Consider the following 123,672-nt stretch of genomic DNA (forward strand, 5'->3'; position numbering starts at 1 on the left):
CTGGCCGTGGCTGCGCAATCCGCATAGACGCGAGTGCGGCTGCGCAGCTCTAGGGCCTTCCCCGATCCACGCTACAGGAGACGGCTGCGCAGCCACACTGGCGTCTGTGCAGACTGCGCAGCCGTGGCCAGCTCCGGCGGCCATTTTAGTGGAGGCAGGAGAGCCTGACCCGGGCTGTAGGGTCAGGAGCCTTCCGGGGGGGGGGGGGGGTGAACATTGAGCAGCGGGGACCCGGGCTGTGGGGTCGGGAGCCGGCCCGGGGGGACATTGAGCAGCGGGGACCCGGCGGAATGGCACAGAGGGAGCGGATGGCATCCTTCATGCATTCTCATTTCATGCAGTTGATTCAACTTTTTTTTAGTTTTTCGCCTTGTGAGTCCTTTAAGGCCTCTTTTCCACAGACAGTTGATAGGCAGTGAAAAGCCTCTCAAACTGTCACAACTGCTTGCTGATGCCTGATAACTGCTAACTACTGCCTGGTAACTGCTTGCTGAGCACACAGTTCAGTAGTCCGTGGAAATGAGCCCCTAGTGTAAACAGACATTAACCCACATGATCAAAACACATGATCACAACTATCTGGAACACGGTGATAAAAGCAATGAAGATGTAAAAATGAAGGATCTTAATTTCCAAAACCGACTGCGGTACATTTTGTTCTTGACCAATCCACCACATCGAGGTTCTCTCCTTAGAATTGCTCCCTACTCTACAAATGCCAGTCAGCACACAAGATAATACTTAGGCCTCTTTTCCACAGGCAGTTTTAGGCAGTGAAAAGACTCTCAAACTGTCACAACTGCTTGCTGCTGCCTGGTAACTGCTCACTGCTATATACATATTCCCATGCGGGACAGGCCCCTAACGCACTAAAAACATGACTTTTATTTGATACAATTTAAATACAAATGTAAATAGCGTAAGTCAAGAGAACCAAAGGCCATAGATACAGGGAGACTATGTATATCAAGGGCTCCCTGTCCTATAAGGATTTGGTCTGGGTTCAAGTTGCATCTATGCTGCCTTGTAGTCCCTATCAATCCACGCACATATGCAGACAGTATGGGGGTACATAAACCCCTGGTGCACTAACGAAACATACTCAACATGTTTCAGTCTTACGACCTTCCTCAGGAGTGAATCCTATATAGAGTGCAATGTATATAGTGACATATGTAGTCTACCTGTATCTATGTCCTTTGGTTCTCTTGCCTTACGCTATGCTTCCTTCCTATCCTAACATTATTTAAGCACACACTAGTTTGTACCATAACCTTGACACAACTTACAGGGCCGGCTCAAGTAACAATTAGGCCCTAGGGCAAAATTAGCCTGGGGGCCCCCCAACAGACATCCCCGACCAAAAAGCGTCATTAGAGGCCCTTTGTTGCAGCCAAATTTATCTCCTAGGCCCCTGAGCTGGCTGCTGACCCTCCCCCAATCACCTCCCAACTTAACAGACTCGGCAGAGTCCCTGGGAAGCAACAGTTAAGATGGGGGGGGAGGGACATTTTTTCCTATGGTAGCTCCGGCCCGGACTACGTTTAAAGGGACACTTAAGTCAAACAAAAAAGAGTTTTACTCACCTAGGGCTTCCAATAGCCCCCTGCAGCTGTCCGGTGCCCTCGCCGTCTCCCTCCGATCCTCCTGGCCCCGCCGGCAGCCACTTCCTGTTTCGGTGACAGGAGCTGACAGGCTGGGGACGCGAGTGATTCTTCGCGTTCCCAGACACATTAGCACCCTCTATGCTGCTATATGGTATATGATATATGATATAGCAGCATAGATGGCGCTATTGTGGCCAGGAACGCAAAGAATCACTCGCGCCCCCAGCCTGTCAGCTCCTGTCACCGAAACAGGAAGTGGCTGCCGGCGGGGCCAGGAGGATCGGAGGGAGACGGCGAGGGCACCGGACAGCTGCAGGGGGCTATTGGAAGCCCCAGGTGAGTAAAACTCTTTTTTTGTTTGACTTAAGTGTCCCTTTAAACCTATCTGTGCCGCATATATTGTTGTTTCGGCCTTTTACATTTGTATTTTAATTGTATCGAATAAAAGTTAAGTTTTAGTGCGATAGGGGCCTGAATACGTATAGAGTATTTGCTCCCCCGAGTATTTATATTTTGTTAAACGCTCACTGCTGCCTGGTAATTGCTTGCCGAGCACACATTTCAATTGCTTGTGGAAGTGAGCCCTAAATTATATAGAACCAAGAGTTTCAAACTGAGGTAATTTCTGATTCTCAACCTTTTGACAAAGGGAACACATGCATACACAAAGTGTCTTTCTCCAGGAAGTGCAAAAAAAAAAAAAAAAAGGTATTTCTCTCACACTACTGAAGCAAATGAGCTGTGCTAGAAAATTAATATTTCTTTATTTTTATTAAGCACCAACATACAGTATTTCATGGCGCTGTACAGAGTAAGAAACAAACATGGGTACAGGTAGTCCCCAGTTAACAAACGAGATAGGGACTGCAGGTTTGTTCTTAACCTGAATCTGTTCTTAAGTCAGAACACTGTGCCATCTCTGTCCCTGTACCTCCTCTGTGCCTCCAGTGTCCCCCTCTGTCACCTCTGCCCTCCGTGCCTGCTTATCGAATTTTAAAAGCTATTTTTTCTTTGAATTTTTTTAAATTGATTTTCTTAAAAACTGCAAGTCAAATTTGAAATTTTTTTTGACTTGTTCCCATGGAAACACAGAATTCATGCCGCTCGTATCGTAGGGTCGTTCATAAGTTGGGCATTCGTAACTCGCGGACTACCTGTACAAAAAAAAAAAATACATCGCATACACAAAATACAGACATTGGTACATAACATAGAATTGGTAGGCATCACTATTTTCCCTTATTTAATGTACACCTGAAGCAAAAAATAAAATAAATGTATAATATAATGAATTGTATGTGTAGTACAGATAATAGAACATTAGTTACAAAGAGAAGAGTCTCATTTTTATTTTCAGTGATATAGCTTTTTTTTTAATAATAATATGCATCATCATACTGTCACAGTTTTGTTTTAAAATCACAAAGAAATGACCCTTTGAGAGAAGGTTTTACTGCAGGAAAGGTCAAACTTTCTCTTACTGTTTCTTGGATGTTTTTAAATGCTTCAGAAAACAGGATTGGGTAGATAGCTCAGAGAAGCTATTTTGTTAATTTAAGTTAATTTTTTTTTAACTACCTGTACTGGAACAACGAGTCTTTTGTTTGCTACTAAGGTTTTATTTCTTAGCTGTACTACACATACAATGATTTTATCTCACATTTATTTTCACTTTAAAGTGAATGTCAACAGAAATATATAGAAAAAAACCAAACAAAACCACAACTTACATATGGAGAAGGAATGCTCTGGGTACATACATGTAAAAACGGTGGCAGCACATTTGGGCGCAGGATGAAGCCGATAAACGGATCACTGCTGCTGCAAAAGTCCTGGTGGCATTAATTACTATTCCCCCTCCAGGCCGCCATGGACACTGGGGAATTACACGGTTTTTAATTAATTTAGGCTCAGTCTTTCGTCCCGCTCAAAATTAGCTTCTGAGCGCTGCTATAGCCATAATTCACATTACGGCCAATAGCAGCGCATGGTGCGCCCAAGTTTGCAGGTGCCTATTTGTTCTGGTTTGGCACTGGGTCCTATAGAGCCTTCCCATTCCTCTCCTGGTCCCCTCGTTTCAGCACTGTCATCCTGTTAGCAGTACTCAACAGATTGGTTGAATACTGTTCTATGCCGCTACGGGGGGCCCCAAGTGCTCCTGAAGAATAGATGCTCCATCTCTTGTGCGCGCTCATAGATGCGTAGTACAGAGAGCCCACACATGGGCATCCAAAGACACTGAAGGCAGATTGGAACGAGATGACAGCATTAGGACTAGGGGACTGAGAGGAATGGGAAGGCTCTGCGGGACCCAGAGCAATCCCTCTCCACATAGGTAGGTATCTGTTTGTTTTTCTTTTTTTTAGTTCACTTTTAGGCCCCGTTCACATCTATATATATATATAAAAAAGAAATAAATAAATAAATAAAAAAATCACAAAACGCTAGCAATTACCGCTAGCGTTTTTGCGGGAGTATTTTTCCGCGATTAACTGTAGCGTTTTGGGAGCAATCGCGGTTAGCGGTTCTATACATGCTAATCATGACCGCTCAAGAATCGCCGCCAAAACGCTGCATGCAACACGTTTCTGATTATCACTAATCACAAAAGGCACACGATCGTGGCAGTAAGAACACTACCATAGCAAACCATGTGCTAAGCGGTTTTAAAAACCGCTAACGGTTTGCGGTGAGCGGGAATCGCGCAATTCCCGCTCAGATGTGACAGAGGCCTAAAAGGAGCCGTTCAGCCACCCATGGAAAAGAGGCTTTAACCACTTCACCACTGAGGGGTTTTACCCCCTGACCACCAGAGCAATTTTCACCTTTCAGCGCTCCTTCCATTCATTCGTCTATAACTTTATCATTACTTATCGCAATGAAATGAACTATATCTTGTTTTTTCCGCCACCAATTAGGCTTTCTTTAGGTGGGACATTATGCCAAGAATTATTTTTTTCTAAATGTGTTTTAATGGGAAAATAGGAAAAATGTGGGGAAAAAAAATTATTTTTCAGTTTTCGGCCATTATAGTTTTTAAATAATGCATGCTACTGTAATTAAAACCCATGAAATTTATGTGCCCTTTTGTCCCGGTTATAAAACCGTTTAAATTATGTCCCTATCACAATGTTTGGCGCCAATATTTCATTTGGAAATAAAGGTGCATTTTTTTCAGTTTTGCGTCCATCCCTAATTACAAGCCCATAGTTTATAAAGTAACAGTGTTGTACCCTCTTGACTTAAATATTTAAAAAGTTCAGTCCCTAAGGTAACTAATTATGTATTTTTTTTAATTGTAAATTTTTGAATTTTTTTTTAATTACAAAAAAAAAAAAAATGGGGAGTGTGGGAGGTAATGAGTTAATTTTTTGTGTAAAAGTCATTTATTTGTATGTGAAAAATGTGTAGGGTGTAGTTTACTATTTGGCCACAAGATGGCCACAGTAACTTTTTGCTTTATTGCAACCTCCAAGCCTCCTTCCGGAAGCTTGGAGGAAGAATAAGGAGGCTGGACACGTGAGTTTCTTCTCACAATGATCGCGCTGCCCATAGGAGAGCAGCGGGTCATTGTGGGGCTTAGATCAACGAACGGGAATGGATTTTCCCGTTCATTGATCTCCGGGCGAGCGGGCGGCGGCGGTTTTACTAGCGGCGGGCGGCGTGTTTACGAGCGGGAGCGCGGACAGCGTCGGGAACGCGGAAAGTACGTGTTTCTCCGTCCCTGGATTTTAAAGGATGGAAAAAGGGGCGGAGAAATACGTACGCGCGGGGGTAAAGTGGTTAAAGGAGTTATCAGGCATAAAAAAAAAAAAAAAAAAAAAAAAAGTTTCACTTACCTGGGGCTTCTACCAGCCCCATGCAGCCATCCTGTGCTGTCGTAGGCACTCACGGCTGCGCTGGTCCCCCTCCGTCAGCTAGTTTAGTTTTTGCCAACCTCAGGGTCGGCGGGCCGCATTTGCGTACATTTTCATGCATTCCCGCTGGTGCAAGAACACATATGTTTTTCGCGTTAGTAATTCAATCCATAAAAATGTACGCATTGAACCACTAACGCATAAAAATGTGATAATGTTCCTGCACCAGCGGGAATGCGTAAATATGTACGCAATGCGGCCTGCCGACCCAGAGGTCGGCAAAAACTAAACTAGCTGACGGAGGGGGACCAGAGCAGCAGTGAGTGACTACGACAGCACAGGATGGCTGCATGGGGCTGGTAGAAGCCCCAGGTAAATGAAACTTTTTTTTTTTTTTTTGCCTGATAACTCCTTTAAGTTACATACTCAACACAGCGAGCCAGGAAAAAGGATCCAGCGACATCCCCCAATGACGAGCACTCCCAGATAAATCTTCCTGTGGGCAGCATCATGCGAGATTACACAGAGGGCAAGAACTGGAAGTCAAGCGATCACATTACTTTGCGCGGAGTCGTCGGGGATCTTGAAGATCTGATCTGAAGGTGCCTGTACCCATTTAGCAAGATCGTGAAACGATCGCTCGTTGTTCAAAAACACGCCGGTTGTTGGAAAAATGTGTGGTGGGTACGAGCCTTTAGGCCTGGGACCCACTAGCAGCTCTGTTCTAAGCACTTGTAAATTGAAAAGCTCTTGCTAAATGTAATGCTATGGGGGATTTACAAAAAAAAAATTACATCCCTCAAGTGGGATCACACACATATCATTACATTAACAAGAGCTTTTAAAATCACAAGCGCTTAGAAAAGGCTTAGAAAAGCGTTGCTAGTGGGTTCCAGGCCAAAAGGACAGCTGTAGTGAGAGGGATATGGAGGTTGCAATTTTTATTACCTTTGAAACAATACAAGTTGCCTGGTATGCTGTAGCACTGTCATGCATCAGTAGTGTCTGACTGGATTTGCCACGTTTGTTTTAGTTGTTGGAGTCAAACATCTGATTCGCATGCTTGTTCAGGGTCTAGGACTATGGAAATATAGCAGCACTAATTGGTCACCATTTATCTGAACACTTTGCTACTGGAAAAATCATACATGAGGATTCCAGGTGGTGAAATTGCATACAGTAAATCAAGCCGCACTCTGTGATCAAGAAAAAGTATTTATTCAATAACTTACACTAAGCTAGAGGTATGAACAATTTAGCTCCATGGCAAAGCCTTTAGCAAAAGTCCATATGTGAGGTAACATCATCATTAAAGTAAAAAAACTGTACATTTTTTTCTCCTTAAACAAAATCAATATGCATGTTTTAAAAAATGTTAATACAGAACTAAGTAAAGTAATCACTTTACAGAAAGCATTAATCAGGTACTAGAAGGAATGTCCGAGGACAGCATTGGTGTCTACTAAACATACAGTATATGGGCTACAGAGGGGCAGAGATGGCCGACACATGTAATTTATGCACCGGGACCGATCCCTGAATTAGAAGCCCCCACAGTAAATAGGGCCCCAAGGTTCAGCTATTGTATAGCTGAACTTCTGATTGTCAGCCCAGAAGTCGTCCGGTTATTATATAGCCGAACTCTGGATATTAGCAATCAGTTACAGATGCTGGAGTTATTCTATTGCAAAACACCACGTCAGCTGTGTCACAGGTATAGCCGACTACCATTAATGGCTATGATGGCATGTTATCGGCTGCTGCACTCAGCTATACAGGATAGTGTTTGGTGTAGATGAAGGAGAGGGGAGTATTTTCATGTTAGACATTGATAGTGAGTTTATTTTATGTGTAGGTTGGGGGGGGGGGGGAGGGGTAGTGTGAGGTATAGATTACAGAAGCCAATTGTTTGAATATTGGTAATATATTATTACCACCAGCATTCTGTTATCAGCAACAGCAGGCTCACAAACCTAGCAAGTACCATTATTACATGTATGCAAAATGACTGTCTACTGTTCTTGAAGACTGAAGTTGAGCAATTGAGCATTTAAAAAACAAAATTAATTTAGTCGATGCGTAGTGCATACAAATGGTTTTGTATCACTGAAAAAGCACTCTTTTTTCATGAAATGTAGACTGATTTGGATAATTTCACATTTTATGCTGAACTGTAAACATTAGGATAAAGGAAAATATATTGGGATTTTGAGGATTTCTAGGTTGTACTAGATCTCCTCTTCACTCCTCTTCTGATAATGTATAAATACACAAAGCATCACAAATGCAAAAAGAGTGCATATAGAACCAAATACAAGATATGCAATTCCCAGAAAAGGGTTCTTGCCTCCCATCCACGACACGCTGCTGAAGACAATTTTCTTCTGTCCATTAAAGCTTAACACTGGATAATCTGTACAGAGGTGGTTAAGGCATCTGATACAAAAAAGCTCAAACTTACTTAGCTAAAATGCTGATCATTTAGTTATGCCGTGTGAACTGCTCATAAACAAAAGGTTCAGGAAACCAAATCTGCATGCACAACCCGCAAGAGTGACTAGAAAGCATTATGGTCAGATCAGCACTGCAGTCAGAAAACCTGAATATATATTCTCTCTCTCTCTCTCTCTCTCTCTCTCGCTCTCTCTCTCTCTCTCTCTAGGGATGGTATGGGGGGGGATGAGATGTATAGTCCATAGGGGAGGGGGGTATAGATATACAGTCCATAGGGGAGGAGAGTATGGGGTTAAACAGTCCATGTGGTTTGTTCCTCTCAGTTGGTGGCAGGCAGTGATATATTGGGCTGCTATTTGCACAGTTTTTCCTCTTCCCCCTAGTAGGATGTAGAGTTTCCTCTCCTCATCTGTGGAGGTGAGCGGTCCTTAACGGTGTACATTTGCTGCAGTGTAGCAGGAAGTGGGCCTCATCCTCCAGGACCCCCCTGGTCACATTGCCTGCATAGTCTCTCCTCCCGGGGCTTCCATGTCTGTCTGTGTCGCCCTGTCTATCTCCAGGTTGTGGGCACTCAGACGTTACAGGCTCAAGGTCTGTCTGTCTTTGTGGTCACTGGCGTAGGGCCCGCGGTCGCAGGGGTCGCCGTGGCGACCGGGCCCACCTCCTGAAGAGGCAGAGGAGGGGCCCGGGGGCTGTGTGTTGGAGGACCCGGGCCCCGGATTAGCAGGGCCGCGCCTGGGCGGGTGCTGCAGGTGCATTGCACCCAGCCCGGCCGCCGCTCACCCCCTCTGTCCGCGGCTCCCTCCCTCCCTAAAGCCGCCGCCGCGTCACTCAGACCTCGATCAGGCGGCGACCAATCGTGCGGGCGCTAGGACCCAGCGCCCACACTGATATGCGGAAGTGACATCACTTCCGCATATAGAGCGGGTGCGTCCGGCGCCCGCTCATACTGGTCGGGTCGCCGCTGATCCTGAGGTCTGAGTGACACTGCAAGGTAAGGGGGGGGGGGGGGGGAGCGGCGGCGGCTAGAGGGGTGGCCTCCCTGTCACTCCCTAAAGGGGCTCCCTGTCACTCACTACCTAAAGGGGCTCCCTGTCACTCACTCACTACCTAAAGGCGCTCCCTGTCACTCACTCACTACCTAAAGGCGCTCCCTGTCACTCACTCACTACCTAAAGGGGCTCCCTGTCACTCACTGCCTAAAGGGGCTCCCTGTCACTCACTGCCTAAAGGGGCTCCCTGTCACTCACTGCCTAAAGGGGCTCCCTGTCACTCACTGCCTAAAGGGGCTCCCTGTCACTCACTGCCTAAAGGGGCTCCCTGCCACTCACTGCCTAAAGGGGCTCCCTGCCACTCACTGCCTAAAGGGGCTCCCTGCCACTCACTGCCTAAAGGGGGTCCAGGCTGGCTACATATACTGGGGACACTGGCTGTTAGTCATTATGTGCATTTACTGGTGAAAAGCTGTCTCTTATTATGTGCATTTGCTGGTGAAAAGCTGTCTCTTATGTGCATTTACTGGTGAAAAGCGGTTTCTTATTATGTGCATTTACTGGTGAAAAGCGTTCTCTTATGTACATTTACTGGGGAAAGGCTGTCTTTCATTATGTGCATTTACTGGTGAAACGCTGTCTCTTATGTGCATTTAGTGGGGAAATTTTGTCAATAAAAATCTTTTGTCAGTAAATGTTTAGGTATTTGTCAGTTAAAAAATAACGTGAAAGGTTGGCAACACTGGCAGGCTGCGCGGCGCAACGGGAAAGATACAGGCAGCCCACCTCATGCTTGGGCTTGGCGGGAGGAGGAGCCGACGACAGCGAGCGAGAGTAGGGTGGCCGCAGGCAGCCATAAATACGCAGTGTGTGACTGTGTCGCACTCTCAGAGCCTCTCAATCTGAGTCTGTCCAGAGACTAGCAGATCCAATATTGTATTAGACTGAACCAGACTCAGCGGCTCAATCCTAAGCAAGGAGAGCTGGTGCCGGTGCACTCCTCCACACGGGTACACCACCCCTGCTCCACACAGTGATACTTGAATTAGGAAGAAGGAGGCACTCCACAGGCTTGAACTTGCGTTCAGTTTATTGCATGTCGATACACTACATGTTTCGGGCTCCGCCCTTCATCAGGTGTAACCACCAGAGACTAGCAGACTCGCAGGCAGCCAAAGCCAGCCAGGAGCAAGCCCATGGAAGAGGGGTAGGAATGGGGTATCACATGCATGCGTAAAAAGGTGGAAGGTGTGGGTGTGATTAGGCAGGACATGGGTGTGGTTATGTGGTTGGGCGTGGTTAATTTAACCACTCCCATAGGCGCCAGAGAAAATCTTGCACCCAGGTGCCAGGCACCCCAGGCTCACCCCTGCCCGGATATATATGCCTGGCGCTGGCAGTGGCCGTTTTGTACGAGATAGCGGCCGCCCTGCATCATTTCTACATCCTGAGTGGCTATGGACAGCCGGGTCATGCACTTGGAGGATGAAAGCTGCAGGTCTCTAAACATACAGCTAAGTGGATAGAAGATCGATCCGTGCATGCTTGCAGGAGGAGGATAGTGTATCTCTGCGTGGGGCTGACTTCCCACCACGTCATGTGCCCGCGTGATGTTTGACTACTAGCAGTGTGGATGAAAGAACACACTAAAGCTGTAATATGAATAGCCGAGGGGAGATTATCTAGAATGCTTTGATCCTGGGCTGCTGCTGGAGTGGTGAGATTAACCCCTAATTGCCTGTGTCTCTCCTATGAACTGTGCAGCTCTGTCTTTTATTTGCCTTTGGTTGGACTCCTGTATTGAATACTTCTGTAGTGAACGTCATGGGGCCCTCCAACAGTTGATCAGTTAACCTGGCACTTGTGAATGTATGATTGCCTGGGTATGTTTGTTGTGTTGGTCCTATAATCTGTCCAGGGAATTTATGCTTTATAATGTAGCATTTTATTGCAGTGCTTTTAGTATTCTGGAGTGGTTAAGCACTTGTATTATTATCCTATTTAAGTGTGAAGTTTAATTAGGCATGTTTGTATAATACAAATTGGTATTACCAGTCAGCTTTGTGACCCAGTGCTAAGGTGTGTGCCTGCGTGCGTGCCAGTCAGCAGCAGTGTGTGTGTATATATATATGTGCGTGTTGGCAGCAACGTTTCAACGTAAGTGTGAGCCGGGCCTTATGCTGGGAATACACGGGTTGATTCTGGGGCTCGATTCTGCGCCCAATCGTTTTTGCCACTCAAATCTGTGGGCGATTCTCTTATTTTCCGCTTGTTTTTCTTATCTTTTTCCATTGTCCCCAATGCAGAATCGAACGGCAAACTGATCGGAGGTGTAGGAAATTAACAAGCCATCTTATCAGCTCAGAATCGAGTCGTGTATTCCCAGCACTAGGTTTGGACTGATCTCTGCTACTTTCAATGTTTACAGTATAAGCTGTTGTTCTGTTCCTGTACTGCTAGTAAACTAGCGGCAGGGTGTGCTGATCTCTTCTACCTCCAGTATGTACAGTATAAGCTGTTACTCTGTGCCTGTACTGATAGTAAACTAGCTGCAATGTGCAGATCTCTGCCGCCTCCAGCATGTACAGTATAAGCTGTTACTCTGTGCCTGTACTGATGGTAAACTAGCTGAAGTGTTTGCTGATCTGTTACCTCCTGTATGTACAGTATAAGGTGTTGCTCTGTGCCTGTACTGACAGTAAACTAGCTGCAGTGTGTGCTGATCCCTGCTACCTCCAGTATGTACAGTATAAGCTCGGGCTTCAGCGGAAAAAGCAGAGCTCAATCGGACTGTACTACTGCGCATGCTGTCAACATCCATTCCATTGTAGGGGGAAGTCCAATAAATCTAGCTATGAAGCAGATAGCATATTCCTCCCTTTTTTCCCCTTATGCTCCCTACCTGTCAGAAGTATTACTGTGCGCTGTAACTGCTGTTCCGGTACCATTTCTGCACAGACATCAAAGATTCCCACGTGCTTATGAAGACTGCTCATCTTCTTAAAGCGGGATTGTCACCATAAAAATCAAATTTCAACAGCAACTGGTCTGAGTGTATTAAGGGATAAAGATGCTAATCCTGCATTCAAAACTTTTTCTGCTGTTAAGTATGTGATAACTCCAAATCATAAGGAACACTGGCCCTTTAGTAGTCAGTGCCAAACAGTTGCATGCTGGGGGTTCTTTTTATCTATAATATTTTCCTCCTCTTCCATTTATTTCCCTGCCTAGCTGCTTATCTGAAACACGATCCCCTGCTCACTTGTGTTTACAAGCAAGGCTGAGGTGACTCAGTGATTGGAGGAGAAAAGAAAAAAAAAAGTAAAGGGCATAAATGACATCAGGATTTAAAAGACATGGTTCCCACCAGGAACAGAATCCTCTTCATTTACTATATAAAATTCACTGAAATCAAAACGTGGACAGTACAATACATGTGTTCTGTAAGTAGATCATGTAATTATCTACTTATATATGTGTCTTTTTCCCTGGCATTGTATGGCTAATCCTCCTGCTTTAAGTACTCAGGGACACGGATACTTCCAAAGCCTTCATGAAGACTTCCAAAGGCGTATTTAACCAGCTGATCAATTAACTTCAATGGAGGGGGCAGCAGTGGTCCTAGAGTACAGAGGAGACCAAGAAGGCTAGAAGGCTCTGTGCTATCCAGGGCCTTGCCTCCTACATAGGTGGGTATCTACCTTTTTTTTTCCACCATTTCTTCAGTACTTTGAGACTGTCCCTCAGAGGGGCTCACAATTGAAATTCCTACCATAGTAACATAGTTAATTGGCTTCTCCCAGTTTTGGGAGAAGCCAGTTAACACATCTCTATATATTTTTGGGATGTGGGAGGAAACCTGAGTGCCCATAGGAAACACACAAACTCTGTTTAGATGCGCTGGTTAGGATTCTAGGTACCGCCGTGGAAAGTTTCTGAGCCAATCACTTTGAATTGCAGGGCCAATCCAGGAGGGGGTGTTGCTGTACAGACGCTAGACCACAAGTACGGCAACAGAAGACGGGACTCCTAGCGTGCCAATGCAGCATCTAATTGTGCTACACAGTACAGGCTGCACAGTATCCGATTCCTAAGATGGTCAATAGATTGTTGGCCAAGATGGTCCTGAACTTTCCCACCTTGGAAAGGGTTATGTACCATGTGTACATACTGCATTTCCCCGAAAATAAGCCCTAGCTGTGTAGGCTAGTGTATGGGGACTGCACCTTCCGTTTGTATGTAAGCGGCTCCAGTATCCTAAGTTGGTCGCCAACCTTTGACCTGGTCACCGCATATGCGCTGTATGCTGGGTCGGCTCCGTGACAGCGCCCCCTTCTCGTCATAATCAATGTGCGCCCAAGATTAGTCAGCGCGCACATTGATGACCAGAGGGGAGTGTGGTCATGGTCATGTTAGGCGACTGGGTCAAAGGGCACCGAACATCTTAGGATACTGGAGCATCTTACAGGCGAATGGAGGGGGACTCTGCCACAAGGGTGGTGTAGCACACATGCTAGATTAAACTTTCCAAGGCAGGAAAGTTCAGGACCATCTCGGCCAACAATCTAGCGTATGCTCAGTGCTCAGGTGTCCCTGGAATTTGCATAAAGAACCGCCATGCTATTCCCCTCCTCACACTGCCCAGTGAAAGCTTCTCCATAAAAACAGAGTTGTAACTCAACTGTAGCAAAGGGAAAACTCTTTGGAATATAAGACGCACTTAGATTTAGAGGGCAAAAATCAGGGAAAACTAATAAAGTAAACCTATGTGCGTCTATGGTGCAGGGGCATCTTATGGACCTTTAATTCCCCCCCCCCCCCCCCCCAAAAAAAGAAAAAAAACTACTCTCTCTAGCTAAGCTACACTGCCCATCTACACTAAATCCTGCTATACTACACTTCACTAACCTCTGCAACCACCACCAACTACACTACACTTCAATAACTAACCCCTGCATCCAACCCAAATTACACTACACTTCACTAACTAACCCCTGCTGCATCTCACCTGATCCTGTCACTGTGATCCTCTCCTCCTCCCTCTGACTGCCATCACCAGAGAGTCCCAGCAGCCATCATCCAAGGGTCCCAGGCTCCCAGCAGCCAATGTCGAAGGTCACAGGCTCCCAGCAGCAGTCATCAGAGGGTCCCAGCTTTTCCTTCCAGGATCCCCGCTCTTGAGTGTCCCAGCCACCGGATCTTCTTCACTGCAGTCTCATATGCAGACTGTAGCCTTGCGGTTAATCCTGCACTGCGCCCCGCCGACATCCTCCAGAGTAACGGCGTCCTTCTTCTTAGTTACAGTGCCCACTTCTGTGTGACAAGCGGCGCACGTGCGCCGAGGTCACGCATGACGTCAGGCGCATGTGCGCCGCTCGTCACACAGAAGTGGGCACTGTAACTAAGAAAAGGACGCCGTTACTATAGAGGATGTCGGCGTGGTGACAGTGCGTGTTTACCGCAAGGCTGCAGTCTGCATATGAGACTGCAGTGAAGAAGATCCAGCGGCTGGGACACTCAAGAGCGGGGATCCTCTAAGGAAAGGCTGGAACCCTCTGATGACTGCTGCTGGGAGCCTGTGACCCTCGACAATGGCCGCTGGGAGCCTGGGACCCCCGGATGATGGCAGCTGGGACTCTCTGCATACGAGACTGCAGCAAAGAGGAGCCGGCGGCTGGGACACTCAATCAGGGATCCTGGATGGGAAGGCTGGATAACGGCTGCTGGGAGCTTCGCATGACGGCAGGAGGAGAGGATCGCGGCGGCAGGATCCAGTAAGTATGTTATGGGGCCAAAATACCGTACCTTTAGAATATAACGCACCTACTTTCCCCCCCCCCCCCCCCCCCAGTTTTGGGGAAGAAAAAGTGCGTCATATTCCGAAAAATACGGTAAATATCCTGTAGTGAACACAAGAGGGGGTTAAAGATTAAATATTCCATTTTGCTTCTTTTAAGGCTTATTAATAAATGAGCCGCCTAATAACCACGTATGTGCAGTTTTAGTGATTATACCAAAAGCTCACTTGAGAGTTTCACGCACTGTCAAGGAAATCTCAACCATACTATTAGTTGATTTTATGAGGATTTCAAAAATGTGACTATTTCCATACAAGGGTAGAGTTTTAGTGAAAAAGGATACTGTATGTAATGCGGAGCTGATACTCGCCTGCTGGCAGACCCGATGCAAATTTACCCGTCTCGATTCTACGGTATAACTTTCGGAAAGTCGGTAAAGCAGCCGTTCTCATCCAGACTATGAAGTCTTCATTTATAAAGCCGGTGTTATTGGAGTCATTTGATAATTCATAAACAGTTGTATTCCAGTTCTGAGGTTTCGCTGTACCTATAGATACATTTCACAGATATTAGTCTCTTTAAATAACATTTTAATCCTTCCAAATTTTCATTCCGTCCGTCCAAAATTCCAAATGATTCTTTTAGTCTGATCTGATTATTTTCCTCTCTGTTGGTGGGCCCGAATGATAGTTTCTGATAACAATTGGATGGTTGATCGCTCAGGAGATTGTACCATTAATGCATTCCTTAAATACATGGATGCACATTCATTTATGGAGGTCAACAATTCAGGCCTCTTTTACACTTTTTTTGCATTGCATTACCTTATTCAAAGAACAGAAATCTGGGTGTTCATTACCACATCTTAAGACAAAATAGAACAGTCAACATGGAATTAATTCACTAAACAAGGGTAGAATTCACGTGGGCACATTGGGTAGCTGGCGTAACTCACGTTGTTACATGCAAAGCGTATGCTATTTGCATAATGCACATTACGTAAGCAATGTTTGCGTTGTGTGTGTGTATAGTTTAAGTCATGTAAATTTTGCAACTTGTATTATTTATTTTGCATAACTCCAAGGGGAATATGCAAGCGCCTCCTCTTTCTGTGCTGGTAAGCTTTACTGTTACTAAGTAAATACACTATAACTGTGTATCGTTTCACAAATACATTTGTACACTCTGCCAAAGCTCCATCTATATATGGTACTGACACTAAGGACTGACAGCAGTGTACACTTTATATGCTGCACTAGGTACTCTTGCTGATTTTCTAACCTCCTGGGCTGTATTTATACTTTTTACCGCCCAAGGCCACTATCACCAGCCGCCCCCTGGCAAGCAGCAAACCCACTACTACATAAACAGACTTATTTGTCCCAGTAATCAATGCATTTAAAGATTCTTAATAATGCAGTTTTACTAAACGATCAACCTTCCGGTTGATGGTGTTCATGGTGCCAATCGACTACAAAGGACCAATCGTTTTATCAATCTGTTTTGAGGATTGATTATATCTGAAATGATCGGAATGGCTATAATTTTTATTCCATTTATGGGCCAAATCTATGCGTTCTGCTCTGATAAGTTGGAGCTGGGTGGAGGGCGGAGTTGGACTCGAAGAGCGGCCGAAGTCGATGAGTGACAGCTCAGGTCACAGACAATAAGCTGGCCATGCTTGCTGCCCCTTCATCCCTTGAGTCCCACAAACTTGCCCAGTTGCTGCAGTTCACCTGTTTGGCAGCTTGACTGCACGAGTGTGCCAGCCCGCTGCCAGCCCCTTGCTTCCTGGTGCCCTAGGCCATGGCCTATGAGGTCTTGTCTGAAATCTGGCCATGCTAACCTCTAATATAAAGTATAAAAAACGCAGGAGCTGCAATAATTTTAAAAATCCAGTTAGGTTTGCTGGCTCACTTAGGCTAGGTTCACTGTGGATGTTGAAGGATAGAGTAAAAAAAAATAAAAATGTTTCACTTCACTGTCAACTCGTGCGATTTGCGGTACACTGCATGTGGTGCGTTGGGATGACGCACACTGTTAAACCACAATGGCCACACTGCGAATGCATAGGTGGTGCATTGCGGTGTGGAAAGCTGTGATACAATGTGCCCATTGCGCCTCACTGCAATGCAGCACTGTGAACATAGCCTAAGGAACTCTCTACTGGAGAGGTTTGGATATCTCTGGAGATGCACTAGTAAATAAGGTACTATGGCCCTTATTCAATTCACTTTCTTTCCAAAGTTTCTTCTAGGTGATATTTTCACACCTTTTCAATAAAATGCCTTTTAAAAGCAAACCCAGGGCCAGTTTTAATGAAGCAAGGTTAAAAACATTTACATCAGGCGCAGAGATTTTGGGGCGGCATGTTTGTACTGTGTTTACACTTACAGCATGCAATGAGAGTCAGAGAAGTGAGAGGAGAGCGAGTGAGATGAAGAGGTCATCATTGGAGAAAAGCAGCTTGCTGTGGTGTGTGAGGAGTCTGACAGTGAGTGAGGAGGGGGAGGCAGGAGAGCAACAGTGTTTCATTTGACTTGCACAGCAGAAGGAAGGAGGTGGCACTGCTGTCCTGACTTAGGAGGAATGGAGTGTCTGAGGGTGATCAGTTTGTCACAGATCCACAGCCAGCCAGTGTGCTTTTGTGTTGAGCTGCATCATGCCATGTGAGAACATTAAATGAAGCAGAGTAAATTGTTGGGTGCAGTGCGATCATTCCAAATCTGGGGGGGGGGGCGCATCCTCACAGGATTGCCTCAGGCAGCAAAAAGTGTAGGACCGGCCCTGAGGAAATCTGAAGCAAAAATAAACTTATGGTATAATGAACTGTACGTGTAGTGCAGCTGAAAAATAGAGCATTAGTAGCAAAGAAAAGTGTCTCATGTTTTCCAGTACAGGAAGAGTTAAGAAACTTCAGTTATCTATGCAAAATTAGCTTCTCTGAGCTCTTGACACAAATTGGTCAAAGTCCTGATTTCTGAAGCACTTATACATCAAAGAAACAGTGAGACAGGTTGAGAGAAGGTTTTACTACATGGAAGTTCAAAGGGTCATTAGCTCTGCTCTGTTTCAAAGTTTAACATACAGCATGTGATATACTGTTACTGTATAAACTGCAACTATAATGCAATCTTATATTAAAAAAAAAAGAAGAAAAAAAAAGAAACACACAACATAAAAATATGAGACTCTTTTCTTTGCTACGAATGCTCTATTAATTATCCGTACTACACATACTATTCATTATCTCATAAGGTTTTTTTAAAGAGACACTGACAGCGAAAAAAAAATTATGATATTATGATTTGTATGTGTAGCACAGCTAAGAAATAAAACATTAAGATCAGATACATCAGTCTAATTGTTTCCAGTACAGGAAGAGTTAAGAAACTCCAGTTGTTATCTCTATGCAAAAAAAAGCCATTAAGCTCTACAACTTTCAAAGTCCTGGAGAGGGCTGTCTTCTGACTTTTATTATCTCAAGTGTTTTCTTTTGCTCTGCCAGAGGAGAGGTCATTAGTTCACAGACTGCTCTGAAAGAATCATTTTGAATGCTGAGTGTTGTGTAATCTGCACATATTATAGAATGATGCAATGTTAGAAAAAACACTATATACCTGAAAATAAAAATATGAGAATATTTTCTTTGCTGCTAATCTTCTAGTAGTTATTCATAGTACACAACCAATTCATTATATCATATATTTTTTTTCGCTTCAGTGTCTCTTTAAGTCACCAGCAAACAAGGAAATACTCAGAACAGTACTTGTTTACCTGCTTTTTTGGTAATTTTGTAATTGCAGAATGCTTATTTTAAACAAAAGATGAAAAATTATGTTTTGGATTGCCTTGTCCCCTTTTCATCCTATTTATATTATTAGACTATTTATAATATGCTTATGGTTATGTTTACCTCCTGCATTATTCTACATGAAAAGACCACTACCATGAAAAATTGTGAAGTTTAAATTCCTATGCACACATACACATAAGTAATACATTTGTCCCGGAGTAAAATGCACTAAAATTTACTGTCAGATTTAAACCTCTTACCAACAGGTTTTGGACTAGTACATTTCTCAAAGTTTTCTTTATGCTTTTTATTTTTACTGCTGGCAAACATAAAACCTTTGGGAGGAGTTTCACCACAATATCAGCCATACAGACGTCACAGACTGAAGAACCACCAGAGAAAAGGTAAATGTCTCACGGGAAAGGAGCTATCAGCTAATGATTGGTATAAAGTTCAATCCTGGGTTAAAGCTCCTCATTAATAACACCTACTGCATGTGACCGCTACATAGGGAAAAAAGTAATTTATAGTGCATTTTACTCTGGTACAGATGAACCTCATGTGTACGTATACACTTGCATTTAAAAATGTAGTTTGTCATAATAGTGGAAGAGCAGTGATAATGAACAGGGCCAGTTCAATTAAAAAAAAAAAATGATAAAAGAAACGTTTTTTTCTCATGAATTATTCATAGTATGCATGGCTTGAGGTATGCTGGCGTTTGTCAGGGGCCTAAAATTTTGCCTTTACAAGGTTATCCCTTTTTCTTCTTTATTAAGAACAAATTCAGTACGATGAGTTATTTTACAGTAGAATTCTTAATTCGTGGTGTTCTTACAACTAGACAGAAATGTTAGTATATAGTTTCCAAAGTCACCTTCAAAAATTTGCGTCAAGTTCTGACTGCCATTCTTTGGATTGCGGAATTTAATGTTATAGTCGGTCCACCATGCAATTCCTTTTCCGGTTAATTGAACTTCCTCGTACATACCACTGCCATTGAAATAATACAACTGAATAGAATCTGAAAAAAAGAACATTAATCAGCTCATATGGAACGTATAACTACATTAGAAACTGCTTTGATGGCTAAAGAAACTGAAAGAACAAATGAAAAGCCATAACAGAGAACCGATCACAAATATGCATTTGTAATAACCTGATTCTGAAGTCAGACGTAACAAAGCAAAATTATCAGAATGTAAATTATGTTTATCTAATTAAAAAAAAAAAAAAAAAAAAAAAATCACTCAATTGCTGTTGGACCAGGAAGGACCACATAAGGCTTTCTGTTGTACTGAGTTTGTTGGGGTTTGGGACAGAGATAGGGCTGGTGCACACTACAAGAACTTTTCTAAGCACTTTATGATTTTAAAAGCTCTCGCTAATGTTATCCTATGTGAGTGTTCTCACTGGAGCGATGCGATTTTGTAAAAAAATCCCCACAGCATTGCATTAGCAAGAGCTTTTAAAGAGGTTCTGTGGAGGGTTTAAAAAAACTGACACTTACCTGTGGCTTCTATCGGTTCCCTGCAGCGGTTATGTCCTGCGCCGTCCTCCTACGATCCTCCGTTCCCCGCCACCAGTCCATTTATACTTCTAATACAATTGCAGCTGTACGGCTGTGGGTGTGCGCATTCTTGCTCCCACTCGCGTTTCTGGGAGCTTACTGCACAGGCGCAGTACCAGGTTTTCCCATAGTGCGCATGCGCAATAAGCACCCAGAGACGTGAGCGGGAGCGCGCAGTATTCGTCTAGTTAGACTGGGACTAGAGGCGGGTAATGGAGAATTGTAGGAGGACGACGCAGGACATGACAGCTGCAGGGGCCGATACAAGCCCCAGGTAAGTGTCAGTTTTTTTAACCACTCCACAAAACCCCTTTAAAATTTCTAGAGCCTGGACTACTGCAATGTCCTCATGTCAGGCTTTCCTCAAAACATTCTCTAATCTAAAGCTTTGTGAATAATTGTGAATCAGTGAATGCAGCTAGCCACTGGTATACACACATTCAATTCATACAGCAAAAGGAATGGCCGGGCTTTCAGAAACTCATACCTGAATGTTTTAATAGTATAAAATGTGCAGAGCTCCAATACTCCTGGACTAAAATACACACCATTCAGGTATGAGTTTCTGAAAGCGCTGCCATTCCTTTTGCTGTATGAATTGAATGTGTGTATACTAGTGGCTAGCTGCATTTAAGGATTCACAAAGCTTTAGATTAGAATTAGCACACAATTTGCATCTGTATACTAGTGGCTAGCTGAATTCACCAATTCACAATTATTCACAAAGCTTTAGATTAGAATTAGCACACAATTTGCATCTGCTTTGCATTCAGGGCGTGTATTTAGTCCAGAGGGGCTGTGCATTGCCCCTGTAGGTTTGCAAGCGAATGCATCCATGAGCGCGGTCACCAGTCTGTATGTATGTTTTATCAAATGTGTATACCATTTGTCTGATTAGCTGCACTGGAAATGTGTTTTTATCGCTAGATAAGCGTTAGGTTTATTCAATTCAATTCACTTTATTGTCATTGTGTAACACAACGAAATTACTTTTCATGACACCCCACGGTGCATATAGGGAACATAGTGATAGTAACAAGGAAGAGAAGAAATTATACACGTATGCCAGGTATTACAGATGTTTAAACAATTTGTACACAGTGTTAATTATTTCAGAGAGAATTCAGAGTTCATCAAGTTTATGGCGGATGGGAAAAAGCTGTCTTTTTGTGTGTGTGCAGATTGATCTAAAACGTTTACCTGATGGAAGGAGCTCAAACAAGGCATTTCCAGGGTGAGTGTTGTCCTTGATAATGTTTTTGGCCCTTCTCACGCTGCGAGTATTATACAAAAGTTCCAGTGATGGTAGTTTAGTGCCAATAATGGCTTCTGCTGTTTTAACAACTCGCTGCAGGGCTTCTCTAGTAGCCTTCATGCAGCTGTTGTACCAGGCCGTCATGCAATTGGTCAGAACGCTTTCTTTAGTGCATCTGTAGAAATTAACCAGCATCTTCTGTGGGAGGTTAGCGCTCCTTAGTTTTCTCAGAAAGTAGAGGCGTTGTTGTGTTAGGTCTTCCCCAAGGGGGTCCGTCACAGCCGTGGGGAAGTCTAGTAAGCATAATTTGTGCACATATTATCTCTGAAGCTAACACCCCCCTTTGCCTGAAGTGAAGCTAGGTGTGTATTCTAGTCCAGTGGTCATTGGAGCTTTGCACATTGTGGCAGATAACTCATTCAGGTGTAGGTTCACCCCTCACTGAAGTTATGTTCCCCCATTTTTTTGTGTGCCTGCAATGAGTGTTGGTGTGTACTTTAGTCCAGGAGTATTGGAGCTCTGCACATTTTATACTATTAAAACATTCAGGTATGAGTTTCTGAAAGCGCTGCCATTCCTTTTGCTGTATGAATTGAATGTGTGTATACTAGTGGCTAGCTGCATTCACTGATTCACAATTATTCACAAAGCTTTAGATTAGAATTAGCACACAATATGCATCTGCTTTGCATTCATGGCGTGTATTTAGTCCAGAGGGCTGTGCATTGCCCCGGTAGGTTTGCAAGCGAATGCATCCATGAGCGCTGTCACCAGTCTGTATGTAAGTTAAGGTATACTTTATTGAATGCATTTTGGGGTTCTGCTTTAACAGAAACCTAAAGAGGAATATGAAAACAGCAATTTTTTTTCCATTTAAAAATAGTTGGCATTGTTTGCCAACTAACATGTTCACAACTAACTGACAAATGAATGATCCCATCAAAATGACTGCATCATCCCATGACTGGAAGCAAATTCTGTCTCAACTGGTTTAGGAACAGCTGGTAACTACTAACCCATTCTGCACATGTTGCTCTATGTACACACATCCCAAAAATGTATATAGGAAATTACGGTCACTTGTTTGAATCATACGGTTGATTGGAAGAGCCATTGCGTGTACGGAGTGTTTCTGGTTTTCTAAAAGATCATGGATTGGGAAACATGCTGTCCAAAAGGTTGGCTGCCAATCCTCATGTGTACCAGGCTTACAATGCAACTGTTGTTCAGTACAAAGGCCAACCACACATAATTTTCACTAGATCATTGCTGCTGCCCCTCAACCTTACTTAGAACTGATGTCTCCTTACCACCATCTAAGCCAGGGGTAGGGAACCTATGACTCGGGAGCCAGATGTGGTTCTTTTGATGGCTATATCTGGCTCACAGACAAATCTGTAGGAGTTGATTCACTAAGCTGCACTGCTCAAGCAGCGCAGCTTAGTGTGGCAGCGCACGTAAAATTTTCAAAATAGTGCATGCTACTACTGTAGAATGCTCTACTAACTTACTCACACTACCCCCAAAACCAACAGCTGCTCCAATTGTCCCACTCTGGACCCTGTCAGGTCCAGTGACGTTGTAGGACGAGATCCCCACACTTTGATTGGCCCAAAAGGCTGCCTGTGACTTGACAGGCAGCCTATTGGGCCAAAGTTCGGGGATCTTGTCCTACAAAGTGAATCAACCCCCAAGTCAGCTAGCTAATTGTACAAGCTGTTTGTCAGTGTTACTCCTATCTGGCTCTCATGGAAATTTCTGATGTTGCTGAAACCCAAGAGAAGCTAAAGACAAGTTTGACACATTCTGCTGCCTGGCGGATCAACTGTATACACATCACCATGGCAACAGGGACGTGAGCCCTCTGCTGCGCATGCGCACTGCCCCAGTTTGAAACGCCCCAGATTGTATGGCTCTCACAGAATTACATTTTAAAGTATGTGGCGTTTATGGCTCTCAGCCAAACAGGTTCCTGAGCCCTGATCTAAGCCATCTATTGCACCCTGTGTTCCCCTTTCTCAGTGTGCCAACCTATTCATTCATACCTTTTTCATACTTTCATTATCCCTATATTTGCCCCTGGTGGAGAACTTGATGAAATAGGTTTTTTTTTTCCTAGAATCTATTTGAATTCCTGGGGAGTAGATTCTATTTCCTAAAAACAGTTTTCATAGCATCCTGAAGGGAGATACTACATTACATTCTAAAGAGATTATATAAAAATCAATTGCATAGCAAGGAGGATGTGAAATTTGTATAGGAAGTGTGCCATGGTCAAGAAAGATTTTTGGTTAATTTACATTTTTATGACTGTGCATAAAGAACAGAAATTTTGCGGTATCATAATGTACTTCAATGTAGCAACCAGCAGAAGTACAGACATATGAAAAGGCCAGGATTGTTGTATAGAATTACAGACTAGGCTACATTAAATTGTACCTAAAGTAAAAAATAAAATTGATACCTCAGTAGAGGTAAGCCGGTAGATAGTCCATAGGCTTCCTTGATCTTCTTACACCTCTCTGTTCCTGTGCTGGGACCCTTTAAGAAATATTCAACAATAATGTTGAATATGGTTCTTGTGACCGCTCTCCACTCTATGAACAAGCGCACACACAAAGTATGGTTGGCACCTGCGCAGTAGCACAGAGCTGCTTGCAGAAAGCCTTTTCTTCCATGCCCGAGTTGCTCCATGCTACTGCGTCGGTGCAAACCCTACTGGAAGCCATGCTCATACATGGAGGGAATGTGGCCAGAGGAAGAGGGTGCTGGCAAGCAGTGGTGGGATCCATGAGAATCAGGGAAGCCTCTGGAGCGTCCAGAGACTTCCCTCTGTAGTAAAATCCAAAAATGATGGCTTCAGAATTGCTTTAAATATTATTAAGAACAGCTTACCATTAAACATGCTGTTAGCTATAGCACCACATGGAGCAATTGACAAATTCTTGGAATCCACTCTATACGGTGCACATTCAGTAGCAGGATTCTACAAATGACAAAACAATAATTAAAGTAGTATAGCAATAGCATTCATCTTAATATTCTCCTGGTTTCTACAATATTTCTGTAATAATAATTACAGAAATATATATATTGCACAACTAAGCAGAAAGGATAAATCTGCTAGTGGTCGAACAATGGACATCATCATATACCGTACACTTATGGTTTCAGCCTGTGGTTCACATATAATCCTCTTTATATCTCAGTGAAGGTGTAATAAATATAATTATAAATATATATATATATATATATATATATATATATATATATATATAGATATAGATATAGATATAGATATAGATATAGATATAGATATAGATATAGATATAGATATAGATATAGATATAGATATAGATATAGATATAGATATAGATAGATATATATATATATATATATAGATATATATTTTCATCTACACATAAATAATTCAGAGGTCCATCTACACAAGCCCTTAGACCCCTTTCACATGGGAAGCTGTAGGTGGTGAGTCCACTGGCTGTCAACTGCAGGCACTTAGTAACACACGGTACCAGCGGTGAAGAATCACCCCTGCCATAGAGTCACATATGAGCTTGGCTGTGCTCAGGATGACATCACGGTTTTCTGCCACTGGGTATCACCACCGCGTATCAAGCACCGACACACGTGGTGTTCCGGGCCGGCCCTACCCTGCAGCAGCCTGAATAACATGATTGAGGGCTGTATGTAAGGGGCGGAGCCGGCCCAGAAGCAGAAAAAAATGTCAGCGGACAGCAGATCAACTGTTTCATAAACACTCCATCTTGTGTAGTGCTGTCCTCCTCGAGTCTCCATGCAGGCTCTGCTCCAAGTTCTCCCCCTCCAACTATGAGGGGAGAGACAGAGAGCAGATTCAAGGAAGACAGCTCACCCGGATGGATAATAATGGAACAGCTGTTCCCCTTCCCCTGGTTTAGTGCGGCTGAGACTGGTGCATAGCGAGACTGCAGCAGCCCTTGAAATATAAACCCAAGCTGTCCAACGTGCATAGGGTGACAGACCCTCATTTTGATTCATTAGTCTGCAGATTGTTTTAAAGGTAGCGCATGGAAAAGAAAAGCTCAGTTGGATGATTTTACATTATTTTGCACAGTGTGTTTGAGATTGTTGATTTGCACATCGCAACTGCAGACAGGAAGCAGAGAAAAGTCAGTGTTGTGGTTGTGCTGCTGGGCTTCTCAGTATTGATTATCAGAGACAGATTATCCTATATAATAAAACCAATGTCCCTGCGTGTGCTGTCTCTGTGTAGCTGGTCCGTGCTTTTTGCTACTGCGCATGTGCACAGCACGGACCCAGCCTCACAGAGACAGGAGGAGGGGGACGGGGCCAAGGAGCCGAGCGGCAGCCGGGTGTGCGGCTGGTGCACGTGCGCCACAAACAGACCTAGAGCCGTTTTTAAATGGGTTTAGGTCTACTAGTCAAAGATAAAACAATCTGTGTGAACATAGGGAAAATAAATATAAATAGGATATCAGGATTAACGCAGCCAAGAGTGCTTACCTTTAGACTGTCAAGAAATCCGCTCAATTGCTTATCATCTCTGGAAATCATATAGCGGTAGTGATTCTGATAGAAGTTTGATAGTTCATAATACATAAAAACTGGTCCCTAGGAAAAATGAGAAACAAGCAGACAGTGGTGAAGTTGCACCGAGGGGCTCCTAAAACTCACCTAAAATTCTCTAGCCTGAACCATTCTTCTTTCTACCTGTAAAGGCTTCTACACATGCCTATGCCACTAGCAACAGAACGTGTCATCAGCTTTGTAGTTAGCTAGCTGGCTGGCTGGCCCAGCAATGTTGCTCAAGGGGGATTAGATTCTGATCGACAGACAACACAAGTCAAGAGGGGTGTATGCACCATAAAGGCCCATACACACGTCGGATTTTAGCGAACGACCCGTCGTTTGAACGTTCCGTCATTCGGACGTTTTCGCGTCAAATCCGACGTGTGTACAGACTATCGTTCGGGTGATAAGACTGGTTACCAGCGATCCGCCCGGCGGATCGTTGGTAACCAGTCTTATCACTCGAACGATAGTCTGTACACACGTCGGATTTGACGCAAAAACGTCCGAACGACGGAACGTTCAAACGACGGGTCGTTCGCTAAAATCCGACGTGTGTATGGGCCTTAAGATGATAGGTCAATGACAATCTAATCTATTAGCTTATGAGTAAAGTAGAGTTGAGTATTAACTCTTCCAAAACTATGTTTTTTTCCTATTAGTTTTATGCTGTGTTTAATGGTTCAGACCAGAAATGAAATTTGAGTTTCATCCCAATTTAACTATTTTTCTCGCTTATTTGCAATACATTTTTTCTTGCTGAATATTAAAAATGTTTTATATAGATACGGTACTGTGAAAAACTGGTATTTTACAAAGAAAACCCTATCAGCAAAACCCTAACTCAAAATCTTTAAGTCAAAAGGTTTGTCTGATTTTCTTTGGTCAATATAGTGGAAAATTGTATACTTACCAGACGGTAATTTTCCTTTCCTGATGCGTCCATGGCAAAAAATTGGGTAGTTGGCCCGCCCCCACTACCCCATAAGACAAGTAAATATTTAAATTGCAAGGCCAGGAGAGGCTCGCTGTCTTGTAACTATAACAATCACCGAATAGAAGGGTGGGATCCCATGTGCTGCCATGGACGCATCAGGAAAGGAAAATTACCGTCAGGTAAGTATACAATTTTCCGCTTTCCTTATGCTTCCATGGCAGCACGTTGGGACCTAACAAGAACGTAAACAAGGGAGGGAGACATCTCATGCTGAACAAAAAGAATTTTATTTCACAGAAGCAAAAGAAGAGGAGATGACAGCTCTCCCGAATTCCACGGATGTGGACAATGAAACATCGACTTTGTAATGAGATATAAACATATTTAAGGAACTTCAATTCGCCGCCTGACAGATTTTCAAAGGGGAGACTTTAGCAAATGCTGCCCAGGACGCTGAAACACCACGTGTTGAGTGCGCCCTTATTTCCTCAGGCGGTGGTAAACTGACAGCCCGATAAGCAGCTTGTATTGTCTTCACCAGCCAAGAAGCTATGGTACGAGTGGAGGCACGCTGACCTTTCCTATATCCTGCTGGTATTATGAACAGGTGATCAGTTTTCAGTGCAGTTTCTAGGCTAAAATGCACCCAGGGCGAGGGTGTAAAAATTGCCCCCCCTTTCCCCGAAGCAAGGTATGGGTGCCCGCAGTGTAGGTTAGCCAGGTCTAGTTGCACTCAGTATAGATTCCCCCAGAATAGGTACCCCAGTATAGGTAGCCAGCTATAGGTCCCCCCAGTATAGGTAGCCAGGCATAGGTGAGCCAATATAGTTGCCTCCGGTATAGGTTAGCCAGGTAGGTGCCTCCAGTATAGGTAGCCAGTATAGTTGCCCACAGTATAGGTTAGATAGGCAGGCGTCCCCGGTAGATAGTTAGGTGCCCCCAGTACAGGTTAGCTAGGTGGGTGCCTCTAATATAGGTAGCCAGAATAGTTGCCCCCAGCATAGGTTAGATAGGTAGATGTCCCCTGTATAGGTTAGTTAGGTAGGTGCCTCCAATATAGGTAGCCAGTATAGTTGTCACCTGTATAGACTAGCTAGGTAGGTAGGTAGGTGCCCCCAATACAGGTTAGATAAGTTAATGCTCCCACTATAGGTTAGATAGGTAGCTGCCCCCCAGTATAGGCTAGGAAGGTGCCCCCCAGTATAGGTTAGATTAGGTAGGTGCCCCCCAGTATAGGTTAGATTAGGTAGGTGCCCCAGTATAGGCAAGATAGGTAGGTGCCCCCCAGTATAGGTTAGATAGGTAGGTGCCCTCGGTATAGGTTAGATTAGGTAGCTGCCCCCCAGGTTAGATAGGTAGGTGCCCCCCAATATAGGTTAGATAGGTAGCTGCCCCAGTATAGATTAGGTAGGTGCCCCCCAGTATAGGTTAGATTAGGTAGGTGCCCCCCAGTATAGGTTAGATTAGGTAGGTGCCCCCCAGTATAGGTTAGATTAGGTAGGTGCCCCCCAGTATAGGTTAGATTAGGTAGGTGCCCCCCAGGATAGGTTAGATAGGTAGGTGCCCCCAGGATAGGTTAGATTAGGTAGGTGCCCCCCAGTATAGGTTAGATTGGTAGGTGCCCCCCAGGACAGGTTAGTTAGGTAGCTGCCCCAGTATAGGTTAGGTAGGTGCCCCCCATGATGGAGGGGGGAGCCGCAGCCGCGGGGAGGGCAGCCCGACCTCTCCCTCCCTTCCTCTCCCTGGGCCGCCCTCCGTGCGATCCCCCCTCGGACTGCAGAGTAATGCGCAGGGAAGCGCTGTGCATAACTACTCACCTCGCTGGCTCCAAGCGCTGCTCTCTCGCCGCCAGTCTCCTCTCTCTGCCTACACGCTGATACACACACACGCTGCTTCCTGTTTAGCAGCGAGTGTGTGTATCAGCGTGTAGGCAGAGAGAGGAGACTGGCGGCGAGAGAGCAGCGCTTGGAGCCAGCGAGGTGAGTAGTTATGCACAGCGCTTCCCTGCGCATTACTCTGCAGTCCGAGGGGGGATCGCACGGAGGGCGGCCCGGGGAGAGGAAGGGAGGTAGAGGTCGGGCTGCCCTCCCCGCGGCTGCGGATCCCCCCTCCATCACAGCGCCCCCCTCCCAGCAGCGCCCCGGGCGGCGGCACGCCCCGCACGGCCGTAGAAACGGCCATGTCAGTTTTCATGAAACTCTCTGTGGCAGACAGGTACGTTTTGAGTGAATGGGCCACGTCCAGCGTATGCAAGTCTTGAGAATCCTCCCTACAGAAAGTTGGTAAGGACCATTCCTGATTTAGGTGGAATGTTGATGAGACTTTAGGCAGGAAGGAGTCTACGGGTTGCAGCTGAACTCTGTCATGAAAGAAAACAGTGTAAGGTTGCTTGCAACTAAGAGCTTGCAACTCAGAAACCCTGCGGGCAGAGGTTATTGCAACCAGAAAAATAGTTTTTAAAGTAAGGTTCAATAGTGTACAGTCCTCTAGGGGCTCAAAAGGATATTCCCGCCAGATAGTTTAAGACCAAAGGAAGATCCCATTTGGGAAAGATTGATTTTCTTGGTGGTCTCAACTTCAATATCACTTGGAGAAATTGCTTTACCAATAGATTATAAGCCCAACGATGGTCTGTGAGGGAAGATAAGGCAGAGATCTGCACTTTGAGGGCGTGATACCCTAGCCCCTTGTCAAAACCAGACTGAAGAAAAGCTAGAATTTGTGAATGTTGAGGCTGGAGAGGATCAAAGGAAGCTGATTTTGCAAAGGAAGCTGATTTTGCAAAGTCAGAGAATTTATCCCATACTTTTTTATAAGTCAGGTTCGTGGAGGGCGTCCTGGCCTGAAGAAGAGTGTTAAATCACCTCCGATGAACACCCTAGAAGTTGAAGCTTCCTCCTTTCAACTTCCATATCGATAGACAGACGGCTCAGATCTGGGTGTAGGATTGGTCCCTGAGAGAGTAGTTCCTTCTCTATCTGCAACTGGACTGGCTGCTCCACTGCTAGACGTTGTAGAAGGGGAAACCATGGCCGGCGAGGCCAGTACGGAAGAACTGCCAGAAGTGTCACCCTCTCTGTAGTGAGTCTCTTCAACACTTTGAAAAATCATTGGTACCTGGGGAAAGACATACCCCACTGAGAAGTTCCATTGAGATGTTAGAGCATCTACGGCTTCCGCTTCCCTGTAAGGATTTCTCGCAAGGTATCTCCTGCACTTCACATTCTGACGAGATGCCATTAGATCGCTTTCCGGGTGACCCTATCTCTGACAGATCCAGTTCAATGTCCTCTGGTTGAGGGACCATTTGTTGTTGTCTAGAGTCGTACGACTGAGGTAGTCTGCCTCCACATTCAGTGCTCCCGGTATGTACACTACTTTTAAAGACCATAAGTTCATCTAATCTAATTTGAAGATTTGACTGGTCACTTTCAGAAAGGAAGTGTTCCGGGTTCCCCCCTGCTTCTGGATATAGCTTACTGCTGTCTTGTTGTCTATACGTAGAAGACAATTTTTGTTGACCAGAAGGGGCATAAAATGTAGAAGAGCAAAGAAAACTGCTTTCAACTCTAGAAGGTTCGCTGGAAGCTCTGACGTTTCTTCTCCCCACATGCCTTGGGCTACTTGCTCCATGCAGACAGCACCCCAACCTCTGTTGCTAGCATCTGAAGTTATAACAATAGGGGAATCCTCTAGGAGTTGAACCTGTGGTTGGATATTCATGTCCGACCTGTTCCACTGGTTTAGAAATCCTGACTGAAATCCCCGGATGTGCCAGTGCGCCCAAAGATGCATCGGGATGGTGGCTGACAGGGTCCCTAGCAGTCTTAGACATGATCTGGCAGACATTTGTTTGTTCAAGATTGTATCGAGAACTCGGCTCTGAATGACTGGGATCTTCTCTGGTGGTACTGAGACAGAGTTCTGATTCGTTCTGAAATCGGGCACCAAGGAAAAACCAGATCCTGAGTCGGTTCTAATTGACTTTTCTTGTCGTTGACTAGCCATCCAAACTGAGCAAGTGTTTGAAGTAGAATCTTGCGATGTTGAATGATCATTATGAGATTGTCTGCGAACAAGAGAATGTTGTCCAGGTAATGAATGTCTCCCACTTAGAACCTGAGAAACTTCTGTAGGTCTGCTTGGATGGAAATGTGCAGATACGCATCCTCGAGGTCCACTGATAACATTCAGTCCCCGGGAAAGATGGCCTGTATTATGGTCTGGAGGGATTCCATCTTGAAGCTTTTTACATCTATGAATCGGTTTAGTCTTCAAATCTAGTACAGGTCGTAATTTTCTGGTTTTCTTCTTCACTAGGAATAGCGAGGAGTAGAACCCCTGGCCTCTCTCTTGTGAAGGTACCTGAGATATAGCCTGTTTCAGAATTAAGTCTTTGAGATAAGAGAATGAGATTTCCTGTTTTTCTCTGGATTGTGGAATTGTTGTCGGCACAAAACTGTAAGAAGGAGCTTTTTTGAATGTCCAGAAATTTCCTGTGGATATGGTTTTTATTACCCAATTTTCGACTCCCAAATGTTGGTGAATAGTCTCAATCTTGCTCCCACCGGGACAATCTGGACAGGCGAGTTGTCAAAAAGACTTTCTGATTCTGTGTATTAGTTGCAGCTTTTTGTTTGGTTAACCTCTGAAGAGAAGATTGAGAACTCCTCCAGTTTTTCTTAAAACTTCTTCCAGGTCGATAAGATTTCATATTTTTGAATCTGTTTTGCTGGGTATTCATGGATGATTGTCTTGCTGGACGTCGCTCTTGGGGAATGAGCCCGGACTTTCCGCCCGTCACCCTCTTCTTAATTGCCGTATCCATTTTTTCGCTAAAAACGGACTTCCCATCATATGGAATTTTGCACCAGGTTTGTCTTGAATTAGTATCTGCAGACCATGACTTTAGCCACAATGCTCGCTTTGCTGTAACTGAGGATAACATTGCTCTGGCAGCACACCGGATGACATCGAAGGCGGCCTCCCCTATAAAGTCTGCTGACAATTTGAAGTTGTCTAAAGCAGAAATTATTATTTCTCTATCGACATCCAACCTTAGGGAATTTCCATAGGATCAGTCCATGCTCTGATTGCCTTACCCACAGCGGTTAGGGCAATTGCCGGTCTACAAGATCCTCCGGCTAACACGTACGTTTTTTTCAGATCTAAGTCCATTTTCCTATTGAGTGGATCTATGAATGATACTGAGTCTTCGAGGGGTAAAGTCATATGACGAGCCAGGCACATTAAAGAAGCGTCAATCGACCGAGCGTAATCCAACAGACAAGATTCTTCCTCCGTCAATGGATAGTTTTGAAAGACGGTTCGCCAGAGGTGGCTTCTTGTCTACATTACTCCACTCTTCATTGAAGATTTCCTCAATTTCCAGCATATAAGGAAAGGTTTCTTTAGGTTTGTTGAGGTGTTCATAATAACGTCTGCGCTTATTCTGAGAAGACTCAGGCGTTTCAGTATCCTCTTCTGCTTGCCAGTTGATAGCTTCCCTCACAGACTTGATGAAAGGCTGAACTAGGGAAAGATCAAAAACGACACTAATTTCTTCATCAACTGAAGGATTCGTTTGAGAAGATGGACCAGGTTCCGTTGGAGCTTCAGGTGCGGTATGCTTAGGAAGGCTCGAGATGTATGAGTACATTGATTCCTGCACTGCCTTCTTAATAAGTTCCGATACATCTAGAGATGATTGTTCCGGCTCCCCTACCATGTCTGCAAAACACTTGGCACAGACCAATTTTCCTTGCATAACCGAATGTCCACAAGCCCAACATCCTCGTGGACGCTCTGGTGATCTTTGCCTCCGTCTTGGTGATCTGCTCCTACTACGATAGTAGCGTGAATCATAAGATCTGTAATAAGATGGTGATCTTCTCCTAGAAGTGTGTGTGGAAGAGTGGGCTGCTTGACCACTGTGATGCTTAGATGTTGAATCTTTGTATTTTTACTTCTTCTTAGAGCTTTTTGAAGAATGTTGTTCTTGCTGTTGCTCTGGTTGTCTTCTGGGGCTAGAAAGGAATTAATAGTCATTTAGACTAATGTTCCTGACTCCCTGTGATGCAGGCAGCCAGCCTTTTGACCATTGTGTAGGTTTGCATGCTGCAGGACTCTGGAAAGAAGAGCTTCTGTCAGTTTTGCAGCTTGTGCTTGCAGAGGAATTTGCATACGTTGTCATGCAAATTGCCTGGCCACATTCATTGGAGGCGTGTACTATAAGTACTATGTCTTTCCCACAATGCTTGGCTGTTCATAAGGATTTCGTCCTATGTAACACTCCTGGTGGTGTGTCAGCCTTGCTCTCTGTTTGAACATCAGCTTAGAGTAATTCCTGAATCTGCGCTAGGCAGATTTCCCTAGTGCAGTTAGGATTGTATTATCTGTATTGCCTGTTCTGTCTTGTCTTGCCTGTTGCCATTGTCCTGTCCCTATGGTGGTCGACAGGAAATGGTTCTGATCTCTGTTCTTGGAGTATAGCTGGTGCAGCGGTTGCTACCAGCTATCTCTTCTGTTCTGTCTCCTGGGATCGCGCTAGCTACTTTTCGGTAGCGCTGGGGATCCTTCTGTTCTGTCTCCTGGGATCGCACTAGCTACTTTTCGCTAGCGCTGGGGATCCTTCTGTTTTGTCTTCTGGGATCGCACTAGCTACTTTTCGCTAGCGCTGGGGATCCTTCTGTTCTGTCTCCTGGGATCGCACTAGCTACTTTTCGCTAGCGCTGGGGATCCTTCTGTTCTGCTACTCTGTACTTGGATCGCGCTAGCCACTTTTCGCTAGTGCTGTGGATCCTATTTCTCGCTTGTCCCTGTTTTCGTGTGTCTGTCTGCTACGCTTGCTGGAGGCTCGGTGAGGTAACCGTTAAGCAAGCGCTCGCGTCCTCTGTTTCATGTTTGTCTGTTAATGGTTAGTTAGGCGTGCTTGTCTCTATTGTGCTTATCACGTGGAGACCGCGCATAACCGCGTGCACTGTTGCGAATAAGTGCGGTGTTCGCGGTTAGCTAGCGTTTGTTGTTTTCCGTATCTCCTCATTGTATTATTTGCTGTGCCTTTGCTGCCTCGTATTCTGTTCTGATCTGCCTTGTGTCTTGTCTGGCGATCGCACCTCTCGCGATCGCGTTCCTATTTCATATCTGCTGTTGTGTGTGTGCGGTCGCGGGGTGGCGACTGGATTGGCGCACACACATACAACCTGTCCCTTTGCTTATTCTCATTCGCAATCGCCTCTCTTGCGATTGCGTTCTGCGTTTCGTACAATTCCTGTCTGGCATTTGTGGAGGTACAGAGGATTGGTCCCTCTGCACTCCCCAGCGCCATCTGCCAACAGGAATTTTCCCTCTACGGGTGCGTAGCTCCTTTTGCTGGGTTCCTGCAAATTATACGCTTGTGGAGGATTTCCGCCGTGTCAGCGCACGCGTTGTGCGCTGATCACGGGAAAAGTTCCACAATCGTTACACTCCCGTTTTAATACTCACCTGATATGTCACCTACCTATCAGTTTTTCGCTGTTCAATTGCGGGCGCAACAGTGTCTGTAGTATCCATGATGAGATAAGAATAAAGCCCTAAGAGCGAAATAAAAAAGTTTTAAAAATAGAAAGAGGAGAGTGCCTTTAAGCCTGAGTAAGTAGTTCCCACTACTTACAGAAATCCTGCGGATGCTGAATTTGGCTGCGTAATCTCCTGCCACTCTCTCCTATACAGCAGCCAGAGAGGCTTCCTGCCGCTCAGATTTATACTGAGCGTGCAGGAGAGAGGCGGAGACCATCGCCGCCCATTTCCTGCTCCGCTGAGCCGTCTGCACTCCACCGCTTGGTTAAGCGGAAGGACACATGCTCTGATTTCATGCGACCAATCGCACGCATCCGCGATGAAACGCAATAGACCAGGACTTCCGGCGGAAGCGGAAAGAACCGGCCACAACCTGCGTTGCAAGCTAAAGTAATGGCGCGGTGGAACGCACGCTAAGGAACAGCGTGGGGAAGGTAGAGGAAAATGGATTACGGCCACTGGCCCAAGTCACTCTATTAGAGTGAGAAAGAAGTGTGCTGCAGGTAAGGTCATGCATCAGCAAAACAGACTTTAGTGCATATAAGCACCTTAACCTGCGCAAGTCCCTTGAGAACAGCAGAACGGGGAACTATACATAAGCTTAATTAATAAACTGTCAGGGGTCTACGCACAAGGGGAGTATTTTTGTGCGGAAGCTACAAAGTAGCAGGTAGGGATCTTAGAAGATTTTCCGCCTCAGCTTCATGCTTGAGATGTCGGTCTGTCCTATGAGGTGAGGACTATAGAAAAAAAAAAAAAAAAAAACAACAGCGAGCCTCTCCTGGCCTTGCAATTTAAATATTTACTTGTCCTATGGGGTAGTGGGGGCGGGCCAACTACCCAATGTGCTGCCATGGAAGCACAAGGAAATAAAGATTAAGCATAAGAAAAAACACACACCTTTCAATAAAGGAGGACTGTAGTGAGAGGTGTTTGGAGGCTGACATATTTATTTCCATTTAAGCAATACCAGTTGCCTGGCAGTCCTGCTGATCCTCTACCTCTGAAGGTGCGTACACACATGCGACTATAGTAGTTTGAAACGATCGTTCCCCGATCGTTTCAAACGACGATCGTTTGAAAAAAAGCAGCCAACGACCATTAAGTCTAACGACGGACGAGCTAGATCGTTCAAAACGAACGATCTAGCTTGGCGGATTTTTCCCAACGACGATCGTTTGCAAAAGTAGTACATCGTTGGAAACGGTCGTTCGTACTAGGCTTGACATGCGCATTTCACTATTTCTCCATGGAACTTTTCATTTTTATGCGCAAGCGCAATAGTTGCTTTTACGTGATGTAACGTCGTTCTAACGATCAGATCGTTACACACCTTTTAAAACTAACTTTACTTAGGTCGTTCTTTCATCAATTAAAAGTTCGTTCGTTGGTCACAACGAACGATCGTTGTCGCATGTGTGTACGTAGCTTAATACTTTCAGCCATAGATCTTGAACAAGCATGCAGCAGATCAGGTTTTTCTGACAATTTTGACAGATATGACAAGATAAGCTGCATGCTTGTTTCTGGTGTGATTCAGACACTTCTTCAGCCAAATAGATCAGCAGGGCTGCCAGGCAACTTTTATTGTTTAAAAGGAAATAAATATGGCAGCCTCCATATACCTCTCACTACAGTTCTCCTTTAAACTTTTAAAGATAGCTAGTAAATGGTATCATCTTGATTAAAAACTAACCACATAAATTCCCTATGAAAACCAATTAGAGAGGGGGGGGGGGGGGGGGGAATGATGTTTTTTCATGCCCAGGTCTGTTAATAGCTACGTGACAAAAAAAATGCACCATGTAAAAAAAAATATATACACATATATTGATTAAATATGTTCTGCAATATAAGATGGTTAAAAATTAAACCAACTGAAACTTAAACAAAGGGAACTTAAGTAGGTATAATTCCTAAGAAGGAATACCACATTTACAGCAAAAATATTGTTTTACAACTCTTAGGTGAGCAACAAATCATATTGATATTGAGGGGATCCCATGTTCCAGAAAGAATATTGTAAAACCTCCATGTAATGCTGATCATAGTTGAAACTTTCCCATAGAGTAGTTAGTGGCTACATGTAGTTTGAAATTATTTTGCACTCACAAAAGAAAGATGACAATTATGTACAGGGAGGAAATAGAGGCACCCAAGATATGACAGAAAATGGAATTAAAAATCAGTAAAAGAAAGTGGAAAAAAGGGAGGTGGCTTACCTCAATGAAGACAAGTCTTTAATAAATATTGATTGTATTATATGCACTGGCAATGCGTTTCGTGAGTACTACCCCACTTCCTCAGACGATTAATGTGCCAAAGGAGACTCTAAGCCAAGAAAAAGGCACCTCTTTTTCCCTTTCAGGGTGTGTTCTGACCACCCCCTCCATATTTGCACATGACAGATATAAACTTGCATAACACTGACATTTTCTGCAGTACTTTACAGTATACAGTCAAATGATTCACATCCCTCATGATCTAGTTTCTACCACAGTCTAAATTGAACTATGTCCTCAATCCACTAAGCTTTACCAAACACTTTATCAAACGTTTGATAATTTACCTCATGGGTAAAATGTAATTTTGAATTCACTAAGGTGTTATAGATTTATTGAACGTTTTATCGATAAAACATTCAATAAATCTATAACACTTTAGTGAATTCAAAATTAGATTTTACTCACGAGCTAAATTATCAAACGTTTGATAAAGTGTTTGATAAAGCTTAGTGAATTGAGGCCATTATGTGTTTGGGGGTTTAGAAGAAAAACGATAGCCCCAGGAAAAAAAAAAAAAATCTAGGCAAACACAACGGACATGGACTCCATGCAGATAATGTGCTGTCTGGGATTCTGGCCTGAGACTAGCACTGCAATGGCGAGAATGCTATCCAGTTAACCACCATAATCTGGCTATACATCTGCTGTTATTTTACTTAAAGAGACTCTATAACAAAAATGTCATCCTTTTTTCTACTATCCTACAAGTTCCTAAACCTATTCTAATGTGCTCTGGCTTACTGCAGCACTTTCTACTATCACCATCTCTGTAATAAATCAACTTAGCTCTCTCCTGTCTGATTTGTCGCCCTGTTTCTGGAAGGCTGCCAACTCTTCAGTGTTGTTGATCTGTTATGCACGCCCCCACCAAGACCCTCTATGCACACTCCTGTGTGTGTTATTTAGATTAGGCAGCCTCTCTGCTCTCTTGTCAGTGAGAGAAGAGAGCTGCCTGCCTTTTACAAGCTGGATAAATCATCCTCTGAGCTGGCTGTGCTGACACTGAGGAATTACAGACACAGAGCGGTCTGCAGGAAGAAACAATCAGCCAGTCACTCTTCAGTGGATGATAGCTGCAAGGGGGGGGGGGGGGGGCTGGGGGGGAGGAAGGTAAACACACAAATGATCTCTTGAGATTCAAAAGGAAGGCTGTATACAGCCTGCTTGTGTATGGATGTATTTGCTATGTGTGGACATACTGTGCATCAACCTACTTCTGGTTTAGGTGCACTAATCACAATTACATTTCCATTTAAAATCAACAGCTGTGAATGTCTAACACTGGCAGGAAGTTTACATTACACGGGGATGTGGGAGTCAAAGATTACCTAATACAAAGACCACCTAGTATCGGGTGGGGGTCACAATGGGTTACACCAAGTTCACAAAAGATTCACAAAAGATTCATCAGGCATCTTAGCATTTACAGGGAGCCTGGGGCTCCATTTCATCTAAAAATAAAGGCCCTGGATAATCATATTTGGTTTTCAGATAAATGACAAGAAGATACAGAAAATGTAACAGCATACAATGAAATGTCAAAACAGATATTAAACATATAACTCACCACAAACAACTGAGTCAACTGGAAGGGGATAGTGCAGGTGCACGGTGTTGTTCCATTATTAGCACAATTGTAACAGGGATTACTCTGGTTTGCACCTGTATAATCACACTAAGGAGAAACAATTAAATTATATAGCATATAAATCATACATAATCTATGCAGATGAAATACTTAGTTGAATAAAAGGCTGAGCAAAATTCAGCTTTATTGTTGAGCATAATAGGTTTTATCTGCAATTTGCTTTGGAACATTATAGTGTTGGCCTGTTTTACAGCTGATTGTGCACATCTAGCCGTAATGCTACGTACACACATACGACAACGATCGTTCGTATCACACGACGAACGATGGTTTAATAAGACATAATTAAAGGGTCGTTGAAAGACGGTTTACACGGGAACAACGATAAGATCGTTTGAAAACGAACGATATGGAAATGACATACGAATTTACATATTGTGAACGATCTCATAATTATTCAGAACGGAACACACGTTTAAATGAATGGCCTGTAGATTGAAGGAAGTAACGTAATTAAAACGAGCGTTCCATACTGTACACTACAAATTTGCATACTGTACCAACTTGTAAGTTTAATGTCATTTTTATTCAGCACTAAACTAAACTTAAAATATCCTATCCTGTTACAATTACAATCATTGTTTAATGTGACACATTATATAACACAATCATTGAACAAACGTTCCATCACGGCAAGTACAGTCATATAGATTTGCAGAGATGTGCGCATGTCCAGCCTAGTACGAACGACCGTTTGCTAACGATGTACTATTTTTTCAAACAATCGTCGTTTAGAAAAATCCGCCACGGCTGAACTTTCGTTTACAACGAGCTCTCTCGGGCGTCGGAGTTAATTGTCGTTGGCTACTTTTTTGTAACGATCGTCGTTTGAAATGATCGGGGAACGATCGTTTCAAACGACTATAGTCGCATGTGTGTACGCACCATAAGGTTCCTACTACCAGCTTCATATTCTGTGTTTTTCACATGCAGAAAAACAATTGACAGCAATGCAGCACTGTCAGAGTAAGAACACACTAGGCAGAAACGCTATGCTAGGCGTAAACGCACATAATGCAAGTCAATAGGCTGCATACAAAAAAAAATTAAAAAAAATATATGTTTGAATCCTGCAATGTGAGTTTTTTTAAAACGCAGGATTTGCTGCATATTTTATAATGTCAATTGTGATGCAGAGCCATTGTGTTTTGGTGCATTTTTAGTGCTTTTTTCCCCCAAACAAGTCTGATAATGTATTACCGCTTCCTGTTGACCTCCTAGTTATTAGCATAAACCGCATATCAAAAATGCGTAGAAAATGCACAAAAACGCAAATGCAACTTTTTATGTGCGAAATGCAAACGCATTAAAACGCAAGCAAAATGCAAGAAAACCACATGTGCGAAACGCAAAAAAAATTTGCAAACCCACTCAAAATGCACAAATGCATAATGTAGCAAAACGCTTCCTGCCCTCTGACAACTCAAGCAGAAAAACTGATGCAGAAAAATGATAGACAAGTGTTGTTCCCTCTCATAGTCAATCACAATAGGTGCATTTATAGATAACCAGGGACCTTAGCCCGTTTAATAACGGGCTCTAGGTCCGTTACCTGTCAGCGTGCATGCGCGGGCCCGCCTGCCACGTGCTCCCACCCTGCTCCCGTCCAAGCAACGGCACATGCGCAGTAGCACAGATGCAGGGACACACAAACACACGAACATGGGACACCGAGACACAGGGGTTTTATTAGGTAGGATGGTAGTTGGTGCTATCTGAATGAACTACACAGCCAGGATCAATAATTTCTTGATTTAGCTTCCATTTTAAACTTTTCACTTTGCAATACATTGATTTTTCCTCCTACTACTATATTTTAGTAAAATTCCTCTTTGAAGGTATTTTATTGGCAAGTTCTGGAAATAACTCCTTGGAGTGAACTCAGGAAAGTTACTAGGATACGGGCCTATACATTTTATATCCTTAAAAGGATAAATGTACCTTTATAGTAAATGTTAGTTATTAATTGGAACCCACTCCCTTGATGTGCAGTTCCGTAAAGGGAACTTAATGCTAGAGATATATGGAGACTGCAATGTTTATTCCTTTTAACTGCTTGCCGACCGCGTCACGCCGATGGGCATGGCCGCGGTGGCAGCCCCAGGACCGCCTAACTGTGTAAAATCCTGGGGCAGCAGTTTGCAGGAGATGGAGCGCAGGTTGCACGAGCATCTCTTGCTTGAGGGGCGGAGCAGAGCTCCGCCTTCTGTCTCCAGACTGTTACACGCCGTGTTTACATCAGTACAGCGCTGCGATCACGGCTGTCCCCCTGGAGGATTTAGAAGCGATCCGCGGTAATAGGCTGAAGCCTATAACAGCTGATCGCTGTGGGAGGCTGGTGTGGGGAGGCAGGAAGGGAGGGAAAATCTTTAAAGAATTTTTTTTTTTAAATGAAAAACAAAAATATTTGTAAAAATAAATAAACAAACATGGGGGAGCGATCAGACCCCCACCAACAGAAAACTCTGTTGGTGGGGAGAAAAGGGGGGGGGGGGAAATCACTTGTGTGCTGTGCGGCCCTGCAGCTTGGCCTTAAAGCTGCAGTGGCCAATTTTACATAAAATGGCCTGGTCACTAGGGGGGGTTTAACACCGCGGTCCTCAAGAGGTTAAACAATTCCAGGTGCCTGGCAGTCCTGCTGATTGTTTTGGCACCAGTAGTATCTGAATCACACACCTGAAATCAAGCGATGTAATAACAGCACAGCAGATTAGCAGCGCACAGTGAGTAAGACTATTTTAAAGTGGACCTGAACTTAGAACTCATCTCTGCTCTAAAAGATACTTAACAGCATATTAACCTTTAAACATAATAACCTTTAAATAAAAAACATGTATTTGTTACAGCTGATACAAATTTTTTTGTTTTGTATTCTCAGATGAGACAGGCATGTTGCAAGGCAATGCTAGACTTGCACTGACCAAATGGCAGGTTAAGCCTCGAAATACTGTTTGAATACCTGATGGCCGGATCCGTACGGCCCAATCCGCAAAAAAAAACGCAGATGTGAACTGGGCCTAAGCCAGCACCTCTTTAGTAAGGAGACCTTGGGCAAGACTGCTTACTGAGTGCGCCCTAGTGGCCGCAGCTCTGGTGTTTAATGTGAATGGGAACCGCATTTTAAAAAAATAAGACAGATACTACCCAAGGAGAGGGAGGGCTCTGGGTCCTATAGAGCCTTCCGGCTCCTCTCCTGGTCCCCTCGTTCCAGTGCTGGCTCGCCGGTAGCAGTATTTGACTAATTTAGTCAAATACTGCTTTACCCGGCCGAAGGAGGCTTTAGAAGTCTTCAGGGAGCCCGAGTGCTCCTGAAGAAGGGCGGCCCTGTACTGCACCTGCGCAAGCACGCTCTCTTGCACGCTCACGCCTGTGCAGTATGGAGCCGCACGTCTTCGGGAGGACACGGCTCCTGAAGACTTCCAAATACCCTTTTGGTGGGGGATTGAAACGGGGGGAGGGAGCCAGCACAGGATAGAGGGCACCATGGGCTTGATTCACAAAAGAGTGCTAACTGTTAGCACGGCCGTTTTTGCGCGAATTTTCGCATTGCGCGCGATCGCGAGTTTTTCACGCGCAAACGTGAACGTTACCGATTTCGCGGTAAAATTCGCGTTTGCGCGCGAACGTTATCGTATTGCGCAAAAATTCGCGATCGTGCGCAATGCGAAAATTCACGCGAAAACGACCGTGCTAACAGTTAGCACTCTTTTGTGAATCAAGCCCCAAGAGAGGAGACGGAAGGCTCTATACGAACCAGAGCCTTCCCTCAGGTATGTATTTGCTTCATTTTTTTGTTCAAATGCAGTTCCCATTCACTTTAAAGTCTGCCAGGAGAAAAGTGCAACATAAAACGTTCCTTATCTTGTCGAACGTCATGAATTGATTTTTAGGCAGATAATCCCAGCATAATGGAAATCATTGTGGATGTGCATCAATGCATGTGATCAATAAAAATTATTTCTGATCAATGCCTCTCCTGATCAATTTTCATCTGAGTTCCTAATTGATGTTCAAGCAATTCATTTTTTTTAAGGCATTGAACATCTAATTGCTTAAATGCAGAACTGTATAATGCACGTTGGCGTTTAAATCCGTTGATCCTCTGTAGAAATTCTTAAAGGGAACCTGAAGCAAGTAAAAGTATCTAAAAACACACATGATGTAGCTGCAAATGAATATTACATACTAACCTTACCATCAGTTCCTCTAAGAAGCTCACCATTTTCTTCTTAGAGTGATCCCTTCCAGTTCTGACAATATTTTGTCAGAACTGAAATATACCAGTTGCTGTCAGTTATATGTCAGCAGCTGTCAGTTACAACTGAATGTGCAAGGTAATGTCCATGTTTTCCTATGGCTCAAGTGGGTGATATTACAGTTTAACAGTGTGCTGACCAGGAAGCTGTTCTGGAGTAATGGTCATTTTCAAAATGGAGGACGGAGAATTCCATTGATCACAGTGGACAAATGGGACGCATGAGAGGAGAAAGATTGAGGAGTAGACTACACAGGAGGTAAGTATGACCTGTGTATGGTTATTTTTACTCTTTGATTTTTAGCTCAGGTTCTCTTTAAGGATAAAGACATTACTAAAGCAGTCTGGGGGTGCAAATGATTAATTATCAGTTCATAAGGCAGATCTGGCAGCAGGGGGGGGGGGGGGGCTGGGGGGACCAGGGCTGGATTTAGGCCAAGGCTACCACAGGAGCAAGGGCACCAAAGCAGCAGGCTAAACTGGAGCAAGTTTGCATATGCTGCAATGAAGGGAGATCAGGAGAGTGCCTGACCACGGTATTCTGCTGCTAGCCACCTGTGCAGCAGCCATCTTGCTCTCTGCATATATACATTGGGGCCGTTGGCTATGGACTCGGACAGCATTGGAGACGGAAAGGAAGCGGAAGCTTCTGCACTGGAGATGAGCGGAGAAATGAGTAACACTAATGGCTGCTGCAGAGTGAAGGTGAGCTGGCTACCTATACTGAAAAGGGGGGGGGGGGAGGGAGGAGGGATTAAGGGAGTCATCTGGCTACCTATACTAGAGAGAAAGGGGGGAGGGGGTCATCAGCCTACCTATACTAGAGGGACGGGGGGGCGGGTCATCTGGCTATCTATACTAGGGGGAGGGGTCATATGGCTACCTATACTGGGGGGTCATCAGGCTACCTATACTAGAGGGAAGGTGAAGGGGTCATCTGGCTACCTATACTGGAGGGAAGGGGGAGGGGTTATCTCGCTACTTATACCGAAGGGGTGTGGCTGGTGACAGTGGCCTTGGGCGGTTAAGCGTACAAATCTGGCCCTGCTGGGGACATGGCTACCACGAGGCCCCTGATCACCCCGCATGACCTTAGTAACGGCCTAGGCTCCCTTGTGGATGATCCATTGTAGTACAAATTCTAATAGGAACTATTACGAATAACTATAAAAGTTTAGTTGCCCCTTACCTCAGTTTCTGTAATGCTGTTGGAGGAATAATATAATCCAATTCCGACACCTATAAAGGATAATCCTGCGATGAAGAAAAATGGCAAAACGATGCTAGCAGAGAGCAGTGGCTGCCAGGCAGGTAGCCTCTGCTGTGTGAAGGCAGTATTGTCTGGTCTCAGCGATGGCAGAGGCTCATGCTTGTTGGTGTAGTCTCTGGCAGCGGGAGTCATTTTCTCCAAGATGACCTCCTAAATTTACACTTGATGCCTATAAAAAGATTACACAGAGATTCATTTCGAGGATCTTAATGCTGGCGGCAATAAGCTGGATGAATAGATGAAGGGAAATGACATAGTACAGATGAGCACAAAAACCACTGGCTTCCCTTCGTGCTGAGCTAAATAAACATACCGTATATTCCAGCATATAAGACGACTGGGCGTATAAGACGACCCCCCAACTTTTCCAGTTAAAATATAGAGTTTGGGATATACTCGCCGTATAAGACTACCCCCTCTTCCAACGCACACCAAATAAAAAAAAAAAATCATCATATACTGGCGCTATGTATGAACAGATACTAGTGCTGTACTGTAGGTGGTACCCAGTATATAGGTGATTGGTCAGCTCTCCCTGTCGCTCGGTTTATCAGAGCGGTATGGAAGACTAGATCATGCTGTGCCCATAAAACAAGCCTCTTTCACCCTTGTGGCCCACCCTTGTATCCCATTTACCTCCTTTCTCTGCTTCTCAGATCTCGCACATGTGCGCCTGCACCGCTTTACTACAGTCCTCAGCAGCAAGATCTGAGAGCCGGTAACAGGATAGTGTGCATCACCCGGCATCAATGACAACCGGCGTATAAGACGACACCTGACTTTTCAAAAGATTTTCAAGGGCTCAAAAGCAGTCTTATACGCCAGAATATACTGTATATATCAAAAAAGCAAGTGATTTTTGGATAAGGTCAAGGCTAGGTAGTATTTTGCCTTCTAGTTAGGCTACAATCATAGTGGTGCAACGTAATAGCCGCATTATAACGCAGAAAGTCGCACAGATGCAAGACGTATGTGACCTTCACAGTGCGGCCGTTGCCATCTAACAGACTGCAGCATCCCAATGCACTGCATAACTGCAAAATACACAGGTTAACAGTGAAGCATACTTTTCATTGACTGTATGCTTCACTGTATGTAAAACACCACTCACATAACATGCGGTTCTACTTTCTCATTATGTTGCATTCCTGCTTTTACAGGGAATGCAATGCAACACCCACTGTTAACATAGCCTTATAGCAGAGGTGTCAATCTTCAGGCCTCGAGGGCCATATGCATGCCAGTGTTTAGGATGGACTGAGAAATGGAGAGTTGATTACTACTTGAACCACACCTTTCCTGATTCAGTCCCGTCAGTTAACATGAGTTGTGCCAAATGTGTGAGGGCTAGGTTGCTTGTTATCTAAATCACGGTTAGCACTTCCTGTCTGGATGGGGGGGGGGGGGGAAGGGGGGCACGCACAATACAGAATAATAATATAGTAGGGCATCATGCTGGGTACACAATGCAATTTCCTGTCTGACTGACAGGGTCTGACAATTATTTCCTAAATGTCTGATCTGCTCCCGATCGACAACGGGATCGATCTAGAGCAGTTTGGATACAGATAATAATGACAGCCGACATTGTAAATCAAGGGAAACATAAAGCATTCACACAGCAGGGCACCGAGCTGCGCTCCTACCGGACTCTTAAGTTCTCCAGAACTGCTCCATACTCTGTTCACCAGTTGCTGTTCCATGCTCTGTACACACGCTGCTGCTCCATGCTCTGTACACACGCTGCTGCTCCATGCTCTGTACACACGCTGCTGCTCCATGCTCTGTACACACGCTGCTGCTTCATCCAAAGTCAACTGTAGCAGGGAAAGGAAGGGGGCAATGCTGTGAGCTGCAGGATGCCTGCAGATATTCTGGTGTCTCAACTTGTGCCTGTCCCCAGACACTGCACCAACCCGTTCTGAGGGGGGAAATTCTGGGCAGCTGTAATCCCCCCCTGTGTTTGCCTATGTAGCATGCAGATAAAATTAGCTTGTGTAGATGATAATGTAGATTTTATAGATTTCCGCACTAAAATGGAGAAGCCCTTTAACACTGTGGGCATACAAAAGAATCAATAGTCACATTTTATGGCTTTATGCATTATGAAGTGAAAACCACATAAAAGAAAAATTTTACAAGCTGTATTTACACAAAGCAGCTTGTAACAGCCAAGTGAAAAATAGTAGAAATAGGGAAAACAAAATTTAAACACACACACAGAAACAAAGAGAGACCGCATGAGAGAGCTATATACACAGTAGGGTCCCAGTTATCCAGAGCTCATCTAACCAGCAGTTTCAACCAACCAGCACAAATCACCGGCAGTCCTCACAGTGGTGAAGGCCAACTTTTTAGCAGTGGCATAAAAATAGGAGGTGCAGAGGTGGCGACTGCATCGGGGCCCTTGGGCCCCAATTGTAATAATATTCTGTATATATGTATTTATTTATATTACATACAATAAATGACTTCATGTCATTTTCTCAGCTACATACCTGCTTTCCTCACAGCAGAAAGAATCCTAGCCTTTCTAAAGATTCACTACCCTGAAGTATTGTATGGTTTGTAGTAAGACCAGAGTGCTTTAACAGTTTTTAATCACAGGTTTATAATAGAATAGGCCCTTTGTTTGCATCCACGAGTTTGGATAGTCTGTGTGTTGAAATATATTGGAAAGTATTAAGCGGTTCGGCCACTAGGGGGTGTGTGACAAGCAGTCCTCCCAAATCCTGTAGTCGTTACTGGTTGCAGATGTAGTTTTTACTATACTTATATTTCACATAATTCCGGTTGACATAATTAAATGCACAATTACTGGTACAAAATATCCCCCCTACACACACACTTTCCATATCTCCCTTATAGCAAGTGTGGCCACCATTCCTCACCCCATAGTGAGCGCGGCCTTGATAGCCCCCTATCTTCCACCCTCACTAAAAAGGGTAGCCACCATCCCCCCGCCTGTAAAAAGAACTCCACTCTGACGTGTGGTAAGCACAACTTTCCCCTCACTCCTAATAAAGTTTGTAGCCATCTTTCTTCATCCCCAAAATTGGGTGCTGTCTTCCAATCCTTCAATAGCATGTGTGAGCACCATTCCCACTGACTTTCATAATGGAAATTCACAGAGCGGTTGAAGGCTTGGACTTCCTTCCCTACCGTTCCCGGGACCACTCCTCTACCCTTTTGCAGAGAAGCACAGTTGAGGTATAGCACCTTACCTACCTTAACGCTTATCCAATCAGTCCTTCTCCACTGCAGCCACCTGCTCTCTCTGGTAAGCAGGATGGTCAGTGACTGACTGACTTGAAATGAGCTTGAATAAAATTCACATTTCCTCATATTCTTCTCTCCCATACATTCCAAACACTGCCAGTACTTCACCCTCAGGTAGCCGGCATCAAAACAAATATGTTGCTCTACAAGCTCTGAAGTACATGCCTCGGTTTTATGGGTTAAAGCAGAAGCTGAATAATGAAATGCAAACACACAATACAGTACTACGTATTGGGCAGAGTATCAGCAACGTGACACAAAACAGTTTAATGGGCAAGTAAGTAACACAGGAATGCGGAATGCCATGACTGGATGTGAATTCTAATTGAGGTTTATGATTCACAAGATCAGCTAAACAGCATTACAAATCCTTTAAGAAACTAATTTACATACGTGTAATCAGTTGTGCATTTAATGGTTTGCCCGATTTCCTGTTTTAAAAGGATACATCCGAGCTCAATTAAAATAAAAAAAAATAAAAATCACTTACCTGGGGTTTCCTCCATCCCCTGCCAGCCATTCTGTGCCCTCGCCGCAGCTCTGCACACCGCTAGTGGCCCGGGGTCCCCTCAAGCGCAGGATGTCCACCACGCCTGTGCGAGCGGCTCTCAGAGTCCTACTGACATCATCCGGACTGTACTGCGCAGGCGCAGTAGTTCTGCACCTGCGCTGTACAGTCCGGATAACATCAGCATGACACATGCTGGACCTAGTCGGCATCTCCACCAGAGGGGACCAGGAGCTACAGCGAGGGCACAGGTCGGATGCAGGCGGCTGGAGAAAGCCCCAGGTAAGTGGATTTTCTATTTTTACATTTCTGCAGCCCTTCCCTTTAAGGGCTAGTTCATAGTGCTCTGTTGCATCGCAGAATAATTCTGCATGTCAACTCACTGCCCATACAATTCTATGGGCTGTTCACAGTAACTGATCAGGTTGTTCTAACTCACTGCATGCAGACTTTGTATTTTAAGGCTACTTACACAGTGGGATGTTACGTTTTGATGAGACGTTAAAGTCGCAACGCAAACTAACTAAGCAACGTCTCAAAAACTCACAACGCAACTTAATGCCCCATTATCGTCGCATACAGTAGAGCATACAGGCAATGTAAAGTATGCTTCCAAGTCATTACTGAGCATGTGCAAACAGTCCAACGCAGTTAATAACGTGTATAACGCACAGCATGCAGCACTTTCTAATAATGCTACACGTTACACACAAACGCAACGTGTGCATTCTGAATGTTGCACAGACTTAGTATTGCTGTGTGTTAGTCCACATTAAAACATTTTCTAACGTGCGACTTTAACGTCGCACTGTAAAAGAGGCCTAAGTCTATGTCCAGTCTCTATTGCAGTTCATACTGTGTGTGTCATGCAACTGACCACTGTCAACCCAGCCTTAACCTCCCTAGCGTTCTGGACGAGCTGAGCTCGTCCAGTAACGCCACTGTGCACCGCTCCGGTCCTGGTGGGCCGATTTGCAAAATTTTTCTTTCAAACACGCAGCTAGCACTTTGCTAGCTGCGTGTTTGTTTCGTTTGCCGCTGATCCGCCACGAAAGAGGGCCCCCCCGCAGACCCCTTGCGCAGCCTGGCCAATCACCGCCAGCCTGCGCTATGGGGTGGATCGGGACTCCCTGTGACGTCACAACGTCGATGACGTCACTCCGTTCGTCGCCATGGCGACGGGTGAAGCACTAAAGGAAATCCCATTCAGAACGGGATTTCCTGATGGGCATGATCGCTGGCGGCGATCGGAATAGAGGGAGGGAGCATGGAGGGGGAAATAAAAAAAAAAAAGATTGGGCGAAAAAAACCCTACCGCGGCCGCACGAATCAGAACGCCCAGCAGGTTAACCAATAAGCCTTTTCTGGTATATGCCACCGGTACATAATCACCCAGCAATTCTACAGTGCGGCTCTGTATACAGTAGAGTACCGTTTATCTGGAACTCATCTAACCAGCAGTCTAAACTAACCAGCACAAATCAGCTGTACTCACAGTGGTGAAGGCCAAATTCTTATGCTATGTACACACTTGCGAGAATGATCGTTTGCAAGGAACGATAGTTATCAGACAAACAATATTGGAATGCAACGATGGGATGCAGCAATCATCATACACATATTAACGATCGTTCTCGCAGAAAAGAACGATACGAGGGAAATGTTGCGTACATATGTATATAAAATAAATTAATTAATTAAAAAAAAAAAATCAAACATGGGGTTACAATAGATAAGAATATATGATAGTTAACTTGCAAACAAAGTTTATTTGAAATTTATAATGTAACAATCGTTACGGGCCACGCTACACAGGAAGTACAGAAGCTGGGCAAAATCCAATGCAGGTGCATTGGCCCTTGTAAAGATCGTGCTCGGCAGATAACTGTACACACTATAGTTTTGTAACGATTGTCGTTCAATATGATCTGTCCTGTTGGATTTTCTCATCATTCCGATATCATTCATTGTTGTACTTAATGATCGTTTGGTAAAGTTCTTTACCCGATTATCGTAAGACCGATTGTTAAGCTGCGGTTTCAAACGACCATAGTCGCAAGTGTGTATGTAGCATTAGGCTGTTTGTGGGCTCTGCTGGTCTTAACCACCCTGGCGGTATTGACGAGCTCAGCTCGTCCAGGAAAAACTTGCTGAAAGCGGTATTGACGAGCTGAGCTCGTCAATACCGCCAGGAAGATTTCTTGTTTCTCTTCCCCGCCGGCTGCACTTTTCCCTCATCAGAGGGATTCCCTAGGATGGCTGGATGCCTGTCAGCACGCTGTGGGTAGCGATCTGTGCTACCCACAGCATACAGAACTAGCATCCAGCCACCCTGGGAATCCCTGTGCAGCCGGCGGGGCAGAGAATGTGTGGGGCTGTGCAGGGATTCCCCTTCTTTGCCGGCGGGTGGCTGGTGCGGGGATCCTCTCTGTGCGGGGAGGGGGCCCGTACTGTGCATGCGGGTGACCCTTTTGTGTGTGCGGGGGGGGGGGCGGGTATCCCCTTCTATGGGGCTGGTCTTGGCCGGTCGGGGACACCCCCTTCTGTGGTGGGGGGGGGGGGGGGGAAGGTGGGTGTCCCCATCTATGTGGGCTGTGGGTGGCCTCTCCCTCCTCTTCCCCCATCCCTCCCTCTCTGTCCCCCGTGTCCCCCCCCCCCCCCCCCCCCCCGATCCCGTGTCTCCCCCCTGTCAGAAGCCCTGCTTTACTCACCTGAGGGCTTTCTCCTGTGCCGGCCGCGATGGACACCCTCCTCCTCCATCGCCGAAGTCCCGGTCTGTGTAATTACAGTACGCAGCTTGGTGACGTCACCAAGCTGCGTACTGTATAGTGATGGGAATTCCGGCTCTTCTCAGAGAATCGGCTCTTCTGAATCGGCTCCCATTAAAGAGCCGTCTCTTAATCGGCTCTTCATTAAATATCACTGGACACCACTCAGAATCGGAGTAAAAGCCCCGCCCCCGTCTCCATGACAACTCCAGACTGCTTCGCTGATTGGGGCAATCCCTCCTGCTACTGCTCTGCTCCGCCCCATACACTCCTACAAGCTGCAACTACAGGACTACATCTCCCAGCATGCCTCAGCGCCCTTTATTACACAGCAAAGCAGAGCTGTGTGGGGTGGCTGAGGCATCGGCTCTTTTAAAACTGAGAGCCGGCTCTTGTCGTTCACAGCAAAGAGCCGGCTCTTAGAGCCAGCTCGTTCGCGAACGACCCATCACTAGTACTGTAATTACAGAGAACACGAGACTTCGCGATGGAGGAGGAAGTGTGCCGCTTCCGCCGCAGGAGAAAGCCCTCAGGTGAGTAGATCAGGGCTTCTTACAGGGGGGAGACACGGGATCGGGGGGGGGGGGGGGGGGGGGGGAGACACGGGATCAGGGGTGAGGGGGGGGGGCACGGAGGACAGAGAGGGAGAGATGGGGGAAGAGGAGGGAGAGGCCACTCACAGCCCGCATAGATGGGGACACCCACCTCCCCCCCCCACCACAGAAGGGGGTGTCCCCGACCAACCACGACTAGCCCCCATAGAAGGATGATACCTGCCCCCCCCAATGCACACACAGAAGGGCCACCCGGCCACCCACACGCACAGTATGGGGATTCCCCCCCCCCCCCCCCTACAGAGGGGATCCCCACCGGCCACTACCAGCCAGCACAGAAGGGGAGCCCCCCCCCCCCACAGGAGGGACACCCGGCCACAGTTAGGGGGCATCGGGGGCAATGGGGTTGGGGGGGGCAGAGGCACCCGCAAACCTAGCTCCCTATACATATGACTCCCCAGACCTGGCTGCACATCTGTCTCCTATACACCTGGCTGCACATCTTGCTCCCTATATACCTGGCAAAACATCTGGCTAACTACACCTGGCTGCACATCTGGCTAGCTATACCTGGCTGCACATCTGGCTAATACATCTGGCTATACATCTGGGTCTTATACTCACCATTGGCATGCTGATCCCTCGCCGCGTACCTCTGATAGCTTCTCCAGTGCCTTCTTCCATGTCCCTTGGCGGATTTTGCTTCTCCCTTGGCGATCACATGTCCCCCGTCGATCGGCGTTGATGGCACCAATGTCACACAGCATCATCAAAATCTCGCAGCAAACACTTTTTTTTTTTTATTGAATTCAATACAATAACCTGTATTGAATTCAATATAAAAAAAAAAATGATTGCAAAAAAAAAAATTGGTTGAAAATTATTGGAAATTAATTGAACCACTTTTTGCACGGAAATCCTGGGGAAATAGAACACCAGGGTGGCTACACACACTGGGTTCCATGGCTCCCCCAAGGTTAATATAGAGAATGTTAAAATACAGTTACTGTATTTTAACCACTTGAGGACCGTGGGCTTTACCCCCCTTAAGGACCAGACCCTTTTTTTCCATTCAGACCACTGCAGCTTTCACGGTTTATTGCTCGCTCATACAACCTACCACCTAAATGAATTTTGGCTCCTTTTCTTGTCACTAATAAAGCTTTCTTTTGGTGCTATTTGATTACTGCTGCGATTTTTACTTTTTATTATATTCATCAAAAAAGACATTAATTTTGTTAAAAAAAATATTTTTTTTTAACTTTCTGTGCTGACATTTTTCAAATAAAGTAAAATTTCTGTATACATGCAGCACGAAAAATGTGGACAAACATGTTTTTGATTAAAAAAAAAACCCATTCAGCCTATAATTATTGTTTTGAGTAAAAGTTATAGCGTTTACAAACTATGGTGCAAAAAGTGAATTTTCCCATTTTGTAGCATCTATGACTTTTCTGATCACCTGTCAGGTTTCATGAGGGGCTAGAATTCCAGGATAGTATAAAACCCCCCAAATGCGGAAAATGTCAGTTTGTGACAAAAGAAAAAGAAAAAAAAAAAAATGAAATCTGCCACGGACTCACCATGCCCCTCTCTGAATACCTTGAAGTGTCTACTTTCCAAAATGGGGTTATTTGTGGGGTGTGTTTACTGTCCTGGCATTTTGGGGGGGTGCTAATTTGTAAGCACCCCTGTAAAGCCTAAAGGTGCTCATTGGACTTTGGGCCCCTTAGCGCAGTTAGGCTGAAAAAAAGTGCCACACGTGGTATTGCCGTACTCAGGAGAAGTAGTATAATGTGTTTTGGGGTGTATTTTTACACATACCCATGCTGGTTGGGAGAAATATCTCTGTAAATGACAAATTGTTTGATTTATTTTTTTTTACACACAATTGTCCATTTACAGAGAGATTTCTCCCACCCAGCATGGGTATGTGTAAAAATACACCCCAAAACACATTATACTACTACTCCTGAGTACGGTGATACCACATGTGTGACACTTTTTTGCAGCCTAGGTGCGCTAAGGGGCCCAACGTCCTATTCACAGGTCATTTTGAGGCATTTGTTTTCTAGACTACTCCTCCGGGTTTAGGGCCCCTAAAATGCCAGAGCAGTATAGGAACTCCACAAGTGACCCCATTTTAGAAAGAAGACACCCCAAGGTATTCCGTTAGGAGTATGGTGAGTTCATAGAAGATTTTATTTTTTGTCACAAGTTAGTGAAAAATGACACTGTGTGAAAAAAAAAAGCATTAAAAATCAATTTCCGCTAACTTTTGACAAAAAATAAAATCTTCTATGAACTCATCATACACCTAACAGAATACCTTGGGGTGTCTTTTTTCTAAAATGGGGTCACTTGTGGGGTTCCTATACCGCCCTAGCATTTTACGGGCCCAAAACCGTGAGTAGTCTGGAAACCAAATGTCTCAAAATGACTGTTCAGGGGTATAAGCATCTGCAAATTTTGATGACAGGTGGTCTTTGAGGGGGTGAATTTTGTGGACCGGTCATAAGCAGGGTGGCCTTTTAGATGACAGGTTGTATTGGGCCTGATCTGATGGATAGGAGTGCTAGGGGGGTGACAGGAGGTGATTGATGGGTGTCTCAGGGGGTGGTTAGAGGGGAAAATAGATGCAATCAATGCACCGGGTAGGTGATCAGAAGGGGGTCTGAGGGGGATCTGAGGGTTTGGCCGAGTGATCACCAGGAGCCCACACGGGGCAAATTAGGGCCTGATCTGATGGGTAGGTGTGCTAGGGGGTGACAGGAGGTGATTGATGGGTGTCTCAAGGTGTGATTAGAGGGGGGAATAGATGCAAGCAATGCACTGGCGAGGTGATCAGGGCTGGGGTCTGAGGGCGTTCTGAGGGTGTGGGCGGATGATTGAGTGCCCTAGGGGCAGATAGGGGTCTAATCTGATGGATAGCAGTGACAGGGGGTGATTGATGGGTAATTAGTGGGTGTTAGATGTAAACAATGCACTTGGGAGGTGATTTGACGTCGGATCTGCAGGCGATCTATTGGTGTGGGTGGGTGATCAGATTGCCCGCAAGGGGCAGGTTAGGGTCTGATTGATGGGTGGCAGTGACAGGGGGTGATTGATGGGTGGCAGTGACAGAGAGTGATTGACAGGTGGTCAGTGGGTTATTACAGGGAAGAACAGATGTAATAATGCACTGGCGAATTGATAAGGGGGGGTCTGAGGGCAATCTGAGCGTGTAGGCGGGTGATTGGGTGCCCGCAAGGGGCAGATTAGGGTCTGATCTGATGGGTAACAGTGACAGGTGGTGATAGGGGGTGATTGATGGGTAATTAGTGGGTGTTTAGGGTAGAGAACAGATGTAAACACTGCACTTGGGAGGTGATCTGACGTCGGATCTGCGGACGATCTATTGGTGTGGGTGGGTGATCAGATTGCCCGCAAGGGGCAGGTTAGGGGCTGATTGATGGGTGGCAGTGATGGGGGTGATTGATGGGTGATTGACAGGTGATCAGGGGGATAGATACATACAGTACACGGGGGGGGGGGGGGTCTGGGGAGAATCTGAGGGGTGGGGGTGATCAGGAGGGAGCAGGGGGCAGTTTAGGGCATAAAAAAAAAAATAGCGTTTACAGATAGTGATAGGGAGTGATTAATGAGTGATTAGGGTGGTGATTGGGTGCAAACAGTGGTCTGGGGGGCGGGTCTGAGGGGTGCTGTGGGCGATCAGGGGGCGGGGGGGGGGGGAAATCAGTGTGCTTGGGTGCAGACTAGGGTGGCTGCAGCCTGCCCTGGTGGTCCCTCGGACACTGGGACTGGGACCACAGGGCAGGAGGCAGCCTGTATAATACACTTTGTATACATTACAAAGTGTATTATACACTTTGTATGCGGTGATCCGGGTGCTAGTAACCCGCCGGCGCTTCCGAACGGCCGGCAGGTTACAGCGCGAGGGGGGCGGAGCCAGTTGCCGGCGGAGGATCGCGTCACAAATGACGCGATTGCTCCGCCCATGCCCGTACAAGGACCGCCGCCTCTGTGCATGCGGCGGTCCTTGCGGGATCCACTTGCCGGCCGCCTCTGTGCAGTGGGCGGTCGGCAAGTGGTTAACATTCAACACAGCGTTCATGTTATGTATATAGAGTGGGGTATAGCACTGTATTAACAAGGTTTAATTTTTAACACTGAGCCTCAAGCAACCAGAAAGCACACTTATACAGCATTAGCTGATCCCCATCGGAGCCAGATAACCGAGACTCTACTGTATATAGCCTGACAAGTACAAGCAACAGGGTCCTGAGGACCCTTTCACACTGGTGTGATGCGTCACATTGACACACTGCTACCACAGCCTAATGTATCCCTATAGGGAAGTTCATACTTTCCACGTTGTGGTACGCTGCACCGGAAGTGCCTAATCCAACGCTCCGCGCGCAGAACTACCATTACCGTACGGGATCCACAGCAACCTGCATCGGCCCGAAAGTCATGTTAGTCTATGGTAATGCTGTTTTTTCTCTTTTAACCACTTGAGGACCCACCCTTTACCCCCCCTTAAGGACCAGCGCTGTTTTAGGTGATCTGTGCTGGGTGGGCTGTGCAGCCCCCAGCACAGATCAGGGTGCAGGCAGAGCGACCAGATCGCCCCCCTTTTTTCCCCACTAGGGGGATGATGTGCTGGGGGGGGGGTGTGATCGCTCCTGCCTGATGGGTGTTGCGGGGGGGGGGCACCTCAAAGCCCCCCTCCGCGGCGACATTCTCCCCCTCCCTCTCCTATCTGTCTCCTCTGGGGATCGGGGCTGCACAGGACGCTATCCGTCCTGTGCAGCCAGTGACAGGCTGTCCCCTGTCACATGGCGGCGATCCCCGGCCGCTGATTGGCCGGGGATCGCCGATCTGCCTTACGGCGCTGCTGCGCAGCAGCGCCGTACAATGTAAACAAAGCGGATTATTTCCGCTTGTGTTTACATTTAGCCTGCGAGCCGCCATCGGCGGCCCGCAGGCTATTCACGGAGCCCCCCGCCGTGAATTGACAGGAAGCAGCCGCTCGCGCGAGCGGCTGCTTCCTGATTAATCAGCCTGCAGCTGGCGATGCAGTACTGCGTCGCTGGTCCTGCAGCTGCCACTTTGCCGACGCGCGGTATGAGTGCGCGGTCGGCAAGTGGTTAAAGTTGACGTCGCAGCGCACATGCGCGGAAGCGTATTTTTACAATACACTTCTGCATACCCGAAGCAGTAAGAGACCACAAGCGCGTGTCACTTCCTGATTGGCTGGTGGCCAGACGGAATACTGTGTACTAACGCAGTGTTCCCTGAAGGCCTGTTTTTGGTGGTGCAGCAGGTGCAAAGCATCGCTACCGCCAGTTTGCAGTGTGAAACCGGCCTCAGGTGCACAATTGTATGGGACCACAATTATTGTGGATTCTGACAGGGGCCCTAATCATCAGCAATGATAATTACCATCATGTTACACTGAGAAAATGCTACAGGTAGTTTTCCATCTGATAAGTTTGCTTGCATGCTGGGTAAAGGTCAGGAAACTTATCACCTTATATAAATATTTACACACATCTTCAGAGCAATATCAGTCTACAACCAACATCTGTCATCATCCGGTATTATTGCGCAGGTGAAGTGTATATATGATTTTTTCATGGACACATCATCACATTTCACATTGATTCCTTCTACTGATTATGTGCTGGCCTCTTTTCCACAGACTGCTAAACTGCTTTGCCAAGCATCAGCCTCCCAACTGATAGCCATAAGTGCCATTTGGCTGCAATTACATGCTGCGGAATGGAAGCATTTGGTAAAACATGTAGCATGCACAGTGGCATAAACCGGCAGCAAAAAACATGCATCTTAGCACACCGTGCTCAGATGCAGCTCAGTAGGGTGGCTGATTGTTTACCACCCTTGCCGAGCACAAGCAAGTGCTGATGGATGGGATCAGCTGACAAGCGGAGAATTCACCTCCTTTAGCTGCTCATGGAAAAGATGGCCTTTCGCAGTGGTCACACTTGCTTAAAAGACTCACGAGGGGAGTAAAAAAAAAAATTTAACCCACCTCGGGAGTTCTATAAGGGCATATTCACAGTGGGACGTTGCGTTTTAATGCAACGTTAAAGTCGCAACGCATCTGCGTTTAGACTTTACAGGCTTAGAGCATACATACTGAGCAAACACATGACCTGTCTACCACTGGAGGATGTTGGTTTCCTGTAACAGCTTGCATGCAACTTGTTAAGTACTCGTCCCTCCCACTGCGAAGAAGTCAATCCTCCATGGGAGGGGACCTAACACTAACTAAATCCTACCTATGCATATGCATAGCTTGGGCGCGCTACCAAGTAAAATTGAAAATTGTGCAAAAAGTGGGATCAGCGCATCACCAGGCCGCCTCCGAATGGCCTCCGATCAGAGATGCGCTGAGCCCCCCCAGAGACTACAAACGCACCTTGAACCCAAACAGAGGCTCTGCATATACACCAAAAGCAAAGCTGTTAAGTGGGAGCGGCTGACCAAAAATGAATTAAATTAGTACATAGCAAGGAAATGAACAGCGCTACTTAAAAACAGATGAGTGCCTACCTGCAAAAGAGTGCAAGCCCTACTTATGGGATAAAATACACACTGAGCATACACATGACCTGTCTACCACTGGAGGATGTTGGTTTTCTGTAACAGCTTGCATGCAACTTGTTAAGTACTCGTCCCTCCCACTGCGAAGAAGTCAATCCTCCATGGGAGGGGACCTAATACTAACTAAATCCTACCTGTATATGCAGAGCCTCTGTTTGGGTTCAAGGTGCTTTTGCAGTCTCTGGGGGGGCTCAGCGCATCTCTGATCGGAGGCCATTCGGAGGCGGCCTGGTGATGCGCTGATCCCACTTTTTGCGCAATTGGAGCATACATGTCAAACTCCATCCCACGGGCCAAATCTGTCCCTCAGAGCCATTAAATTTGGCCCTCAAGTGCTTTCTCCACTTTGCATTATGTTTGGCCCACTCTAGGCTACCAGGGAAGCTATACTGGAGGTGAAGTCCTAGAACACCAGGGAAGCCATATGGGGAAGGAAGGGGGAAAGCACTAAACTGTAGGGAACTGTATAGGGTAGGATGGTTGCCTCTAGACACCAGGGAACTGTATAGGGGAGGGAGGACCACTAGACTCCAGGGAACTGTATATTTAAGGGGGACACGAGAGAACTTTATAAGGAGAGGAAGGTGGCCAGTAGACATTGAGGCTAGCCCGCAACTAGGTCACAGTGTACAATTTCAGTACACTTTATAACGCAGCTCCGCAACGTACCACTGTGAATTTTGTTGCTTTTTATTCCCTATTGCCAACACTCAGCTCTTCTCAGCTGGCTGCTAGTCAAGAATGCAGATTCAGCCGCAGGAAAATTCAAGTGTGACTCTTCCCAGATATAAATCCGAGGAAGTGTTTCTAATTAAAGCTACGCACACATTTTACACTGGAGTTTGTAAACACGAGCAGTTTTCATCACGATAGAAGTTAAGCATTTGAAATGTCAGGATACATTCTTAAGGCTACGTTCACAGGGGGGTGTTGCACCAGACAATATTAAGACATTGCTAGCACAATGCAATTATATTGTAATGGTACGTTCACATCAGTAGGAGTATTGTGCGATAGATCCATTCGCATAACTTGATGTTGTCCTTCCAAACGCACCAGCATGGATAAAAGAAAACATTCTGAGGAGTTAAAAAGGTACAATAGAGAAGTCTCATGTGGGTCGCAGGATGGGAAAATGTCTTTCAGTTTTGTGTCAGAAACGTTTGTCCATGTATGACTTGCCAAGAGTTATGCCCTAGGAGAGGACTCATGATCTACAGCAGAAATGGTCACTGAGCTTCTAATTGTTCCTACTTAAGCTGCATTTACACAAGATTAAAATCTTAAACCAGGAATCAGGCCTCTTTTCCACAAACTGTTGAACTGTGTGCTCAGCAAGCAGTTACCAGGCAGCAGTCAGCAGTTACCAGGCAGCGACAAGCAGTTACCAAGCAGCAGTGAGCAGTTGTGAGAGTTTGAGAGGCATTTCACTGCCTGTCAACAGTTCGTGGAAAAGAGGCCTCAATCTGCTGCGTAGGTATGGCAGGAAAGTTTGAACGGCAGATCGTTCTAATGATGGTGAACACATAAAAGTGATCAGTTCATGGAAAGAGAGTCTTTATGTTAAAAAAAAAATAAAAAATAATTTTAATAATAATAATAATAATAATAATAATAATAATAAACAAATCTGAGAAGTTAACAACAAAAGATGTTTGTCTTTCAATCTCAAATTCATCCTGGCTGATTTTTTTCTGACAACAATAGTCCTTTCCATAAGGTGTGTATGAGATCGTCAGATATTTCTTAATCTTTGAGTGACCAGCACACGCATGGAGAAGACAGGTAAATGGACAACAAAAGCCTCTGAACTAATCATTTGCTGTTTACATCATCATTAGAACGTCATGTTGCATACCTTCCAACTTTTTGAGATGAGAAAGAGGGACACTTAAGCCACACCCCTGCCACCCCCCTAGTCATGCATACGATAAAGATTTCAAAAGAAAAATATCTTGTTTTATAATTCAAACCACACTGGTCATTTCTATCCTGGTTCATTTTCCTTCATAGTAACATTTTAAAATTAATATATCAATTTAAAGGATGGGAATAAAGTTTAGAGTCAAACATTTTTTTAGTAGAGAAATATATATATACATAATTACATAGAAAGAGGGAGAAAGTCCTGAAAGAGGGACAAATTAGGAGGAAACGGGGACAGAGGGACATGGCTCCCAAAGAGGGACTGTCCCTCCAAAAGAGGGACAGTTGGGACCTATGCTGTTGTTCACACCTTCTTGCTAAATTAAAAGGTGTATACACACAATTTTGATTGGCCAATCACCAACCAATTTTACCATCTCCAAATAGTACAAAGGGTCAACAGATTTTTGAATTGTATGAACAGATTGTGCAGATAAGCTCTCATACTACAAGGAAGTGGTAAAATTGGCCAATCAATGTCCTCATTTTCAAAAGATGTTTAGCTCACATGTGTACCTGAACTCAGAACTTCCTCTCTGCTCTAATACAAGCAACAGCATAATCACCTTTAGGCCTCTTTTCCACTATTGATCTGTGTGCTCAGCAAGCAGTTGCCAGGTAGCAGCAAGCAGTTGTGAGTTTGAGAGCCATTTCACTGCCTAACAGTCCATGGAAAAGAGGCCCTAAAGAAAAAAAAATGTCTTTGTTGCAGCTGATACAAATACTGGAATAAATCTGCAATTTGTCTACTTCCTGCTTTCATGGATGCAGACATATTGTTAACATCCTGTGTTTACCAATTAGGTCTCTGTCATGGCAGTCAGCTGACACAGCTGAGGGATCAAATTACAACTTGTGCTTAGTCACAGATGAGGGGGAATTAGACAGGCTAATCTCTCTAAATACATACAGGGTGCATTTTCCTATGTTTTCCTTCTGTCCTGGGATCAGGTCCCCTTTAAGGCCACATTTACAGTGACAGCAAACAGAACGGATTAGGAAAGCGGCACCACATGTTACATCACATACAGTGAATAAAAAGTATGCTTTACTGTAACTGTGCACTTTACAGTAGTGCAGTGCCTTACCATGCATTGTACCGCACAAACTGCCCCCCTCCTCCACACTGTGAACACTGCATAGGTGGTGCATTGCAGTGCAGCGAGCTGTAACAGCGGCCATTATGTCGCACCCCAATGCACCACTGTGAAGGTGGCCTAATGTGCCTCAAATTTACAATTCTCCCCAGTAGTATTCTGCTTAATCCACTTATTCACCAAATAACTAGTAGTGTGGCCACCATCTCCTCAGAAAAATGAAAAACATAGTGCAGTTGTCTGTACCCCACAGAAGAGGATGGCGCTATATAAATCACTTATAATAGTTTGTATAGCGAGCACATTCCCGTATAACAAGTGTGTTCACCATATCCCCCATATTGAAAATTGACAGAAACTTTGGCATTAATCTACGTAATGGGACCCAGCAGGAAACCCCATAGGGAACAGTTCTCCAATCACAGCACAAAGCGTTGTGATTGGCCAAATAGTGCTGGCGCAGTTTACTACAATCTACTGGAAACCTAGCAGACCGAGAGGGTGCTGTCCACCCAATCACGTTACCTGAATTTCCCTATAAGGGTTTCTTGCTGGGACCCCTAAAGTAGACTAGCACCGAAAATTCTACTGTAGGTCAGTTTCTTGCTCCACAGGAAGCAGAATGCTTATGTCCAGAAACAGAACTTTCAACAAGGAAAAGTAGGTTCAGAAACTAATGATCAGCTGACAATGACTGGCATCAATCAAGCCTTTTGATCTTGGTAAGCATTCTGCAGAGTTCCATGACTGACCACATCACTAGCTCCATAAAACAAGTGCAAGAGTTGTGTCCCCCACATAACTTTGTGATCAACTCTACTCACTGGTAACAGTCATCCAAAAAACGTAGTGCTTACTTCTCCTTATAGAGGACATTGATAAACACAGTAATTGTCCCTGAAAATTCCTCTGTAGATCAAAAAGCACAGTCCCCTTCTACTCCTTTACCACATTATCCCACTCTTTCAATTAACACTGACCCATGACCCAAAACATACAAAAATAAGTACAGGGAAATGTTGCCAAGTACTTACCACATAGACACACAGACAGAGAATCATAGAACTCTAGCAAAGCAACACCTACACAGTCACCTGGTTAAACCTGTTATCCCAGTAGCAGGATTATCTTACCTCTAGTCATACTAACATTCTGACAATTCTTTCATGAGCTAAGCATGTCCTGCTCGTTAAACTCCGCCCAGGAACACATGACATGACAACAACAAAATAAACACAAGCCATGATGAGTATAGTAAAGTCAAGGCATAATGAATTAGTTATCCATGCTTAATGACATACACTTTGAGAAACTGAGCATTGCATTAATGCTAGGTACACACATGAGATAAAAGTCTTTGGAAAATGAAAGGTCTAATGCTGGGAATACACGGGTCGATTCTGGCGCTCAATTCTGCGCCCGATCCTTTTGCCCGCTCGATTCTCTTATCTTCCGCTCATTTTTCTTACCTTTTTTTCAATTCACTTTAATGACAAATCAAGTGGTAAAAGGATTGAGTGGTGATCGGACATGTCGGAAATTTTCTCTCTAACCAGCTCAGAATCAAGCCGTGTATTCCCAGCATAAGGCCAATATTACCACCTCTATGTAGTATGAGAGCATACCTACACAGTGTATTCTCAAGCTGAGTACGCCCATCAGATAAACATCTTTGCAAACTGAGGAATTAATCTGTCGCATAGGTTTGTCAGGGACATTTGGAAGACTGATGTTTCTAAAGATGCTGTACACATGCAAAAGATTAGTATCTGCAAAAGATCTGCACCTGCAAAATGCTTTCATAGTCTATATACTTCATTATTTTTCACGCATGCCTGTGCACACAACAGTTAAGAAATATCTGCAGATCTCATACACACCTTGTTAATGAACAGTCGTCTGCAGATCACATCCACTAGGATGGATCTGAAAGTTTGAGAGACAAATATCTTTCGTTGCTATCTTTGGAGGTCTTTTGTGAACTTTTGTACAAAGATGCAGATTATCTTTGATCTTTCATTTTTTCAAATATTTTTATCTTGTGTTTTCCCAGCTTTAGTATTTAAAATCTGTTGGCCCTCATTGTACATGGAGGTGGTAAAATTGGCCTCATGCTGGGAATAAACAATAAGATTTTTCAGCAGATTTACTATCTGATCGATTTTCCGATCGATTTCCATTCACTTCTATGAGAAATCGATCAGAAAAACGATCGACAATCAGATCGCACATATTGGACATTATCTATCAAACCATCTATCTGCCCAAAAAAATCTCATGGTGTATTCCCAGCATCAGATCTTTTATTTTACAAAGACTTTTATCTCATGTGTACCTAGCATAAGGCCTGGGACCCACTAGCAGCCTTGCGAATTTTGATGGCTCTGCCGTGCAGATTTTTTCTGCACAGAAAAACGCTCAGAAATCCTGACAAGTGGAAACAGTCCCATCTACTTGTATTTCCCATGCAAATTCGCAAATTCACGATAGTGGAAACGTGCCCTAAGCGTTTGTGATTTGAAAAGCTCTTGCTAATGAAATGCTATGGATGATTTTTTTTTTAAAAAAAACATCTCTTCAGTGGGATCACACCCATAGCATTACATTAGTAATAGCCAGAGCCGGGACAAGGTCCTTCAGCACCCAAGGCTAATGCTACGTACACACATGCGACACTGATCGTTCGTTAAGAACGACGAACGAACTTTTAATTGATGAAAGAACGACCTAAGTAAAGGTAGTTTTAAAATGTGTGTAACGATCTGATCGTTAGAACGAACGTTACATCACAGAAAGCAACTATTGCGCCTGCGCATAAAAATGAGAAGTTCCATGGAGAAATAGTGAAATGCGCATGTCAAGCCTAGTACGAACGATCGTTTCCAACGATGTACTACTTTTGCAAACGATCGTCGTTGGTTAAAATCCGCCGAGACAGAACTTTCTTTTGTAGCGATTTGGCTCGTTCGTCGTTTGCCTTAATAGTCGGTGGTTCGTTTTTTGTAACGATCGTCGTTGGTAAAGATCGGGGAACGATCGTTACAAACGACTATAGTCGCATGTGTGTACGCACCTTAAGACAGCAAAGTGCGCCTCTCCATCCCTCCCACCCCAGCCGTCACACACTGATTGCTATTAGACTAAGAGGTGCCCTAGGGCCCCTAAAATCTCCAACACCTTAATCTCTAGTTATCTGGCTTGCAGTCACTGCTATGTATGCCCTTTCCTTATTTCATTGTGCTTCAAACACAATTGGGAATGACAGCAGAATGAATTGTGCGCCCCCTCCTACACTGCGCCCTGAGGCTGGAGCCTCCTGAGCCTCGGCCCGGCCCTGGTAATAGCTATTAAAATCTCAAGCGCTCAGAAAATGGCTTAGAAAAAGCGCTGCTATTGGGTTCCAGGCCTAAAAGACTGAATTTCAACCTCTGTATATTTTCAGTTTCAGTATAAAACCGAAAATGTTGTCAAGATTGTTTTTGTTTTTTCTGCTAAAAAATATAGTCAAGCAGTGCATTCATTTAGGATTGTAAGGGGTGTCCTGTGTCTTTCCAGCCTACATTCTGTTCTCTTTGGGGAACAGAAATGTGGAGCAAAAATGTGTTTCTTATGAACATTCTTATTCCTCAGGAGAGGGAATTTAGGGTATTTCAACCGAGGCCTCCTTTCTACGGATTGTTTATAGCCAGTGAAATGCCTCTCGGACTCTCACAACTGCTCACTGCTGCCTAGTTATTGCTCACTACTGCCTGATAACTGCTCATGCTCACTGCTGCCTGGCAACTGCTTGCTGAGCACACAGCTCAACAGTCCGTGGAAAGGAAGCCTGAAAGTTTGCACATGCTAAACAGATCAGCAAGCTGATATTCAATTAACCAGCAGCTTGATATTTAGCTACTAGTTCATTGATTGTCAAATCTGATTAGACTCTACAAAATTCTGGTTCAGCGCCACAAATTCTAGTTCCTGTAAAGGTTGCATTTTGATATTAGTAAAGTTTTTTTTGTTAAAGCACCCCATACCAACACCCCCCGTGTTTATTTTTTTTAAATAAATATTTGTTTTTGTTTTTTTATAAAATGTTCTTTTTTTATCTGATCCCCTGCTTCCTCCCTTCCTCTCCCCGCCAGCCAATCAGCTTGATCAGCTGTCATAGGCTTCAGCCTATGACAGCCCATCACTCAACAGCATATGGAGAGGACAGCCATCCCCCCCCCCCCCCCCCTTTCACCCCGCTGCCGATCGCAGCGCTGTACATGTTAATTAGACAGCGGTTTCGCCGTCTAACAGTCTCCCGAGCGGTGATTGCCGCTCGGAGACTGAAGGCGGGGCGGAGCTCTGCCCCCCAAGCAGGAGATGCATGTGCAGCCTTTGCGCGATCTCCTGCAAACTGCAGCCCCAGGACTTGACGCCAAGTGTTAGGCAGTCCTGGGGCTGCTGCCGTGGTCACGCCCATGGGCATTACCCGGTCTTCAGGTAGTTAATCAATGCGCATTGCATGGCTTTCCTGCTGATCCCCTTTAAGGCCTCTTTTCCACGAACTGTTGAGCTGTGTGCTCAGCAAGCAGTTGCCAGGCAGCAGTGAGCAGTTACCAGGCAGCGACAAGCAGTTACCAGGCAGCAGTGAGCATTTGTGAGAGTTTGAGAGGCATTTCACTGCCTAGAAACAGTTAATGGAAAAGAGGCCTTAAACATAGACCCTGAACAAGCAGGCAGATCAGGTGTTCTGACTAAGGCTGGTTTCACACCAGGACGTTTTAGGGGACGTTATGGTCGCATAACGTGCCCCTAACGCAACGCCTGGTGCTCTCTGCTGTGGACGTCAGAGTGAGCCGCGTTGTGCAGCTCACTCTGGCGTCCGTGATGCCGTGATGCGTACTCTTGGACGCATGCAGCATCACGTGGTCCCTCCCGGCCAATCGCCGCACAGAGCGGCCGCTCCAGGAAGTAAACACTGCACGTCACTGAGTGCAGTGAATATTAATTAGCCATGTGCCTTGCCGCTCTCCGCTCCTCCCCAACGTTACTGAGCATGTGCAAGCAGTCTAACGCGGCTCTACCGCTTATAAAGTACTGCATGCAGTACGTTGTCTTATGGCGCAGCGTTACAATGTAACGTAACGTGGGCACTGTGAACAGCCCATTGATTTTTCATTGCTGTGCGGTGGGGTGCGTTACAGGCTGCTCTAACGTGCGCCTGTAACGTCCCACTGTGAAACCAGCCTAAAGTCTGACTGAATTAACAGCATGTTTGTTTCAGGTGTGTGTTTCAGACACTACTCCTAACAAGAAAGATGAGCATGACTGCCAGGCAACCGGTATTGTTTTAGGCCTCTTTCACAGTAGGACGTTGCGTTTCAGTGCGACATTAAGGTCGCACACCGCGGCCCCAACGCAACGCATATAGATTAACTTGGACGTTATTGTGCATTCTTTAACACTGCGTTAAGTGTTATGACATACACGTGCTGTGACCTTATTGGCGCTCTTTACATGCGACGTTAATGTTCCACATTAAAAACTAACAAAAAATAAACAAATTAAGATTCACGTTATAACAGTGATTACTTTGGATACCACAAATAAACAAAAATCCCCCCAAAAATATTAAAAAAAAAAACAACGAGCATGCGCAATAACAAAATAAACACGGTGCATGCGTTACATTTTACAAAAAAAAAAAATTACTGAGCATGTGCAACACAAATACCGCAGCAGATTCATTGCTAAACGCACAGCATGCAGCACTCTCTAATAACGCCACACGTTACACACAAACGCAACATGTGCACTGTGAATGTCGCACAGACTTAGAATTGCTGTGCGTTAGTCTGCCTTGAAACATTTTTCTAATGTGCGACTTTAACGTTGCACTGTGAAAGAGGTCTAAGAGGAAATAAATATAGCAGCCACCATATGTCTCTCCTCTCAGGATCCTTTTAACCACTTCTACTCAATAACTTGCATAGAAAAATATCTATGCCCCTGGAGCAAGGATCCTGCATCACAGAACACAAAGGGCTTGATTCACAAAGCAGTTCTAACCTACTTAGCACGTCTAAAGTCTTTAGGCGTGCTAACCAGGGTGCTAAGTAGGTTAGCACCGGATTCTCAATCAGATCGCGCGCAAAGTTTTACGTGCGCAAAGTCCTATGCGCGCGCTAAGTCCCATAGGCTTTAACCCCCCTGGCGGTATGAAAAATTCTGCCAGGGGGCAGCGCAGCAGTTTTTTTTATTTATTTATTTTTTTAAATCATGTAGCGAGCCCCAGCCCCGATCAGGAAATCCCGTTCAAAGAACGGGATTTCCTGGAGGGCTTCCCCCGTCGCCATGGCGGGATGACGTCACCGACGTCAGCGATGTCGGGACGTCATTGGGAGTCCCGAACAACCCCTCGGCGCTGCCTGGCACTGATTGGCCAGGCAGCGCACGGGGTCTGGGGGGGGGGGCGCGCGCCGCATCAGATAGCGGCGATCGGGCGGGGGCCGGCGGCGATCAGAGTGCTGGCGCAGCTAGCAAAAAAAAAATTATGAAAATCGGCCCAGCAGGGCCTGAGCGGCACCCTCCGGTGGCTTACCCCGTGCCCAGCACGGGGTTACCGCTAAGGAGGTTAATGGGCACTTCGCGCGGAGCGCCCTGCGCTCTGTGCAGTGCGCGCGTAAAGTTTTACGCGCATAAAGTTTTGCTGGTTTAAAAATGCTAAGGGGGTTTTCACAGGCGTGCTAACAGTTAGCACCACTTTGTGAATCAAGCCCAATAACCGCAATCAAGCATTTGCGAAAACTGGCAGAGTAATTCATATCGCTGTGGAGGAATTTTGTCCTACTCTTCATTGCAGAATTTTTTTTATTCAGCCACATTGGAGTTGCCAAAGCATCTTAACTGGATTCAAGTCTGGATTTTGAGGGCTCATATCCATATAGCGTGCTTTCATGCGCTTTTATGGAAAACCGATCGCAGGGAAAGAAGACAGTGCATAGACTGCATTGTCTGCCATTCCATTCATGCACGGCGATTCAGCGCTTAATAGCCACACATGGTTTGCTGCATTTCGATGTGCTTCAGCTTGCGATTCCATTCAGTATAGTGAGTGGGATCACAAGCCGCCCTGGTAGGCACTAGGCAGCAAAGCACTTTGTCCATTGCGGGGCGCTCTGGTGAAAACCCATGGTCACTTAGGCCTAGTTCACATTGCGTTCGGTTTGCGTGTCGTCCATCCACGTTTGGCGTTTGTTGACACAATTTTTATTTCCGATTCTTGGCGATTACCTGCGCGCTGTTTTTTTTTTTTTTTGGGTGAACCGCTTTTCTAAGCGGTTTTGCCAAGCGATTGCTTTTTTTCACTTCCTGGTGTCAGTAATCCGGAAAAGAATAAATACAATGTATTTATTCTTAAAAATGCGAAGGCAATCGCTGCACAAAGCAATTTTGTGAGTGTTTGCGTTTTTCCTATACCTTCCATTGAGGCAGAATCGCCTCAAAAATGGCCCATGCACCGATTTTCTGAGCGGATCGGAAACGAACCGCTCACGTGTGAACTGTCTCATAGACAATAATGATGTAAGCGCTTTCAGGGCGATTTTGAAAAAGTGCTTAAAAAATGAGAAAAACGCCTCTAGTGTGAACGAGCCCTTAGATCCTGCACTCTAAAGGTGGCCACACACCATACAATTTTTAAAATCTGTTCAATTTAAGAATTGCAATCATTTTTTCTGACTGATTGCAACATTTCAAAAATATGACCAATGTACCACACTCGTATGTTCAATTTTTCCCCAATTATGATAAAAATGATTGGAAACTCTGAGAAAATTGCTTGTGTATATTAATAAACTGACAATCTAACACACACCATACAATCTTTAGAAAGATTGAAGAAAAATATCTGGCATTACGGATCGATAAAAATTGAATAAAACGGAAAATCCGATCGGATTTTTCAGTCGAATAAAAATAAAAAGCTTTCGATTTTTTGGGGAGATCCGATCGTTTTTATCGAATTGCCGTAAAATCGGATCATTTTATTGTATCGTGTATGGCCACCTTCACTGTTATGCTGGGGATACACGGTACGTTTCTGTACCGTGTATCGACCAGCTGATCCGGCCAGCTGATAATATTCAGCTGGCCCGATCAAGCCGCTCGACCCTCGCCCGCTCGATCCCGCCGGCGGACAATGGAAGGGAATCGAGCGGTGATAAGGAAGCGCCGGCGGGGGACGAGCGGTAATCGTTCCACGCACACGCGCGGACAAGCGGGGAGGCGGTAGTCGATCCGGCGGCTAATCGCCCGCCGGATCGACCCGTGTATTCCAGCCATTACTCTCGCCTCAGTGGATTGGTCAATGGAGACTCACCATAACACAATTAAAACACTGCAGTGGGTGGCATCCTTCGTCTATGATATACTGTATATTTATATTGTGCTGTCACAACAACCTGTTTATTATTCTATGTATTGGTATGCCTTTTCTCCACCTGTAGTTTTTAGTTGCATAGTATTTCCCACTAACCACTGCCCCCTGTGCTGACACCTCCATTATAGATGTGTGAGCAGGGCCGCCACCAGAAATTTTGGGGCCCCTCACACGTCATCAGGCCTGGAAACCCCCCCCCCCCCCCCCTGAGCCCACCCACTGGTTGCTGTTCCTGCCCACTAGCCACCCCCATGTCCGTGCGCGAAGTGCACTGCAAAGAAAAATGTGCATGGCACCGACACTGAAGAAAGCATGCACAGCGTGATGCAGTAAAAAGTGGGCGTGACCATGGCATGTTGTGGGTGGAGCCAAATACTAGCAAAATACATGTAGTCCCCGGTTAACAAATAAAGTGGGGACTTGTAGGTCCGTTCTTATCCTTTATCCGTTCTCTTTTGTCCCCCACTTTTCTTCCTGTGCCTCTATTGTTCCTCTCTGTCTCACCTCAGTTTGTGCCTCTTTTGTGTCCCTCTGTGTGACCTCATGTTCCCATCTCACCTCTTTTCTCCCTGTGCCTCTTTTGTCCACCTCTGTTCCCCCTGTGCTTCTTATCCCCCTGTTACCTCTTGTCCCCTTCTGTCTCAGCTCGTCCCCCTGCCCTATCCAGGTATAGGTGCCCCCAGTATAGGTAGCCAGGTATAGGTATCCCCACTATAAGTAGCCAGCTATAAGTGGTGCCCCAATATAGGTAGACTGGTGTAGATACCCCCAGTATAGGTATCCTGGTATACCTGGTGCCCCAGTATAGACCAGCAAGATACAGGTGCCTCAGTATGGATATTCAACTATAGGTGGTGCCTATAGGTATAGGTAGCCTGGTATAGTTGCCCCCAGTATAGGTAGCCTTGTATGGGTGGTGCACCAGTATAGGTAGCAAGCTATAGGCGCTCCAGTATAAGTAGCCAATTATAGGTGGTCCCCCAGTGTAGGTAGCCAGGTATAGGTGGTGCCCCAATATAGGTAGCCAGGTATAGGTGGTGGCCCAGTATAGGTAGCCCATAGCCAGATATAGGTGGTGCCCCAGTATAGAAAGTCTGCTGTAGCGGGCTCACTCATCTGCTCCTCACGTTCAAGTGCTGATGTCACTCTTCACTCAGTGCTGGATCGCGGTGTGCTGGTTAGTGAGCCACAGGCCAGAACATGCGGCCCTTCCAGCGCTTTGGGGGGGCCTAGGGCCCCCAGCAACCCTGGGCCCCTCACTGCAGTGTCACCTGTCCCCCCCTGATGGCTGCCATGTGTGTGAGTGTCCCGACTCCCAGCCTCATTTAGAAGAAAAGCTTTAGAATTATTGTTTTTTACCTCAAAGATAACTGAAAGATTCTATAACTCAAAGATATATTTTATCCAATGCATGCTGAACTGGATTAAAGAATCATTGGAACCTACAAGCAGTTTTCTTTGTGAGTAAGCCATCTGCCACTGTGTTACTCAGTAAGGAGATACGCCATTTACACAGATTGGATCTAAGGACGGGTACCTCATGCACACCGCACACATCCAACACTTGTGACAGAATATTTATATTTAGTGACTCACATTATAATGGCCACAATAGAATACAATACAAAATACAAGTCAAGATAAAAACGAATCAAAACATACCAGAGTGGGCAGCAATCATACATCCAGATATATTCCCAAACTAATATATATTTTACCAAACAGTAAATCATGAAGCTGTGCTACAAAATAATAAGAAATAGGTCTCAACAGGCTTGAATGAACAAGATCCATAGAGAGGTAGCGATAAGCAGGCTTCAATAGGGTAATAGAAAAAGGGATGGATAGCTTACCAACAGGATCCGAAGTCATCGACACTGGGCGCCCGCCCTCACACCATCTAGATTTTGTTTGGGAATATATCTGGATGTATGATATCCACCCACTCTGCTATATTTTGATCTGTTTTTATCTTGTATTTTGTATTGTGTTTTATTGTGGCAATTATTATGTGAGTCACTATATATACTGTATATATTATACACCCACTGCAGTGTTTTAATCAAAGGTCGAGTCCTGCGTGAACGGGGGTGGACGACGTCCACTTACTTTTATTGGAGAGTGGACGTCGTCCACCCTAGCAGATGTGGAGGGGAGCAGCGCAGTGGAGAGGAGCATTGTGCAGAGCAGCGGGGAAGGGCGGACGTCTCCCCCCCTTCCCTCACCTTGGGGCTCCTCTTCCTGGCTCTCCCCTCCAGAACGTTTGCGGCGGTGGCTGGCAGTGAGTATCAGTGGGCGGGACTTACCTCCTCCTGTTCCGGCGAGTTTACGATGTGCGTGCCGCTGCTCTGGTCATGGACACGCCCTCCCAAAGTGCATTTTGTGGTGACCATGAAATGTTCTGCATAGGTGAAAACTGGCTAATCAGATTGTATTTTTCAATGACAACTGCCTTAAGCTCCATACACACACTCAACAGCGGTTTTAAAGGGAACCCGAGGTGAGAATAATATTGAGGCTGCCATATTTATCTCCTTTTAAGCAATACCAGTTGCCTGGCTGCCGTGCTGGTCCTCTGCCTCTAATTCTTTCAGCCATAGACCCAGAACAAGCATGCAGCAGGTCAGGGGTTTCTGACAATATTGTCAGATCTGACAAGATTAGCTGCATGCTTGTTTCTGGTGTAATTCAGTTCACTACTGCAGCCAGATAGACCAGCATGGCTGCCAGGCAACTAGTATTGTTTAAAAGGAAATACATATGGCAGCCTCCATATCACTCTCACCTCGGGTTCACTTTAAGCCTCATCTACACGCGTAGATGAGGCGGCGATGTGACTTATCAATCGAGCCGCATCAGCGGCTCGATTGATAAGATCCGACAGGTCGGATCTTGCTACCACCGATTCCCTGCTCGTTCCCCGCAAGGGGACAATGGCAGGGAATCGAGCGGAAGATAAGCGGCGCGGCGCGGGGACGAGCGGGTATCGAATCCAGCAGGCAAGCGAGGACGCGGCGGGGACGCGGAAGAGGCGATCCGGTGGCTAATCGAGCCGCCGGATCGCCGCCTCATCTACGCGTGTAGATGAGGCTTTAGGCTCTCACAACTTTTCTTGTGCAACACCTAAAAAAAAAAAATCTCTTGTTGTTTGGGGTTTTTTTTTTTTTTCAGATTCAGATTTTTGGTGAACCGTGTGCTGGACAAGGTATGCACATATGCTTAATTTCTGCTTTGGGTTGGCTTATCTGCTAAACGTTATTGCGCTCTTCGTCCTGCAGGAAGGCTTCCTCCTAAGATGTGATTGGCCCCCTCCCCGGAATGGAAACATCTAAAAAGAAATCAAATTAAAGAACTGGCTATAAATGCATGCTCTTCCTCTCCTTCCTCAGTTCTTTGATTGTTTCACCCAGGTCAGTCACCCATGGATTCACTAGTGTAGGGTTGTTACGTGTACTAAGTGGGGGAACTTGGGGCACCTGCCTATAGTATTACGCTGGGTACACATGGTAAGATTTTCCGTGCGATTTTGCGACCCGATCATTTTTCCCGCACGATTCCGCACACAATTCTGCACTCGATTCTCTTCATTCGTTTTTCTTATCTTTTTCCACTCACCGCTATGAGAAATTGAGCGCGGAAACGATCGGAAGCAATATCGGACATGACGGATTTTATCTATCGGATCCGTCTATCGCACCGAAAATCGTACACGTGTATTAGGCATTAGATAGATAGGTAAGCTGGCACATCATTGCATTCCAGTGGTTCTGGAGGTGTGCTTATCTTTCAGGGACAACAAATGCAAGCAATTTGCATATTTAGCAGTGATGCATTGTGGGACACCTCATATGCTCACTCCAAAGACAAAAATCACGAAAACTTTCTATTTTAAGAAGGCAACATTCTGTTTTACATAGCATTATTAGTAAGAGGGCTTTTTGGTCTTTTTCAGCCCCTTACACACTTCTGGGAGTTCTGGTTCACCATGAGCTTGCTGGGCAGTGTGTAACTGTGTGTTTCATGTCATACCCCATGTCACAGGGCCCCTAGTGGCTGGACCACAAATTCCCTTCCAATCGGTTTCAGCACACAGACCATGCAAGCTGTGGTTGCGATCTTTGCGCAGAAACCGCCGGAATTTGGGCAGCAGCCCGACTAGAAGGGAGCCTGTGGGTTACGGTACTTACAGATTACACACTATTTCAGGGTATAACTGCCACCACCTCTGTTTTCTGAGACAGAGGTACTCACTGACTGGCTATTTCTCGACCTGCAAATAAAACGGTTAAACACACTCTATTCTGTCTAGCTAGCAACAACAGTAGCGTCTCCTCAGAAGTCTGGGTTCAGTTTCTGTATGGCTGAATAATAGGGTAGCTGGAGCAACAACTGACGATAGCGTCGGTTTATTAATGCAATATAAATAATTAATATATACAGAAAATCGTTAAAATCAACAATTATAGAGACAAAGGGTATCACAGTATAGAAAATAAAAATGGAGAAAAATGGATACTTACAGTTCATGGAAAGATGTCCTTTCTGGGAAAATCTGAGCACATGGAAAATGTGCTTTGTTTCAGTCCAGGAAAATGGCTGCCGGCCGCATGGTCCTCTGGCTGGCTCAATCAGGTGATGGTACACGGGGGAAGACTAAGGGCCGCCTGCTGGCCATGTGCTTTTGATGAAGCTGGCTCGGGGGTGTGGCTGTGCCTGCCCCCCTCTGATTTACCAACCAACCACAGTTCAAGTCCTTGGGGAGAGATTTTAGGTTTACTTATAAAATGCCGTAACTCATAAACGATACATGTCATGTTTAGGTGGATAGCAGATTCATGATTGTCAGCAAATACCGATTAATATGACATCAGACATGACTAGGGCATCGGATCCAGTTCTTGAGAAGGGTCATACCTTAATAACTGGACGGGCTATTGCGATGAATTTCATATCAGCACGTTGGCCAGATTTTACCGAATAAGACTATATGAATTTTATAGCTGTGTGATGTACAGTCTCCATATAATAGACAAGAAACCATACACCACATGCATTCAAATCTGCACATGTCGGAGACGGCCAGTCTGGCCCCCAACTGTGAGGGCAGCCGTTCTCTGAATAGAGCCACCATTTGGTGACTAGGGACAACTAGCTGAGGTAATTAAAAGTAAACATTCTTCTTGGACACAAGCATTGTCCAAGCTAATTACCACCTCCCCCCAGGCTGTTACAGGGACTCTCTCAGCTAAGACCAAACCTTCCATCTGTTCCTAGTCAGAGGGAGATTACACATCACATCTCGGTTTAACAATTTGTGTCGCAAACCGACCGCGATTGTGTTTTGGCCGTCTGTGTGTCTCTCACGGCTGTTCCGTGGCACCCCATAGAGCAGACTTTCTTAACCTGGGTCCCCTGGAACTCCAGGGTTCCTTGCGGTCTTAGCAGGGTTCCCTGGCATTTTCACCTCCCATAACCATGGCAGGCTGAGAACATTTCAAACGTACCTCTTTGGCTCCTCTGTGTCCTCTTCACTTATTGTATGCTCACCCCAAATCTGGGGGGTGGAGTATAATAGAGCATACTATAATAAGGGCTACTGTATAAAGAAGCACTTAATTGGAAGTAAAAATAATGACTACATTAACAAAAAGCAACAGTATAGGGAGGCAGAATATCAAGCATCACTATAATAAGGGGAAGTGTAATAAAGAGTCCTGTTATAGGGAAGCACTATAATCGTGTGATCTATAGCAAGAACAAACACTTCTTGAATGTGAAAAACTGTAAGGAAGAAGCACAGAATAACAACAACAAATAACATTTGTAGTGCGCTTTTCTCCCGTGGGACTCAAAGCGCAGAAGCATGGCTCCGACCATCGTGGTACAGAGGAAGAATTTTATAAATCTGGAAATGCCAGGCTAAACAGGTGGCTTTTCAGTCTGGATTTGAATAGCTCCAGGGATGGTGCTGTCTTTACTGGGTGTGGTAGGGAGTTCCAAAGAGTAGGGGCAGCATGACAGAAGGCTCTATCTCCAGATTTTTTGAGGTGCACTCTGGGAGTGATCAAGTTTATAGAACTTGCTGATCTGAGGTTGTGAGAGGTGTGGTGCAGCTTCAGCAAGTCCTTCATGTATCCAGGGCCCAGATTGTGCAGGGATTTGAATGTCAGCAGTCCAATCTTGAAGAGTATTCTCCATTCTACTGGTAGCCAGTGCAGTGAGCGAAGGATCGGTGTAATGTGATAGTGGCGAGGCTGGTTTGTTAGCAATCTGGCAGCAGCATTCTGCACTAATTGCAGGCGACGCAGGTCCTTTTTGGGGAGGCCAGCATAAAGGGCATTGCAGTAGTCCAGCCGTGATGTGATGAAGGCGTGGACTAGGGTTGGAAGATCCTCTGGGGGAATCAGATGTTTAATCTTTGCAATGTTCTTCAGATGAAAGAAGGAAGATTTAACTACAGATGAAATTTGGTTTCTGAAACTCAATTCCCCATCGATTAGAACGCCAAGGCTGCGCACAAGGTTGGAGCTGTTTATGTCTGAATTCCCAATCCTGATTGGTGTTGCTTTAGGATAGAGCTGTTTTGATGGCGAGCACTGGCTTTGGACAAACAGGACCTCAGTTTTGTCAGCATTCAGTTTCAACCAGTTATCATTCATCCATGCCTGAAGCTCAGCTAAGCAAGAGTTTATTTTTGGGGTAGGGTCTGTTCCACCAGGTTTGAAGGACAGGTATAGCTGTGTGTCATCGGCGTAGCAGTGGTACGTCAGGCCATGTCGTTGGATAAGTGTACCGAGTGGCAACATGTAGATTGCAAACAGCAGAGTGGATAGGATTGATCCTTGTGGCACTCCGAATTGTAGAGGTGCAGGTTTGGACGTTATAGGTCCTAGGGATACTCTCTGTGTTCTGTCAGTCAGGAATGATCTGAACCACTGGAGGACTGATCCACTGATGCCACAGTACTCCTGCAGTCTGTTAAGCAGGATTTCATGGTCAATTGTATCAAAAGCCGCTGAGAGATCCAACAGGATTAGGATGGAGCATTCCCCTCTGTCCCTTGCCATGAGCAGATCATTGCAGACTTGGATGAGGGCTGTTTCACAGCTGTGGTGTTTCTTAAAGCCAGATTGTAGAGGGTCCAGGATGTTGTTTACTGACAGCCTGGTTTCAAGTTGCAGATAGACAGCCTTTTCAATAACTTTACCTAAGAAGGGGAGGTTGGAGACAGGTCTGTAGCTGCTCATAGCATCTGGATCCATGGAAGCTTTTTTAAGAAGGGGCTTGATGATTCCTTCTTTTAGAGAGGTAGGAAACCTCCCTGCTTGCAGAGAGCAATTTACTATTTTGTGAAATGCTGGACCAAGCAGGTCAGGGCATTTCAGCATATGTTTAGTTGGTCCAGGGTCCAGGTCGCAGGTTGTCTGGCGGAGACGACAGAGGATGTCTGAGATCTCTTCCTCACTAATACTTTTGAAGTCAGTCCAGGGTGTTAGGTTGTTTTTGCAGCTATTTACATTAGTTGCATGAGTCTTGGGTGCTGTGGACTGAATGAGAGACCGAATAGAAGATACTTTGTCAGCAAAGTAGCAAGCAAATTTCTCACATAGCTCCTTTGAGGGAGTTATAGTGGGTTTTAGACAGGATGGATTACATAGTCTATCAACTGTGCGGAATAGTTGGGCTGGTCTGTTGGCGGCCTTTGCGATCTCCTGTGATAGGTAGGAGGATTTTTTTTGGTGATCGCATTTTGGTAGCTTTTCAGGTGAGAGACAAGGGTGTGTTTATCTTTTGAATTCTGAGATTTTCGCCACTTCCTTTCTAGTCTGCGCACTTCTTTCTTTATGTCCTTTAGTGAGCTGTCAAACCACCGTGCATGCAGTGGCGGCTCCAGCTTCAGATTTTTGGGGGGGCTGAAAGGGGGCACGAGGGCTGGCAGGCCGGGCTTGGGGGGGGGGGCAATTTGCCGCGGCGAAAATTTGGGCGTGGTCATGATGTCATGTGGGCGGGGGGCTAACTTTAATGTAGTTGTACCAGCTAACGTAGTTACATGAAAAAAAAAATGAAGTAAACGCACATAATGACAGGTAGCCTTTCACCAATAAATGCACATAAGAATCAGCTTTTCAGCAGTTAATGCACGTAATGACAGACAGCGTTTCCTCATTAAATGCACATAAGAGACAGCTTTTCACCAGTTAATGCACATAATGACAGACTGCGTTTCTGCAGTAAATGCACATAAAGGGACAGCTTTTCACCAGTTAATGCACGTAATGACAGACAGTTTCCCCATTAAATGCACATAAGAGCCTGCTTTTCACCAGTTAATGCATGTAATGACAGACAGTTTCCCCATTAAATGCACATAAGAGACAGCTTTTCACCAGTTAATTCACATAATGACAGACTGCGTTTCCGCAGTAAATGCACATAAGGGACAGCTTTTCACCAGTTAATGCACATAATGACAGACAGACAGTGTCCCCAGCATAGGTAGCCAGGTGTATAGATGTCCCCAGTATATGTATCCAGGCGTATAGCTGTCCCCAGTATATGTAGTCAGGCTGGTGGTGGTGGGCTGGGGGCCCCAGGGCACCTCAGGCCTGGCTGGTGGTGGGATGGAGGGCCCCAGGGCAGCTCAGGCCTGGCGGGAAGGCCTCAGGCCTGGCTGGTGGGATGGGGGGCCCAGGGCACCTCAGGCCTGGCTGGTGGTGGTGGGATTGGGGTGCCAGGGCAGCTCAGGCCTGGTGGGAAGGCCTCAGGCCTGGCTGGTGGTGGTGGGATGGGGGGCCCAGGGCACCTCAGGCCTGGCTGGTGGTGGTGGGATGGGGGGCCCAGGGCAGCTCAGGCTTGGTGGGAAGGCCTCAGGCCTGCCTGGTGGTGGTGGGATGGGGGGCCCAGGGCACCTCAGGCCTGGCTGGTGGTGGTGGGATGGGGGTCCCAGGGCAGCTCAGGCCTAATGGGAAGGCCTCAGGCCTGGCTGGTGGTGGTGGGATGGGGGGCCCAGGGCACCTCAGGCCTGGCTGGTGGTGGTGGGATGGGGGGCCCAGGGCACCTCAGGCCTGGCTGGTGGTGGTGGGATGGGGGGCCCAGGGCAGCTCAGGCTTGGTGGGAAGGCCTCAGGCCTGCCTGGTGGTGGTGGGATGGGGGGCCCAGGGCACCTCAGGCCTGGCTGGTGGTGGTGGGATGGGGGTCCCAGGGCAGCTCAGGCCTGGTGGGAAGGCCTCAGGCCTGGCTGGTGGTGGTGGGATGGGGGACCCAGGGCACCTCAGGCCTGGCTGGTGGTGGTGGGATGGGGGTCCCAGGGCAGCTCAGGCCTGGTGGGAAGGCCTCAGGCCTGGCTGGTGGGATGGGGGGCCCCAGCCCCCAGGGCAGCTCAGGCCTGGCTGGTGGTGGTGGGATGGGGGGCCCCAGGGCAGCTCAGGCCTGGCTGGTGATGGTGGGAGGGGGGGCCCAAGGGCAGCTCAGCCAGGCCTGGCTGGTGGACTGGGGCCCCAGAGTCAGGCCTGGGGCCTGGGGGTTGTTGTTGGTGGTGGTGCTGCTGGTGCTAGGCTCAGGACTCAGGAGGCCTGGGGGGGCTGCGGCAGAAAGAGACAATTTGGCAGTTGACTGGGACTCTGGGAGAGGACAGCCACCGCCCACCGCACCCACTTTGAGTTGTCGCGGAGTTCCGACTTGAACGACTTCAAGTCCTCCTGCTCCTGCTGCTGCCTGGCTGTGTCAGTGTGTCAGGTGAGGTCCAGAGAGTCCAGCCCCGCTGCCGCTGTCCATGTGTCGGTGGCGTGTCTGTGTCACACACAGGCAGCGTGACTAGCCCGGCCGCCCCGCAGAGAGAGTCTGACTGTGACGCAGTCACACTTATAACGCCGCTATACGCGGCGCCGGCGAGTCGCCACCCACCACGACCCTGGGGCGGGCCGCTCTGCGTGACTCACTCAGCTGAGCCTGCGCCCGGCCCAGGACAGAACAGAACGGAAGCCATGTCGGCCGGCCAGGGTGGGTGGGTCCGTGGGATCGCTGCTGGGGTGGGTGCCAGCCCAAGCCCTTTCCCAGTCGCCCTCCTCCCAGACTTGAGGCAGCCCTCGCTCACTGCAGTGCAGCCAGCCAGCCCAGACGACGAGCCAGCCAGCCAGGTCGGGTCGGACACAGCCGGCGGCGGCGGGGGGGGGGGGCTTTGAGGGGGGCTAATAAGTTGCCAGCTGGGGCTTAAGCCTGGGTAAGCCCCAGTGTAGCGCCGCCACTGCGTGCATGGTGAAGTGGTGTAGACCGTTTAATGCGAACTGGAGCAAGGGCGTCATAGGCAGATGACACTGCGTGGTTGTACATCAGGGCCATGGAGTCTGGGTCTGCGCAATGATTGGTTAATGCGTCGAAGGTGAGGATATTCTGAACGTGCTGGGGTGAGACATTTTTCAGTGAACGGTATTTTATGAGTTCTTTCCCTCTGTGTTTTATCGCTGGTGCTGTCAGAGAGAAGTGGATGGTGTGGTGGTGTGACCATACCACTGGGTTTATATCCATGTGTGATATTAAAAGTCCGGAATTAAATATAAGATTAAGGTCTTAACCACTAGGCTGTTACAATGAACAACCACACCCACTTTTAAAAACCATGCCTCCTACAAAATACCCCCCCCCCCTTGCACTGATGAGGACCAATTAGTCGAAACAGACTGTATGCATATTGGATTAGTATGGCTCTGTATAATTAACAAGCTGACACATCAATGCATTTCAGAGGTTCTGGAAGTGTGTTTAGATTGCAGGGACAACAAAGGGACAATTTGCATATTCAGCAGTGATGCACTGTGGGACACCTAATAGGCTCACTTCAACCTAAATAATTGCAAATAGTGAGTAGTGAGCCGTGTCACACGACTGTCCCCCTGGGACGCTAGAGATGGATCGGCTCTCATAGGCAGAAGCCTATGACAGCTGATCACCAGAATTGGCTGGCTGGTGGGAGGGATTTTAGAAAAAAAAAAAGGAAAATGTATTAGTAAAAGCAAAATGTAAATATTTATAAAAAAAATAAACACTGTGGGGTGGTGGTGGGGGAACAGAGCTTCCTGTTGGTGGGGAGAAAAGGGGGTGGGGGAAATCACTGGTGTGCTGAGTTGTGCGGCCCTGCAGCTAGGTCTTAAAGCTGCAATGGCCTATTTGTAGAAAATGCCCTGGTCTTTAGGGGGGTTTAACACTGCGGTCCTCAAGAGGTTAAAAGACATTAGTACAAATGACATAATTCAAGTCCATGACAATGCCCCCGATACTGCCGAAAAACCCAAGACACCACCAGCCACCAGTTGCAGTTTTTCTAGCTCAGCGGGTACACTAAATGCTTCCGAAGCCAGGACGTTAGACCCACCACTGCCATAATTTTACCAACTGACATTGTTAGGGACTCTCCACCGCAATTCAGGGGTCGACCCTCAACCCCGAATGCCCCCACCTTCCTGCAGGGCCACCTCCAGTGCCTCTCTAAGGCTGAATAAGAAAATGTTGTTACCTATATCGTTCAGGTGCACCTCATCCCCATGGAACAAAGACAAATAATTTTCCAATATCTTGTGCCACACAGCCACTCCGCCTCTTAGGCACACAAACTTTGCTACTGCTTTATTAATTTTTATCCTTGCTCTGTTTATCTTCCTGTACTAGATGGGCCTATGCAGCCTGGGAACGATTTCAGACCAAATCACTTTCAAATGAGGGAAAAACTCCCAAGCCCTCATAAAGAAAGCCTTAAAATTGCCAATTAAGTAGTGAATGGGGGCCCAGCCTACATCGTTACCACCCACATGAACCACCAGGATGTCTGGGGGGTCCCAGAGGTAAGCAAGCCGATAGAATTTTGCCACAAACCGGTCAATGGTGATGCCCGGGTACCCGAACCAGTGTATCTCAATACTACCTGCCCTAGGTTCCTTCCCCTGCTGCATGATGACGCCCCCTGCTCTGCCCACACTATGAAGGAGTGATCCAGAATCCAGACCTTATGCCTGCCTGCTCATGTACCTGTGTGGATAAGAGATTGGGGACATATTGTATATATATAAAAAAATATTTTTTTTATTATTATTATTTACCCCAAGCTATCGTTCAGCCCATGTACTATTTAAACCTGTTAGACCAACACCTTCCTATTTCCATTACCCTGGCCATGCTAAGCCCCCTGTTACCTGCCTTGGTCGCTGCCCCAATGCAAAAAGAATGTGAGCCGTAATCCTCTGCCCTGCAACCGATTTGGCGTATGCATCGCTTTAGCACTGTTACAAACTGGAACCATGACAGCAATGAACCATCCTTGTGTATTAATAGGGGGCCTCCCTTTTCCAGTCTGAGCTGCATAAAGTGCCTGTATCGCAGTAGCAGGCACGATATGAAACCTGCCACCTGAACTACCCTATTAGTGCCTTTTTCCTTTTGGTATGTTTTAGACTTTGTGATATGGATGCAGAGTACCTCCCGCCCCTGCGTAACATCCTCTAACTGCACCCCCCTCCCCCAGCCCGTTTTTGTTCTGGCTGACTAGCTACCCCAACCGAAAAGCCCACCAGAAAGTCCTTCGTCACATCCCTCTTACCCCTCAGCTTAAACATGAATGTCAACGCCGCTAGTTCCCTATTCAGGGCTGCTGCCGAGCACCCCTTTCTAATAAGGTGCAGAACAAACCAAGGAAGATGTCCCTCTGTGATAATTCCTGTGCCTGCAACCCACCTATGAACTCAAACCACTGATGCCAAATGCCAGAATAACTCCTCCGTGTGCTCTGGGCTAATGACTGTTTTACCCACTTACTTAAGTTGGCGACACAGTGTCCCATAGGTGAAGGGAACTCTTTCTGGCAAGGCATCTGCTTGTGTTGCCAGCTTCCTGAACCTCTCCTGTGGAAAGCAAGACAAAGCTTCCGCTATACCGTTAGATACCCCCGACACATGCACAACTTTAAATTTTACATTAGGCCTCAAACACTGAAGGACAAAATATCTAGCCAACCAGACAACTTGCGGAGAGCTTGACGATTTACTACCACCATGTTGTCGGAATAAAAAATAACTGCTTTATTCAATAAGAGTGACCCCAGGTTTCGATAGCAACAACCAATGGGAAAAATTCTATCAGAGCTAAGTTTTTAACCAAGGCTAAAGCACGCCAAGCTGCCGGCCAGTGGCCAATACACCGGTGGCCCTGAAAAAAATGCCTCAAAACCAGTATTACGGCCGCATCCGTAAATAAGTGCTTCTCCCCAGCCTTTCTGTTTGTAAGAGCTCGGGTGAATCCCAGCCTGCCTTCCTTTCACACCTTTACCTGAGGCGACCAATCTTCTATTGCCCCATGGTCCCTCTGCCCCTTCCCCCCCTCGGGCACTCGGCAAAACCCCACTTCTGGGGGGATTGCTTTAGGCAAGGGACTAGGTAACAGCAACACCAGGAGGTTCTGAAATATTCTAGTAAACTGAGAAGGGAAAGGCGGTCCTTTATACAGTGGGATGCGAAAGTTTAGGCAACCTTGTTAATTGTCATGATGTTCCTGTATAAATTGTTGGTTGTTACGATAAAAAATTTCAGTTAAATATATCATATAGGATACACACACAGTAATATTTATTTCAGAAGTGAAATTAAGTTTATTGGATTTACAGAAAGTGCGCACTAATTGTTTAAATAAAATTAGGCAGGTGCATAAATTGTCATTTTACTGATTCCAAAACCTTTAGAAAGAATTATTGGAACTCAAATTGGCTTGGTAAGCTCAGTGACCCCTGACCTATATACACAGGTGAATCCAATTATGAGTATTTAAGGGGGTCAGTTGTAAGTTTGCCTTCTCTTTTAATTTTCTCTGAAAAGTAGCAACATAGGGGTCTCAAAACAACTCTCAAATGACCTGAAGACAAAGATTGTTCACCATCATGGTTTAGGGGTAGGATTCAGAAAGCTGTTTTAGAGATTTCAGCTGTCTGTTTAAACAGTTAGGAACATATTGAGGAAATGGAAGACCACAGGCTCAGTTCAAGTTAAGGCTCCAAGTGGCAGACCAAGAAAATCTCGGATAGACAGAAGCGATGAATGGTGAAAACAGTCAGACTCAACCCACAGACCAGCACCAACGACCTACAACATCATCTTGCTGCAGATAGAGTCACTATGCATTGTTCAACTATTCGGCGCAACAATAGAGATACTGTATGCGAGAGTGATGCAGAGTAAGCCTTTCAAGGAGATACTGTATGCGAGAGTGATGCAGAGGAAGCCTTTCCTCCGCCCACAGCACAAACAGTGCCACTTGAGGTATGCTAAAGCACATTTGGACAAGCCAGCTTCATTTTGGAATAAGGTGCTGTGGACTGATGGAACTAAAATTGAGTTATTTGGGCATAACAATGGGCGTTATGCATGGAGGAAAAAATACACAGCATTCCAAGAAAAACACCTGCTACCTACAGTAAAATATGGTGGTGGTTCCATCATGCTGTGGGGCTGTGTGGCCAGTGCAGGGACTGGGAATCTTGTCAAAGTTGAGGGACGCATGGATTCCATTCAGTATCAGCAGATTCTGGAGACTAATGTCCAGAAATCAGTGACAAAGCTGAAGTTGCATCGGGGCTGGATCTTTCAACAAGACAACGACACTAAACACTGCTCAAAATCCACTAAGGTATTCATGCAGAGGAACAAGTACAACATTCTGGAATGGCCATCTCAGTCACCCGACCTGAATATAAATGAAAATCTGTAGTGTGAGTTAAAGAGAGCTGTCCATGCTCAGAAGCCATCAAACCTGAATGAACTAGAGATGTTTTGTAAAGAGGAATGGTCCAAAACACCATTAACCAGACTCCAGACTCTCATTGGAACCTACAGGAGGCGTTTAGAGGCTGTAATTTCTGCAAAAGGTGGATCTACTAAATATTGATTTAATTTCTGTTTTGTGGTGCCCAAATTTATGCACCTGCCTAATTTTGTTTAAACAATTATTGCACACTATCTGTAAATCCAATAAACTTAATTTAACTTCTCAAATATCACTGTGTGTGTCTCCTATATGATATATTTAACTGACATTTTTTAGTATAACAACCAACAATTTATATAGAAAATCATGACGATTAACAAGGTTGCCCAAACTTCCGCATTCCCACTGTAAATGATGTAATTAGCATAATAAGGGACATGCACATTCTGGTGAGTGTGCTGTCAGAGAGCTGTGCTCTTGCTACCACCTGCAGGCCAGACAAAAAATTACAGGTCTTTGTAAAAACAATACAGAGCCATCTGTTAGGCCCCGTTCACACTTGCGTTTCGAGTCCGCAAGTGTCCGGGGGTCCGGGGGCCGCAAAGAGACCGTACGGGTCTCTGCGGTGGCCACAAGGCGGCACAAGTTGCGGATCCGGAATGTATCAGTTCCGGCTACAATAAAGTAGCCGTAACTAGATACATTGCAGTGCCAGAAAGGCACCGCAAGCATGGGGGATACCGGCGTGTAGTCCGGGCCCCCCAAGTGGCATAGGACCGGTGCTGGAAGCATCCGGTCCTATTGCCAGTGTGATGAGTAACATCCGTTTCTCATTGCACAGCATGGCCGCATGTTCGGGTCAGGATCCCGAACATACACCCGAAAAATAGCGCATGTTGGAAAAGTGTCCGGAGTCCGGATCCGATCCGGCTCCGTTCTGTACGGAACGGATGCATGTGTACGTCCGCATAGACTTTGCATTGCTATGCGGAACGTACGTTCCGTTTGTACAGTATACGGTCCGGATCCGATCAGGCGAATCCGGACAGCGAACGCTTATGTGAACCAGGCCTTAGTGGACAGTGAAGGTTCTTACATTTCAGAAACATATTGGAACCAGCAGATAAAGCAAGACACTGTGGGGTTCCTCACTTAACCCCCATCTTTAGGAGTGGTCACTGGACGCCCCCATAGTTCCTGTACAGTATATTTCCTCCACCAGGGTCCTTTGGGCCATTCAGATAGAAGAGGTTGAGCTGAGGAGGTAAGAGTCTAATGAGGCAGGGATGGAGTTTTTGGAGTCTAATGAGGTAGGGCTGGAGAGTTAAGAGTCTGATGGGGAAAGGCTGTAGAGTCAGGAGACCAGTGAAACAACCAGTTGAGGTAAGGCAACGTTTCCTGGTATGGTAGAGTCTGACTGGGTACTGTACCTGACTGGGATGTTACAGATTGTTTCTGGGTAGCAGACAGAAGTGCAGCAGAATATGTCTGGATGGCAAGTAGGGGCATTGCTAGCCCCAAAGATCAGTGGCACATGCCCGAATCTATTCTGGGGTGCCCCGGATGTCCCCCAGGCAGAGTCAGCTGTGGTGCCTCAATGGAGGGTATATTGGGAGTTGTGGTGCATCAATTGGGGGTATGCTGGCAGTGGCGTAGCTAAGGAGCTGTGGGCCCCGATGCAAGTTTTACATTGGGGCCCCCAAGCACTCTATACATAACAATTGAAACGGCGCACCAAAACCTGCCAATGGCAACTACAGTGTCAGAGGTGCAAGAAGGGGATGGGGAAATAGCTTGTTAACAACACCTACTATTGAAAGTATCTATAGAAGTGATTATTATGAGCACAGGACCAATAGAGAGCTAATACTGCAGTTGAAGGAGGGCCCTTCGGGGCCCCACTGGCCCAAGGGCCCCGATGCGGTCGCTACCTCTGCACCCCCTATTGCTACGCCCCTGTATGCTGGGTACTGTGATGCCTCTATGTGGGCATACTGGGTGCTGTGGTGCTATGCTGGGTGCTGTGATGCCTTTATAAGGACAGGCAGGGAACTGTGGTTCTTCTATGGAGCCATTATTATTATTATTATTTATTAGATTTATATAGCGCCAACATATTACGCAGTGCTGTACAATAAATAGGGTTACAGACAATGATAACAGGAGTGACAGAACAATACAGGTAATAGACAATAGATACAACAATGCAGGTAACAGCAAAAAGATACAAAACACAATGCAGACAGTAGTACAATGCCAGACCACAAACTGGCGTGGTAGTGGTAAAAATTACAAGTTCCAAATTCTGGGTAAAGTGCACACAGTCAAGTATGATACATACTTACAAGCCATGCTTGGAGTTGTGGTGCCTGAATGGGAGGCCTGTGAGAGCATGGGAGGGGGTCCACTCGAAGTTCAGGGGATGCTATGGGGGAACTGCCAGATAACCTGTCAGTGGGCCAGCCTGTCGAGCAGCAAGCCAGACCAGCCAGCTCAGAAGCCAGGTAACTCTGCCTAGTTATGTTTAAAGGGGAACTGAAGTAAGAGGTATACGGAGGCTGCCATATTTATTTCCTTTTAATCAATACCAGTTGCCTGGCAGCCCTGCTGGTCTATTTCTCTGCAGTAGTATCTGAATAACACCAGAAACAAGCATGCAGCTAGTCTTGGCAGATTTGACTTTAAAGTCTGAAACACCTGATCTGCTGCATGCTTGTTCAGGGGCTATGGCTAATAGTATTAGAGGCAGAGGATCAGCGGGGCTGCCAGGGAAATGGTATTGATTAAAAGTAAATAAATATGGCATACCTCTTACTTCAGTTCCCCTTTAAGTGACACTGCCTATTTATGTGATATGCTGCATTTGGGGGGTGGGGAGTTTGTATTAATGGAAAGGGGAATCGAATTTTGCTGGGCAGGCCTCCTTAGACTGCTGTGAAGTTGATGTAATTTTGGCTCCACACATGACCACACCCAGATTCTGGTGTATGGCCACGCCCATTTTCCAGCTGGAGTACCCAAAAGTGCCCCCGATCTCTTAGGATCCTAGCTATGCCCCTGATGGCAAGTCAGGGGTTTGCCAATACTAGTTGAGCCACAGGCCAGAATTCTGCAGATTCTTAGGTCTCAAAACATCTAGGGCGTTTTCTGCATTTTTTTTTCAAGCGCAGGCAATTTTCAAAATCGCCCTAAAAGCACTTGTGCAATGATTCCCTATGAGAGAGTTCACATCTGAGTGGTTTGTTTCCGATCCGCTCAGCAAAGCAGTACCTGAACCATTTTTGAGGTGATTTTGCCTCAATGAAAGGTATAGGAAAAACGAAAAACGCTCACAAAATCGCTTTGTGCAGTGATTGCGTTTATGTTTTTAAGAATAAATACATTGTATTTATTCTTTTCCAAGAGTTCACTACCTGACTGACGCCAAAAAGGGAAAAAACGGAATCGCTCTGCAAAAGCGCTTACAAATGCGATTTACACAAAATCGTAGTGCGCAGTGGAGTGCCGGGAGGGGGAAAATGCACAACATTTTGAAAATCGCTGCCGACATCGATTTCATTTTTAGATGTGAACAGAGCCTCACTGGGGAACTGGCTGAGCATGTGACTATGTAACAGGAAATGGCCAGGTACACAGCAACACCAGGAGGTTCTGGTAATATTGTAGCAGATTGGGAAGAGAAAGAGGGTGCTTACAAATGCACCAGTGAGACATGATTAGCATTATTATATCAGTGTGTGCTGTCAGAGAGCTGTGCTACCACCTGCAGGCCAGACAGAAAATTACAGGTCTTTGTAAAAATAGTACAAGGTCACATGCTGGTGGCCAGTGAAGGTTCTTTACAGTCTAGGAACATACTGCCACCAGCAGGTAAAGCAAGACACTGAAGGATTCCTATACTTTGCTAGACATTTAAAGTGGATCCAAGATGAACTTTTACTCATTGCATAATTGTGCTCCTTTCCTATTGTTTATAGGGCATTCCTCAAGCCAAATACTTTTTTGTTTTTGTTTTAATACTCTATTTCCCTATAAACTAAACAAGCCACGCCCATAGGTTTTCAGAGAGCCAAGGCACTTTCAGACAGTAGCAAGGGCTCATGGGGGATTCAGTCTGGGCAGGAGGAGGGGGAGGTATTACTAGCCAGAGATTTCAGAGGCAGGAGGGAGGAGGAAGGTGGATTAGGTTTTTTTTGCTCAAGATACAGATAAGCCTGCCTCTGTGAAATGTTTAGAAACAACGTGGCTGCTGTGATTGTATCACAGGAAGAAATAATCATATTCTATTAAAGCTGTTTTAAGCTAGATTTGCTGTGTAAACTATCTAAAGTTTAGATAAGATATATAGACAAGTTCGTTTTTCATCTCGGATCCGCTTTAATACTGTATGATGGTTTATAGGCACTAGTGCTTTAAATCTTGTTCATTCCTATAGTATGCTGATAAGTAAAGTATTGCTGGTATTGGCTCTGTCCTTTTCGACTGGGTTTTATACACCATCACACTGCATAAGGTTTATGGCTCATCGTGGTGGCATTTTCTGACAGTCATTTTCACTTTTTGGCAGCACATTTGTTAGTTACTCTATGATGGTTGGCTGTTTATTTGGAATACTCTGTTTTTTGTTTATCAGTTGTTTTTAGTTCTTAGATTGTTGCTATTAAGCAAGTTCTGCCTTGATAAAGGGACCCGGCGTGGTCCGAAAACATTAGCATTTTGGTGTTTTTCTGGAAATAAAGAAATATGTGAAGAAAGTGTCAGTTTTATAATTGATTGAGATAGGAGGTGTCATGCTCCGCTAATTTCTGAAGCACTCCTGCATGGGAGACTGTGGCTTACACCATTAGGGAGTGAGAGGCATCTCTCACCACTAATGCAGGATTCCTGACAGGGGGGCTAATCCTCCTCTGTACTGTCTAATAAACACACTTCTCATCCTCAGCCATTCGGCCATCCTCCATTCCTCCTCAGTCAGGACAGCAGTGCCACCTTCCCCCTTCTGCTGTGCAAGTCAACTGAAACACTGCTGCTCTTAAGCCTCCCCCTCCTCACTCACTGTCAGACTCCTCACACAGCACAACAAGCTGCTTTTCCCCAATGATGACCTCTTCACCTTGCTCGCTCTCCACTCGCTTCTCCTCCTACTCAGACTGCATGCTGTAAGTATAAACACACAGTACCAACATGCTGCCTCTGTAATCACCTTGCTTCATGAGAGAACTAGTTCTGGACTACTTTGGGAGAAAAAGATCCTAGAATCTTCTTATCTTTCTTGCAAAGAATAAAGTAATTTTATGATTTTATGTTTTTACTATATTTGTGAGTTTCTGATTTTAAAAGACACCTATAGTGAGAGGCATATGGAGGCTGCCATATTTATTTCCTTTTAAACAACACTAGTTGCCTGGCATATTGCTAATCTGCTATCCCATCAGTAATCTTTGAAACACCCCTCAAACAATCATGTGGCAAATCCATTCAAAAATCTCAACTGCATGCTTGTTCAGGATCTGTGGCTAAAAGTATTAGAAGCAACTGCAGAGGATCAGCAAGATGGTGTTGTTTAAAAGGAAATGCATATGGCAGCCTCCATATCCCTCTCAATGCAGGTAGGAGTCCCTTAAACTGGAACCTATTTCTTTAACTCAAATTAAACTGACATTCCCTACAATTAAAAGTTTAAGGTTCCTCCAGACCTCACACTTCTAAGAATATGCTCTAAATACAAGGTTTAAGTTACATGTGTGTCACATATTTTGAAATATCTTTTTCTATATAAGTCCCAAGGTACTTTAGTTGAGTGGACCATCAGAAGGTAAAATAATTTCTGGGCATGGAGTGTAAAGCCGCATACATACATAACATTACAATTACCGTATTCAATATGAACAATTCCTGACGGGTCAGGTGGTTATCGTTGATTAAAAAGGTGCCAAATGATGTGAAAAGATAACAAGCAATAAAGTTTCTCAGGCACTTTGTTCCAACCTTCCAGATTCGTTTGAGTGATTATCCTTCATGCAGACTGCGCGTGAAGACATTGTTAGATTGTGAGCAATGTTTGTACGTGTATGCTTGCATAGTGGACTGGGTATGTAAAGAACATACAGTGGTTTGCAACAGTATTCGGCCCCCTTGAAGTTTTCCACATTTTGTCATGTTACTGCCACAAACATGCATCAATTTTATTGGAATTCCACGTGAAAATCCAATACAAAGTGGTGTACATGTGAGAAGTGGAACAAACATCATACATCATTCCAAACATTTAAAAAAAAATAACGGCAAAGTGGGGTGTGCGTAATTATTCAGCCCCCTCAGTCAATACTTTGTAGAACCACCTTTTGCTGCAATTACAGCTGCCAGTCTTTTAGGGTATGTCTCTACCAGCTTTGCACATCTAGAGACTGAAATCCTTGCCCATTCTTCTTCGCAAAACAGCTCCGGCTCAGTCAGATTAGATGGACAGCGTTTGTGAACAGCAGTTTTCAGATCTTGCCACAGATTCTCGATTGGATTTAGATCTGGACTTTGACTGGGCCATTCTAACACATGGATATGTTTTGTTTTAAACCATTCCATTGTTGCCCTGGCTTTATTTTTAGGGTCGTTGTCCTGCTGGAAGTTGAACCTCCGCCCCAGTCTCAAGTCTTTTGCAGACTCCAAGAGGTTTTCTTCCAAGATTGCCCTGTATTTAGCTCCATCCATCTTCCCATCAACTTTGACCAGCTTCCCTCTCCCTGCTGAAGAGAAGCACCCCCAGAGCATGATGCTGCCACCACCATATTTGACAGTGGGGATGGTGTGTTCAGAGTAGAGATGTTGCAAACGGTTCCCGAACCGTTCGCCGGCGAACATCTCTGAATCCCTGGGCCTTGTACTACTTCCGGGTCGCTATGACCCGGAGTAGTACGCCTGCGCTGGCCCGGCAGTGCGCGTCCTAGATCGCGCTCCTTTTGCCGGCCACTTTCTGCGCATGTGCGTGATGTCATGAGTGACGTCACGCTCATGCGCAGAGAGTGCCCGGCAACAGGATCGCGATATAGGACGTGTCCCGCCGGGCCAGCGCAGGCGTACTACTCCAGGTCATAGCGACCCGGAAGTAGTACAAGGCCCAGAGAGATTCGCCCGGCGAACGGTTCGGGCCATCACTGGTTCAGAGTGATGTGCAGTGTTAGTTTTCTACCACACACAGCGTTTTGCATTTTGGCCAAAAAGTTCCATTTTGGTCTCATCTGACCAGAGCACCTTCTTCCACATGTTTGCTGTGTCCCCCACATGGCTTGTGGCAAACTGGAAACGGGACTTCTTATGCTTTTCTGTTAACAATGGCTTTCTTCTTGCCACTCTGCCATAAAGGACAGCGTTTGTGAACAGCAGTTTTCAGATCTTGCCACAGATTCTCGATTGGATTTAGATCTGGACTTTGACTGGGCCATTCTAACACATGGATATGTTTTGTTTTAAACCATTCCATTGTTGCCCTGGCTTTATTTTTAGGGTCGTTGTCCTGCTGGAAGTTGAACCTCCGCCCCAGTCTCAAGTCTTTTGCAGACTCCAAGAGGTTTTCTTCCAAGATTGCCCTGTATTTAGCTCCATCCATCTTCCCATCAACTTTGACCAGCTTCCCTCTCCCTGCTGAAGAGAAGCACCCCCAGAGCATGATGCTGCCACCACCATATTTGACAGTGGGGATGGTGTGTTCAGAGTAGAGATGTTGCAAACGGTTCCCGAACCGTTCGCCGGCGAACATCTCTGAATCCCTGGGCCTTGTACTACTTCCGGGTCGCTATGACCCGGAGTAGTACGCCTGCGCTGGCCCGGCAGTGCGCGTCCTAGATCGCGCTCCTTTTGCCGGCCACTTTCTGCGCATGTGCGTGATGTCATGAGTGACGTCACGCTCATGCGCAGAGAGTGCCCGGCAACAGGATCGCGATATAGGACGTGTCCCGCCGGGCCAGCGCAGGCGTACTACTCCAGGTCATAGCGACCCGGAAGTAGTACAAGGCCCAGAGAGATTCGCCCGGCGAACGGTTCGGGCCATCACTGGTTCAGAGTGATGTGCAGTGTTAGTTTTCTACCACACACAGCGTTTTGCATTTTGGCCAAAAAGTTCCATTTTGGTCTCATCTGACCAGAGCACCTTCTTCCACATGTTTGCTGTGTCCCCCACATGGCTTGTGGCAAACTGGAAACGGGACTTCTTATGCTTTTCTGTTAACAATGGCTTTCTTCTTGCCACTCTGCCATAAAGGCCAACTTTGTGCAGTGCACGACTAATAGTTGTCCTATGGACAGATTCCCCCACCTAAGTTGTAGATCTCTGCAGCTCGTCCAGAGTCACCATGGGCCTCTTGACTGCATTTCTGATCAGCGCTTTCCTTGTTAGGCCTGTGAGTTTAGGTGAACGGCCTTGTCTTGGTAGGTTTTCAGTTGTGCCATACTCCTTCCATTTCTGAATGATCGCTTGAACAGTGCTCCCTGGGATGTTCAAGGCTATGGAAATCTTTTTGTAGCCTAAGCCTTCTTTAAATTTCTCAATAACTTTATTCCTGACCTGTCTGGTGTGTTCTTTGGACTTCATGGTGTTGTTCACCCAATATTCTCTTAGACAACCTCTGAGGCCATCACAGAGCAGCTGTACTGACATTAGATTACACACAGGTGCACTCTATTTAGTCATTATCACTCATCAGGCAATGTCTATGGGCAACTGACTGCACTCAGACCAAAGGGGGCTGAATAATTACGCACACCCTACTTTGCAGTTATTTATATGTAAAAAAAAATGTTTGGAATCATGTATGATTTTCGTTCCACTTCTCTCGTGTACACCACTTTGTATTGGTCTTTCACGTGGAATTCCAATAAAATTGATTCATGTTTGTGGCAGTAATATGACAAAATGTGGAAAACTTCAAGGGGGCCGAATATTTTGCAAACCATTATATCATGAACAAACATCAATGTTAGTATACATGCACAGCCTCTATTCATAAGTGATTGCACTGTTGTTATGTATAGAATTCCTGTGTCACGTGTTTGGCAGTTATCAGTTCACTTCAAGAAACTTCAAGAAGCGTTCATATACAATGAGTTTTATTGCATGTATGCACTTAGCTTAACCACTTGAGGACCGTGGGCTTTACCCCCCCCCCCCTTAAAGGGGTACTTTCACGAAAAAAGTAGGCAGTTAAAAAATGTGACAGATGACAGGTTTTGGGCCAGTCCATCTTTTTAAAGGGGATTCTCAGGGCTTTCTTTGTTTTCAACAGCATTTCCTGAACAGCAGTTTAACTGCCAAAATAGCAAGATACCAGCCGGTCTCCCTCATCACTTGCACACTATTATGTCAGTTAGATTTTGCAACTGTTGTTCAGGAAATGCTGTTGAAAACAAAGAAAGCCCTGAGAATCCACCTTAAAAAGATGAACTGGCCCAAAACCTGTCATCTGTCACATTTTTTAACTGCCTACTTTTTTCGCGAAAGAACCCCTTTAACCACTTGCCGACCGCGCACTCATAACGCGCGTCGGCAAAGTGGCAGCTGCAGGACCAGCGACGCAGTATTGCGTCGCCAGCTGCAGGCTGATTAATCAGGAAGCAGCCGCTCGTGCGAGCGGCTGCTTCCTGTCAATTCACGGCGGGGGGCTCCGTGAATAGCCTGCGGGCCGCCGATGGCGGCTCGCAGGCTAAATGTAAACACAAGCGGAAATAATCCGCTTTGTTTACATTTGTACGGCGCTGCTGCGCAGCAGCGCCGTAAGGCAGATCGGCGATCCCCGGCCAATCAGCGGCCGGGGATCTCCGCCATGTGACAGGGGACGTCCCGTCACTGGCTGCACAGGACGGATAGCGTCCTGTGCAGCCCGGATCTCCAGGGGGGGGGCCAGGTAGGAGAGGGAGTGGGAGGATTTCGCCGCGGAGGGGGGCTTTGAGGTGCCCCCCCCCGCAACACCCGCAGGCAGGAGCGATCAGACCCCCCCAGCACATCATCCCCCTAGTGGGGAAAAAAGGGGGGCGATCTGGTCGCTCTGCCTGCACGCTGATTTGTGCTGGGGGCTGCAGAGCCCACCCAGCACAGATCAGCTACAACAGCGCTGGTCGTTAAGGGGGGGTAAAGGGTGGGTCCTCAAGTGGTTAAGGACCGGCCACTTTTTTTCCATTCAGACCACTGCAGCTTTCACGGTTTATTGCTCGCTCATACAACCTACCACCTAAATGAATTTTGGCTCCTTTTCTTGTCACTAATAAAGCTTTCTTTTGGTGCTATTTGATGGCTGCTGCGATTTTTACTTTTTATTATATTCATCAAAAAAGACATGAATTTTGGCAAAAAAATGATTTTTTGAACTTTCTGTGCTGACATTTTTTAAATAAAGTAAAATTTCTGTATACATGCAGCGCGAAAAATGTGGACAAACATGTTTTTGATAAAAAAAAAACCCATTCAGTGTATATTTATTGGTTTGGGTAAAAGTTATAGCGTTTACAAACTATAGTGCAAAAAAGGAATTTTCCCATTTTCAAGCATCTATGACTTTTCTGACCCCCTGTCATGTTTCATGAGGGGCTAGAATTCCAGGATAGTATAAATACCCCCCAAATGACCCCATTTTGGAAAGAAGACATCCCAAAGTATTCACTGAGAGGCATAGTGAGTTCATAGAAGATATTATTTTTTGTCACAAGTAAGCGGAAAATGACACTTTGTGACAAAAAAAAAAAGAAAAAAAGTTTCCATTTCTTCTAACTTGCGACAAAAAAAAAATGAAATCTGCCACGGACTCACCATGCCCCTCTCTGAATACCTTGAAGTGTCTACTTTCCAAAATGGGGTCATTTGTGGGGTGTGTTTACTGTCCTCGCATTTTGGGGGGTGCTAATTTGTAAGCACCCCTGTAAAGCCTAAAGGTGCTCATTGGACTTTGGGCCCCTTAGCGCAGTTAGGCTGCAAAAAAGTGCCACACATGTGGTATTGCCGTACTCAGGAGAAGTAGTACAATGTGTTTTGAGGTGTATTTTTACACATACCCATGCTGGGTGGGAGAAATATCTCTGTAAATGACAATTTATTGATTTTTTTTTTACACACAATTGTCCATTTACAGAGAGATTTCTCCCACCCAGCATGGGTATGTGTAAAAATACACCCCAAAACACATTGCACTACTTCTCCCGAGTACGGCGATACCACATGTGTGGCACTTTTTTGCACCCTAACTGTGCTAAGGGGCCCAAAGTCCAATGAGTACCTTTAGGATTTCACAGGTCATTTTGCGGAATTTGATTTCCAGACTACTCCTCACTGTTTAGGGCCCCTAAAATGCCAGGGCAGTATAGGAACCCTGCAAATGACCCTATTTTAGAAAGAAGACACCCCAAGGTATTCCGTTAGGAGTATGGTGAGTTCATAGAAGATTTTATTTTTTGTCACAAGTTAGCGGAAATTGATTTGGTATTGTTTTTTTTTCACAAAGTGTCACTTTCCGCTAACTTGTGACAAAAAATAAAATCTTCTATGAAATCACCATACTCCTAACGGAATACCTTGGGGTGTCTTCTTTCTAAAATGGGGTCATTAGTGGGGTTCCTATACTGCCCTGGCATTTTAGGGGCCCTAAACCGTGAGGAGTAGTCTTGAAACAAAAATGACCTGTGAAATCCTAAAGGTACTCATTGAACTTTGGGCCCCTTAGCGCACTTAGGGTGTAAAAAAAGTGCCACACATGTGGTACCGCCGTACTCAGGAGAAGTAGTATAATGTGTTTTGTGGTGTATTTTTACACATACCCATGCTGGGTGGGAGAAATATCTCTGTAAATGACAATCTTTTGATTTTTTTTTTTACACACAATTGTCCATTTACAGAGAGATTTCCCCCACCCAGCATGGGTATGTGTAAAAATACACCCCAAAACACATTATACTACTTGTCCTGAGTACGGCGATACCACATGTGTGACACTTTTTTGCAGCCTAGGTGCGCTAAGGGGCCCAACGTCCTATTTACAGGTCATTTCGAGGCATTTGTTTTGTAGACTATTCCTCACGGTTTAGGGCCCCTAAAATGCCAGGGCAGTATAGGAACCCCACAAGTGACCCCATTTTAGAAAGAAGACACCCCAAGGTATTCCGTTAGGAGTATGGTGAGTTCATAGAAGATTTTATTTTTTGTCACAAGTTAGTGAAAAATGACACTTTGTGAAAAAAAAACAATAAAAATCAATTTCCGCTAACTTTTGACAAAAAATAAAATCTTCTATGAACTCGTCATACACCTAACAGAATACCTTGGGGTGTCTTTTTTTCTAAAATGGGGTCACTTGTGGGGTTCCTACACCGCCCTGGCATTTTACGGGCCCAAAACCGTGAGTAGTCTGGAAACCAAATGTCTCAAAATGACTGTTCAGGGGTATAAGCATCTGCAAATTTTGATGACAGGTGGTCTATGAGGGGGCGAATTTTGTGGAACCGGTCATAAGCAGGGTGGCCTTTTAGATGACAGATTGTATTGGGCCTGATCTGATGGATAGGAGTGCTAGGGGGTGACAGGAGGTGATTGATGGGTGTCTCAGGGGGTGGTATGAGGGGAAAATAGATGCAATGAATGCACTGGGGAGGTGAGCGGAAGGGGGTCTGAGGGGGATCTGAGGGTTTGGCCGAGTGATCAGGAGCCCACACGGGGCAAATTAGGGCCTGATCTGATGGGTAGGTTTGCTAGGGGGTGACAGGAGGTGATTGATGGGTATCTCAAGGTGTGATTAGAGGGGGGAATAGATGCAAGCAATGCACTGGCGAGGTGATCAGGGCTGGGGTCTGAGGGCGTTCTGAGGGTATGGGAGGGTGATTGAGTGCCCTAGGGGCAGATAGGGGTCTAATCTGATGGGTAGCAGTGACAGGGGGTGATTGATGGGTAATTAGTGGGTGTTTGGAGGAGAAAACAGATGTAAACACTGCACTTGGGAGGTGATCTGATGTCGGATCTGCGGGCGATCTATTGGTGTGGGTGGGTGATCAGATTGCCCGCAAGGGGCAGTTTAGGGGCTGATTGATGGGTGGCAGTGACAGGGGGTGATTGATGGGTGGCAGTGACAGGGGGTGATTGATGGGTGATTGACAGGTGATCAGTGGGTTATTACAGGGAAGGACAGATGTAAATAATGCCCTGGCGAATTGATAAGGGGGGGTCTGAGGGCAATCTGAGCGTGTAGGCGGGTGATTGGGTGCCCGCAAGGGGAAGATTAGGGTCTGATCTGATGGGTAACAGTGACAGGTGGTGATAGGGGGTGATTGATGGGTGATTGATGGGTAATTAGTGGGTGTTTAGAGGAGAGAATAGATGTAAACACTGCGCTTGGGTGGTGATCTGATGTCGGATTTGCGGGCGATCTATTGGTGTGGGTGGGTGATCAGATTGCCCGCAAGGGGCAGGTTAGGGGCTGATTGATGGGTGGCAGTGACAGGGGGTGATTGATGGGTGGCAGTGACAGGGGGTGATTGATGGGTGATTGACAGGTGATTGACAGGTGATCAGTGGGTTATTACAGGGAAGGACAGATGTAAATAATGCCCTGGCGAATTGATAAGGGGGGGTCTGAGGGCAATCTGAGCGTGTAGGCGGGTGATTGGGTGCCCGCAAGGGGCAGATTAGGGTCTGATCTGATGGGTAACAATGACAGGTGGTGATAGGGGGTGATTGATGGGTAATTAGTGGGTGTTTAGAGGAGAGAATAGATGTAAACACTGCGCTTGGGTGGTGATCTGATGTCGGATCTGCGGGCGATCTATTGGTGTGGGTGGGTGATCAGATTGCCCGCAAGGGGCAGGTTAGGGGCTGATTGATGGGTGGCAGTGACAGGGGCTGATTGATGGGTGATTGACAGGTGATTGACAGGTGATTGACAGGTGATCAGGGGGGATAGATGCATACAGTACATGGGGGGGGGGGTCTGAGGAGAATCTGAGGGGTGGGGGGTGATCAGGAGGGAGCAGGGGGCAGGGGGGGATAAAAAAATAATAGCGTTGACAGATAGTGACAGGGAGTGATTGATGGGTGATTAGGGGGGTGATTGGGTGTAAACATGGGTCTGGGGGTGGGCAGGGGGGGGGTCTAAGGGGTGCTGTGGGCGATCAGGGGGCAGGGGGGGAAAAATCAGTGTGCTTGGTGCAGACTAGGGTGGCTGCAGCCTGCCCTGGTGGTCCCTCGGACACTGGGACCACCAGGGCAGGAGGCAGCCTGTATAATACACTTTGTAAACATTACAAAGTGTATTATACACTTTGTATGCGGCGATCGTCGGTTTAACATCCCGCCGGCGCTTCCGTATTGCCGGCAGGATGTTGCGGCGGGTGAGCGGCGTCAGGAGCCGGCGGAGGATCGCGTCACGTGCCCTTACAAGGACCGCCGCCTCTGTAGGTGAGCTGGTCCTTGCAGGGTACACTTCCCGGCCGCTGCTGTGCGTTAGGCGGTCGGGAAGTGGTTAAAGAGTACTTGAGGCTAAAATAGACAGAGCCTGTAATGACAGACTCCGTCCGAATGAAATCAAATGGGGGGTGGGGGGGGATTGCAAGGTTAAATACCTGTCGTAAATGCCTGTGGTGATGTCTTCGCGGCACAAGTGATGCTCCACCCGCCTCCTCGGCAGTGCGCAGGGGCCAAATTTCCAAAGACTGGAAGATCTTCAGATACCTCCACCTGCGTGGCCAAAGCTCGCCTCCAGATCTGCTGCCACCAATCAGGACGCAGCTGCTGAGCTGAGGTCGGGTTGTGGCCACTCAGGTGGGCGTGGCCAGAGTCTTGGCAGCGAATTTGAAAAAAATCACCATGGCCTGTTCTGAGAGGAAGGTGAAGCGATCGCCTGCCTGGAGGGAAGATGTCAGGACAGATGAGTATTTAACCTTGTGACCTCCTCATTGCTCATCTATTTGGCTTTAGGTACTCTTTAAAGTGTACCCAAGGTGGGGGGGGGGGGGGGCAGATGAGACACAGAGGCATGTTCCCTGCTGCAGGACATTCCTCTGTGCCTCCCACGCTTCTCTCTGCCCCCCTCACCGCTGCATTATCACACACACACCCCCCTCCGAAATTGGCGACGTGCAATTGTCACCAATTTCAAGGGGGAAGGAGGAGAGGTGCAGCACGATGGCGTAGTGGTTAGCGCTCTTGCCTTGCAGTGCTGGGTCCCCGGTTCAAATCTCAGCCAAGTCAACATCTGCAAGGAGTTTGTATGTTCTCCTCATGCCTGTGTGGGTTTCCTCTGGGCACACTGGTTTCCTCCCACATCCCAAAAACATACAGATAAGTTAATTGGCTTCCCCCTAAATTGGCCCTAGACTATGATACATACACTACACAATACATACATAGACATATGACTGTGGTAGGGATTAGATTGTGAGCCCCTCTGAGGGAAAGTTAAGTGACAAGACTATATATGCTCTGTACAGCGCTGCGGAAGATGTCAGTGCTATATAAATACTAAATAATAATAATAAAATAATAATAATAATTGCCTGCTTAAAGTCCCACTGGGGACATTCTTGCAGTCCTTCCCCAGCTGCCATTGGGAAGCTCGGCCGCTCCCATGACTCCCTGCATGCTGCTCTGTGTGTGAGACACACAGAGCAGCTCTTCCAGCGTCGTGACCCCAGGGATCACGAAAATGAAAGTAATGGATGGCAGGCCACTGAAGCAGGGGGGATTGCAGCTACCTGATCTGCCCAGACCCCTGGATCAGAATCAGAATCGAATCAGAATCAAGTTTATTCGCCAAGTACGGCAGTTGTCGTACCCGGAATTGGTTGTGGTACACATGGCATCTTTACATGACAGACAGAACAAGAACAACAGGCATTACAATGAGACAGGTATAGCAACATTCAGATACTGGTGAACATTCATGGGAGCTCTGGCAGATACTAGGGAACACTCATGGGAGCACTAGCAGCTAGAGTGTGGGCCAGTACTGCCCAGCGTGGAGAGAGTTCAGAGATCGGGGTGCTGGCTAGGTGATAGAGTTCAGGTGGAGAACAGCTTGAGGGAAGAATGTGTTCCTGCGCCTGCTGGTTCTGGCGTAGCTGGTCCTGTAACGTCGGCCTGTTGGCATGAGCTTGAAGTGGCGATTCCCCGGGTGGGAGGGGTCCCCAGAGATCTTGGAAGCCCTCGACCCAAGTCTCGCCATGTGGAGGAGGTCTAGTGGAGGCAGAGGTGGCCTTAGAGTATGCGGGGCCTGGGGCGAGTGTCATATGCGGGGCCTAGAGATATATGCTGTGGATACACACGTTGTGGAAGCACACACTCTGTATAGGTTAGATAGGAAGGTGCCTGTAGTATAGGTTAGATAGGTAGGTGCCCCGCAGTATAGATTAGATAGGTAGGTGCCCTGCAGTATAGACTAGATAGGTAGGTGCCCTGCAGTATAGATTAGGTAGGTAGGTGCCCTGCAGTATAGATTAGATAGGTGCCTGCAGTATAGATTAGACAGGTAGGTGCCCTGCAGTATAGATTAGATAGGTGCCTGCAGTATAGGTTAGATAGGTAGGTGCCCCGCAGTATAGATTAGTTAGGTAGGTGCCCTGCAGTATAGATTAGATAGGTAGGTGCCCTGCAGTATAGATTAGACAGGTAGGTGCCCTGCAGTACAGATTAGATAGGTAGGTAGGTACCCTGCAGTATAGATTAGATAGGTGCCTGCAGTATAGATTAGTTAGGTAGGTACCCAGCAGTATATATTAGATAGGTGCCTGCCATATAGATTAGATAGGTAGGTGCCCTGCAGTATAGGTTAGATAGGTGCCTGCAGTATAGATTAGACAGGTAGGTGCCCTGCAGTACAGATTAGATAGGTAGGTAGGTGCCCTGCAGTACAGATTAGATAGGTGCCTGCAGTATAGATTAGTTAGGTAGGTACCCCGCAGTATATATTAGATAGGTGCCTGCAGTATAGATAAGGTAGGGTGGTGCCCTGCAGTACAGATTAGATAGGTGCCTGCAGTATAGATTAGATAGATAGGTGCCAGCCGGCAGTATAGATTAGATAGGTGCCAGCCTGCAGTATAGATTAGATAGGAAGGTGGCTGCAGTATAGATTAGATAGGTAGGTGCCTGCAGTATAGATTAGATAGGTAGGTGCCTGCAGTATAGGTTAGATAGGAAGGTGGCTGCAGTATAGATTAGATAGGTGCCTGCAGTATAGATTAGATAGATAGGTGCCTGCAGTATAGGTTAGATAGGTGCCTGCAGTATAGATTAGATAGGTAGGTGCCCTGCAGTATAGATTAGATAGGTGTCTGCAGTATAGGTTAGATATGTGCCTGCAGTATAGATTAGATAGGTAGGTGCCTGCAGTATAGATTAGATAGGTGCCAGCCTGCAGTATAGGTTAGATAGGTGCCTGCAGTATAGGTTAGATAGGTACCAGCCTGCAGTATAGATTAGGTAGGTGCCAGCCTGCAGTATAGGTTAGATAGGTGCCTGCAGTATAGATTAGATAGGTAGGTGCCCTGCAGTATAGATTAGATAGGTGTCTGCAGTATAGGTTAGATATGTGCCTGCGGTATAGATTAGATAGGTAGGTGCCTGCAGTATAGATTAGATAGGTGCCAGCCTGCAGTATAGGTTAGATAGGTGCCTGCAGTATAGGTTAGATAGGTACCAGCCTGCAGTATAGATTAGGTAGGTGCCAGCCTGCAGTATAGGTTAGATAGGTGCCTGCAGTATAGATTAGATAGGTAGGTGCCCTGCAGTATAGATTAGATAGGTGTCTGCAGTATAGGTTAGATAGGTGCCTGCAGTATAGATTAGATAGGTAGGTGCCTGCAGTATAGATTAGATAGGTGCCAGCCTGTAGTATAGGTTAGATAGGTGCCTGCAGTATAGGTTAGATAGGTGTCTGCAGTATAGGTTAGATAGGTGCCTGCAGTATAGATTAGATAGGTAGGTGCCTGCAGTATAGATTAGATAGGTGCCAGCCTGCAGTATAGGTTAGATAGGTGCCCTGCAGTATAGATTAGATAGGTGTCTGCAGTATAGGTTAGATAGGTGCCTGCAGTATAGATTAGATAGGTAGGTGCCTGCAGTATAGATTAGATAGGTGCCAGCCTGCAGTATAGGTTAGATAGGTGCCTGCAGTATAGGTTAGATAGGTGCCAGCCTGCAGTATAATTAGATAGGTGCCAGCCTGCAGTATAGGTTAGATAGGTGCCTTCAGTATAGATTAGATAGGTGCCAACCTGCAGTATAGGTTAGATAGGTGCCTGCAGTATAGATTAGATAGGTGCCAGCCTGTAGTATAGGTTATATAGGTAGGTGTCCTGCAGTATAGATTATATAGGTACATGCCCTGCAGTATAGATTATATAGGTAGATGCCAGTGCAGTATAGATTAGATAGGTAGGTGCCCCACAGTACAGGTTAGATAGCAAGGTGGCTGCAGTGCTGGGGAGAGCAGGCATAGTTGTTAAAACTCACGTGTCTCCGATGCTCACAGCTACCATCTATTTCCCCTCCCAGCATCTGTGTATTGGTAACAGTGCCCCCCTGTGGTGACATGCGGTCACGTCATCATAGGGGGCGATGTTACCAATACACAAATGCTGTGAGAGGAAATAGATGGTAGCTGTGAGCATCGGAGACACGTGAGTTTTAACAACTATGCCCGCTCTCCCCAGCACTGCAGAGGGTGCGGGGCCTCCTCAGACGTGGGGCCTGGGGCGATTGCCCCACTTGCCACCCCCAAAGGCCGGCTCTGAGTGGAGGCAAGGGTGATCCTATGATTTTCTCCGCAGTGTCGATCACCCTTTGAAGTTTGTGCTTGTCTAGAGTGACCAGATTTTTGTAGGCTCAACCTGGGACGGGGGTAATGGGGGGGGCGGCTGTGGCGCGCGAAGGGCGCCATGCCGAAAAATAGGGGGTAAAAATGGGTTGTCTGCAGCGCGCGCAAAAAATGGGCGTGGCCATGACATTCTATGGGCGGAGCTAACGTAATGATGCGACAGCGAGGCATAAGAAAGCAGTGTTTACGCCGTGATGTGGATTCACATCATAGGTGTGCAGAAACTGTGTGATGCTATTTAATAGTATGCCATAACCCCAAAGCAGAAAACACAGCCAACTATGACCATTAAATAATAAATGCAGCAACAGTTACCCCAGACACCACAAAATAAACGCAATGGGCAACATGTCAGCACAAAATAAACGCATTGCGGGCAACATTTCAGCACAAAATAAACGCATTGCGGGCAACATTTCAGCACAAAATAAACGCATTGCGGGCAACATGTCAGCATAAAATAAACGCAATGGGTCAAACATGTCAGCACAAAATAAACGCAATGGGGGCAAACATGTCAGCACAAAATAAACGCAATGGGGGCAACATTTCAGCACAAAATAAACGCACTGCGGGCAAACATGTCAGTACAAGATAAACGCACTGCGGCCAAACATGTCAGTACAAAATAAACGCACTGCGGGCAAACATGTCAGTACAAGATAAACGCACTGCGGGCAAACATGTCAGTACAAAATTAACACAATGTGGGCAAACATGTCAGTACAAAATGAACACAATTTGGGCAAACATGTCAGTATAAGATAAACGCACTGCGGGCAAACATGTCAGTACAAGATAAACGCACTGCGGGCAAACATGTCAGTACAAGATAAAGGCACTGCGGGCAAACATGTCAGTACAAGATAAACGCACTGCGGGCAAACATGTCAGTACAAGATAAACGCACTGCGGGCAAACATGTCAGTACTAGATAAACGCAATGCAGGCAAACATGTCAGTACAAAATGAACACAATTTGGGCAAACATGTCAGTACAAAATGTACACAATGTGGGCAAACATGTCAGTACAAAATGTACACAATGTGGGCAAACACTTCACCTGCAAGAAAAAGCATTTACTCACCTGGCAGAAGACGTCCCCACACGCAGCCGGCCTCTGGTGCCTCTGGTGTGTGCAGCTCCCCCTGGCCTGGACGATCTTCAATCTCCTGCTCAGCCTCTCACAGGCAGAGCAGGGCTACGGCAAGATGGCGTCCGGAGGCGGAGCCCTGTACTGGAGACACAAATAGTCTCCAGTACAGGGCTCCACCTCCGGACGCCATTTTCCCGTAGCCCTGCTCTGCCTGTGCCTGCCGGAGGAGGACAATGCAGGCTGGAGCGGGGCTGCGGGGAATGAACGTCTAGTAGACGCTGCGGCTAGTTCATTGTACGGTGGCCAGAGTCCCGAGGCCGGGACGTCCCGCTGTAAAAGCGGGACGTTTCCCGGGACCTCATGCAGCCTGGGACAGCGTCCCCCGAAGGCGGGACGCATCCCGGGTAAAGCGGGACGTATGGTCACCGTAGCTTGTCCTTGGCGGATGCTCCTCTGTACCATACTATGACAGAGGAACAGAGTATGGATCAGGTAGCATTGCTTTTTTTTTTTTTAATCCCCACCTCGGGTTCACTTTAAGTCATCAACTATCTTTAAAAGGTTCCAAATCTATCTAGTAGTCAGTACTGTATTCAAAGGCTTGTCTGGATCATGCAGAAAGAGGAGCATATCAGTAGCATCAGTGGCGGACACAGCCAGCAGTGGGCCCCCGTGCAAAATACCAATTGTGGGCCCCTAACAGGCAGCTTAAAGTGGGTGTGGCCATAACTAATTTGGGTGTGGTTACACATTGCATATATTTACCAATACAGTCTATGGCAAACTCCCCTGAGGTCCAGAAATATTTCTTCATGCATACATGTAACATCTGCATTATACAGGTTACTGAACAAAAGCAAAACTTAACCCCAAAAGAGTAAGACATGACAGGCTCTGTCTTTTATACTTGAAAGCACACCTGAAGTGAGAGGGATATGGAGGCTGACATATTTATTTAATTTTAAACAATGCACATTGCCTGGCTGTCCTGCTGATTCTCTGCCTCTAATACATTTAGCCACAGACCCTGAACAAGCATGCAAATCAGATGTTTCTGACTGAAATGTGGTGCTGACTGGAGCAAATGCAAATAAATCTAGGCAAAGATGGTGCCGTCTGCAGTGTACAGAGGGTGAGTGAGCTAGGAGGCAGGAGGTGCACTGGAAAGACAAGGCAGTGGATTTTAAACAGTGGGTGGCTCCAAGATTTTTTTTTTTGCAGATGCTATGCAAGTGCTAGGTCCACCGCAGGAGAAGACGACTTGTCCGTTGCTTGTCTGTGCACTGTCAAAGTGGGCGCGGTAATGATGGGTCATGAGCAGGGCCAAAAGTACATGAACTTAGCAGCAATTAGTAACCCACTGACAGTGGACATCAACAGGAAACTTTGAATTAAGCCTCCTTGTAATGCCTGGGGCACTAGGTACTTAGCAGATCTATAGAAATCGAGAAGTCGTGGATAGCCAAAGGTCATACATGTATCAGAAACAGAGGTACCAGGAGTCAGACAAAATCAGAGTCGTTAACAGGCAGAGGTCAGAACCGAGTATCAGATGACTGCAATAAAGGTTGGATAAGGCAGAGACAGAGTCGTAAACAGGCCGAGGTCAGAACCGAGTATCAGATGTCTGTAGTGCAGGAAGGATGAGACTAATCAAAGTGAGGGGCAAGCCGGGTCATACACAGGATAACAATCAGGAGAATATACAATATAATATACAATATACAAGACTGATCTAACTAGAGTACTTATATATCGGCAGGGTCTGCATATATATATAGCTCTGAAAAACTAGCCGACTTAGGCACCATAGCAAGGCAAGGTCCAGCGCTCAGTGTACTGATAGCTATAACGGACAGTGAGTAACTGAATGTCCTAGGCTTATATAGAAGGAATAGATCACAGACCAAGCTCCCTGGAAAATCGGACCAATCAGCAACTATGTACAGCGCTACGGAAGATGTTGGTGCTATATAAATAAAAATAATAATAATAATAATCCCTGCAGCAAGTGTCAGTTGACCACAGGAATCAGCTGACACACCTCAGACACACCTCCTTAACCTATAAAGGCAGCTCTGAGTTGTGCGCCTCCTCCTAGGGAGACTGCCAGAAACAACACGCTGACTCACATCTACAGGGGTGCCGGGGATGCGTCTGAACAAAGAGGAAGCTTCTTGCAGCTGCTCAACATTTTCAGGGCAGCCTCCGGAGACAACACCGGATAAGTTTGTTACATTACACCCCCCCCCTTCCCCGAGGAGTGGACTCCGGACACTCCCTACCTGGCTTATCAGGATGTTGACAATTAAATTCCCGAACTAAATCGCCGGCATGGACCTGCCGTGCTGGAACCCAACTCCTCTCCTCAGGCCCATAACCTTTCCAGTACACCAAGTACTGCAGAGGGTTACAAAATTTCCGAGAGTCGAGAATCCTTTCCACCTCATACTCAGGTTCACCATCCACTTTAATTGGAGGTGGAGGGGCGGATGACAGTGAAACATTGGCCGCCGGCTTCAATAAAGACACATGAAAATAACTTACTCCCCTCATAGATTGGGGCAAGGTTACTTGATAAACAACTTCATTATTTTTTTCTGAAACAGGATAAGGGCCAATGTACTTGGGCCCCAGCTTGGCAGAAGGCTGGCGCAGAGTAATGTTACGAGTCAAAACCCAAACACGTTCCCCAGGTGTAAAATCCCACTCAGGGGTTCGATGATGATCAGCGTGATGTTTTTGTTGAGAAACTGCCTTTTGCAAATTCTGCTTGACCTGAGACCAGACTGACTGCATATGATAAATCCAATCTTCCAAAGCCGGATAACTGCAATGTGGACTAGAAAATGAGAAGAACTTAGGACGCCGGGCAGCAACCACCTGAAAGGATGACAACTTGGTATAAGAACTTTGAAGATTGTTGAATGCACATTCAGCAAAAGGTAGAAATTGTAGCCAGGTTTCCTGACAGTCAGACATGAAACACCGAAAAAGATATTGCTCCAGGGATTAGTTGGTTCTTTCAGTCTGACCGTTGGTCTCAGGATGAAAACCAGATGAAAACAAGGAGATACCTAAACGAGAACAGAAGGACCGCCAGAATTGGGAGATAAACTGAACTCCCCTATCAGACACGATGTTCGCTGGAATACCATGCAAACGAAAGACATGTTCTATAAACAATTCTGCCAATACCTTGGCAGAAGGCAATTTACACAGGGGGACAAAATGAGCCATCTTACTGAACCTGTCCACGATCACCCAAATAGCACTTTCCCACAAGAAGAAGGCAAATCAACCACAAAATCCATGGAAATATGAGTTCTAGGAACCTGAGGAATGGGCAAAGGCATCAGACTCCCTCTAGGAGCGTTCCTAGAGACTTTACTTCTGGCCCAGATGTTGCATGCGCCAACAAAAGCCTTACAGTCCTTTTTTATAGTTGGCCACCAAACATGACATGTTAATATTTCCAAGGTTTTGGTCTCACCCGGATGTCCTGCCAATTTGGTGTCATGAAATTGATGAAGCACCTGTAGACGAAGGTGAATCGGTACATAGTATACGTCCAAAGGTTTTCCAGGTGGACAGTCTTCCTGACAGGAAGATAATAATTTGGGCAGATTAGAGAAATCATGAGTGTCCGTGGCGGCGACCACAAAGTGTTTAGGTATTATAGGAACAGGAGTCTTAGGCTGTGAAATCTCAGAATCAAAACATCTGAACAAAGCATCAACCTTTACATTCTTACTTCCTGGTTTAAACGTGATAGTGAAGTTGAAACGTGAGAAAAATAATGCCCATCATGCCTGTCTGGGATTGAGTCTCTTAGCTTTTTCTACATATTCTAGGTTTTTATGATCCGTGTATACAATGACAGGATGTTCAGCGCCCTCCAGCCAATGCCTCCACTCTTCAAATGCTATCTTGACTGCTAGGAGTTCCCTGTTACCTATGTCATAATTACACTCTGCTGGTGCAAACTTCTTGGGAAAAAAAGCACAAGGATGCAAACGTTCAGGTTGACCTGAGTACTGCGAAAGAACTGCCCCTACTCCTACCTCAGAGGCATCAACCTCCACACGGAAAGTAGTGTAGTGGGGGTGTCTCAGCACCTTGCAGGAAAAAAATATAGGAGACAAATACGGGAGCCCAATAGTGTAGTATATTAGTATGCAATTGAAAAAAGGAATTTCAATAAATTACTACTCACAAAAGGAGGTTGCAAGGGCAACCAACCGTAGGAAGCAGGTGGAGACCATAAACCCGACTCCACTCGGGGTAGTCCCAGCCAGGACCTGGATGTGGTCGCTCTCCTTGAAAAAGTAGGGACAGGTGTCCACTGTGGGGCACCAACAGATGGTCTGTCACCACCCCTCAAACACAGATTTTTTGGGGGTATAGCTATGCACAATTGAAGGTAAAGAGGCGCCCTGGTTGAAATAAAGCCTCTCTGAGGCTCCCTTTGCCGTATCGACTTGTTCATTTGGCACTTTTATTGGCCTGATGAAGCGGGCTGGGACCCGCGAAACGCGTTGCCTGTGCTAAATAAAAATCTTTAGTCATATACAAGGATTTCGTTATTGAGGTAAGCCACCTCATATTATTTCCTCGATTTTAAGCTGTTTTTAGATGCTTTTATTTCAACCAGGGCGCCTCTTTACCTTCAATTGTCCACACGGAAAGGTTGTGATATATCAGGATGTGTTAATAAGGGAGTGGAACAAAAGGCTGCCTTCAGTGTGGCAAAGGCTTCACAGGCCGACAATGGCCAGTTGGAAGGATCAGCTCCTTTCTTGGTCAGATCTGTCAATGGTGCTACCAAAGTGGAGAAATTCCTGATAAATTTGCGATAGTAATTCGCAAATCCCAGAAACCGCTGCAAAGCCTTAAGATCTCTGGGATGTGGCCAGTCCAGAACTGCGGATACTTTCTTTTTATCCATAGATAGACCAGAGTCAGAAATTATATATCCCAAAAATGGTACCTTAGTGACCTCAAAAAGACATTTTTCTAGTTTTGCAAATAGGGAATTCTCTCTTAATTTCTGAATCACCCATTTCACGTGTTCACGATGTTCTGATAATGAATTGGAGTAGATCAGAATGTCATCCAAATAAACCACAACAAATTTGCCCAAAACATTCCTGAATATATCGTTAACAAAGTCCTGAAAGACGGCTGGGGCATTACATAGACCAAGGGGCATCACAAGAAACTTGTAATGTCCATCTTGAGTGTTAAAAGCCGTCTTTCACTCATCCCCCTGTCGTATCCTGATCAAATTATATGCTCTCCTCAAGTCCAATTTACTGAATATTCTTGCGCCAGATACCTGAGAAAACAAATCATCAATAAGAGGTAATGGATATCTGTTTTTTACAGTAATTTTATTCAGGCTCCTGTAATCAATGCACTGACGTAATCCAACATCTTTTTTTCTCTACAAAGAAAAAATCTGCCCCAGCTGGAGAAGTAGATGGTCGAATAAAACCTTTATCAAGGTTCTCTTTAATATACTCTCTCATAGCCTGTTTTTCAGGGCCAGAGAGGTTATACAAACGTCCCCGGGAAGGCATGGTGCCTGGCAGCAAATCAATAGGACAGTCATAGGGTCTGTGAGGAGGCAACTTGTCAGCAGACTGAGGAGAAAAACATCAGTAAAAGATCTATACTGATACGATAACTTGTCAGACACAATTTCTATATTGTGAAGTGGAATCTTTTTTAAACAAAGGCCTGAGAAGAACTAGACTGATTATTCCAAACAATAGTTACAGGCAGTAAAAAGAATTTTTACTTGAAGGGGAAGAATCTGCTCGCCCAGGTGAGATTCCCCAACTACACCTAGGCGTGGAAGTTTTCTGCCTTCCTCTTTGCTGAGCAATTTTGAACAAAATGCCCCTTTTCACCACAATACATGCACAACCCCTCATGACGTCTTCTAAGTTTCTCAGAGGGCAACAATCTGGAATAACCCAACTGCATGGGTTCTTCACCAGAGGATGTAGCAGCACTAATAGGACGAGGCGTGGCCGTGGAAGATAAATGAGCACCACCATGACAGCGATATCTAATTTGCATATCCACACAGGCTCGGACTGAGCCACCGAACCACCGATGGTCCCATCGGTGGGCCCCGACTGTCCCGCCTCCTGGGGGCCCCAGAGCTAAGAGGGAGGGGGGCACAGCTTGGAAGGGGGGAAATTGGGCACAGAGCGGCGGGGAGGGGGGAAGCCTCCCCCCCCCTCCCTCACCTAGGGGCCCCCCCTTCCGCGCACCCCCCTCCTCCAGAAGTGCAGCCAGCAGCGAGCGGAGAATAGCTACAGAGCTTCAGATGATGCTATCTCCGCTCCGCATGCCGCTGCCCTGCTGGTCTCTGTCTCCTACAGTGACGCTGTCCAATCACCCTCTCGCAGTACTTCCTGTGAGAGCGTGATTGGACAGCGTCACTACAGGAGACAGAGACCAGCAGGGCAGCAGCATCGGCATGCGGAGGAGCGGAGCGGAGATAGCATCATCTGAAGCTCGGTAAGCTATTCTCCGCTCGCTGCTGGCTGCACTTCTGGAGGAGGGGGGTGCGCGGAAGGGGGGGCCCCTAGGTGAGGGAGGGGGGGAGAAGGCTTCCCCACTGATCTGTGCCCGCTGACTCCCCTTCCAAGCTGGGGGGGACTTGCATTTTGTGGGGGTATCTGCAGCCAACCTGATTGCATTGTGTGGGGGTATCTGCAGCCAACCTGATTGCATTGTGTGGGGGTATCTGCAGCCAACCTGATTGCATTGTGTGGGGGTATCTGCCGCCAACCTGATTGCATTGTGTGGGGTATCTGCCGCCAACCTGAATGCATTGTGTGGGGGTATCTGCAGCCAACCTGATTGCATTGTGTGGGGGTATCTGCAGCCAACCTGATTGCATTGTGTGGGGGTATCTGCAGCCAACCTGATTGCATTGTGTGGGGGTATCTGCAGCCAACCTGATTGCATTGTGTGGGGGTATCTGCCGCCAACCTAATTGCATTGTGTGGGGTATCTGCCGCCAACCTGATTGCATTGTGTGGGGGTATCTGCAGCCAACCTGATTGCATTGTGTGGGGGTATCTGCAGCCAACCTGATTGCATTATGTGGGGGTATCTGCAGCCAACCTGATTGCATTGTGTGGGGGTATCTGCAGCCAACCTGATTGCATTGTGTGGGGGTATCTGCAGCCAACCTGATTGCATTGTGCGGGGGTATCTGCCGCCAACCTGATTGCATTGTGTGGGGGTATCTGCTGCCAACCTGATTGCATTGTGTGGGGGTATCTGCAGTGAAGCACACCACACCTGCGAGAGACACTTTTTTACCAAAGAAATTGGGGACATTTCCATGTCTCAGCTGTCAAAATTGCTCTAGCATTATTAAAGGGGACTATGTATGTCATCCTATGAAAGGAACAAGAATTAAAGTGAATGGCAAATTTTCATGTATGACCACCACTGTGATATATTTTCTGAAATGTCCGTGTGGTATGGGCTATGTAGGACAGACTACACGGGAAGTACGTGTACGCATTAATGAACATCGTAGTAATATCAGATTGTATAGGAAGTACATTGATAATCCTGATAAAAAAATCGACTCTCCCATAGGTAAACATTTTTTCGAATGCGATCACACCGTTAGTGATCTACGCTGGTGTGTTCTGGAGAAGGTATTTACGGCTGCTAATGATGATGCACAGACTACTTTACTAAGACGTGAAAGCAGATGGATTGATAAGCTAAGTACTCTTGCTCCCAACGGACTTAATGATGATTTTAGTTTGAGGTGCTTTTTGTAATTTTGTATATTGTACTGTCACTTTAAATTGTTGGCCATTTGCTCCCTTTATTGTACCTTTAAGCTTTTGTGCCCGCCCATTTTTGGGGCGTGTTTTTTATGCCGTTTGCTATATGTTTGTGAACACTTGCTGTATTTGGTAACACTTGACAAAGGCCTAGTGCCGAAACGTTGTGTGCTTTCTGCTGCTATGGAATAAAAGTTTTGCTATAATTGCACTAATCCAGGTCGAGACCCAGTCTATCTTTTTATGCTGGTTGTTGTATCTGCACCTTGATGGATCCAGGTGCTGACTGGTTGACTCCCTGGTGTTGATATTATCACACAGTTGAGCTCTGGAACTTCCTTTTTTCTGGGGTATCTGCAGCCAACCTGATTGCATTGTGTGGGGGTATCTGCAGCCAACCTGATTGCATTGTGTGGGGGTATCTGCAGCCAACCTGTTTGCATTTTGTGGGGGTATCTGCAGCCAACCTGTTTGCATTTTGTGGGGGTATCTGCAGCCAACCTGATTGCATTTTGTGGGGGTATCTGCCGTCAACCTGATTGCATTTTGTGGGGGCATCTGTCGGCAACCTGATTGCATTTTGTGGGGGTATCTGCTGCCATTTGACTACTTTATGAATTATCATGAGGCATGTAACTACCGGTACTTGAATATTTTATCTAAAATGTATCTGGTCACACCTAATCTCTGTGAATAACACCGCTACTTATTTTGTGTTTTGTATTTATTTTTTTTTAAGTCTGCCCATGACTCATCATGACCACACCGATGTTCCAGTGCGTGGTGACACCCATTTAGTTTTGCTGTGGCGCGCTGCGTGCGCCGCATTTAGACATATCCCTATTGGAGACTGTCCTCAGAATTGCTCAAAATCTATTCCCTACCATAAAGTCATGCAAAATTTCTAGAGTACATGTGTATGTGAGCCCAAAACGGGGGGGGGGGGGAGGAGGAGGAGAGGGGGGCGGGCCCCAGGCTGAAACTTCCTTGGTGGGCCCTTGGTGTCCCAGACCGACCCTGTGTCCACATGTGTGGGGGTATCTGCAGCCAACCTGATTGCATTGTGTGGGGGTATCTGCAGCCAACCTGATTGCATTGTGTGGGGGTATCTGCAGCCAACCTGATTGCATTGTGTGGGGGTATCTGCAGCCAACCTGATTGCATTGTGTGGGGGTATCTGCAGCCAACCTGATTGCATTGTGTGGGGGTATCTGCAGCCAACCTGATTGCATTGTGTGGGGGTATCTCCCGCCAACCTGATTGCATTGTGTGGAGGTATCTGCCGCCAACCTGATTGCATTGTGTGGGGGTATCTGCCGCCAACCTGATTGCATTGTGTGGGGGTATCTGCAGCCAACCTGATTGCATTGTGTGGGGGTATCTGCAGCCAACCTGATTGCATTGTGTGGGGGTATCTGCAGCCAACCTGATTGCATTGTGTGGGGGTATCTGCAGCCAACCTGATTGCATTGTGTGGGGGTATCTGCAGCCAACCTGATTGCATTGTGTGGGGGTATCTGCAGCCAACCTGATTGCATTGTGTGGGGGTATCTGCAGCCAACCTGATTGCATTGTGTGGGGGTATCTGCAGCCAACCTGATTGCATTGTGTGGGGGTATCTGCAGCCAACCTGATTGCATTGTGTGGGGGTATCTGCCGCCAACCTGATTGCATTGTGTGGGGGTATCTGCCGCCAACCTGATTGCATTGTGTCACGGAACAGCCATGAGAAACTAGAACACAATCGGTTTATTGCGCCGATCGCCCTGGATGGTAGTCAGGCCAGCGATTTAGAGATTGACATTCCGGGTTTATTTTAAATAGGCAGTTTTTTTTTCCCCTGTTAGCAGCTGGCAGGAAGACTGGCCCTGTGACTGCCGATTAAGCCAGAGGTGTAAACTCAAAGTTTGTCTAAGCTGATCTCACATTCAGATGTTAATTGAAGGAGCCAACAGGGCCTTTCATAGACGGAGATCCCAAGAAGCAGACACAGCTGGACTCCAGTCAGGCTGACTCCAGCCTTAGCAGGAAGAAATGAATGTACTATATAATCTTTTGCCCATTTACAGAATACAATAAATAGGGTGGTTATGAGAGCGGTATCATTGGATCCGTAGGGTCATGCTGGATCTCTTGATACCAGTCGAGAGGGGCCCGGGGCCCCTACAACCCAGGTATGAATCTACCCAGGACCCTGATCTGCTGCACTAGCCATGTCGGATATCATATTAATCTGTATTTTCCTCCAAGTATGAAGCTGTTACCCCCCTAAATGTAACCTGTATGGTTCAGGAGTTACAGCAATTCATAAGTTTAGCTCTAAAATCTTTCAGAGGGAATGAACTGTCATTTGTTGGTAGCTCAGAGGGGGCCGGCATTGCCACACCCCCAAACCAGCTTCATCAAAAGCACAGAGCCAGCAGGCGGGCTTGAGTCCTCCCATTCCATCCATCTGAGAACATCCTGCGGCCAGCCAGAGGACATAGGGCTGGTGGCCATCTTGCTGACCCATCTGAAACAAAGGAACATGTGCTAGCGGCCATCTTGATTGGCATCTTCTGTAACCTGGAACAAAGAATTCTGCTGAACTTTGATTGAAACCAAGAGCTTTAAGAACGTGAAACCGTTTTGCTTGAACTTTCTGATTTTCCCACAAAAGGACATATTTCCACAAACCATAAGTATTTTCTCCCTTTTTATTTCATACTGGCTATTACTGTTTTAATAATTGTTGATTTTAATAATTGTCTGTATATATTAATTATTTATATTGCGTGAATAAACGACTTTCTCCAAGTCATTCACTGTTCCGCTACCCTGCTTATCAGCACACACAGAACTGATCCCGGGTCTCTGAAGATACGCTACTGTTTGTTTGTTGTTGGCTAGACAGAATACCGTGTGTTTAACCGTTTTATTCGCAGGACTAGTCAGTCAGTAAATCGGGTCCACTGGCCCATACCAGTGGTGGTGGCAGATACCGTGGAATCGTGTGTACGTTGTAATTACCCGTGTCTCACAGGCTCCCTTCTGGGTTGTCTGCGGCTAATTCTTAGCGGTTCCTGCGCATTGACTGCGACCAGAGTTTGCACGATCTGTGCGCTGGCACCGTTTAGAAGGCTAAGTGCGGTGAGACCACTAGGGCTCCTGTGACAGTGTTAGGCAGCGGTTGGGACCTGTGTTGTGCTGAAAGTATCTAAGATAGCGCTAGCGCTATCAAGAAACGAACTAATTCGTTGGTGTAGCTGGAAGGCAATATATTTTTTATATATACAGAGAGACTGTGTAGCCAGTACCCCTCCCCAAAAGTTTTATTTTATTTGGCGTGGAAATGTCCGGGAACTACAAGAAAATGTGCCTGGCGGACCTGCAAAATCTTTGCCAAGAGAGAGGCATTGATGTCGGCCGCAAGAAACAAGGGGACCTGGTAACGGAATTGTTTCAATGGGATACCCAGCAACTTCGGGAGCCGGGAGTGTCCGCTGAAGTGGATACCAGCCCATCTGACAATCGAGGGGAACCAGAGACTGAGACTCCTGACCGTACAGAGGTTGTGCATCCTGAGGGCCCTGCATCCACAGTTACGCAGGAGAATGTCAGTGTGGACCCCAATCCCAGAGTTTCTGAAGGTACTCGCTTGGAACCGGCCAGTACTGGACTGTCCGTTTGTACTGAACCGATAATGCAGCAGGGATTACGACAGCTGATGGAGAGGGACCTGGACAAGTACCTGCAGCACATGCGTGAGGAGCGCCAATCTGCTGCTGCTGCTGCTGAACGCCACGCGGAGAGGGATGCCGCAGAGGCGCGGGAGAGACGACAGCATGAGCTCAACATGGCAAAGGTTCAACAGGCCAGCCGGAGTCCACCGCCCAGCCTCCCTGCTGAAGGAGCTGCACCACCCGTAAGTGCAAAATTTAAATTTGCTAATATTGAAAAAGACACAGACATTGACTTGTTTTTGCGGTCTTTTGAAAAAGCATGCCGTCAGTATCGTCTGTCCCAAGACCAGTGGGCCAGACATCTGACACCTTTGCTGCGCTACAAAGCGCTTGATGCCTTCGCAGAATTGCCTGCGGAGAAGGATAATGATTATGCTGCTATAAAAGACGCTATCATTACTAAGTACCAGCTGACGCCAGAAGCCTATAGGAAAAAGTTCAGGGCCTGGCAGAAAAAATCTTCTGATTCGTACCGAGATGTGGTCAGCAGCTTGCTCACCACACTCCGCCAGTGGACTCTAGGCCTCACCAAAGGGTCTTATGGCGTCCTGGAGGACTTGATAGTCCTCGAACAATTTCTGAACATTTGCCCTGCTGATGTACGACAGTTTGTGTTAGAACGCAGGCCGGCTTCAGCCACTGTCGCTGCAGACCTTGCTGAGACTTTTGCAACTACCCGGGTGGCTGATACCCGCAGAACTGTCCCATCCAGCTGGAGAGGAGGTCAGCCCAATACCTTGGCAGACTCTCCTGCCCCTGTGAGCCGTCAGCCACAGAGGCCACCCAGCACAGCTTCTGCACCCAGGGCTGCAGCGCCTGGAGAGGTCACCTGTCACTACTGCCGCCAGCCCGGACACATGAAATTCGACTGTCCGGAGCGGAGACAGACACCACCAGCACCTGGATCATCTGCATCACCTGTACCTCACCCACAGCAGAGGCAACCCGCCAGCGAACCACAGCCTGGATCATCAGATTTTGTCCTGTTTGCCCGCGGAAAGGAAATCCGCGACCGAACCGACCAGCAGCAACTTGTTAGAGTGAACGGCAAAGTTGTCACCGGATTTCGAGACACCGGAGCTGACATCACGTTAGTTCACTCACACCTTGTGCCAAAGGAAAGCATCAGCTCCAGCCGATCCCTTGCCCTTACTGGAGTAGAGGGCACCCTTTTTCACATAGCCCACGCGAGAGTGAAGCTGGATTGGGGAGGAGGGGTCCAAAAAAGGGTTGTTGGGGTTATGAAGGATCTCCCAGTCCCTGTGTTGCTAGGGACTGATTTGGGCAAGCTTGTGTCCTACTATGAACCTGCCACGACCGCCTTGTCGCTCACGGAAGGAGACGGACTCTCCACCCACCACCACGTACTTTATACACTTGGGGGAGCACTAGGGGGAGGGGGGTTGATTGTGCCCAGTTCAAGGGTACCCGGTTCAACAGTGCCTGCTTCAAAGGCACCTGAGTTTGATGTACAGACTGTCTGTTGTGATGATGCTGTAACTGTACCTGAGTTTACTGTACAACCTGTCTGTAATGAAAAAATGTCTATACCTGTCAATGTCATTACTGCATGCAATGATGATTTGAGTAATGTCCGTCTGTGCCATTCTGACAGTGTACCTGTGCTAGCAGTACCGCGCAGCTGCACTGCTCAGAACCCGAGCTCAGAACAGGTGGAGGGGGTTCCGGCCTCCTCCCCCTCCTCTGACCGCAGGGATGAGACCTTTCAGCCGCTGGCCTCGTGTGACATGAGCCAGTTGGCTGAAACTGACAGCGCCGTATTCTCAGCCGCACTACAAAGTGACCCAAGCCTGGAGGTGCTCAGGCAGCAAGCCGCTGAGTCCCTCGCAGACGGGGCCGCTTTCAAGGTGTACTGGGAAGGTGGGAGACTGTACAGTGAGTCTGTACAGCCCCCTACAGGTAGATCCCACGCGAATACCAAATGGCTTGTGGTCCCGAGTGCGTTCAGGGGACATGTGCTGAAATCCGCACATGGTAATCCTCTGACAGGGCACTCAGGGGTCCGCAAGACACTTGCCGGTATTCGGAAACAGTTTTATTGGCCCCGGATGAACAGGGATGTAGCAAACTACTGTGGAGCATGTGCCGTCTGTCAGGAGCTGGGAAGGTCCAGGGATTCCCGCGGGGTTCCCTTAGGTCCACAGCCACTTAGCAGGGGAACCCTGCGTGGGCTGGCTGTTGGCCTAACCAACCCAGTGCCCGTTGTCAGCAGTCCCGGCAGACACCACGTCCGACTGCAGTGGCGCAAACGCCCTGTCCAGAACGGTCCATGTCGGGTCAACCCTGAGGGTAGCAGACCGCGACCGCTCCAGGGGAACCGAGCCACAGGCTCCAATAGGTTTCCCCGCCGCACCGGCAACCCGAGACCCGTCAGCCAGGTTGGCCGACACCGGAACGCTGATGGGCTGTCCCGGTGTCAGGGGGAACTAGGCCCAACAGCGCCAATGGCTGCTACGACGGATGTCTTGCTGACAACCCTCTACACAGCGTCAGGAAGGGGAGGTGTCACGGAACAGCCGTGAGAAACTAGAACGCAATCGGTTTATTGCGCCGATCGCCCTGGATGGTAGTCAGGCCAGCGATTTAGAGATTGACATTCCGGGTTTTTTTTAAATAGGCAGGTTTTTTTTCCCCTGTTAGCAGCTGCCAGGAAGACTGGCCCTGTGACTGCCGATTAAGCCAGAGGTGTAAACTCAAAGTTTGTCTAAGCTGATCTCACATTCAGATGTTAATTGAAGGAGCCAACAGGGCCTTTCATAGACGGAGATCCCAAGAAGCAGACACAGCTGGACTCCAGTCAGGCTGACTCCAGCCTTAGCAGGAAGAAATGAATGTACTATATAATCTTTTGCCCATTTACAGAATACAATAAATAGGGTGGTTATGAGAGCGGTATCATTGGATCCGTAGGGTCATGCTGGATCTCTTGATACCAGTCGAGAGGGGCCCGGGGCCCCTACAACCCAGGTATGAATCTACCCAGGACCCTGATCTGCTGCACTAGCCATGTCGGATATCATATTAATCTGTATTTTCCTCTAAGTATGAAGCTGTTACCCCCCTAAATGTAACGTGTATGGTTCAGGATTTACAGCAATTCATAAGTTTAGCTCTAAAATCTTTCAGAGGGAATGAACTGTCATTTGTTGGTAGCTCAGAGGGGGCCGGCATTGCCACACCCCCAAACCAGCTTCATCAAAAGCACAGAGCCAGCAGGCGGGCTTGAGTCCTCCCATTCCATCCATCTGAGAACATCCTGCGGCCAGCCAGAGGACATAGGGCTGGTGGCCATCTTGCTGACCCATCTGAAACAAAGGAACATGTGCTAGCGGCCATCTTGATTGGCATCTTCTGTAACCTGGAACAAAGAATTCTGCTGAACTTTGATTGAAACCAAGAGCTTTAAGAACGTGAAACCGTTTTGCTTGAACTTTCTGATTTTCCCACAAAAGGACATATTTCCACAAACCATAAGTATTTTCTCCCTTTTTATTTCATACTGGCTATTACTGTTTTAATAATTGTTGATTTTAATAATTGTCTGTATATATTAATTATTTATATTGCGTGAATAAACGACTTTCTCCAAGTCATTCACTGTTCCACTACCCTGCTTATCAGCACACACAGAACTGATCCCGGGTCTCTGAAGATACGCTACTGTTTGTTTGTTGTTGGCTAGACAGAATACCGTGTGTTTAACCGTTTTATTCGCAGGACTAGTCAGTCAGTAAATCGGGTCCACTGGCCCATACCAGTGGTGGTGGCAGATACCGTGGAATCGTGTGTACATTGTAATTACCCGTGTCTCACAGGCTCCCTTCTGGGTTGTCTGCGGCTAATTCTTAGCGGTTCCTGCGCATTGACTGCGACCAGAGTTCACACGATCTGTGCGCTGGCACCGTTTAGAAGGCTAAGTGCGGTCAGACCACTAGGGCTCCTGTGACACATTGTGTGGGGGTATCTGCAGCCAACCTGATTGCATTGTGTGGGGGTATCTGCAGCCAACCTGATTGCATTGTGTAGGGGTATCTGCAGCCAACCTGATTGCATTGTGTGGGGGTATCTGCAGCCAACCTGTTTGCATTTTGTGGGGGTATCTGCAGCCAACCTGTTTGCATTTTGTGGGGGTATCTGCAGCCAACCTGATTGCATTTTGTGGGGATATCTGCCGCCAACCTGATTGCATTTTGTGGGGGCATCTGCCGTCAACCTGATTGCATTTTGTGGGGGCATCTGTCGGCAACCTGATTGCATTTTGTGGGGGTATCTGCTGCCATTTGACTACTTTATGAATTATCATGAGGCATGTAACTACTTGAATATTTTATCTAAAATGTATCTGGTCAGACCTAATCTCTGTGAATAACACCGCTGCTTATTTTGTATTTAATTATTTTTAAGTCTGCCCATGACTCATCATGACCACACGGATGTTCCAGTGCGTGGTGACACCCATTTAGTTTCATATCCCTATTGGAGACTGTCCTCAGAATTGCTCAAAATCTATTCCCTACCATAAAGTCATGCAAAATTTCTAGAGTACATGTGTATGTGAGCCCAAAATGGGGGGGGGGAGGAGGAGAGGGGGGCGGGCCCCAGGCTGAAACTTCCTTGGTGGGCCCTTGGTGTCCCAGTCCGACCCTGTATCCACATGAATAGCCAATGCAAAAGCCTCCTCGAGAGTTTTAGGTTCAGGATGACTGACCAGAGCATCGTTTACAGAGTCAGCCAAATCTAATAAAAACTGATCAAGGAGTGCAGCCTCCCCCCACTTGGAGGAAACTGACCAACGCATACATTCAGTGGCATACTCTTCTGACTGGGTGGCAGGGTGGGCACATAAATAGCCGGGTGGCAGGGTGGGCAGATAGGTAGCTGGGTGGGAGGGCAGGCAGATAGATAGCTGGGTGGCAGGGTGGGCAGCCTGGGGGCAAGATGGGCAGATAGGTAGCTGGGTGGGCAGATACATAGCCAGGTGGTAGGGTGGGCAGATAGGTAGCCAGGTGGTAGGGTGGGCAGATAGGTAGCCAGGTGGTAGGGTAGGCAGATAGATAGCCAGGTGAGAGGGTGGGCAGATAGATACCCGAGTGGCAGGGTGGGCAGATAGATAGCCGGGTGAGAGTGGGCAGATAGATAACTGGGTGGGCAGATAGATAGCTGGCTGGGCAGACAGAGAGCTGGGTGGCAGGGTGGGCAGATAAATAGCCGGGTGGGCAGATAGGTAACATCAGATAGACAGCTGGGTGGGAGGGAGGCCAGATAGGTAGCCGGGTGGGAGGGAAGGCAGATAGGTAGCCAAGTGGGCAGATAGGTAAACGGGTAGGAGGGTAGGCAGATAGGTAGCCGGGTGGCAGGGTGGGCAGATAGGTAGCCGGGTGGAAGGGTAGGCAGATAGGTAGCCGGGTGGGAGGGTAGGCAGATAGGTAGCCGAGTGGGAGGGTCGACAGATAGGTAGCTGGGTGGCAGGGTGGGCAGATAGGTAGCTGGGTGGGAGGGTTGGCAGATAGGTAGCCGGATGGTAGGGTGGTCAGATAGGTAGCTGGGTGGGAGGGTAGGCATACAGGTAGGTAGGTGGCAGGGTGGGCAGATAGGTAGCCAGGTGGCAGGGTGGGCAGATAGGTAGCCAGGTGGCAGGGTGGGCAGATAGGTAGCCGGATGGGCAGTTAGGTGGCAGGGTAGGCAGATAGGTAGCCGGGTTGGCAGATAGGTAGCCAGGTGGGCAGTTAGGTAGCTGGGTGGGAGGGTAGGCAGATAGGTAGCTTAGTGGGGTGGGGGCCCGACTCCTATCCTCCCTGCCTCACCTGCCCCCCCCCCCCCTCCTATTATGGGCAGTGGAAGAGCGGCAGAAACAGCAAGGCTCCGGTGGGGTAAATCAGATGATAGAGGTCCAGCCTCCCGGTCCACACTGTCTCCTCTGTAATTGCCACTTGCACTAAATCAGGAAGCAGTGCGAGCAGCATACAGAGGAGACAGCGTAGATCGGGAAGCTGGACCTCTATCATCTGATTTACCCCACCGGAGCCTTGCCGCTCTTCCGCCGCTCATAATAGGAGGGGGCCCCCGAGGTGAGGGAGGGGTAGGATAGGAGTCGGGCCCCCCGAGGCGAAAAAAGTAAAAAAAAAAAAAAAAAAACGGCGACACTTAATTGGCCCCTCAAGAAACGGAACTTGAGGGGCCCTTGTGCGCTGGCATGGCCTGCACGGCCGTATGTCCGCCACTGATTAGCATTAACAGACAGTTTTTAACATAAACTAAACATAACAATTGAAGGTTTACCAGCTGTTGCCAACCCAAATTATAAGGTTTCAACAGTCGTTCAGGTTATGATACCCTATCTCGATTTCAGGTAGCCAGTGCCGGGACAGAGGTCACAAACGCTTCTTTATTGTTGCCAAGACTCTCATCAGACCATGTGTACCATGTGTATTATTCTTCAGCAAATCAACATGTCCTCCTGCGGTCCATAAACATCCATCCAGTGAACAAAGCAAATAAACGGGGTTTTCCTTCCAAAAATGTTTCAGTCTGCCATCTTTTATCTTTTTTGCAAAAGGATTTGAATTTAGGTTTGGCCTACTCAACTTTTAAATTACATGTGTCAGCCATCTCTTCCATTTCAGGTGTTCAATGGTCTTTGGATCCATTGATCAAACAATTCTTCAGAGCAACAATGAAAATAGGTCCTCCAAATAAGCCTCGTTTTCCAAAATGGGATCTCCCTCTTGCTTTGGACTTCATAGAAAATAGTCTAAATTCAAGTAACAAAGAGTTGAGCATTTTTGTTCTCACTTTGAAAACTGTTTTCCTTGTTGCAGTTACCTCTGGTAGGAGAGTTTCTGGTATCCATGCTTTTGTACAGGGATGTCAAACCGGTCCTACGAGGGCCGAGGTCGTCACACATTTTTTACACAGCTCAAATTAATTGATGGGTCTAAATCTGGAAAGATGTGGTACATCAGGTAGAACACATTCCTCTCTTTCTCAGTCCATCCTAAACACTGGCATTGGATCTGGCCCTCCAGGCCTGAAGTTGACACCTATGGCTTAGTAACAAAGAACCTTATCTGATGTTTTATGAAGATAGACTGGTTTATACCCAGTACTTTTTTTAAAGTCACTACAGAATATCACCTTAATCAAGAGTGGTCGCTTCCAAGTCTTAAAAGAGCTGATAATCCAGAATGTCCACATTCTTTGGATTTACCACCTACTGTTAAACTATACTTACAGGTTACAGAGAGCTTCAAGCAGGGAACACACTAGGCAGAAACGCTATAGTTGAAGAAAACGAAAATGCACATAATGGAAGTCAATGGGCTGCATTAAAAAACATAAACACTTGTGTTTTGCAATAAGCGTTTTTAAAAACGCTGGTTTTGCATATTTTTCTAAAATGCATAAAAAACGTACATAATGAAAGTCAATGGTGACGCAGAGGTATTGCGTTTGAGTGTATTTTGAATGCGTTTTTATATGCGTTTTAAAAAAAACCAAACAAGTTTGAGGATGTATTTCCGCTTCCTATTGACTTACTAGTGATTTGCATAAAACGCATGTAAAATGCATACAAAGCACATATGCAATTTATATATGTGAACTGCAAATGCATTAAAACGCATGCAAAACACAAGATGTGTTTGATGCGTTTTTGAAAAATATGCAACAAACCAGCATTTTTAAAAACGCACACTGCCAAACGCAAGTATATGCATTTTTACGTGTGGCCCATTGACTTGCATTATGTGCGTTTTCTGCAGCGCTAGCGCTTCTCCTTAGTGTGTTACCTTATTTCCTATAACCCAATTCCTCCTCCCCCCCCCCTTTTTTTTACACCCCTCTTTCACGCTCTATTTCTTCCCCTCTTTTTTCCCCTTTGATCCCCTCTCATGTACTTCCACTCTTTTCTTTCTTTCCCTCTCTCACTCTCTCCCCCTCTCCGAGAAGCATTTAAATAATGTCTTACCACAGATGTAATAATACAGGTAGTCCCTGATTTACGAACGCCCCACCGATATGAACAGCATGGATTCTGTGTTTCCATGGGAACAAGCCCCCCAAAAAATTTTCAAATTGGACTTGTAGTTCTTGAGAAAATCGATTTTTAAAAATATATTAAAATAATGGCTTTTAAACTTATATAAGCAGGTACAGAGGGCAGATGTGACACAGAGGGGACACTGGAGGCACAGAGGAGGTACAGGGGACAGAGGTGGCACAGTGTTCTGACTTAAAGGGACTCCGAGCAGTGATTAAAAACAAAATCTGAACTTACCTGGGGCTTTCTCCAGCCCACCGTAGGCCGGGAGGTCCCTCGGCGTCCTTCTGGCTCCTCTCCCGGTCCCTCCACAGAAATGACACCCGGCGGCACCGGGA

The 123,672-nt window shown here is 46.4% G+C and overlaps 1 protein-coding gene across 3 annotated transcripts; it reads right to left on the reverse strand.

Moving 5' to 3' along the window:
• Nucleotides 1-6,661: 6,661 nt before the first annotated feature.
• LOC137544349 (cell cycle control protein 50B-like) lies at nt 6,662-61,744 on the reverse strand. 3 transcript variants are annotated; one of them, XM_068265414.1, is made up of 8 exons: nt 61,671-61,744; nt 43,794-44,043; nt 38,269-38,376; nt 25,854-25,961; nt 24,225-24,315; nt 19,382-19,528; nt 15,052-15,255; nt 6,662-7,877 (listed from the first exon to the last, which is right to left on the reverse strand). In XM_068265414.1, exons 2-8 carry the CDS (start codon nt 44,004-44,006, stop codon nt 7,693-7,695), a joined length of 1,056 nt encoding a protein of 351 aa, XP_068121515.1. In that variant the 5' UTR covers nt 44,007-44,043; nt 61,671-61,744; the 3' UTR covers nt 6,662-7,692. The 3 variants fall into 3 exon arrangements, with proteins under 3 accessions (XP_068121515.1, XP_068121514.1, XP_068121516.1); XM_068265413.1 differs by lacking the exon at nt 61,671-61,744 and adding an exon at nt 47,103-47,219; XM_068265415.1 differs by lacking the exon at nt 61,671-61,744 and adding an exon at nt 45,521-45,541.
• Nucleotides 61,745-123,672: the final 61,928 nt, after the last annotated feature.

This window comes from Hyperolius riggenbachi, chromosome 2 (genome assembly GCF_040937935.1).
Source record: "Hyperolius riggenbachi isolate aHypRig1 chromosome 2, aHypRig1.pri, whole genome shotgun sequence".
Taxonomy (NCBI): Eukaryota; Metazoa; Chordata; class Amphibia; order Anura; family Hyperoliidae; genus Hyperolius; species Hyperolius riggenbachi.

Excerpts from the sequence above, each read along its gene's own strand:
- LOC137544349 (XM_068265414.1), bottom strand. The coding sequence starts at position 44,006 with ATGACTCCCGCTGCCAGAGACTACACCAACAAGCATGAGCCTCTGCCA. Across the intron at positions 38,377-43,793 it reads ACAGCATTACAGAAACTGAG|TGTGATTATACAGGTGCAAA; the intron begins GTAAGGGGCAAC and ends GTTTCTCCTTAG. Across the intron at positions 7,878-15,051 it reads TCAGCTCCGCATTACATACA|ATTATCCAGTGTTAAGCTTT; the intron begins GTATCCTTTTTC and ends ACCTCTGTACAG.